The sequence below is a fragment of the Zootoca vivipara genome, chromosome 16 (assembly GCF_965207765.1).
Source record: "Zootoca vivipara chromosome 16, rZooViv2.hap1.1, whole genome shotgun sequence".
In the NCBI taxonomy this organism is placed as follows: domain Eukaryota; kingdom Metazoa; phylum Chordata; class Lepidosauria; order Squamata; family Lacertidae; genus Zootoca; species Zootoca vivipara.
The window spans coordinates 35,318,026-35,436,661 of NC_142599.1; the positions used below are offsets into that span (position 1 = coordinate 35,318,026).

A 118,636-nucleotide genomic window follows, 5' to 3' on the forward strand; every position below is an offset into this window, starting at 1 on the left:
CAGGGGAAGGTCTATATCTGCAGATCTGAACACGGAATCTGGCGACCATCTGGGTTGTCTTCTGATCTTTGCCTAACAGGAGCAGGATGTTTATTTGCTTTTCCGTGAGCTCAGCTAGCCTCACCAGCTGTGGCGTAGCGTGGGTTGTCAGCACCCGGGGCAAGGCAAGTAATTTGCACCCCCTAACCCGTGGATTTTAGCACTCGAGTCTCTTCCACTAGATTAGTTAAAGAAACCCTTACCCCCTAAGCACATGTATTGTTTGTTATGAAAATACTGATGTAATTAAAGTAAAATGCATCTAAATACAAGTTTATTTTCAAACACTTTGGTGCAAATTTTAGCCTGCTTTAGTATTTTAACCTTTTGTATGTTTAAAAATGGTGGTAAATTTTCCTCAATTTTATTGTTTTATCCTTTTGTAAACCACTTTGAGCAGTTTTTTCACTTTCAAGTACAAGTGTAGATAATATGTTTTTGTAATCACCGTTTATATCCCAGGATTCAAGGTGGTTTATCAAAATAAAACATAATAAGCTAAAAAAATTGAATTATGGTGCTGGAGGAGACTCTTGAGAGTCCCATGGACTGCAAGAAGATCAAACCTATCCATTCTGAAGGAAACCAGCTCTGAGTGCTCACTGGAAGGACAGATCCTGAAGCTGAGGCTCCAAAACTTTGGCCACCTTATGAGAAGAGAAGACTCCCTGGAAAAGACCCTGATGTTGGGAAAGATGGAGGGCACAAGGAGAAGGGGACGACAGAGGACGAGATGGTTGGACAGTGTTCTTGAAGCTACCAACATGAGTCTGACCAAACTGCGGGAGGCAGTGGAAGACAGGAGTGCCTGGCGTGCTCTGGTCCATGGGGTCACGAAGAGTTGGACACGACTAAATGACTAAACAACAACAACAAGCTAAAAATATGGAAAATATAATCACTAAAAAGAAATTAAAAGCTATCAGAACTTAAACTATATATTTTTTAAAAAGCCTCCAGGAAATGCCAACTGCAATTTCTTCAAATTGTATATTCAAACATGAGGTCTAGCATCTTGATTGTTAAAATGAGGCTATTTCAGATCCAACTGCCTGCAGCCCATGGAGAATGGCTGGTAGAAAAAACCAGGCTCTGCAACTCAGAGGGAGGCAGCAGGAGCATGCATGAAGATGAGAGACTTGGGACCTCAAAGAGCTCTGGTCACTTTGAACAGATTCGCGGCCCATGTGCAAGTGCACTTGAACTCGCAACCCTGCAGAGCCTGACCGGAGGAGCAAGCAGCCCACCTGGCACTTCCACGAAGGCCGACGTGGGGCTGGCGGTGGTGTGGACAGGCAGGATGTCTGCGTAAGTTTCATCCAGGGAGAGCAGGACATTGGCGGCTTGCTGGCCCGTTTCAAGCATCACCTTCATCTATTGATGCAAAAATTAAGAATTCCCAGTCTCACGTGTTGATCCCAAACAAGAAAGAGCAATACTCAACTGAGACCATATATTTATCTGGACCAAATGTTGCAAGCATTTGCTAATAATTTATAATTGCTAGGACTGTCTTCTTTATTTTCACTTTTCCAAGCATTGTGGGAGACTCCAGTCAGAATTGTCTTTATTCTGCTTCCAAAGAACACCTCTGGCCATATCCATCAGAAGCTATTTTGTCACTTCCGGTCTGTCGCGGCGGAGAGAAGGACGCAGGGACCTCGCGTGCCGATGTCCCTGGCTTCGCGGAGGGGGGGGAGGTCCGCAGAGCGAGCGGATTCCCCGTAAAAACACCGGGTAGAGAGTCCCGGTGACTCATGCGCCCAGCGGCTGCTCCGTTTTTTTGCGGATCCCCCGCTGCCCGAGAGCTCAATAGAGCGATCGAGAGCCGGTGGGGTGGAACCGCGGGAGCCATTTTGGGCTTGATCTTACCTCCGAGAAGTGAAGCTCCGAGTCCCGACCCGGCAAGCGGCGGATTCTTCCGAAATAAATTTGAACTTCCAAAAAAGTAAGTGGAATTGTGAATTAACCAAAGACTTTGTTTTTGGTTTTGAGAGACGGTTTTTCGAAATTTTGGCTTGTTTAATGGAAATGCTGATCCAATTGGGGGAAAAGACTTAGGGAGAGGAGATGGAGTTTAAAAATGAATGGAAAAAGTTGTGCTTTCTGGAGGGAATTATAAGAGCAGCTTAGGAAAGAATCTAAGTGAATGTAAATTTTTGTAAGATAAGTTAGATTTAGGCAGAAAGCTGTCTACTCTTCTTTCCTTACTCTGAGATACTCAGTGGCAGGGGGTGCTCGGAGGGGTAAGGAGGGGATATAATGGAACCTTGGAAATGCTGTGCCTCACGGATTTCCCTTGTGGCAGGAGGGGGTCTGTGGGAGGGCAGCATGGAAAAGGAGGAGGGTTGAGTTAATATTATAAGAAAAGGATTTTAATCTGAAATAGAAAACCCGCCATCAATTTTAGATTTTGTTTTAAGGAAAACCAGGAGGAAGACTATCGAGGAAGTCACAAGTATAAGGTTAAGGTAATAAGAATTGGGGAGGTAAAACTCTCCCCTATTATGTCTGTATTATGTTTGTATTGTGTTAAGATATACTTATGAAAGAGTTGGGGGAATCCAATCCTCAGAACTCCTCCACTCCTGTCCTCTCAGTGGCAGGGGGGGGAGAGGGGGGAGGAGGGAGGGGGGAGGCTAAACCCAACTTACAATGGACCCCTTTGTTGCTCAAAGCACACTGGTTTCACTGGTGGCAGAGGTGAACCAGTGGGTGGAGGGAGAACGAAGGGACAGTATTATATTGTATGTTTGTGTAGCTGTTTAGTTTTGTTTGTAAAATCAATAAAAATCATTTAAAAAAAACAAAAAAAAAACAGAAGCTATTTTGTCGCTGGAACAACTTTTTCTAATTTGCATCTTTATCAAGGAGGCTTTATTTTTGATCTAATGAATGCAGCCTGCATTAAGCATTTCACTACTTATTTGCCCTGATAAAGGGTTGAATCCCATGCTGGTTCTACTCAGAGTAAACCCACCTGTGAGGGACAGAGGGTATCGCGAAGTCCCTCCCCTCCTGAGTTCAAGCCCATCCCCGAGCGCAGGGGAAAGCAGGGAGAGTTCCGATTCCAGTGGGGAAGCAGGAAGTCGTGTCCGAGGCTCAGACAAGGTAGCGGAGCCAGGGTCCCAGGTGGGACAGGAAGGGGCAAGCAAGGGGGGCAGACCCATCCCCCCAACTCCGGAATTACGCAGAAAGAGGAGAGGAAAGAGGATGGGTCTCCCAAAGTTGTTATGTTGGAGAAAAACGCGCCAAACGCCATTCGGAGGTTCTGATTCAAGCTGAGAAGATGTGTTCTTGTAAATAGCATTGCCTTCAGCACTGTAAATACGCAGCACCAATAAAAGATAAAATGCAGAGCGGTGTAGAGTCGTTACTCTGAAGTAGCCCACTCCGGCCACTGTGACAGCAACCTCCGAATCTTTTTTTGGGCTACTTTGGAGTTGCCGGGATGAGCGCGCCAGAAGCGGAGAAATGGCGGCAGATCGCAGAGAAAGCCCAGCAAGACCTGCAGCAACTGGCGTTGCAGGCACAGGGAGAATTAAAGGCAGCAAAAGAAGAGACGCAGAAGGTCCAGGAGGACAGGCAACACCTTGCGGAACAGGTGAGAGCGCTGCAGGAGAAAGAGCAGCAGTTAAGGGCGGTAGCAGTGGACCTCCAGAACAAGCTGGATGCAGAGAAAAACAAGGGAGGAGGGGGACCCCAACTCCAAGTGCTACCAGGAAGGAGAGCAGGGACCCTAGTAAGCAAGTTCAATGGAGATCCGAGGGAATATCATGGCTTTGAGACTGAGATCGTGTATGCTCTTGAGCTGCACCATGATGAGTTCCCTGATGATGGGCACAGAGTAGCATTTATAGTGGAACACCTCACCGGGGCAGCCAGGGAGTGGCTTAGACCGTTAATTGCGACAAAAAATCCTTGCATGAAGGATGTCAAACTATTTTTAGGGGCTTTAAAAACGATGTATGCGTCTGATAGCCATCTGGACCAGACCAAAGAGGAACTGCATAATTTGCGACAAGGAAAAATGACAGTTCGCCACTATTGGTCAAGATTCACCATGCTGGTGCACAGACTGGGGTGGGACCCGCACTCGCCTCCGATGCAAGCTGCGTTCTATTTGGGGTTGCATGAGGATGTCAAAGATGAGCTCTCGAGAGGTCCAAAGCCCAATAGCATGGATGAGCTCAGCAAAGCGGCTCTGGCGGTGGGGGTGAGACAGGAATCCCGGTGGAACGACAAGCAAGCAACACGCGCAAAGCGAGCTTGGTTCCCACGGTCGCAGGAGAAGCCACTCCCCCAACAGCCATCCCAGGCCATGACAGGGGCCAGCCAAGACCAGGAACCCATGCAAATTGATAGCGCGCGCGCGGGGGCTTTTCAAACCCCAGCGGCGCCAAGACGCAAGGAGGGAAGAGGCGGGAATTGCTTTCTCTGCAACTCCCCTCAGCATCTCGTCAGAGACTGCCCACATCGCAGGGAGTGGCAAGGAAAGGCGGGAACGGTTGTGCCCTCCCCCACTGACACAGCACCACAGCAGGGAAACAAGACAGCCTGGCTGCAGGAGACAAGGGGCAGCAGCCAGGCGCAATCGGCAAACAACAGCCCCAGCACACCCACCCGCACAGCGAGGAGCAGCACCAGCCCACCCCCCCCAGAGCAGGGGTGGTTCTAGAAGTGACGCTAACGCTCCCTAATGGGTATCCCCTGATGGTCCTCGCGTTAATCGACTCAGGTGCCTCTGCCAACTTCTTTTCGAGAAACTTTGCGGAAGCGCACCAGATCCAACTTCTGCAGCTGGATTTTCCCCTGCACGTCTCCACCATTGACGGCAGGGAATTGCTGGGAGGGGCCATCACCCACCAGACCCCCCCCATGAGAATGACGGTGGGGCGACACTCAGAGACACTGGCATTCAACGTCACCACCATCTCCGACCCCCCTATCGTCTTGGGCATGAGCTGGCTGGCGCGCCATGACCCCTCCATCAGTTGGCACCAGAGATGCATCACGTTTGGATCGGACTTTTGTCTGGAACATTGCATGCAGCGCCAACCAGGGGAGGGGCCTCCAATAGCCACGGTGGCCACCATGCACATCAAGGGGGGTGAGGCGATACCCAAGCCGTACTGGGACCTGCAGGAGGTCTTCAGTGAAGCGGAATCCGACCACCTACCCCCGCACAGGTCGTTTGACTGCCAGATCAACCTGGTGCCGGGGGCCACGCTACCCCCAGCCAAGCTGTACTCCATGTCAGATCAGGAGCTGGAGGATCTGCGTGCGTTTATAGACAAGAACCTCAAGAGGGGGTTCATCAGAGAAAGCAAGGCAGCGGGGGGCAGCCCGGTCTTCTGGGTGGACAAGAAAGACACGCAACAGCGCCGCCTGGTGGTGGATTTTAGACGCCTGAACAACATGACAGAACCGGTGGCTTTCCCAATGCCCAGAGTGGACGATCTGCTGACAGCGGCACGCAGGGGCAAGATCTTCACCAAGCTCGACCTGCGGGGGGCGTACAACTTGATCAGGATCCGGGAAGGCGATGAGTGGAAGACCACGATGTTCACGCCTCTGGGCTCTTTTGAATATCTGGTGATGCCCTTCGGTTTGCAAGGGGGCTCAGCATGCTTCCAGGCCTTCATGCACCACGTCCTGGGGTCCCTCCTCTTCAAGAACTGCTTGGTCTTCCTAGATGACATCCTTATATACTCCAATGACCCAGTGCAGCATGTAAAGGATGTCAGGGAGGTGTTGCAGCGCCTGAAGGAGCACCACCTGTATGTGAAGCTGGAGAAGTGCAAGTTTCACACCAAAGAGGTGGACTTCCTGGGCTACAAACTGTCAGACAAGGGGCTAGCGATGGACAAGGACAAGGTGCAGGCCATCCTGGACTGGCACAGCCCCAGGACGCGCAAAGATGCCCAACGCCTACTAGGCTTCGCCAACTTCTACAGGAAGTTCATCAAGAATTTCTAACGGGTTACGGCTCCCATCACTGACTGCCTGAGAGGCAAGCAGAAGTTCAGGTGGACACAGGAGGCGCAAGCAGCGTTCGAAAGCCTCAAGAGGGTGTGCGCTTCAGACCAGAACCTGTTCCACGTGGTGCAGGATGCGCCCCTACGCGTGGAAACCGACGCTTCAGACAGAGATTTGGGAGCGATCCTGTTGCAACTGGATGCCAACAGAGAGTGGAGACCCTGTGCCTTTTTCTCCAGAAAGCTGACACAGCCAGAACGCAACTACACGGTGTTTGATAAGGAACTTCTCGTGATCCATTCTGCGTTTAAACACTGGAGACATTTCCTGGTGGGCGCCAAGCACCCCATTCAGGTGTGCACAGACCACAAAAACCTGGAGTTCTGGAGAACAGCCAGGGTGCTCAACCAGCGGCAGATACGGTGGGCAGAGTTCTTCTCGCACTTCAACTTCTCCATCCACTACATACCGGGGGAGCAGAATGTCAGGGCGGATGCCCTCTCCCGCAAGCCAGAGTACATGGAGGAGGAGTTGCCACCAGCACCCCGACACGTGTTTCCCCCGTCGGCATGGTCCTGCGGAGCAGCAGTGGTGAGCGAGGCAGAACTCACAGCACTGACGGCAGCAGATGAGTTTGCCACCCGCATCTTCAGAGACCTACGAGGGGGGAGGGAGCAAGCAAAAGACTTTGCGGAATGCGGGGGGCTCCTTTTTTACAGGGGAGCCCTGTACCTGCCCACCAACCAGCTCAGAGGTAAGGTCCTCAAGCAGATGCACGACAACCCAACGGCGGGTCATTTTGGAAGGGACAAAACCACTCACCTAGTCATGAGACACTTCTGGTGGCCAGGGGTGCGGGAAGATGTTCGGGACTATGTAAGGGGCTGTGACACCTGCCAGCGAGCAAAGGTGGTCAGAGCACCACCAGCAGGGTTGCTGGAGCCATTAGCCACACCGCACAGGCCGTGGGAAGTAGTGTCCATGGACTTCATCACAGACCTGCCTTCGTCCAGGGGCAAGACCGCAGTGTTGGTGGTGGTGGACCTCATGTCCAAAATGTGCCATTTTATACCGTGTGCCAGGGCGGTCTCTGCAGAAGAGACAGCCAAACTGTTTGTTGACCACGTATTCAGACTGCATGGATTACCTTTAAGAGTTATTTCGGATCGAGGCCGCCAATTTGTTTCCAGGTTCTGGAGGCGGCTCATGAACCTCCTGCAGGTGGAGGTCAGCTTGTCGACGGCTCGGCACCCGCAGACCAATGGACAGGCGGAGAGGGTCAACGCCATTCTGCAGCAGTACCTGAGATGCTACGTCAGCCAGAGGCAAACGGACTGGGTGGATCGCCTGCCACTGGCAGAATTTGCCTACAACAATGCGGTGCACGTCTCCACAGGGGTGTCGCCCTTTAAGGCCAACTACGGGCGCGACCTCAGATCTTTCCCGGAGAGGGAGGGGGAGGAGGAGGGCCCACAGGCAGAGGATTGGGCAGAGGAACTGGAGACGGTGCACCAGCAGCTCAGAGAACACTTGGAGAGAGCCAAGGAAGCGTACAAGAAGGGGGCCGATCGCCACAGGCGACAAGGGGAGGTCATCAGGGTGGGGGACAAGGTTTGGTTGTCCTCGGAGGGCCTTCCCACCAGAGGGAGGTGCAAAAAGCTGGCACCCAGACGGCTGGGCCCCTTCACGGTCACGCAACAGGTCAACCCGGTTGCCTTTAGGCTGGCACTGCCAGAGGACATGAGGGTGCATCCAGTATTTCATAGATCGCTGCTGTCGCCGTACAGGGAAAGCAGCAGGCTCCGAGACAGCGAACAGACCCCCGAGGGAGGGGGGGAGAGGGGAGGCAGGGAGCAACTCAATGAGGCCACGGCCATCCTTGATTCACGGAGAGGGGTGGGGGGCCTGGAGTACCTCATGGCATGGGAGGATGCCCCTCCGTCCCAAAATGAATGGGTTCCGGCCACTCAGATACAGGAGGAATTCTTGGTGGAAGAATTTCACGCCCTCTTCCCACACAGACCCAAGCCCTGGCACATGGAATGGGAGGGGGAGGGGGAGGGGGAGGAAGTAGTGGAGAGCAGTTCACCATGGGGATGGGAAGCGGAGTTTGAGGACCAGGAGGATGAAGTATGGGCGTCTCCGAGGTCCACCCAGTCAGAGGAACAGGCAGACTGGCAGCGCATTTTTACCCCCACCAGCTCTGACACCACAGACTTTTTGGGATTTCAGTCCTCCCAGGCGGAAGGAGGGAGCTCGCAGGACTGGGGGGAGGTGTTCACACCTACAGGCTCGGAAGGTACAGAGTTTTTAGGCTTTCAGTCGTCACCGACACCTGGGGAGCCCCCTGGGAGGGGAGAAGGGAGCTTGGGAGGGGGATGGATGTGAGGGACAGAGGATATCGCGAAGTCCCTCCCCTCCTGAGTTCAAGCCCATCCCCGAGCGCAGGGGAAAGCAGGGAGAGTTCCGATTCCAGTGGGGAAGCAGGAAGTCGTGTCCGAGGCTCAGACAAGGTAGCGGAGCCAGGGTCCCAGGTGGGACAGGAAGGGGCAAGCAAGGGGGGCAGACCCATCCCCCCAACTCCGGAATTACGCAGAAAGAGGAGAGGAAAGAGGATGGGTCTCCCAAAGTTGTTATGTTGGAGAAAAACGCGCCAAACGCCATTCGGAGGTTCTGATTCAAGCTGAGAAGATGTGTTCTTGTAAATAGCATTGCCTTCAGCACTGTAAATACGCAGCACCAATAAAAGATAAAATGCAGAGCGGTGTAGAGTCGTTACTCTGAAGTAGCCCACTCCGGCCACTGTGACACCACCGAAAATAACGGGCATCCCAAACATTCATTTCAGCGGATCTGCTCTGAGTAAAATCTAGCGGGACTCAACCGAAAGCTATGTAAATATCAAGTTAATCCTACCACATCGGTTTGTCTCCTGCAGGAAGTTCAGTGTGGGCCGGAAGCTTGCCTCTACAGCTTTAAACACCGATTAAAACTATCTCCTTGTTTGCTAAATCTTTCATAAGAGGTGTGTTTCCCACCATTTCAAGCCTTAACGGCGGCAAGCTCCAATGAACGTTTTTACTTTGAAGTAAATCTCGCCTCAGCCAATGGCTCTTTTCTCCGCTCCCCTCCCACCCAAGCGTGCCAAGGACCGCAGGCTTCCTTGCGAGCATTGAGCTCGGTAGGACTTACTTCTGAGTAAACATGCGTAGCGTGGAATCGGCTTGCCCTTTCGCGGGAGTCCTGGACATAGAAATGGCTGACAACATATAAGCAGAAGAGCACTCTCTACAATACATGGCACAGACCGATGAGTTAGCAAGTCACTTAAAGGATTGCGGATCCACTTGGCTCCCTCCCTCCTTTTCCTCTCTCCTCGCCCACGTGGGCGCCTCCAGGGGACGCCGCCGCGCCACGAAATCCTTCCCCTCGGCGTGGAAACGGCTTCCCGGCGCTGCTCCGTTCCGCCCTGGAAACGTTCCCCCGGCCAGCTCAGCCAAGGCGACCGTGGGCGGCTCTGCTCGGGCGGCGTTTCGGCCCCATCGGAGGCCAAGGACAACTTCCTTGGGGAGCCGGCGACGGTTTCTGTTTGGGCTGCTGGGCGGGCGGGCAGAGCTGCGAGTGCGAGCACGCCCACCCCAGATGTTGCACCCAGTGCAGCTGCCCCCTCTGCCCCCCACACGCTACGCCACTGCTCACCAGATTGGAATCAAGGATCACTTCATAGAAGGGACATCTAAAAAATTGATGCTCTGGGCTTCCTGTCCCCCCCCCCCATGAACAGGCGCAGAGTCTTTGGGCGTATGGGACTTTTTTTTGTAAAGCAAGTTGATTCTTTGTAAAACAGCCAGCAGACGAGATTAATCCCGCCCACCCACCTGATGCTTGGAGAAAATAGAATCTCTCTCTCACTGAATAAAAAGAGGAAGACAAAAACAAAGGGAAGCATACAAACACATACAGGGACGTAAGTGTGTGGGTCTCCCGCTCAGGCAGAAATTTAAAATCCTCTTAGTATACTTAAATATGGGGGGGGGAGCACTACTACAGGGTCACCGGTTGGAGGAGGAGAGGAAGAGCATGAACGCAAAGGAGAGGAAAAGGGAAGATGGAGGGAAGAAAGGAGGAAAGTGAAAGATGAAGGAGAAGGGTGGAAAGCGGAGAAGGATGTAGGGAGAAAAGGAGTAGGTAAAATATAAAAAGGAAGGATGGTGTAAGGGGACAATCATGGTAATGGATGGAAGGAGAAGCGGGTGTGTGGAATACAGGAAAAGAGCTGAGGAAAGAGAAAAGAAGGGATGGGAGGGAGAGAGAAAGGAGGATGGGACAGGGAAGGGAACCAGAGGATGGATAAAAGGGATGAAGGATTAACAGGAAGGCAGGAGGATGCTGTGTTCTACATAGATCCATCGATTGCTACTTGTAGCCAGAAGTAGTCCTACTCAGAGTAAACCCATTGCAATACACATGGTTCACATCAGTCTATGTGTTTTAGCAGGGTCTCCTCTGGGTATAAGTTGGCTGCATATGGAAATCATTCCAACCATTGCAGCAAAGAATGTACCCAGCACCCATATTGCGCAAGAATGCATGCTGTTTCCAGAAACTTCGGGCCCCACCTATATCCACAAAACAGTTTAACCGCAATGTGATTAATGAGTTCTAAGAGAGCAATGAGTTCTAAGAGAGCAATGAAAAGAGATGCCGCACCGCGGGTGTAAACCTGTTGTTCCTAAATGATGAACGGTGATTGGCCACAAGCAGCAGGGAGGGAGCCCCAGCCCCCAGAGGTGCCTTGCTGAAGGAAGATCTCCATCAGATACCTTGAGCACCAGGTGCTCAACATGGGAGTGTCATTTGAGAAGGAGCCAAGATTTCATAAGTGGGGGTGGGATCAGGACTCTGGATAGGGTATAAGAAGTGGGAGCAATTTAGGGCTCTTCATCCAACTTTGGCGCATTCGAACTCTCTTGTTTATCACCAACCAAGGTAAGCTGAAAACTATGGGAAGCTTTCTTGAGTTCTTGTTGGGTTATTCATTGGACATAGGGTGCTAAACCTTTTTGAGATTATCAGCTAGGGCAGGGCTGAGAAACCTGTAGGCAAGGCTCCAGATGCTCGGGAATCGAATTCCCACCAGCCCCAGCCAGCATGGTCAATGGACAAAGATGACCAAGTCCGGCAACATCTGGTGGACTGTAGGTTCCCCATCGTTGCAGTAGCTCTAACACAATTCAAGGTGCTCACATTGGTATTTAAAGCCCTAAATGTCTCCTTCCCTGCAGACCCTCTCAAGTGATATGGCCGGGCCTCTTTGTAGGTCCATCACTCTCTGGAGTTCAGTTGGTGATGGTGGCCTGGAGAAGACCTTCTCTGTGGCAGCCCATTAGTTGTGAATCTCCTTCCACACAGAGGTGCATCATAGAATCATAGAATATTAGAGTTGGAAGGGACCCCAAGGGTCATATCGTCTAATTCCCTGTAATGATGATGATGATGATGATAATAATAATAATAATAATAATAATAATAATAATAATAATAATTTATTATTTATACCCCGCCCATCTGGCAGGGTTTCCCCAGCCACTCTGGGTGGCTTCCAACAGAAAAATAAAATAAAATAATCTATTAAACATTAAAAGCCTCCCTAAACAGGGCTACCTTCAGATGTCTTCTAAAAATCTGGTAGCTGTTTTTCTCTTTGACATCTGATGGGACGGCGTTCCACAGGGCAGGTGCCACTACCGAGAAGGCCCTCTGCCTGTTTCCCTGTAACTTGGCTTCTCGCAATGAGGAAACTGCCAGAAGGCCCTCGGTGCTGGACCTCAGTGTCCGGGCAGAGCGATGGAGGTGGAGGCGCTCCTTCAGTTATACTGGACCGAGGCCATTTAGGGCTTTAAAGGTCAGCACCAACACTTTGAATTGTACTCGGAAACGTACTGGGAGCCAATGTAGGTCTTTCAAGACCGGTGTTATGTGGTCTTGACGGCCGCTCCCAGTCACCAGTCTAGCTGCCGCATTCTGGATTAGTTGTAGTTTCCGGGTCACCTTCAAAGGTAGCCCCACGTAGAACAAATTGCAGTACTCCAAGTGGGAGATAACAAGAGCATGCACCACTCTGGCAAGACAGTCTGCGGGCAGGTAGGGTCTCAGCCTGCGTACCAGATGGAGCTGATAGACAGCTGCCCTGGACACAGAATTGACCTGCGCCTCCATGGACAGTTGTGAGTCCAAAATGACTCCCAGGCTGCGCACCTGGTCCTTCAGGGGCACAATTACCCCATTCAGGATCAGGGAGTCCTCCACACCTGCCCGCCTCCTGTCCCCCAGAAACAGTACTTCTGTCTTGTCTTGTCAGGATTCAACCTCAACCTGTTAGCCTTGCAATGCGGAAATCACAGCTAAAGCTGGCATTGTAGATGACCATCCAACCTCTGCTTAGAAACCTGAAAGGAATGAGATTCTACAACTTCCTGAGGGAGTCCATTCCACTGTCAAGCAGCTCTTGCTGTCAGAAAGTTATTCCTGGTTAGTCGGAATCTCCTTTCTTAACTTGATTCCATTGGTACATCCAGCACCCTCATCATACAGCTTCCAGTATAGATGCACCCCTTTTTGCTGGCTTTTAATATGGTGCGTTAAGGTTGAAACCTGCCTTGGGACCTTACGGGAAAGGGTGGAGAATAATGACAAGCTCAGAACTTTGTGAGCATCTGCATAGATGAAAACCCAGAAAAACTGAACCCCCCTTATTTTCTGGTCCCCCACGCCTCCCCATGCCTAAAAGCAGAGAACACATTAGAGAGCTGGCTGCTGGGGTTCCTTTGCACGAGGAGATCTAACAGAATCTGGTGGGTCACCACATTGGCACTCCCTGTTCTGTCTACCGCGACCTGGTGCTCTCCATATGTTTTGCATTACAACTCCCATGAACCCCAACATCATGGCAATGGGTTCCTCACCCCTTGACTGCCCTAGTGGAGATGGTAGCAGTGGGAGGTTTCACGGTTGAAGGGCAGTGAGCAATGGTCTTAGCAATGGTCTTAGCTCAGGATTTTATAGAAGGTTCTATTTCCTCCCCGACATTTTGTTTTGATTCTCACAAGAACCCAGTGAGGTAGGATCAAAGATGGGAGGCCAACCTGTGGCACTCCAGATGTTGCTGGACTCCAACTCCCATCATCCTTGACCATCGACCATGGTGGCTGGAGTTGATGGGGGCCAAGGACTTCGGGGGGGGGGCAAGGAAATCCTTGTGCTAGCAGAACAACATGGCTGTGTCCAGTCCAAGATTTTTAAGAGTATACCTGGCAGCATCTATGGATTTACATAGAACAACAACAATTTCCTTGCACTCTGTTACGCTGATGCATTATGAAAGTTCTCAATTTCTCAAGAAAACGGTTCCAAGGCTGCCCACTTCCTCTGCCCCTGGCTGTGTCCGTCAATTTCCCCTTGTTTACTAGGTCTCCAGATTTTGCATATCCAGCCTTCAACACCTGGGATATTTATATTTTCTTGTTTTGACAAAACCAACACATCCAGTGGTTTTTTCCCAACTCCTTTTCTACTGCATTATATAACAAATTCTTATTTTTTAACCAAAGTATTTTTTACCCTCCAATACAATTCATTTGTCATTTTTCTTCCGCTGCTCATATCTCAAATCCTGCTCACAATTTCATTTCTTTTTCAAATAGTCCAAAAAAGGCATCCATTATTTCTATTAAAAGTTCATCCTTTTGGTCTCATAATTTTGCTGTCAGCTTAGCCATTACCAAATATTCCATTACTTTTAGAAGCCGTTCCTCCTTCATTGGAACCTTCTCTAATTTCCTTTCCTGAACATATATCATTCTAGCTGCTTTTGTCACATACGTAAATAGTTTGGTCATCGTCTTTGGAATGTCTGCCCCTATTATCCCTGCAAGAAAGGCTTCGCGTCTTTGGGGAATAACCAACTTAAACATCTTCTTCAGCATCTCTCACCTTTTTAAGGCTGGATCTTTAACTGACCAAAAAAACCCAAACAAAACAGCATAATTTCCATTTCTCTTATGTGTAAGCCATCTGAACAACACTTAAATGAGCTAAATAAAAAATAGAATTCAAATGGAGAGCTGCCCTGTGCTAATAGGACACATGGACACTCTATTATTGATCCTGAAGAATTATAAGATTGCAGAGTTGGAAGGGACCCTGAGGATTATCTAATCCCAACCCCCAAGCATTGCAGGAATAATAGTAGTAGTAGTAGTAGTAGTAGTAGTAGTAGTAGTAGTAGTTTGGATGTGATATCTCTCTTTATCACTACTCGAAGGAGTCTCAAAGTGGCTAACACTCTCCTTTCCCTTCCTCTCCCACAACAAACACTCTGTGAGGTGAGTGGGGCTGAGAGATTTCAGAGAAGTGTGACTAGCCCAAGCTCACCCAGCAGCTGCATGTGGAGGAGCGGAGAGGTGAACCCCGTTCCCCAGATTACGAGTAACCACTACACCACACTGGCTGTCACATATGGGTATAAAACCCGCAGCCTTGCTGCTATCAGCACTAACCTCTAACCAATTGAGCTATCCAACAAATAATCCAGGCAGAGCCAGTAATATGTTCCTATGGATTCCCAGGTTGCCACCAGAAGACCTTTGGAATGTCCAAGCCCAAGACTCAGTTGCAACAACTTGTTGAACAATTCCTTGACATCTACTACACGTACTCTGGGAATTCTTCAAGCATCGACAAGCAGGCATTTAAGAAGATGGTGGACGAGCAGTTTCCTGACGTTGATGAGGTGAGGGGGAGATAAGAAGAGGCAGGGTTCCTTTGGCCATGTTAAGAGGGGGAGGGGCTGAAATCTCACCAGGTCTCTGCTTTGAACCATGCTCTGAAAACAAAGCATATCTAGGGATGTGAAGATATGTCTGTTTCAGTCTCTTTTCAGTATTAAATTCTGTTATCCCCATTGCAATCCATTTAAAAAAATGTTTTTTTTAAATAATTCTTTCATTTAAACATATTTTTGTACTGTGGTACCTCGGTTTACAAACAGAATTGGTTCCGGAAGTCTGTACTTAACCTGAAGTGTACTTAACATGAAGTGAACTTTCCCATTGAAAGTAATGGAAATTGGATTAATCCGTTCCAGACAGGTCCGCAGAGTACTTAAACTGAAAATACTCAAACCGAGGCATACTTAAACCAAGGTATGACTGTATGCATTTTTGCCCAATACAGTCATACCTTGGTTTAAGTACGCCTCGGTTTGAATATTTTCAGTTTAAGTACTCTGCGGACCTGTCTGGAACGGATTAATCCAATTTCCATTACTTTCAATGGGAAGGTTCACTTCAGGTTAATGGGAAGGTTCACTTCAGGTTAAATACGGTTCAGGTTAAGTACAGACCTCCGGAACCAATTGTGTTTGTAAACCGAGGTACCACTGTATACACATTTTTGCAAAGCACCTTTCCCTAATAAGCTGTATTTTTCTATGTTATTATTGCATAGATTATAGATATCGATCGATCAATAAATAAATAAATAAATAAATAGAGATGATAGATAGATAGATGATAGATAGAGATGATAGATATATTTGTGCACACTTTACTGTAGCATATTAATTTTTATACACATAACTTGGCTGGGGAAATGCAACAAACACATCTGAAGTCTTCTCTCCTCCATTTCCCCACCCCCAACACCGCAGTCTCCCTTGAAGCAACAAAAGAGAGACCAGCTGTTCAAGGAGGCAGACAAGAACAAGGACGGCAAACTGAGTTTTGATGAAATGGGCCACCTGATGGCAAAATTCGTTGCTGAAACTCATGACAAACTCCGCAAGTAAGAAGGGCGTCCCCTTGGCCACTGGAAAAATGGCTCAGACAATCCTCCAGGAGACGGTGCTCAGGGGCGCGTTGGATACTAACCTTCCAAACACACACAAACCCCTTTCCGCATTCACTAGCTTGGAATGTAATGCTTGGCAATAGAATACGAAATAAACATTTAACTTGGAAATCATTTGGTGTCTTATTTCAACCTCATTCTGAAAAACTGCAATTCTGACAAATTGCAATACACAGGGTTGTTTTTGAGCCAGAACTCACCAAATGTCAGGGGGGCACCATTGCCATTATAAGAGATCAAGTGAGGCATTCATGGTGAGTTCCGGCACTTATTTTCCTAGAAAAATAGCATGGATGATACATGCTTTCTGCCTAACTATCTGCCAAAACTCGAAAAACTGGAAAATATAAAGATAATTATCTCAAGTGGATATAATTCTGGAGACCTAGTAAACATGGTGAAATTGACTAATACAGTTGGGGCAGAGAGGGTGGGCAATTTTGGAACTGTTTTCTTCAGAAATGGAGAGTTTTCATAATGTGTTGGTGCAACAGAGTGCAAGGAAATGGTTGTTGTTAAATGTAAATCCATACGTGCTGCCAGGGAGACTCTTAAATATCTTGGTGTGTACACCTTCAATTTATTCTGTTAGCACAAGGATCTCAACTTGCATAACAGAATGTTACCTTTCTTGTCTCCCTAGGCTCTCCACCCCCCCTAAAGAAAAACTGTTCCAGAGGGTTGGGGAAGCTCTCAGAACAGAGGGATGATGGAATAGGGTGTGTGCGGGTAGTGCTGTGGTCTAAATCAGAGAGCCTAGGGCTTGCCGATCAGAAGGTTGGCGGTAAGAATCCCCGTGGCGGGGTGAGCTTCCATTGCTCGGTCCCAGCTCCTGCCAACCTAGCCGTTCAAAAGCACGTCAAAGTGCAAGTAGATAAATAGGTACTGCTCTGGCGGGAAGGTAAATGGCATTTCTGTGCGCTGCTCTGGTTTGCCAGAAGCGGCTTTGTCATGCTGGACACATGACATGGAAGTTGTATGCCGGCTCCCTTGGCCAATAAAGCAAGATGAGCGCCGCAACCCCAGAGTCAGTCACAGCTGGACCTAACGGTCAGGTGTCCCTTTACCTTTACCTGTTTTCATCAGATAAATGTTGAAGGGTTCGGAGTACCAGCTATTATTGCAGGGATTGTAAACTTGGACAGGCGGTAGTGTCACAGTTGCTGTTAGACTCCAATTCACACCAGCAATAGCCACCATAGATCAATGCTAATGGATGATGAAGCCCAGCAACATCTGGAGGGCCACAGAATCCCAATCCCTGCTTTGGAAACCTGTTTTTAGATCTAGAGGTATGAAGGTCTAGGAAACCCCCAGAAAAATCTGATCGGCCACCATTAAAACAGGACGTGGGACTGGATGGGTCTCATCCAGTGGCCAAACTTCTTCTGTTTTCCTTGATTGCCAAATGTCGAAGCCCAGGACTCAGTTGCAATACCTGACCAATCAATACATTGAATAGTATCTCACTTATGCTGGGAGTTCTGGCACCCTTGACAAGCAGGAATTTAAGAAGGTGATGGATGAGTAGTTTCCTGACATTGCAGAGGTGAGGAGCGGGGATAAGAAGAGGCAGGGGCAAATGTTGGCCACTCAAAGGCCAGAGCACACATTTGGGCCAATGTTGCAGAGTTTTAAGAAGTTGATTGACCAGCAGCTTCCTGACATTCCTATTGTGGATGGCTATGTCTGTTTCTCTCACATCTTAAATTCAGCTCGCCACATTTGTGCTGCAATTTGCGTGTTGTTGTTTTTTAAGTCTTTAATGAAAGTTCAAAATGTACATAATCATATGTGCCCTAAACATGTTGAGACGTAAATAATAGCGAGAAAACGAAAAAGTGAAAAAGAAGGGAAAATAAAGGGGGGAGGGGGAAAACCCCAAAACTGTATATTTTACAAGGTTGTTATTGTACTTCACCAGATCTTAAGCTATTACAGTATTTGTAAGAATGGATTCCAAATATCATTGAATTTGACCATGGCAAGTCTGCGTTTATATGCAAGTTGTTCATAAACAAACCTCACATCTTCCCTTCTCCATCACTGGATTCTTAACAGAAAGAGCAAGCAAAAGACAAACTCTTCCAGGATTTGGATGCAAACAAAGACAACCAACTGAGTTTTGACGAAGTGAGCCGGCTGATCTCAAGATACCTTAATGATACCCATGAAAAGTTCAAGCATCTGTAGAAAAGCGGGCTGAGAGTCAGACAATGAAAAGAAGACCCAGCAAATTCTCCAGGGGCTGTTTTCAGGGGTGTGTTGGATACCAACCTCCCCCCCCCCCTCCAACCCCTGCTCACATTCTCTTGTTGAGAACCAAATACTTTGGCAATAAAATAAGAAATAGATGTTTAACCTGGAAATTCTCAGATGTGTCCTTTCACTCCAAAAAGAACCCTGTGAGGTAGGTTAGGCAAGGTGTGAGAGTTCATGGCTGAGTGGGGACTTGAAGCCTGATCTCCCAGAGTCTAGTGTAACCCTCTAATCACTACACCACACTGTCTCTCTCAGTTCAACCCTGCAATTCTATGATTCTTCTGGATCAGGATTAAGGTGTCCATGAGTCCTATGTAGGACAGGGCAGCTCCCCATTTGAATGCTATTTGTTATTTAGCTCATTTAAGTGTTGTTCATATGACTTACACATATATCTACTTATATATTGAATAATTGCATTATCTGCTTACCCAAGTTTCTAATGCAAACATGCAACATGTATTGGGGACTATCTTAAAAGAATGTAATTTTGCCATGATGCAGTAAGAGAAGTGGAAATAACGCCAGGATGTGCACTCCTGACAAACCTGTCTGTTATTTTTGTTTTTTAGTTAGTTAAAGATCTGGCCTTAAATTGCAATACAAAGGGGTTGTTTTGAGCCAGAACTCACCAAACGTCAGGGGGGCACCATTGCCAGTACAGTCATACCTCGGTTTAAATACGCCTCGGTTTGAGTATTTTCAGTTTAAGTACTCCGCAGACCTGTCTGGAACGGATTAATCCACTTTCCATTACTTTCTTTTATAAAAAATATATTTATTAAGAATTTTCTGAAACAACAAGGCATACACACCCACACAACAGAGAAAAAAACCAATATAAAAACAAAAGCAAAATACAAAATACAAAAAAAGCCACAATACAAAAATTACAAAAAGAAAACAAAAATTCTAACTTATAAAACTTATCTCCAATCTAATCAGCATTTGAGGAATGTTGGATGGTATGCAATGTTTTTACGGGATCAGAGGCCTTTCAGGAAATACCTAAAATCAAATATTAAGCCAAGTGATGCCCAGAAACTGGATGAGGCCAAAGGGAACGGGGCAGTGAAAAGCTAGTTTTGCAAGACTTTGCTTCAGCCGCATTCCCTCTAGTTCCCTTTCCTTGTAGTTGCCCACTTAGACATGTAGAAGCAAGTTGAATGAATGAATGAATAATTTATTACGGTCGGAGACCAGCTTTTAAAACACGTTTGGGGGAACAATCCCAAAGGACAAAACATACATATAAAACTTCATTCAATTATAAAATTAATGTTTATAAATACAGTGAGCATACGGTACTTAAAACTTTAAGATAAGCTGCCGCAGAGAACTGGCCTTGGGTCGTTTGGAGAACCAGATTTAAGGACTTTCAAATGAACGAGTTTGGCTCAGGGGAAGGTCTATATCTGCAGATCTGAACACGGAATCTGGCGACCGTCTGGGTTGTCTTCCGATCTTTGCCTAACAGGAGCAGGATGTATATTTGCTTTTCCGTGAGCTCAGCTAGCCTCACCAGAGTGGAATCAAGGATCTCTTTATAGAAGGGACATCTAAAAAATAGATGCTCTGGGCTCCCCCCCATGAACAGGCGCAGAGTCTTTGGGCGTATGGGACATGCCAGTCTATGTGTTTTAGCAGGGTCTCCTCTGGGTATAAGTTGGCTGCATATGGAAATCATTCCAACCGTTGCAGCAAAGAATGTACCCAGCACCCATATTGCGCAAGAATGCATGCTGTTTTCAGAAACTTCGGGCCCCACCTATATCCACAAAACAGTTTAACTGCAATGTGATTAATGAGTTCTAAGAGAGCAATGAATTCTAAGAGAGCAATGAAAAGCGATGCCGCACCGCAGGTGTAAACCTGTTGTTCCTAAATGATGAACGGTGATTGGCCACAAGCAGCAGGGAGGGAGCGCCAGCCCCCAGAGGTGCCTTGCTGAAGGAAGATCTCCATCAGATACCTTGAGCACCAGGTGCTCAACATGGGAGTGTCATTTGAGAAGGAGCCAAGATTTCATAAGTGGGGGGTGGGATCAGGACTCTGGATAGGGTATAAGAAGTGGGAGCAATTTAGGGCTCTTCATCCAACTTTGGCGCATTCGAACTCTCTTGTTTATCACCAACCAAGGTAAGCTGAAGACTATGGGAAGCTTTCTTGGGTTCTTGTTGGGTTATTCGTTGGACATAGGGTGCTAAACCTTTTTGAGATTATCAGGTAGGGCAGGTCTGAGAAACCTGTAGGCAAGGCTCCAGATGCTCGGGACTCCAACTCCCATCAGCCCCAGCCAGCATGGCCAATGGACAAAGATGACCAAGTCCGGCAACATCTGGTGGACTGTAGGTTCCCCATCGTTGCAGTAGCTCTAACACAATTCAAGGTGCTCACATTGGTATTTAAAGCCCTAAATGTCTAATTCCCTGCAGACCCTCTCAAGTGATATGGCCGGGCCTCTTTGTAGGTCCATCACTCTCTGGAGTTCAGTTGGTGATGGTGGCCTGGAGAAGACCTTCTCTGTGGCAGCCCTTTAGTTGTGAATCTCCTTCCACACAGAGGTGCATCATAGAATCATAGAATATTGGAAGGGACCCCAAGGGTCATCTCGTCTAATTCCCTGCAATGATGATGATGATGATGATGATGATGATGATGATGATAATTCTGGGTGGTTTCCAACAGAAAAATAAAATAAAATAATCTATTAAACATTAAAAGCCTCCCTAAACAGGGCTGCCTTCAGATGTCTTCTAAAAATCTGGTAGCTGTTTTTCTCTTTGACATCTGATGGGAGGGCGTTCCACAGGGCAGGTGCCACTACCGAGAAGGCCCTCTGCCTGTTTCCCTGTAACTTGGCTTTTCACAATGAGGAAACTGGCAGAAGGCCCTCGGCACTGGACCTCAGTGTCCGGGCAGAGCGATGAAGGTGGAGACGCTCCTTCAGGTATACTGGACCGAGGCCATTTAGGGCTTTAAAGGTCAGCACCAACACTTTGAATTGTACTCGGAAACGTACTGGGAGCCAATGTAGGACTTTCAGGACCGGTGTTATGTGGTCTCGACGGCCGCTCCCAGTCACCAGTCTAGCTGCCGCATTCTGGATTAGTTGTAGTTTCCGGGTCACCTTCAAAGGTAGCCCCACGTAGAGTGCATTGCAGTAGTCCAAGCGGGTGATAACTAGAGCATGCACCACTCTGGCAAGACAGTCCACAGGCAGGTAGGGTCTCATCCTGCATACCAGATGGAGCTGATAGACAGCTGCCCTTGACACAGAATTGACCTGCGCCTCCATGGACAGCTGTGAGTATAAAAAGACTCCCAGGCTGCGCACCTGGTCCTTCAGGGGCACAATTACCCCATTCAGGACCAGGGAGTCCTCCACACCTGCCTGCCTCCTGTCCCCCACAAACAGTACTTCTGTCTTGTCTTGTCAGGATTAAACCTCAACCTGTTAGCCTTGCAATGCAGGAATCACAGCTAAAGCAGGCATTGTAGATGACCATCCAACCTCTGCTTAGAAACCTCAAAGGAATGAGATTCTACAACTTCCTGAGGGGGTCCATTCCACTGTCAAACAGCTCTTGCTGTCAGAAAGTTATTCCTGGTTAGTTGGAATCTCCTTTCTTTAGCTTGATTCCATTGGTACATCCAGCACCTTCATTATACAGCTTCCAGTATAGATGCACCCCTTCATGCTGGCTTTTAATATGGTGTTTTAAGGTTGAAACCTGTCTTGGAACCTTAGGGGAAAGGGTGGAGAATAATGACAATCTCAGTACTTTGTGAGTATCTGTTTAGAAGAAAACCCAGAAAAATTGAACCCCCCTTGTTTTCTGGTCCCCCACGAGATCTAACAGAATCTGGTGGGTCACCACATTGGCACTCCCTGTTCTGTCTACCACAACCTGGTGTTCTCCAAATGTTTTGCATTACAACTCCCATGAACCCCAACATCATGGCAATGGGTTCCTCACCCCTTGACTGCCCTAGTGGAGATGGTAGCAGTGGGAGGTTTCACGGCTGGAGGGCAGTGAGCAATGGTCTTAGCAATGGTCTTAGCTCAGGATTTTATAGAAGGTTCTATTTCCTCCCTGACATTTTGTTTTGATACTCACAAGAGCCCAGTGAGGTAGGATCAAAGATGGGAGGCGAACCTGTGGCACTTCAGATGTAGCCATTTCCAAATAGTCCATTACTTTTAGAAGCCATTCCTCCTTCATTGGAACCTTCTCTGATTTCCTTTCCTGAACATATATCATTCTAGCTGCTTTTGTCACATACGTAAATAGTTTGGTCATCTTCTTTGGAATGTCTGCCCCTATTATCCCTGCAAGAAAGGCTTCGCTTCTTTGGGGAATAACCAACTTAAACATCTTCTTTAGCATCTCTCACCTTTTTAAGGCTGGATCAGGATTTTATAGAAGGTTCTATTTCCTCCCTGACATTTTTTTTTTTGATACTCACAAGAACCCAGTGAGGTAGGATCAAAGATGGGAGGCGAACCTGTGGCACTCCAGATGTTGCTGGACTCCAGCTCCCATCATCCTTGACCATCGACCATGGTGGCTGGAGTTGATGGGGGCCAAGGACTTCTGGGGGGGGGGCAAGGATTCCCTATCCCTGTCACTGGCCCATCTGGCTGTTCTGTTTCTGTTCTGTTCTGTTTCCACAAGACTTTCCACTAGTGCAACGGACCTTCCCTCTCCCCTCCCTGTCACCCCCACCAAATCTGTTCTGAGTGTTTCCGCAACCCTCTGGAGCAGATTTGGGAGAGAACACCAGGAGATGAGAGAGAGGTGAAGCGCCATTGTGCAAGTGGAAATCCTTGTGCTAGCAGAACAACATGGCTGTGTCCAGTCCAAGATTTTTAAGAGTATACCTGGGAGCATCTATGGATTTACATTTAACAACAACAATTTCCTTGCACTCTGTTACACTGATGCATTATGAAAGTTCTCAATTTCTCAAGAAAACGGTTCCAGGGCTGCCCACTTCCTCTGCCCCTGGCTGTGTCCGTCAATTTCCCCTTGTTTACTAGGTCTCCAGATTTTGCATATCCAGCCTTCAACACCTGGAATATATATTTATATTTTCTAGTGGTTTTTCCCCAACTCCTTTTCTACTGCATTATATTACAAATTCTTATTTTTTAACCAAAGTATTTTTTACCCTCCAATACAATTCATTTGTCATTTTTCTTCCGCTGCTCATATCTCAAATCCTGCCATAGCTGCCAAGTCTCCCGTTTTCCCCGGGAAAACCCCTTTTTTTACTTACCTTTTCCCAGTGGTCCCCCGTATCACTTCGTCTCCCGTTTTTCTCCGTTATTTTCTCCTGCCGGTGGCCATTTTTTTCTTTCCGATTTGCCCTTCTATGGGCACCAAAAATGGCCGCCGCCAGCTTCAAAAGCCGCATGTACGCATGTCTGGAAGTGCATAGAAGTCACTTCCGGTGTTGGCGGTGGCCATTTTGGTGCCCATAGATGGGCGGAGCGTCACCGGAAGTTGCGTCGGAGCACTTCCTGACATGCGCATAAGCGATTTTCGAAGCCCGCGGCAGCCATTTTGGGTGCCCATAGAAGGGCAAAGCGACACGGGAAGTTACATCGACGCAACTTCCGGTGTCAAATGGCTGCCGGTCCCAGATTCTGCAGTCCGGAACTTGGAAGGTAAGAATCCTGCTCACAATTTCATTTCTTTTTCAAATAGTCCAAAAAAGGCCTCCATTTTTTTCTATTAAAAGTTCATCCTTTTGGTCTCATAATTTTGCTGTCAGCTTAGCCATTTCCGAATACCGTAGTCCATTACTTTTAGAAGCCGTTCCTCCTTCATTGGAACCTTCTCTAATTTCCTTTCCTCAACATATATCATTCTAGCTGCTTTTGTCACATACGTAAATAGTTTGGTCATCTTCTTTGGAATGTCTGCCCCTATTATCCCTGCAAGAAAGGCTTCACGTCTTTGGGGAATAACCAACTTAAACATCTTCTTCAGCATCTCTCACCTTTTTAAGGCTTTTATCTTTAACTGACCAAAAAAAAAGGCCTAATTTCCATTTCTCTTATGTGTAAGCCATCTGAACAACACTTAAATGAGCTAAATAAATAAAAAATAGAATTCAAAAATAGAATTATAAATTTGAAGAGTTGGAAGGGACCCTGAGGATTAACTAATCCCAACCCCAAGCATTGCAGGAATAATAATAATAATAATAATAATAATAATAATAATAATAATAATAATAATAATAGTTTGGATGTGATATCCCGCTTTATCATTACCCGAAGGAGTCTCATAGCAGCTAACACTCTCCTTTACCTTCCTCCCCCACAACAAACACTCTGTGAGGTGAGTGGGGCTGAGAGACTTCAGAGAAGTGTGACTAGCCCAAGCTCACCCAGCAGCTGCATGTGGAGGAGCGGAGAGGCGAACCCCGTTCCCCAGATTACGAGTAACCACTTCACCACACTGGCTGTCACATATGGGTATAGAACCCGCAGCCTTGCTGCTATCAGCACCAAGCTCTAACCAATTGAGCTATCCAACAAATAATCCAAGCAGAGCCGCTAATATGTTCCCATGGATTCCCAGGTTGCCACCAGAAGACCTTTGGAATGTCCAAGCCCAAGACTCCGTTGCAACAACATTTTGAACAATTCATTGACATCTACCACACGTACTCTGGGAATTCTTCAAGCATTGACAAGCAGGCATTTAAGAAGATGCTGGACGAGCAGTTTCCTGACATTGATGAGGTGAGGGGGAGATAAGAAGAGGCAGGGTTCCTTTGGCCATGTTAAGAGGGGGAGGGGCTGAAATCCATAGCTGCCAAGTCTCCCGTTTTCCCCAGGAAAACCCCTTTTTTACTTACCTTTTCCCGGTGGTCCCCCGTATCACTTCGTCTCCCGTTTTTCTCCGTTATTTTCTCCTGCCGGCGGCCATTTTTTTCTTTCCGATTTGCCCTTCTATGGGCACCAAAAATGGCTGCCGCCAGCTTCAAAAGCCGCATGTACGCATGTCCGGAAGTGCATAGACGTCACTTCCGGTGTTGGCGGCGGCCATTTTTGTGCCCATCGATGCGCGGAGCGTCACCGGAAGTTGTGTCGGAGCACTTCCTGACATGCGCACAAGCGATTTTCGAAGCCGGTGGCAGCCATTTTGGGTGCCCATAGAAGGGCAAAGCGACACGGGAAGTTACATCGACGCAACTTCCGGTGTCAAATGGCTGCCGGTCCCGGATTCTGCAGTCCGGAACTTGGAAGGTAAGGCTGAAATCTCACCAGGTCTCTGCTTTGAATCATGCTCTGAAAACAAAGCATATCTAGGGATGGGAAGATACGTCTGTTTCAGTCTCTTTTCAGTCTTAAATTCTGTTATCCCCATTTGCAATCCATTAAAAATGTTTTTTATAATTCTTTCATTTAAACATTTTTAACATTTTTGTACAGTGGTATCTTGGTTTACAAACACAATTGGTTCCGGAGGTCTGTACTTAACCTGAAGCAAACTTAACCTGAAGTGAACTTTCCCATTGAAAGTAATGGAAAGTGGATTAATCCATTCCAGACAGGTCTGCGGAGTACTGAAACTGAAACTACTCAACCGAGGCATACTTAAACCGAGGTATGACCATATGCATTTTTGCCCAATACAGCCATATCTTGGTTTAAGTATGCCTCGGTTTGAGTATTTTCAGTTTAAGTACTCCACGGACCGCCTGGATCGGATTAATCCACTTTCCATTACTTTCAATGGGAAAGTTCACTTCAGGTTAAGTTTGCTTCAGGTTAAGTACAGACTTCCGGAACCAATTGTGTTTGTAAACCGAGGTACCACTGTATACACATTTTTGCAAAGCACCTTTCCCTAATAAGCTGTATTTTTCTATGTTATTATTGCATAGATTATAGATATCGATCGATCGATCGATCGATCAATAGAGATGATAAATAGATAGATGATAGATGATAGATAGATAGATAGATAGATAGATAGATATGATAGATATATTTGTGCACACTTTACTGTAGCATATTAATTTTTATACATATTACTTGGCTGGGGAAATGCAACAAACACATCTGAAGTCTTCTCTCCTCCATTTCCCCACCCCCAACACTGCAGTCTCCCTTGAAGCAACAAAAGAGAGACCAGCTCTTCGACGAGGCAGACATAAACAAGGACGGCAAACTGAGTTTTGATGAAATGGGCCACCTGATGGCAAAATTAGTTGCTGCAACACATGACAAACTCCGCAAGTAATAAGGGCCACTGGAAAAATGACTCAGCGAATCCTCCAGGAGACGGTGCTCAGGGGCGCGTTGGATACTAACCTTCCGAACACACACAAACCCCTTTCCGCATTCACTAGCTTGGAATGTAATGCTTTGGCAATAGAATACGAAATAAACATCTAACTTGGAAATCATTTGGTGTCTTATTTCAACCTCATTCTGACAAACTGCAATTCTGACAAATTGCAATACACAGGGTTGTTTTTGAGCCAGAACTCACCAAAAGTTAGGGGGGCACCATTGCCATTTTAAGAGATCAAGTGAGGCATTCATGGTGAGTTCCGGCACTTCTTTTCCTAGAAAAATAGCATGGGTGATACATGCTTTCTGCCTAACTATCTGTCAAAACTCCAAATACTCCAAAATATAAAGATAAATATCTCAAGTGGATTGCAAAATCTGGAGACGTAGTAAACATGGTGAAATTGACTAATACAACTGGGGCAGAGGGAGTGGACAGCCTTGGAACTGTTCTCTTCAGAATGGAGTTTTCATAATGTGTTGGTGCAACAGAGTGCAAAGAAATGATAGTCCCAAAATATCTAGAGGGCCGAGTTTGCCTATGCCTTGTAGTCTAACCCTCTAATCATTACACCACGCTGGCTCTCTCAGTTCAACTCACACTGGTTCAAATCTCCACTGCCTCCTGGCTAGCAGCTGCAAAGAGGGAATCGGCAAGACACTTGGGCCACCATGATGATATCTTAATAACTTCTATTCTGAAACACGGGAAGCTGATGCAGAGGCGTAAATGTGGCCGGAGGGTCTTCCCTTTCTCTTCTCTTCCCTGGACTTCGCCTCCTCTACTGCAGGAGGAGGAAGGGAAGGGAGCAGGTGGCTAGGGGTAGACTTATTTTTTGGAGAAGGAGGAGCGGGTGCACATGTGTGAGCTAAAAATGGTGGCAGGAGGAGCTGCATGATTGCCGTAACTTTGGTTTTGGAACTCAGTTCTGGAACCCCTCTGGTGCATGCCATTGCCAATATAAGAGAACAAGGCAGGTGTCCGTGGTGAATTCCAGCACCTCTTTTTCTAGAAAAATAGCACCAGTCATAACCACTCTGGGATTCGAGACTTTCAGGACAAGGTCACAAAGCCATGGTGGCTTAACATTTTTTGTGACTGTCCCGTCAAAATTGGGGCACTTATAGGGTGTGTCTGAAGAGGTGTGTGAAGAAGGATTGAGGAACTGAAATTGACAGACCCACTTGTAGCCAATGGTAGTCCTACTCAGAGTAAACCCATTGTAATACACATAGCTAGCGTCAGGTCTATGTGTTTTAGCAGGGTCTCCTCTGGGTAGAGGTTGGCTGCATAGGACCCATGGAAATCATTCTAATAATTGAAGCAAAGAATGCACCCAGCACGTGCATTGCGCAAGAATGCATGCTGATTTGAGAAACTTCAGGCCCCACCTATAGCCACGAAGAAGTTTGACCGCAATATGATTTGTGAATTCTAAGAAAGCAATGTTGACCAGAGGGTGTAAACTTGGGGCTCCTAAGTGACAGACAGTGATTGGCCACAAGCTGCAGGGAGGGAGCCCCAGCCCCCAGAGGTGTCTTGCTGAAGGAAGATCTTCATCAGATATCTTGAGCACAGGGGTTAATGTGTACAACTGGGGAGTGTCATTTGAGAAGGAGCAAACATTTCGCAAGTGGGGGGTGGGAGCAGGATTCTAGATGGGGTATAAGAGGTGGGAGCGATTTAGGGCTCTTCATCCGACTTTGGGGCATTCAAACGCTCTTCTTCATCACCAACCAAGGTAAGCTGAAGACCATGGGAAGCTTTCTTGGGTTCTTGTTGGGTTATACACTGGACATAGGGTGCTAAATCTTTTTGAGATTATCAGATAGGGCAGGGATGAAAAACTTGTAGGCAAGGCTGCAGATGTTCAGGACTCCAACTCCCACCAGCCCCAGCCAGCATGGTCAATGGACAAGGATGACAAAGTCCGACAACCTCTGGAGGATTGTAAGTTCCCCATCTTTGCATCAGCTCCAATCCAATTCAAGGTGCTCACATTGGTGTTTAAAGCCCTAAATGTCTCGCTCCCTAACTATCTCAAGGGCGGCCTCCTTCCATACAGACCCCCTGTTCTGAGAGTTTCTCCAACCCTCTGGAGCAGATTTTTTTTTGGGGGGGGGTGCGAGAGTCTAGGGAAACAAGAAAGGTAAAGTTACAGGTAGGTAGCCGTGTTGGTCTGAGTCGAAGCAAAATAAAAAAATTCCTTCAGTAGCACCTTAAAGACCAACTAAGTTTATATTTTGGTATGAGCTTTCGTGTGCATGCACACTTCTTCAGATACACTAGAAACAGAAAGGTAAAGTTCTGTTATGCAAGTGGAGATCCTTGTGTTACCACAATAACTTGGAGGCGTCCAGACCAAGATATTTAAGAGTATCCCTGGCAGCACCTATGGATTTACATTTAACAACAACCATTTCCTTGCACTCTGTTGCACCAACACATTATGAAAACTCTCCATTTCTGAAGAAAACAGTTCCAAGGCTCTCTGCCCTCTCCTCTCTGCCCCGGCTGTATTAGTCAATTTCACCATGTTTCCTAGGTCTCCAGAATTGTATATCCACTTGAGTTATTTATCTTTATATTTTCCAGTTTTTCGAGTTTTGGCAGATAGTTAGGCTGAAAGCATGTATCATCCTTGCTATTTTTCTAGGAAAAGAAGTGCCGGAACTCACCATGAATGCCTCACTTGATCTCTTATAATGGCAATGGCGCCCCCCTGACTTTTGGTGAGTTCCGGCTCAAAAAATCCCCTGTGTATCGCAATTTAAGACCAGATCTTTAACCAACTAAAAAACAAAAATAACAGACAGGTCTGTTGGGAATGCACATGGTAGGGTTATTTCCAGTGCTTTTTTCCTGGGGGTACGCAGACCCCTAAACATTTTTGAATCTAGGTTTGGCCTCATTGAGGAGCAGTATTTAAACTTGAGTAGGAAAACATTTTTTAAAGAAAAAAAAGCACTGGATATTTCCATTTCTTTTATTGCATCATGGCAAAATGGCATTCTTTTAAGATAATCCCCAATACATGTTGCGTGTTTGCATGTGAAACTTTAGTAAGTAGACAATGCAGTTATTCATTTTGTAAGTAGTTGTACATGTAAGCCATATGAACAACACTTAAATGAGCTAAATAAAAAAACAAATACAAGTAGAGAGCTGTCCTGTGTTAGGTAAACATTAGGAATAACTTCCTGACAGTAAGAGCTGGTCGACAGTGGACTTTGCTGCCAAGGGGTGTGGTGGAGTCTCCTTCTTTGGAGGTCTTTAAGCAGAGGCACGGCAGCCATCTGTCAGGAATGCTTTGATGGTGTTTCCTGCTTTGCAGGGGGTTGGACTGGATGGCCCTTGTGGTCTCTTCCAACTCTATGATTCTATGATTCTGGGTAGGACACATGAGCACTTTATTCTTGGTCTTGAAGAATCATAGAATTGCATAGTTGGAGGATCATCTTGCCCCAAGATGGGGATCAAACCTGCAACCAAGGTGTTATCAGCACCACGCTCTAACCAACTGAACTACCCAGGCAGAGCCGCTCATGTGTTCCTATGAATTCCCAGGTTGCCACCAGAAGCCCTTCGAAATGTCCAAGGCCAAGACTCAGTTGGAACAAATTATTGAACAATACATAGAACTCTACTATAGGTACTCTGGGGATTCTGACAGCCTTGACAAGCAGGCATTTAAGAAGATGCTGGATGAGCAGTTTCCTGACACTGATGAGGTGAGGGGGAGATAAGAAGAGGCAGGGGCAAATTCTGGCCATTCAAGGGCCTGGGACACCCATTTGCAACAATGTGCAAGGTTCCTTTGGCCATGTTAAGAGGGGGAGGGGCTGAAATCTCACCAGGTCTCTGCTTTGTAGCATGCTCTGAAAACAAAGCATATCTAGAGGTGGGCAGATATGTCTTTTTCAGTCTCTTTTCGGTCTTAAATTCCGTTATCCCCATTTGCGCTGCATTTTTTAAAAAAACGTTTATTGTAATTCTTTCCTATTAAAGATATTTTTGTATGCATTTTTGCCTAATATACACATTTTTGCAAAACACCTTTCCCTAATAACCTGCATTTTTGTATGTTATTATTGCATAGATTATAGATATAGATAGATAGATAGATAGATATTGATAGATAGATAGAGATGATAGATAGATTAGATAGATACAGTGGTGCCTCGATTTATGAATTTAATCCGTTCCGAAGGCACCTTCGTAGGATCGAAAAAGCGCCATTGGAAACGCGATTTCCCATAGGAATGCATTGGAAACGGAAAAATTCGTAAGTCGAATCAACCCTATCTAAAAATTCGTAAGTCAAAAAATCCCTATCTAAAACCGCCGCCATTTCCTTTCAGATGTTGAGACATTCGTAAGCGCGTGGCCATTTGCCCCATTTGTAAGTTGAAAAATTCAGTTGTCGAGTCGTTTGTAAGTCAAGGTACCACTGTAGATAGATAGATATTTTTGTATGCATTTTTGCCCAATATACGCATTTTTGCAAAGCACCTTTCCCTAGTATGCTCCATTTTTGTATGTTATTATTGCATATATATATATATATATATATATATATATATATATATATATATGCGCACTTTACCACAACATATGAATTTTTATATACATTGCTTGGCTGGGGAAATGCAACAAACACATCTGAAGTCTTCTCTCCTCCATTTCCCCACCCCCAACACTGCCGTCTCCCTTGAAGCAACAAAAGAGAGACCAGCTCTTCGACGAGGCAGACATAAACAAGGACGGCAAACTGAGTTTTGCTGAAGTGGGCCGCCTGATTGCAAAATTCATTGCTGAAACTCATGACAAACTCCACAAGTAAGAAGGGCCACTGAAAAAAAATTGGTCCAGCAAATCCTTCAGGAGATGGTGCTCAGGGGCGTGTTGGGTACTTACCTTCCGAACATACACAAACCCCTATCTGTATTCACTAGCTTGGAATGCAATGCTTTGGCAATAGAATAAGAAATAAAAATTTAACTTGGAAATCATTTAGTGTCTTATTTCAACCTTTTTCTGACAAACTGCAGTCCAACTGGCTTTTCTATATTCAAACTCTTTCCCAGGAGACTATGGAAGATTAGTTTATTTACACACCTCCTTTCATCTTAGAAGTTCATTCCCATCTAGGTCAAATACTGTATCTGAATTTCCCGGACATAGCCGAAATTCATGTCTGGGCGGAAACCACTGAAATGTCTGAGTGTATGGCAACCGTTGTCAATTTGGGTGAATTTAATTTAAAATAGCTCAAAAACTTCAATATCTTTTTTTGAGATCTTGCAGAACTAAATAAAGCTCAACAACTCCCCCCCCCCTCAAAAAACCCCACAAACTTTTTTGGAATATGGCAACCCTACTATACCTAGAAGCAACCCTTGGTGTGATTGTTGGAGTGTTGGAACCAAGAGCAGTGGTGCAGAACTTTGTGGGGGGTGGGGAGCATAGGGGCAGTCGCCCCAGGAGCAAAATTGTTAGGCGGCATAAAATTTCAACCCCCAGTGCTGCCTCAATACAGGTGTGCACTTCCATTCCTGGGCTCCATTGAAAACGGCTTCTCCATGGAAACCAAGAAGGGACCTCTCCAGACAATGGGACGACTCTTCTTTCCTTATCTCTACAGCTGCAATGACTTGGTTGACGCGGACGCTGTTAGGCAGCTGAATGCATATGCATATTCCATCTCCCTCCCTCTCTGCACGGCCCTGTGTGCTGGCAACCCATGTTATGCCACTGCCCGAGAATCCAGGGTTCAAATCTCCACTCAGCTATGAATCTTTGTGGGTGCGACCTTGGGGCACTCACTGTCTCTCAACATTGCACATATCTTTGTAAACCAAGAAAACCAATAATAATAATAATAATAATAATAATAATAATAATAATACAAAAAACCTTACCTAGCAAGCAAGGGGGGGGGCGGTTATGAGGATATAACAGGGAGGAGGAGAAGCCACTATAGTCACCTTGAGCTACTTAGGAGGTAAAAACTGGGAGAACAGCAGCAGGTGGAACCAGATTCTTTTAAAATAAATTTTATTTGCTATCTTCACTTTTACAAGTTTTCACCTTTACAATCACCAACAGAAACCAATACACCATCGACTTCCCTCCCCCCCCCTTCCATGGTCCATTCTAGTTATCCCCTGCTGCTGCATATTCTAGTCGTTCCGTATTAATTCTTTCTCATTATCTCACAACTTAATTATATACTGCTAGTCCTTCTAACGTTTTAACTGGTTTACAGTGATCCTTCAAATATTCTACAAACTTTCCCCACTCTTCCTTAAATGCTTTTCCCCCTTCCGGATCTCTTGTTCTGTTAGTTAAACTTCTCATTTCTGCATATCCCATCAATTTCGCCTGCTGCTCTTCCTTTCTTGGTAACTGCTCCCTCCCTCCATTTCTGAGCAGGTGGAACCGGATCCAAGAACTGGCAGAGCCAACGAATTCTAGTTTTGTCTCCATCCTCGTTCTCCTTACTGACATCTCCAAGGGCAACACTGACACCTAAAGAGGAGGACGTTGACAGGCAGGACAAACCACAGGGCTGGTTGATAGTAGGAATACAAGTAGACACCTACTGAGAGCAGACTGGGACCTGGCAGACCAGGTTTCAAGCTCCCAGTCTGCTGTGAAGCTCTCTGGGTGTGACCTTCAATATTTTGAGTCCCCCTTCCTATCAGCACACAGAAAACACATCGTTCAATGATTCTTCAGGCACATGTTGCTGTTGTTTAGTCGTTTAGTCGTGTCCGACTCTTCGTGACCCCATGGACCATAGCACGCCAGGCATTCCTGTCTTCCACTGCCTCCCGCAGTTTGGTCAAGCTCATGTTCATAGCTTCAAGAACACTGTCCAACCATCTCATCCTCTGTCGTCCCCTTCTCCTAGTGCCCTCCATCTTTCCCAACATCAGGGTCTTTTCCAGGGAGTCTTCTCTTCTCTCTCTCCTTTTTTTTAAAGTTTTAAAATATACTTTATTGGTTCACTTTAAAAACATCACAAAAAAAGAAAAAACAATACAATTTCTCCATCATCACAATATCACAATTCACAAATCAAACCATTATATATAAATAAGTAAAATTAACTTCCAAACTCTAACACATCGCTTAGCTTTAAATTTCACCCCATGGCTGGACACAGCCATGTTGTTCTGCTAGCACAAGGGTTTCCACTTGCACAATGGAACTTCACCTCTCTATCATCTCCTGGTGTTCTCTCCCAAATCTGCTCCAGAGGGTTGTGGAAAGAACAGATTTGGTGGGGATGACAGGGAGGGGAGAGGGAAGCTCCATTGCACTAGTGGAAAGTCTTGTGGAAACAGAACGACTTTGCCGGAGACAACCCCAATTAGAGAGATGGGAGTCTTCTTTTCGAGGGAGTCTTCTCTTCTCATGAGGTGGCCAAAGTATTGGAGCCTCAGCTTCAGGATCTGTCCTTCCAGTGAGCACTCAGGGCTGATTTCCTTAAGAATAGATAGGTCTGATCTTCAGACACATAGCAAATACATTTCCTTTGCTCATAATAACCGTGATAGACATAACAATATGGTTAAAATCAACACTCCACACAGGAAGAAGAATGGAGAATTTCACGTGCAGATCACAAATTATTCAATGCGTCAACACGAATTGAAATTAAAAATATTGTAGCTGTTGGATAAGGGATTACTATTAAGATTGGACTGTAATTGGATTGAATAATAGTTTGGAAGCAGAATTAAAGGGAATTATTAAACCTTGAAATCTAGCACGCGGGGGGGGGCACCTAAATTATGTAACTGGCTATTTGATTGATTGGTATTTGAATTTGTATTGATAAGGCTAATATTGGATTTTTAAAATTGAAAACTAATAAAAATTATTATAAAAAAGAACCCCGGATAGAGCGTCCTAGGGGCAAATTTGCTCGGCAGAGTTCCAGGAGCGACTCCTCCGCTGCCCGGTAAGCTCGTAAGAGCCCCGAGAGCCAGCGGAGTTGTAGTTGCGGGAGCCATTTTGAGCACCAACTTTACCTCCACGAAGCAAAGCTCCAAGCCTACAGCCTACAAGCGGCGGATCCTTCCCTTCAAAAAGAAGAGATTTCGATCAAGTAAGTCAAAAATTTGTGAATTGGACTGGATAATTGGCGCTGGGAGGAGGCTTAAAAGGGAAGTCACCCCCCCCCACTTGAGTAATGGACAATGCAGTAGAGCTGTAGAAAGCTCAGAAATTTTCTTTTAAGAACTTTTTTCCTGATGCAGAGTAAGGGAAAAATATAAATTGTGCATAAATCTCTGCAAAAGACTGTGATTTGACAAGGGGAAACCCGCCATGAACTTGGAGTCGGGTCAAAGGAAGGACCAGCTAGCCGATTCTTTGGCGTCACAATAGAAACGAATGTGATTGTCTGTATGAGTCCGAGACTGAGAGCTGTAAACAAGCGAAAGAGGAAGCTTTAGAAACAAATTTCAAGGCTACTCAGTGTTGAATTTGAGACTGAATAATAAGAGAAAAAGTAAAGAAATAGAGGTTGGATCCAGTTCAGATGGGACTTTATTCTTTTTATACTTGGAAAATATAAAACAAGGACAACAACAATACCACAATTATGGAGGCGGAAAGCATCAACAGGAAGGAAGAGAAGGTTCTGGACTGTGAGAAGAATGGTACACAGTGGGACTTGATTTTGACAACAATTCTGGAAATGACAGAGGAAATTCGCAATCCTAAAGATGTTGCAACAAGCATAGATGAGAGGATTGATGAATTAATAGAACTGAATTTTGAAATGGACGATCCATATGAATACAGGGAGGAAGAAGAGGAAGAAGAATCAGGGGAAGGACTAGAAGAAGACGCATGCTGTGACTTGATTTTAGGGGAAATTCTGGAAATGACAAAGGAGAACTGCAACCCTGAAGGAAATGCAACAACTATGGGAAAGAAGACTGCTGAACCAACAGAACTGAATTTTGAGATAGAAGAGGAAGAAGAAGAAATCACTGTTTCACCGGTGGGAGGGGTGGAACAGGGAAGGGACTTGACTCAAAAGTCCCCCCAAAAAGGGAAAAATAAAAAGGTTATTACCCCAGTGAGAGAGGAGGAGAAGGAAGCATGTGGGGGGCAGAAAGAGAATGTGATTGAAGATAATATGTTGGGAATACAGCGGGGGGGGGGGCTGAGTAAAGTTTGGATTGGGACAGAGCAGGAGTGGGATGAGGAGGAACCGGGGTGATTTTTATAGGTGGACAAAACACGGTCTGAACTCAGAAAGTATTAAGGAGCTGGCTGAAATCTCTGGAGACATCGATTCCAAGGAAAGGGGGTAGATTTAGTTTTGAGGGTGGGAATAAAAAGGGGGAAAAGATTTTGAAAATTAATTATGAATATTTTTGGGTAGAGAATAATGGGTAATAAAAGTAAAGAGAAGTATGAAGGGCAATTGATCAATAAGAAGTTATAAGTTGGGAGAAAAAATGTTATTTTAGATTTGGAAACTGCAATAATTAGTTATTAATAAGGAACTCAAGAAGGGGAAATGAGGAAGTCCGAAATGTTTAGATTAGAAATTGGAAAATATAAGTATGTCTTTTATATTTTTATTTTGGCTTTTTCTTTCTATTTCTCTTCCACTTTTCTATATAAAATTGAATAAGAATTATTTAAGAATAAGGTTACGAATTGGGAGATACGGTAGGATGTAATTTTATGATGTTTAACCAAGATTTGGAAATGGCAAGAATTAATTATTAACAAGGATTGTAAGAAGGAGAAGTGAAGTAGTTTGAAGAGATAAGATGTGATAATATTGTCATTTTTGCCTTTTTTATTTTTGTATTTTTTTTTAATTTTTCTTTTTTTCTTTATGTAAAATTCAATAAATATTATTTTAAAAAAAGAAAAAGAAAGCTGACCTATAAGGAGTGCCTGCACAATCGATTACATGACACAGCACATGCAGACCATTTGAATGGAAATGCCCATTGACTTGGGGTGCATGCTGGCCCCCTCAGATATTTTATTGTGGAGGCGAAAGGACCTCAGCCCCTAGGAGTTGGCTCCTATGCAGGGCCGGATTTAGGTTTGATGAGGCCCTAAGATACTGAAGGCAATGGGCCCCTTTATATGTTCAGCTGTCCTTTTGTCAACAACAGGGGTTCCCAACAAAATTTTCTCGAGGACCCCTCATTGAGCCGCTATTGTGACAAGGACCCCCATTAATTCTTAATCCTAAAATTAAAAAGTGAGAGCCAAATTAAGAGTCTTTTTATATTTTATATTTATACGTTTTTTACAATTACGATTTAGGTTCAATGGACACTGACAAGATCGGTTCGAGAGTCACTGACTTACTTGCTTGAACATCAAATGCATTATCTTCCTCTTCATCTGTAGGCCTTTGTCGTTTTAACGAACCACTTTTTAACCAACGGTCCATTTTTAACTACGCGAACTGTAGCTTCCGTGAAAAACAACGCTTTGTTTACAAACACTACTGTTTTGCAAAGAGGCAGCGCGCACCAGGGAGGAGGGAGGGGAATGGAGAAGACAGGGTACCTGCGCAGTAGCGCACAAATTAAGCCGACGCGCACAAAGCATCTTGGGGAGGTGAGCGTTAGTAGAATGTGCGCGCTGCCTCTTTGCAAAACAGTAGTGTTTGTAAAGCGCCACCTAACGGCATACAGCAGAACTACTGCCTCTATCTAATTCTAGTTTTGCGCTAGACTCTGCTCATGCAGGAAGCGGCCAAAACAAAAAATCTGTTATCATACAAAATATATTTAATATATTTTTCATTCTAATAGCATCTTGCGGACCCCTCTGGCATAGCTTGCGGACCCCTGGGGGTCCCCGGACCACCTGTTGGGAACCACTGGTCAACAACAAATGGTTGCTGTTTTTTGTGTTGAATATATGCTGTATGGTAATTTATGGACCTAATAGGTATTTAAAGCAATTTGCACATAACAAAATATGTATTTTATCAAGGTAATTGTTGAACTGAAATACAGAGTGTTTGTTGTGGGGGAGGAAGGGAAAGGAGAATGTTAGCCGCCACACCCATAAACTCACATTCAAGCCTCAAAACAGCTCAGTCAAGCAAGCATCCTTAATCTGAAAGACACAAGCTCACTCTCTTCAGTCTCCTCCACCAATCCCTCACAAACACACCTGTTTACAAGTCCTAGTCACTAGCTCTCAGAGGCTGCAGTCAGCTAAATATAACTGCTGCTGACTAATTCACCTCCTCCATTTAAATGTACAGCTACTGTTGCTTTCTGGTAAATGATACAGGCTTTGTAGCATATGCCAGGAATGGGAGATGTTCTTGTTACACTGATGCACACAATTGTAGCAATACCTGTGGTTATGGTGGCACTTTTTAGAACCACCGAGACCATGGGAATTTCTGCAGGTACATGTATCCAAGTAGAAAAAGAATATCCAGTTTACATAATACTTTCCCCATGTGACCGTGTATGTGTGTGGTCTTGAAGACAGGCATATGCAAGCCCTAAGCCCTATTATTTGGAAGAAAAACAGCAACCATGACATAATCTGAAACTCTTCGTGACCCCATGGACCAGAGCACGCCAGGCACTCCTGTCTTCCACTGCCTCCCGCAGTTTGGTCAAACTCATGTTCGTAGCTTCGAGAACACTGTCCAACCATCTTGTCCTCTGTCGTCCCCTTCTCCTAGTGACCTCCATCTTTCCCAACATCAGGGTCTTTTCCAGGGAGTCTTCTCTTCTCATGAGGTGGCCAAAGTAATGGAGCCTCAGCTTCACGATCTGTCCTTCCAGGGAGCACTCAGGACTGATTTTCTTAAGAATGGATAGGTTTGATCTTCTTGCAGTCCATGGGACTCTCAAGAGTCTCCTCCAGCACCATAATTCAAAAGCATCAATTCTTCGGCGATCAGCCTTCTTTATGGTCCAGCTCTCACTTCCATACATCACTACTGGGAAAACCATAGCTTTAACTATACGGCCCTTTGTCGGCAAGGTGATGTCTCTGCTTTTTAAGATGCTGTCTAGGTTTGTCATTGCTTTTCTCCCAAGAAGCAGGCGTCTTTTAATTTCGTGACTGCTGTCACCATCTGCAGTGATCAAGGAGCCCAAGAAAGTAAAATCTCTCACTGCCTCCATTTCTTCCCGATCTATTTGCCAGCAGGTGATGGGACCAGTGGCCATGATCTTGGTTTTTTTGATGTTGAGCTTCAGACCATATTTTGCGCTCTCCTCTTTCACCCTCATTAAAAGGTTCTTTAATTCCTCCTCGCTTTCTGCCATCAAGGTTAGTGTCATCTGCACATCTGAGGTTGTTGATATTTCTTCCGGCAATCTTAATTCCGGCTTGGGATTCATCTAGTCCAGCCTTTCGCATGATGGATTCTGCATATAAGTTAAATAAGCAAGGAGACAATATACAACCTTGTCGTACTCCTTTCCCAATTTTGAACCAATCAGTTGTTCCATATCCAGTTCTAACTGTAGCTTCTTGTCCCACATAGAGATTTCTCAGGAGACAGATGAGGTGATCAGGCACTCCCATTTCTTTAAGAACTTGCCATAGTTTGCTGTGGTCGACACAGTCAAAGGCTTTTGCATAGTCAATGAAGCAGAAGTAGACGTTTTTCTGGAACTCTCTAGCTTTCTCCATAATCCAGCGCATGTTTGCTATTTGGTCTCTGGTTCCTCTGCCTTTTCGAAATCCAGCTTGCACTTCTGGGAGTTCTCGGTCCACATACTGCCTAAGCCTGCCTTGTAGAATTTTAAGCATAACCTTGCTAGCGTGTGAAATGAGCGCAATTGTGCGGTAGTTGGAGCATTCTTTGGCACTGCCCTTCTTTGGGATTGGGATGTAGACTGATCTTCTCCAATCCTCTGCCCATTGCTGAGTTTTCCAAACTTGCTGGCATATTGGGTGTAGCACCTTAACAGCATCATCTTTTAAAATTTTAAATAGTTCAGCTGGAATATCATCACTTCCACTGGCCTTGTTATTAGCAGTGCTTTCTAAGGCCCATTTGACTTCACTCTCCAAGATGTCTGGCTCAAGGTCAGCAACCACACTACCTGGGGTGTACGAGACCTCCATATCTTTCTGGTATAATTCCTCTGTGTATTCTTGCCACCTCTTCTTGATGTCTTCTGCTTCTGTTAGGTCCTTACCACTTTTGTCCTTGATTATGGTAATCTTTGTACGAAATGTTCCTTTCATATCTCCAATTTTCTTGAACAGATCTCTGGTTTTCCCCATTCTATTGTTTTCCTCTATTTCTTTGCATTGCTCATTTAAGAAGACCCTCTTGTCTCTCCTTGCTGTTTTTTGGAAATCTGCATTCAGTTTCCTGTATCTTTCCCTTTCTCCCTTGCATTTTGCTTGCCTCCTCTCCTCCGCTATTTGTAAGGTCTCGTTGGACAGCCATTTTGCTTTCTTGCATTTCCTTTTCCTTGGGATGGTTTTTGTTGCTGCCTCCTGTATAATGTTACGAGCCTCCATCCATAGTTCTTCAGGCACTCTGTCCACCAAATCTAAATCCTTAAACCTGTTCCTCACTTCCACTGTGTATTCATAAAGGATTTGATTCAGATTGTATCTTACTGGCCCAGTGGTTTTTACTACTTTCTTCAGTTTAAGCTAGAATTTTGCTATAAGAAGCTGATGATCTGAGTTACAATACAATTAATACAATTAATACAATACAATTAATACAATAATACAATTAATATAATAATACAATTAATAATAATTGTATTAATAATACAATTAATACAATAAAATTAATACAATAAATACAATTAAGAATAAGTATATTAATAGTGAAATATAAGAAGAAGTATATTAATAGTGAAATACAATTAAGAAGAAGTACCAGTATATTAATAGTGAAATAATTATTAAGCGCTAACTTAAAATGATTTTTTTATTCATAACAAACTTAATAATGCAAACACATTGGTATTTGGCAGTAACAAAAGTTCCTTTAAACACGCAATTTACAAAGACTCAAACCAGCGATATTTTTGGGAGCAGACTAGCAGGCATGGCCCATGACTTGGGTTCATCATAGGAGCCTACACAACACAAAACATGGTTGCTGTATATAGGTTTTATTTTGGTTGTTTTTTATCTTATATTTTGGAAATGGACATCCAGTTTTTTTTCCTTTAATTTTTTTGGGGCACCCCAAGAGAGTTGGGCCCTAAGCTATAGTTTGTTTAGCTTATACATAAATCTGGCACTGCCCCTATGCCTCACAGGGCATGTAAATGTGGTGCTGGTAAATGACAGGCTATGGAATGTCTACCCTACCCTGAGTCATGTTGGTGCATGAAGCTCTCAAGTGAAAACAACACCCCAAAATGCAGCATTGATGAGCTAAACTGTGTGCAGGGGAGGGTGACGAAGATATCAAAGAGCCTGGAAACCAAGTTTTATGAGGAACGGTTGAGGGAGTTTGGTATGTTTTAGCCTGGAGAAGAGACGACTGAGAGGGGCTATGATACCTATCTTCAAATATTTGAAGGCCTATCTCATGGAAGATGGAGCAAGCAGAGGTTGGATAGCCATCTGTCAGGGATTCTTCAGCTGTGATTCCTGCAATGCATGGTGTTGACCTCTATGACCTTTGAGATCCCTTCCAGCTCTACAATTCCTGTTGGGAAAGATGTTGGGCCATAATATGTGCCTTAGGTCAAACTGTATACCTCAGAGGGTGTATTAGGAGAAATGTAGATGGGTTTTCATGGGGGCTTCAGCAAACAAATAAATCACCCACTGATGTGGAAATGCGGTATGCAGAACGGAAGATTGGAGAAATGAGGTAGTGAAATTGGTACATAAGCCCAATATTGGCTGCATCGAGGGATGGGCTTATCTACCAATTTCAGTTCCTCATTTCTTGCCTCAGAGAAAGCCTATTGGCATTAATAGACATGAATGACTCAGGTCTATTCACTTCAGTAGGTTTCCACAGAGTGTAAGTTGGTTGCACACAACCCACTGAATTCATTTCATCACTGCTGCAAAAAAATAAAAATAAAAATGTACACAGCATGAAATGTTGCACAACAGTTAGTGTTGCTTCCAAGAAGCACCAGGCCCACCCATGCTCTCAGCTGCAAACCGTTTTAATTAATTTATCTTCATTACATTCTAGGAAACATAGAAATAAAAAATATTGCAGCTGCTGTTGAAAGTATATTATACACTTCAAAGAAATGAATTGACACAATGCAAGATCAGCAGCTGATAAAAAACTGAAGAAAAGCACCATAAAAAGTAGGACACACACACACACACACACACACACATACACACACCCCAAAACCAAAACCTACCACTGCAGTGTATCACATATCCAAAACATATCCACCAAGCAGGTAAGCATGTTATTCATTCTCTCAAGATGGATGAGTTAAAAACAAATTACAAAATTTATACATAAAAATTCTAATGTATTTTGCTGTTTAAGATATATATCACATGAAAAGGAAATGAGAGTCTACATAAAACAAAACTTATTGTATAGCTGTAACAGAGGTTCATAGAATTGTAGAGTTGGAAGGGACCCTGAGGATCATCTAGTCCAACCCCCTGCAATGCAGGAATATGCAACTGTCCCATACGGGGATTGGACCTGCAACCTTGGTGTTACCATCACAACACTCTAACCAACTGAGCTATGCTGATATGAATGAATGAATTTATTATTATGGTCACAGACCAGTTCCATATGCTTATATTGTTCTTCAATACAGTACAGTGGTACCTTGGTTTAAGTACTCAATTGGTTCCGGGGAGCCATTCGCTCCCTGTAAAGTACTTAAACCGAGTGGCACTTCCTCTCGCACGTGAAGCGCCCATAGAGCGCTTCTGCGTATGCGTGGACTGCGCAGATTGCTTCTGTGCATGCATGCACGGCGGAACCTGGACTTCCGGGTCCACGGAGTACTCAAACTGAAAGTACTCAAACTGCAGCAGACGTAAACTGAGGTATGACTGCATTAGCAAATATTATAAACTGAGACCATACCACAGTAAACATATTTTTCTTAATCTGACCCTGTACCATAGGAGCCAACTCCTAGGGGGTTCTGCCACCACCAAAAATATTTGAAGGGGCCGTGCCATTTGATGGGCATTGCCATTCAAATGTTGTGTGTGCAATGTGCCATATGATTGATTATGCGGGGCGGGGTTTATCTGGGGCCCACCCCAATATTTTATTTTGTTCAGTATTTTTATTCAACCCTGCTCTGTATAACCCTCAGCGTGTTTGTTAATTTTTCTAAAAGTACGTTGCGCAGTCCCATACTGCTTGGTACCAATTTGACAGTGTAGAGCCTGAGAGATATTTCCAATGCCTAACTATGGGCTTATCCACACTTACCTTTTGCCCAGATCTGCACTTAGAAGCTCCACATCAGAGCGTTTTGTTTTTGCCCCTCAGCTTCTGCCGAAAACTTGCTCTTTAGCGTTCCATCAGAGCAAACTTCAAGTTGGGTTTTCCGTTTGCTCCGATTGAGCTTTAAAGAGTGTGTTTTCATGGGGAAAGCCCTGGGAGCAAAAAATAAAGGGTGCTTGGACATGGTGCTTGGACATGTCCGGAAACTAAGTGTGGGTAAGTCCTATAACACTTCTTGCAGCTTGTAACAGATGTCCAGTATGCTCCTTGCTGTGTAAGTCTATGCTGCCTATTGTGTAGAAAAACACAATGAAACCAACTGTGGTTCAATCTGTCGCTTTGTTGTTTTATTCATTTTGGTTAAATGGATAACCCAAATGCTTTCACCTTTAGGAAATCCCACCATGCATGGAAATAAGAAACAAGAGTGGTATCCTCACTAACAGTTTGGTGAGGTTCCTGGGAGAATCACTGCGGACCTTGTAGGAGGCCAAACTCCACTGATGTATTAATTTCAAAACCCATTCCTGGTTCCTCACTGAAACCGAACTGAAAGGAGGCTTCACCCAGAGTTTGCTCCATTGATCCGATTCCATTTCTTCCCTTAAATCTGATATTTTTTAAAAAGAGTCTTAAGAACCTACAAAGGACCTTCACAAGTTCTTACGAATTTTTATAAGTTGCGCCCTTCTCCACTTCATTATCAGATAACAGAGAGTGGCAACTTGAGAATGGGGCCTTCCCTGCAGTGGCTCCCCGCTTGTGGAATGCTCTCCCCAGGGAAGTTCGCCTGGCACCTTCATTACACACCTTTAGGCACCAGGCAAAAATGTTCCTTTTTAAACAGGCCTTTGGTTGATCTAATTTACATCTTTTGCCCTTTTAAAATGTTCTTTTTGGGGGGGGGCTATTGGGTTGTTGTTTTTATTTTTATTATGTATTTTGTGGTTTTATCCTGATTTTATTGTGTGAACCGCCCTGAGACCCCCAGGTATAGGGCAGTATATAAATTCAATAAATAAATCAAAATTGTTTTTTTCTTCTTCAGAAAGGAAGAGTTGTCCACTGGCTGCCTTTTTGTGGAAAAAAACAGCCGGATTTGTAGGAGTTTTACAAAGCCTTCAAAAGGATTGCCTCACAGGCTGTGCAAACAAGGTGCTGGAAAAAGACTGAGCCTGACTGGCCGTAGCAGGGGAAACCCCTACAGCGGTGTGCAGCTGAAGGAAGAACACAGATATCTTAAGCAAGAGGGGAGTGGTGCAAGAGGGAGATGGCTTGAGAAGGATCAAAGGTTTTACAACTAGGGTGGGTGGGAGCAGGGATCTGGAGAGGGAGTATAAGAAGAGGGGCTGCCACAGGCTCACCACCACACATTGGCTCATCCTAGCCCTCTCGTTGATCACTGACCGAGGTAAGCTGGAGAAGAACAGGAGGCCTTCTTGTTCTATTTTCAGGTTTTAGCTTTCGCATTGGACGTGGGGCGCTAAATCTTTTTTAGAGTGTCAGCTTGGGCAGGGATGGAAAACCGGTTTGTTTGTTTGTGTGTGTGTGTGTAGATAACAGATGCTGTTGGACTCCAACTCCCAGGCCTTCCCATCTCTAGACAGTCCTCTCTGCAGCCATAGCAGAGAGCATGTTAGAGAGGAGTATTTCTCCTAGATGGGCATGGTGATGTCGGTGGGCTCTATCTCCCATCGTTCCTGACCATTGGCTATGCTGGATGGCACTGATGGGAGGTGAGCCCATTTGGAGAGCACCATACTGGCTACCCTCGTTCTGAGACAGGTTTCCCCAACCTATTTGGCATTGCAACTCCCATCAGACCTAACACTGTGGCCAATGGCCAGGGATGATGGGAGCTGAAGTCCAAAATAACAGGAGGACACCTGGTTGGGTTAGGCCAGGCATCCCCAAACTGTGGCCCTCCAGATGTTTTGGCCTATAACTCCCATGATCCCTAGCTAACAGGAACAGTGGTCGGGGAAGATGGGAATTGTAGTCCAAAACATCTGGAGGGCAGAAGTTTGGGGGTGTGTGCCTGGGTTAGGCTGTCTTAGAGCAGAGGCAGCCATTTTGGTGCTCTCCAGATGTTGCTGAACTCCAACACTCAAGAACCCTGGGCATGGACCATGGACGACTGGAACTGGGAGTCTTAACAGCATCTGGAGGTTCACCAAATTGACTCTGCTTGCTCTATGACAGCCTTTCTCCAACCTGGCGCCTTCTAACTGTTTTGGACTGCAACTCCCATCTGCTCTGACATCATGACCCTTGGCCAGAGCCGATGGGAGGGAGCTGGATTCCAAAACATCTGGAGGGCAGAAAGGCTGTCCTAAAAGGATTCAGATGGACACCTAGCAGCTGGGGCGAATAGGTTATGCTCTCCTGATTATGTTTCCTTACTAAGCTAGCATTCTCTGTATTCTCTTGTCTTGAGCAGATTCTTTGCAAGCGTAGGTGATAGTAGAAGCTAATGCTGGTGGCAGCAAAGGGGGAAGAGAGGATTGTGAGATGCATTGCCTCATGACCCCAAATATCTTAGCTCAGGTGTGGGCAACCTGTTGGTTGCTCTCCAAAGGTTGCTGAACTAGAACTCCCATTATCCCTGCCCATCAGCCATGCTTGCTTTTGGATCTGAGTTGGATTCCAAAAACATCTGGAGGGAGAAGGATTCCCTACACCTGATCATAGCTGCCAAGAGAAATAAGGGACTGGACCGGAAGTAGCAGACCGGAAGTAGCGTTGCCGCCATTTTGGAACTGGGCGGAGCATGCTCAGAAGCTACTTTTGATGCTGCTCTGCCCTGTTCCAAAATGACTGCCACACCAGAAGTCGCGCTGCAGCCATTTTGGAACTGGGCAAAGCAGCATCAAAAGTCGCTTCTGAGCATGCTCCGCCCAGTTCCAAAATGGCCGCCGCACCAGAATAAACCGGGGAAAAACAAATAAATCAGTTTTTTTGGCTGGGGACAGCCGGGAAAACGGGGGTTTCCCGGGGAATACGGGAGACTTGGCAGCTATGCACCTGATTAGCTGATATTGGAAACTTGACACTTTCAATTTGTGAGGCAACAAAATGGCTGAACTTAGCTTTGGTGTGAATTCAGTAATAAGGGTGTGTCCACCAGGGGTGGCAAAACTGGGGTGTTCTCCAGATGTTGAGAGAGACAGCCCAACACCCGTGTTTTTATTTTCATTTCACTTACTACAACACTCCAAAATTTCATTATTTTAAGACAAGCCCAAAGTATAAATTGCATGTCTGCATTAGAGAATTAAGCAGCTTTTAAGTAACTTAAATGAACAAGTTAAGTAATAAGATTCAAATTATGTAGGACTCTATTCCTGACCCAGCAGGGCCCCTCTTGTGTTTTTATGAGTGGAGGAGGTCTCTCGTCTTCATGGCCTGACTGTGGGCTTCCTGGTGGAATCTGAGAGGGCTTTTCTTATGTTCATATGTCTGTCTAGGCTGCCAACAGAAAACCTTCAAAATGTCCAAGTCCAAGACTCAGATGCAAATCCTGGCTGATCAGCTGATCGACCTCTTCCACCAGTATGCTGGAAAATCTGACACCCTCGACAAGCAGGAATTCAAGAAGATGATCCTCGAGCAGTTTCCCGACTGCGTTGAGGTGAGGTGGAGAGAAGAAGGGCATGGGAAACTGCAGGGCACTTAAAGCCCTAGCTGGCACATTGGCATTAAGGTGCGGGGTATGTTGAGATGGTGAGGGGCTAGCGTCTCCCCAGGACAGTGTTTTGAAGCATGTTCAAATGAAAGCAAAGTTTACTTAGGGATGAGTGGATATCATACCTGCCAAGTTCCTCTCTGAAAAATAAGGGACCGGACCGAAATTAGCATGCCGGAAGTAGCGCGGCGGCCATTTTGGAACTGGGCGGAGCATGCTCAGAAGTGACTTTTGATGCTGCCGTGCCCAGTTCCAAAATGGTTGCCGCACCAGAAGTCGCGCTGCAGCCATTTTGGAACTGGGCAGAGCAGCATCAAAAGTCGCTTCTGAGCATGCTCCGCCCAGTTCCAAAATGGCCGCCGCGCCAGAATAAACCGGAAAAAAAACAAAAAAATCCGTTTTTTCGGCTGGGGACATGTCCACTTCAGTCCCTCTCATGTCCTCCTTTCCCAATCTGAAATTCAGTTCTCCATCCAGCTTTTTAAAAGGATTCTCCTTATATCTACCAATAAACACATTTTAAAATGCATTTTTGCAGAATACACACACTTTTTTTTTTGCAAAGCAATCTTTCCTGTTAGAATGCATTTTTTTCCATGTTACTGTAGTTTAATGCATGTATTTTTATATACTTGTACCTATTACTTGGCTCTGCCAAATCCAGGATTTCAAGTGATGCCTGGGTTCTGAGTTGCGGACTGCTTGGGAAAGTGCTGGTTTGGTAGATTTGCCTTAAAATGTGAATTGGATCAAATTTCTCCCCCTTCCCTAAGTGTGCGTGTATGTGCACACTTGTACACACATGGCTCCATCTCTGCTCACTCATCTTGCCAAACCCTCACAGCTCCTTCCACTCCCAACAGGGAAGGTGCAAAAGATAGGGGAGTTCAGGCTTACTAAACCTACAGGGTAAGCCCCTCCCCACTCCATTAAGCAGCTCACCTGGGCTGGCTTGCCATTCATCACTCTGCCGTGTAAGTGGCCCCCTCTCAGCAGCTGCTCCAAATGACGAGCATGTCGACATTCTACATTTTGCTTTATATAGGAAGAGAGATATGGGGAAGTTGCAGGAGGTGGGGGAGGGTTCAGGACCCCTCAACCGCCTCAAAACAATGCTATTGAGAAGATTCTGGCTTCTGGATCATGCCAAAGGCCTGTCTCATCTAGAATCCTTTTCTCAAAACTCAGAAGGAAGATCTTTCTGAGAGTAAGAGCTGTTTGACAGTCGAATGGTCTCCCTTAGGAGGTTGTGGACTCTCCTTCCTTGGAGGTTTTGAAGCAGAGGTTGGATGCCCACCTGGATGCTTTAGCTGAGATTCCAGCATTGCAGGGGGGTTGGACTAGATGACCCTTGGGGTCCCTTCCAACTCTACAATTCTACGATTCTAGTCTAATAGTGCCAGGAGGGCCACAGTTTTGTTTTCTGATGGTCTGATAGCAATAAACTTCTACTCTCCACCCCTGCAGTGTCCACGTAAGAAACAAGGGAAGGAACAACTCTTTAATGAGCTGGATACAAACAAGGACAACGTAGTGAATTTTGAGGAATGGGCCCGCCTGGTTGGAAGATTCCTCAGTTGCTCCCATGAAAAGTTCCACCACCAGCATGGCGGACAGCAGCAGCAGCAGCAACAACAACAACAGTGAGAAGAAAACCCAGTAAATCCTATGGGAGATGGTGCTCTGGGGCGTGTGGGATGCCAACCTTCTTAACACCCACCCCCTCCTTCCTACATTCTCTAGCTAGGAATGGAAACTTTTGACAATAAAATAAGAAATAAATATTTTACTTCTAAATCCTCAGACGTGTCATTTCTTTCCAACTTCGGCAAGCTGTTGTCAAATGGGCTTCTCTGCACGGTATTCAAGCTCTTCTGTGGGAGAGGACAAGAGAGTTGCATTTTCACCCACCTTATAAGTTCATTCATAGAATCATAGAGTTTGCAGGGGAATAATAATAATAATAATAATAATAATAATAATAATAATAATAATAAATTATTTATACCCCACCCATCTGGCTGAGTTTCCCCAGCCACTTTGGGCGGCTTCCAAAAGAAAAATGAAATAAATGAAATAAAATGAAATAAAATAATCTATTAAACTTTAAAAGCCTCCCTAAACAGGGCTGCCTTCAGATGTCTTCTAAAAATCTGGTAGCTGTTTTCCTCTTTGACATCTGATGGGAGGTGTTCCACAGGGCAGGCGCCACCACCGAGAAGGCCCTCTGCCCGGTTCCCTGCAACTTGGCTTCTCGAAGTGAGGGAACCACCAGAAGGCCCTCGGTACTGGACCTCAGTGTCCGGGCAGAACGATGGGGGTGGAGAGGCTCCTTCAGGCTCCTGCTGTGGTGGTTGCATCTTAGGACCCGGGAGACCAGAATTCAGATTTCCACTTAGCCATATATCTTTCTGGGTGTGCAGTAATCGCTTGGATTACTGCAATGCGCTCTATGTGGGGCTACCTTTGAAGGTGACCCGGAAACTACAACTAATCCAGAAGGCGGCAGCTAGACTGGTGACTGGGAGTGGCCACCGAGACCATAGAACACTGGTCTTGAAAGATCTACATTGGCTCCCAGTATGTTTCCAAGCACAATTCAAAGTGTTGGTGCTGACCTTTAAAGCCCTAAACGGCCTCTGCCCAGTATACCTGGAGGAGCGTCTCCACCCCCATCTTTCTGCCAGGACACTGAGGTCCAGCTCCGAGGGCCTTCTGGCAGTTCCCTCACTGTGAGAAGCCAAGTTACAGGGAACCAGGCAGAATAATAATATTCTAAAAAATATCTGCCAGACTTTTAGAACACATCTGAAGGCAGCCCTGTTTAGGGAAGCTTTTAATGTTTAACAGACCATTGTATTTTAATATTTTGTTGGGAACCGTCCAGACTGGCTGGGGAAACCCAGTCAGATGGGCAGGGTATAAATAATAAATTATTATTATTATTATTATTATTATTATTATTATTATTATTATTATTATTATTCTGTTTCCGCATGCATGGGTGGTTGTCAGGATGTAACTAGGAGGGGAAGAACCATGCATGGCCATCCTGAGCTGAAGAGCCAAAGGCAGGTGGGACCAACTAATTCTAAGATTTCCCCATTCTGAGACTCTCTGCTGAGTTCAGTGGGGCTGGTGCCCATTGCGACCAATGGGGCTAGCAGCAAGTGCAGGCTAAGCCAAATCATTCTAGCTGAAATCCCCAAAGTTTAACCCCCCCAGTCTTCCTGATGTCACCTGGGTGTGAACTTGGGCTACTTACCTTCTCTCAGCCTAACCTAACCTGCAGGGTGGGTGAGTGTTTCTCAAAATATAACAGGGAGGGGGAGAACCACGTGTGGCCGCCTTGAGCTGCTTGGAAGGAAAAACAGGACACATATGTATTAATAGGGAGACCAACTAAGGGCTGGTCCAGACATCTAGGCTCTGTGTCCAAGCATTTCTGTTTGTTTGTTTGCCTTTTGCTACAGTGAATCCCAGCAAACGATAATACAGTGGAACCTCGGGTTGCGAACGTGATCCATGCGGGAGGCACATTCACAACCCGCAGCATTCGCAACCCGCAGCGCTGCACCTGCACATGCGTGTGACGTGATTAGGTGCTTCTGCGCATCCGTGAGTGCCGAAACCCGAAAGTAACCCGTTCCGGCACTTCCGGGTTCGACGCGTCCGTAACCCGAAAATGCGCAACCCACAGCGATCGCAACCTGAAGTATGACTGTACAAGAAAAACCCGAATTGCTGTTTGTTCCAATTGAGCTTTAAAGAGCGGGCTTTCCTGGTGAAAGCTTTGGGGTGGGGGGTGAGAAGCACTCAGACCCAGAGATTTAAAGTGCAGGCCCAGAAAGGGAGTGGTAAAAGATAAGTTTGGATGAGCCCTAAGTCTAGTTTTGTCCCCACCCTTCTCTTCCCTACTGAGTTATTCAAGAGGTGACACAAGTGGGGTAGGAAAGCTGCAGGGAAAAAACCACACCTGACAACCAATGTGTTTCAGATAGCACATGGGTAAAGGTAGAGGTAAAGGGAACCCTGACCGTTAAGTCCAGTCGTGGATGACTGTGGGGTTGTGGCGCTCATCTCGCTTTACTGGCCGAGGGAGCTGGCGTTTGTCTGCAGAGAGCTTCCAGGTCACGTAGCACAGGACACATATTTTCACGGCCCTCTACGGGCTACGGTGGCTCAGTTAACTCTGGAAGTGTATACTTGATTCTGACCAAACCAAGCTTCCTAGAGCACATCAGGCGTGTATATACATTGTATACTGTAATCATAAGATTGCTGTATGATTTAGAAAGTTGTATAATTTTGCAAGGGGGCATGCCTGTGAACAGGTGTTGCCCTATCACGAAGGGACAATGGAGATTTGGATTTGCCACTAAACGTCTGGACATGATACAAAAGGAAAAAGAGACTAGGGACTCAGATTCATTGGTGAAAAAACCACCTCAAACCTGCTACCGGTATAAATACATTATAACACTGTGACACCAGATGGTGCTATGGAACTGAAATCAGGATTATGAAATTGTCCATTGTGAGCTTTAAAACTGCCCCCACAACAGCATTTTCAGAGCACATTTTATAGCTGTGTAAATGCAGCCTTCGAAGGAGGAGGAGGGAGAAAGGCAAGCTCAGGCACTTCTTCTTAGTTATAGACTCCTTTTAGTGACCAGCTTGAATGGAAATGAAGGACAGGAGGAGTCAGAAATTGCTGGTCTCTTAGCTGAGCTGACGGAGTCACTGAAGTCTCTCATCTCCCTTTACTGTAGTCTGATGGAATGGTTGTTTTCAGAGGGCACTTGAGGAAGAAGCCTGTTTTACTGCTGTCTCTTCCTTTGCATTTGCTTCCAATTTGGGCAGATGTTTGGGCCAAGGAAAGGGCTTCCAGCTACCGACTGCTTAGTCTAAAAATTGTCACCTCGTGCAATAATGAAAATCCGTTCGACAAACAAACCCCCCCCAACTTCTCTTGCCGAACCCAAGAGGACAAAGAAAAGCAAGCTGGGCAAAAACAAGAGGGGAAAAAATCAGTTTGGGGGAATGGATGACAACTTGCTTGGAAATCTCATTGCTTTCTCCTTCAAAGAAAGGTGAGAAAGAGGGTGGCCACCACGTTGAGCAGTCAGAGCTTTCCTCAAAGAACCTTGGGAACTGTAGTTTGCTAAGCATGCAGAAGTTTGTTGGGAGTACCTGTTTCCCCTTAAAGGGTAAAGGTAAAGGGGCCCCTGACCATCAGGTCCAGTCGTGTCCGACTCTGGGGTTGCGCCACTCATCTCGCTCTATAGGCCAAGGGAGCCGGCGTTTGTACAGAGCTACAATTCCCAGACTGGTTTAACTGTCAATCCATCTTTCCATGGAACTATGGGAATTGCACTCTGGGAGGGGTTCTCCTAACAACTCTCAGCACCCTTGACAAACTACAGTTCCCAGGATTCTGTGGGGTGGGGGGGAGGCCGTTCCTGGAAGGTTGCAGTTCCTACTGTGGCTGCAGAGAGACATGCTTTGCTGAAGCTGGGGCAGATGAAGGTATCTGGTTGTGCTATTGCAGATACACGATGGCATTTTTCTCTGCTGAGCTTCTCTCAGCAGTCATTTCCCCTCTGGTCACTGGCTATCAATACATGACTTGACTGCCTGTCTCCAAGCACTGCAGTCATCTGCAAGGGATTCCCACACGGCAGGGTTGATGTTGCCAGCCTTCATATCATGTTTGCAGCCAGCTTTGTGGCACAGCGTTGGCCTGCTAATAATAATAATAATAATAATAATAATAATAATAATAATAATAATAATAATAAATAATGACACTTGGTTTTGAATGAATGAATCTTTATTTGCATCGGCCATCAGCCATAGCAATAAAACAATGATACAATATACAAATAAAGAGTCAATTATATAAAATACAGTTAAGGGTTTTGAATCAATAGTCAAATAGTGGAAAAACTGACACTTGGTTCTAGCCTGGCCTCTTTCTCTCGACTCTCTGCTGGGCTGCTCTTTCTAAACTTTCCTGTTTAGAAACTGGTCGAAACTTGAGACACTACCAGCAGCAACATCCCTCCTGTCCCCGATCGATTGCCTCCTTGCCTCTTGCGAAACGGGTTACTCAAGATATCTTGCCTTCGCGTTTTGACACACAGGGGCTGGCAGAGAACATCCCATCTCCCTGGGAAGAAAGAGGTGAGGCCACAAAACTTTGTTCGGACATGACCGTGCAGAGCTTCGAGTAAAGCAGTGCTTTGTGCTGATCATCCCAAGAGCAGATGCTGGAGGGGATTGGGTCCAGGAGTAGGGGAAGGAGGCTAGGAAGCTGACTCATGCCGAGTCATGACATTGGTCCTTTGAGCTCGATATTGTCTCAGCATCGACTGGCTGCCGCTCTCTAGGGATTCAGGCTGGGCATTTTGCAGGTGCTCTACCGCTGAGCCACAACCCTCCCTCCAAAAATACAGACCCCAGCCTTCATATGAAGAACTGATTTACATAGGAGCATAGGCACCTGCCGTCGTACCTTAAATGAGGGGTTGACGCTCTTTTGTTTTGCCCCCTGTTAAAGGTTGCAATCTGTTGGGGAGGGGTGCATGACAGAGGAGGGCGGGTCAAATACCCACAGGGCCGTCTTCACCCGGGGGTGCAAGGGATGTGGGGCACCCGGGTGCCGAATTCTGGGGGGCGCCAAATGTATACCTACTGTATACCGGTCCCTCTCATTCGGCGGCAGTGGAAAGCAATGGAGCGAAAATCTGCTCCCCTCTTCCGTTGCCCTGTTACTCCGTAGCGTCAAATATTCCCGATGAGCCAGGAAGCAAAAGCAGGTTTTTTTTCCACTGTGTAGTTGTTACAGGCGAGCGATCCCCCCCCCCAAAAGCTCAACAACTTTGAGTTCGTCCCTCTAAAAAAGGTCAACAACTTTGGCTTCCCCCCCCCAAAGCTCAATAACAGTTAATTTGGGGGCGGCTAAACTAAATTTTGGGGCGCTGGGCGGATCTTTACACCCCGGTAGCCCATATGCTAAAGACGGCCCTGAATACCTGTTGTGGATGGGGCCAGAATCAGAGGCCCTTTCCCTCTCTCTCTCTCTCTCTCTCTCTCTCTCTCTCTCTCTCTCTCTCTCTCTCTCTCTCTCTCCCCCCACCCCAAACTCCCTGCATCCACTTATCTCTCTCGTCCTGCCACCCCCTCTCTCTTCCTCCCTGCTGCTGGAAGGACAGAAGGCTCCTGTTGAAGTCTGAGCTGATTTCTTGCAGAAGGCATTCAGAATGAGACCACCAGCACAGCCCAGAGATGGAAATTCTACTTTTGTGTAGAGGCAAAGTCAGAAGCAGAGGGTCCCCTGCATGTTAGTCAGGCTTTGTAGATTTGTGTGTGTGTTTGTGATTCAGTGGGACGCAGGTGACGCTGTGGGTTAAACCACTGAGCCTAGGACGGGGTGAGCTCCCGTTGCTCGGTCCCAGCTCCTGCCAACCTAGCAGTTCAAAAGCACGTCAAAGTGCAAGTAGATAAATAGGTACCGCTCCAGCAGGAAGGTAAACTGCATTTCCATGCGCTGCTCTGGTCAATAACGCGAGATGAGCGCCACAACCCCAGAGTCGGTCACGACTGGACCTAATGGTCAGGGGTCCCTTTACCTTTACCTTGTGATCCAGCAGAGATCTCCTTATGTCCACTGGCAGGGTTGTCCTCAGCACTAGCTGATAATGTACGGAGGTTCTCCAGACTTGAACATCTAAATTAGCTGGAGAAGAGTTTGCTAGAGCCCACATCATGTTACTGTGTGACCTTTACAGAACCTAATTACATGTGGGCCCAACGGCAACAAAACATTGCACCATCAACATGCATTACATAACCAATTGAATCCCCCACCTTCACCAGAACAAACCAATCCAAACATGGGGAGACAATCAGTGCAGGTGACTTACAACAGCCAGTTATGTGGCAGGAATCAGACACATTCAGATATAAGCAAACATGGAGAATTTAAAAATGCCACCCTTTTTGATCCTTGCTCATTAGCACATCACGATTCTGCTGGGGGACCTTCAACAGGACTAGTGCATTGCACACCCATAACCATCCTCGAATCCCTTGCTTGATTTGTTTCTGATTTAGATTCAACCACCTTTTGGAGCAGGCAATCTCCTCGGTGAGTATTTTTCTTTCCTACAGCCAGGGGGCTGATTCTCTTGGGATCTCTGTTTGGTGGATATTACAAATTTTATGACATTGCAGGTGCAACTGCACGCTGTGTGTGAGCTCTGGCCCTCTAATGATAAACATTAGAGCATAGCAAGTATTTCTGACATAGTTTGAAACGGCCAAAATAGGTTAAGCAAGTTCCTTTTGAATGGGAGTTCAATGATCTTAAACACAAAACAATCCGGTCCCTTACAACTCTACAAATCTATGATTCTATGGCTGAGGATGATGGGATTTGGAGACCAGAGACATCATGGCCCTTTCCAAAACAGAATAATAACCAAAACACACAACCCTTTTCCAATGCAGTTCTCCATCCAAACCATGCTTAAACAAACACAATCTATTAAGGGAAAGTGTCCATAAGGGATGGATATATTAGTGAAAACAACATGCAAAATACATTCTATCTGGGGGAATTGCTTGCAAAATGATGCACTATATTAAGAACCACACACAAAAATGTGTTTAATAGGAGAAATCCACACTAAAATGCTGGTGAATTTTTACGAGGATTACAAAACCCCATAGAAGCACATTTCTGCAGAAATGTAAAGAACTGGTTTTATTTTTGTTTTTTAAATATAATTTTTATTCATTTTATCATCAAACAATAATTTCAATTTATATCACCATACAATCTTTCCGTGTTCTGCCAAGCCAAAGACTTCCTTCCCCCCCTTCAACAAGCTTTCTATTGCCAATCTATATCTATATCTGAAGACACTAGCAGGATTGAAATAATTCCTACAATGTGGACTTTATAGTTTAAGTAATGGAAGAACTGATTTTAAAGTGGGGAAAAGGTGAAAGACTTCCTTCCTCCCCCCCCCTTCAACAAGCTTTCTATGAAACTGACAGCTCCATCTCTACTGAGTGTATGAAGCCCAATTCGCACCATACATTTTAAGCAGTCTCATGCCACTTTAAAGAAGCATGTCTTCCTCTAAAGAATTCTGGGAACTGCAGCTTGTTAAGGGTGCTGAGAGCTGCCAGGAGACCCCTTATCTCCCTCACAGAGCTACAGTTCCCAGAGTTCTCTGGGAAGAGGGATTGCTTGCTAATCCACTCTGAGAATTGTAACTTTGTTGAGGGGGAAATGGGTCTCTCAACACCCTTAATAAGTTTGCAAGAGTCTTGGGGGGGAAGCCAAGGAGTATGATATCAGACCCTCCTAGTGTCCCTATTTTCAGGGACAGTCCTGGATTTGCAGACGCGGTCCCGGTTTCTGATTTGATCCCAGAATGTCCTGCTTTTCCTTAGGACGTCCCTCTTTTCATCGGAGATATGTTGGAGGCTATGGCGTTATGTGACCCCTTGTATAGATAAGTAACTATACAACAGGGGTCAGCAAACATTTTTAGCAGGGGGCCGGTCCACTGTCCTTCAGACCTTGTGGGGGGCAGGACTATATTTTGAAGAAAAAAAAAGAATTCCTATGCCCCACAAATAACCCAGAGATGCATTTTAATTAAAAGGACACATTCTACTTCATGTAGAATGATGCTGATTCTCAGACCGTCCGCGGGCCGGATTTAGAAGGCGATTGGGCCACATCCGGCCCCGGGCCTTAGTTTGGGATCCCCTGCTATACAACCTTTAGAAGACATCTGAAGGCAGCCTTGTACAGTATAGGAAAGTTTTTTTAATGGTTTATTTGTTTATTTATTTATTATTATGAGGGAAGCTGCCCAGGTTAGCTGGGGCAACCCAATGAGATGAGCGGGGTATAAATAGTTGTTGTTGTTGTTGTTGTTGTTGGCATCCCTCTTTCCATTGGGGAAAATGTTGGAAGGTCTGTGATATTGCTTCAAATGTATATTGAGGATGGAACCAGAGTTTGGCCTTTGCTTCTCATGCTGCCCTTCCATTTAGACTGCTGCTGCAAGATGGCGATTTTGGGGGTGCCCCCAGTATCTCTCAGCTCCTCTGGCTGCTTACCAGCAGAAGCAGGGGGGCAAGATATAGCTTAAAGGTAAAGGGACCCCTGACCATTAGGTCCAGTTGTGACCGACTCTGGGGTTGCGGTGCTCATCTTGCTTTACTGGCCAAGGGAGCCGGCGTACAGCTTCCAGGTCATGTGGTTAGCATGACAAAGCCACTTCTGGCGAACCAGAGCAGCGCACGGAAACACCGTTTACTTTCCCGCAGGAGTGGTACTTATTTATCTACTTGCACTTTGATGTGCTTTCGAACTGCTAGTTTGGCAGGAACAGGGACCGAACAATGGGAGCTCACCCCATCACGGGGATTCGAACCGCCGACCTTCCGATCGACAAGCCCTAGGCTCAGTGGTTTAGACCACAGCGTCCCCTGGCCTATCTTATTCCTCTTTAATTAGCTGGGTTCCCTGAGGTGCCCCATTCTGCTTAACAGTAGCGCTGATCAGTAGAGACTTGATTTTACAGGACGCTCTTCAAGTTTCCTCCCAAACCAGTAGCACCTGTGGAGTCTGATTCTAGCATAAGAAAATGAGAAATGGGCATATCTGATGCAACGAGAGGTCTTTGGCAATAAAAGCTGGGATGTTGCGATCCTGGGGTTGACACAGAATGTTCTGTTCTCATCACCAACCTCATAGGGAGCGAAATAACCAAGGGATGTATCCAAGTGGGTTAGGATGGGGGAGAAGTTTGATTGATAGATGAGCCCACCTCAGCCGCAGTTTCCAAAACCTCTTGGAGACCTAGAGGTAGCCATCCTTTGAAATTTACATTTCTCTGAATTTTGCAATGCGGTTTGCCAGTCAAGTCGTGCATACAAAAAGTCGTGCATCCAATTGCAGATTTGGAAGGGACCGCGAGGGTCATCTAGTCTAAACCCTTGCAAAGCGGGAATCTTTTTGCCCAATGTGGGCTCGAACCCATGATCCTGAAATTAAGAGTCTCGTCCTCTACTATCTGAGCTATCTTGAACATACAAAGTGTTGGTTACAAAAAAAAATACATATATTCATGAAAATAACATCCAAATTTTTTTTTTGTGCTAGAAAAAGAGAGGGAATGTTTATCAGTGGGCTCCACCACAACCTTCACCCCCCATCGGTTGTTGCTATTAAATCTTGTGTATGTCACTTGTTTGGACGTGGGTGGCGCTGTGCTCTAAACCACAGAGCCTAGGGCTTGCTGATCAGAAGGTCAGCGGTTCAAATCCCCCGATGGGGTGAGCTCCCGTTGCTCAGTCCCTGTTCCTGCCAACCTAGCAGTTCAAAAGCATGTCAAAGTGCAAGTAGATCAATAGGTTCCGCTCCAAGCGGGAAGGTAAACGGTGTTTCCGTGTGCTGCTCTGGTTCGCCAGAAGCGGCTTAGTCATGCTGGCCACATGACCCGGAAGCTGTACGCCGGCTCCCTCAGCCAATAACGCGAGATGAGCACCGCAACCCCAGAGTCGGTCACGACTGAACCTAATGGTCAGGGGTCCCTTTACCTTTACCTTTTACCTGCCTGTTTTACCTGCCTCAGACCACTGAGCCGAGGACGGGGTGAGCTCCCATTGCTTGGCCCCAGCTCCTGCCAACCTAGCAGTTCGAAAGCACGTCAAAGTGCAAGTAGATAAATAGGTACCACTATAGTGGGAAGGTAAATGGCGTTTCCATGCGCTGCTCTGGTTTGCCAGTAGCGGCTTTGTCATGCTGGCCACATGACCCAGAAGCTGTATGCTGGCTCCCTCGGCCAGTAAAGCGAGATGAGCGCCGCAACCCCAGAGTTGTCTGCGGTCAGAGGTCCCTTTACCTTTACCTATGTTACTTGTAAAAGGGAGTCATTGGAGCACCTCACAATTGCCTGATCGTGACTCCCATAGCAAGAGACATAAGCAAAACAGTGACCTGTAGGCCTGATCTTTATTTTTGCAACACGACTTCTCACTACCACGAAGACGAAGCGGCCAGAAGCCCCCAACAACGCTTACATCCGTTTTTTAAAAAAGTTTCCCATAATGCATTTCCAGAAGCATCATCACAACATCATAGATATGTCACAGAAAAGGTGTGCTCTCAGGTAGAAAACAGAGATCCAGGCATGCCCCATCGCTCAAATATACAGTCAAACCCCGGTGGTCGAACGCAATCTGTTTCGGAAGCCCGTTCCAAAACTTCCAAAACGTTTGGAAGCTCCTGCAGCCCATCGGAAGCCGTGTCGGACATTCGGGCTCCAAAGAACGTCTGCAAACTGGAACACTCACTTCCGGGTTTGTGGAGTTCGGGAGCCAAAATGTTCGACTCACAAGGCGTTCAGAATCCAAAGTACGACTGTACTCCAAAAGAGGGCATGGCTACTGGCTGGCATGGCAAACAGCAACATGTCTAAGGGCAACATTTTTTGCTGCCGATCCCTATTATGGGCGATGGGTGAGGCTCATTCCACCTCAGAGTGAAAACTGGGGGAAGTTACAACAATGCCTTTCTTTGATCTTTGAAATGTCGGTGTTCCTGATATAGCCACCACCCCATGGCTCCAGTTCAGCCGAGCCCTGATTCGTCCTGGAGAGGAAAAATGTTTGTACGCCCTAGTGAGTTTGGAGAACCGGGTGTGCCTCTCTCTTTGTGAAAGCTTGACAGCTGTGGCCTGACCCCCCCCCCTTCAGCCACCCTCAGTGGAATTGTGTGGGGAGTTGATGCTCACTCTGGAACCCCTCTGAAATTGTGGGGCCGCTGTAGGAATATTTCTGTTGAACCTGCAAAGCAAGGGAGAGGGGACATTGTGCCGTAGCAGAACAAAACGATGATGACTGTAATAATAGCAATAATATACCCCCACCCCGTTTCCCTGAAAATAAGACATACCCATAAAATAAGCCGCAGCAGGATTTCTACGCATTTGCGCAATATAAGCCATACCCCGAAAATAAGACATAGTGATAGGCGCAGTTCTGGAGGGCGCCAAGGAAGAGGCGAGGCTGGACGCGTGAGAAAAATAAGACATCCCCTGAAAATAAGACATAGTGTGTCTTCTTGAGGAAAAATAAATATAAGACAGTGTCTTGTTTTCGGGGAAATGCGGCATTTATTTATTGGTATTATTTTGAAATAATTTTTTATTCGGTTTTCCAAAACATAAACATACCACAAAAACGATTCCGAATCCAAATGTCAAGATCACTCTGAATCTCCTGACTCCCCCCCCCCCCATCCCATTAATCCTATTTTCAACTGCATATCACTGCTTCTTCAATAGTATTTATATGCTGTGCATCTGACTGGGTTGCCCCAGCCACTCGTGGAGGCTCATGGTAAAAAAAATAGCAAAAACACAATACAACATCACACACAGAAAACTTCCCTGAACAAGGGCTTCATGCGGAGCTCTGGAGCTGGCTACCTGGACTGTCGCCATCTTTACCTGAAGCCCAGGTGTGCATGAAGATGGCGAGGACATAAGAATAGGCTCCTGAGCCAAGCCCATCTAGTCCAGCATCTTCTTTTCAAAGTGGCCAACCAGATGCGTATGGGAACTCTGAAACAGGACCCGGGCAAAAGGGCCTTTCCCCTCCTGCATTTTCCAGCCAATGGTACTCAGAAGCTTCTTCTTCTTCTTTGGCGATCACTCGTAGCCGAGTAAGATATTGTCTTCCATAAACACGATTTTAACAATGGGTCCGTAAGTGACTGTGGAGGCCAATTCTGGATCCGCACGTCGTTCCACAGTGGGGACATTGGTTTCCAGGCGGGAGTTGATCACGGTGTGGATTTGCCAAGCGTGCCTTCCTCTTAGCACGTTTCTCCCTTGCGTCCTGAGATCGAGTTTCTTCAAAGCCCATGACACCTTTGGTAAAGGCTGTTCTCCAACTGGAGCACTCACAGGCCAGCAGGGCAGTCTCGAGCAGATCGGCCGCCCTGGTGCTGAGGGGCAGAGATCGCTCCGGCGTCCCCGGCCTCGCAGGGTGCAGCATGGTTTCCGCGCCGCTTTGCTGCGCGGCGCCCTGCCTACCGGCCCGGCGCCCTAACACACCGCACCACCGGGGGTCTACCTAGAGCCGGCCCTGCAGGCCAGTGTAGTACTGCCTCCAACTGGGGAGGTAGAACCCAGGCATCATGGCTAGCAGCCATGAAATCGTCTAATCCTCTTTGAAAGCTGCGTAGGTTGGTGGCATCGCTGCCTCCTGTGGAGGTGAGTTCCATAGTTTAACAATGGGCTGCATGGAGAAGGACTTTTCCTGTCCTGAATCTTCCAGCATGCAGCCTCCTTGGGTGCCCATGAGTTATACTGTTATGCGACAGGGAGAAAAAGTTTCCCCATCCACTTTCTCTATGCCGTGCATAATTTTAGTAAATTCTAGCATGCTACCCCTCATTACACCTAAACTAAAAAGACCCAAACGCTGCAATCTTTCTTTACAGGAGAGTCACTCCATTTGGGTTGCCTATTAATGCATGCAGAAGGTCTCAGATTTCTGCCCCCCCCCCTCAAGTTATTTTAATAAAACAGCAGGTGACAGGACAGGGGACTCTACAGGCTGCATAGTTACTTATCTCCTTGGTTCGGGGGTTACATAACTCCATACCCTCCAACATTTCTCCGATGAAAATAGGGACGTCCTAAGGAAAAGCGGGACATTCTGGGATCAAATCTGAAACCGGGACGACTTTGGTAAATCTGGGACTGTCCCTGAAAAATAGGGACACTTGGAGGGTCTAAACTCCTGGTCACCCAACTTTAAGCTCCTGATTATTCATTTGTAGCCTTGTCCATACTTGTCTCACATCTGATGTCATTGGTGGTAGATGGGTGTAGTTTGTGAGGAACAGCCACATGGGCCAAATCTGGGCCGAATGAGGCCTGTGGGCTAGTAGTTCCCCATCACTGCAATGGTAACAAAGTTACTCTGGGAGTTTTGCTGGGGTAATGAAAAGGAGCCAGAATCTGACCGAGGGCCCTCCCACTTAGCCTTCTATGATTGCACACAGAGCAAACTTGTTTAAGAGGAAACAGACTGCAGATAGTGTTGCATCCTTGCACAATTTCCTCAAGCTGGGTTTTCCCCTGATAGCGCAAGCTGGTTTTAAAACTAAAAAACCACCAGTTTAAACAGGTTTTTCTTATAATAATAAAAAAATCAGTTTTGTGGGGCAACATTCCTCAGGCAGATTTGAGTGCAAAGGGACAGAGCAGTCCTTTGAAGGTGAATCAGCACAGCAGAAGACACCCCTATCCAATGTAAATGTATGTTTGAAATGTAGGCTTAGGGGCTGACTCCTCTCACACAGTCTGAAAAGCAGGGTGCTGAATAGCATAAACTACACAATAATATAAATAAACTGGTGTTATATATAAAAAAACACTGCTCCCTTTCCCTTATGGGGTATTCCGGAGCCCATATAGAGTCTTTAAGTGGGTTCCCTATCGGTAGGAGAAAATAACAAAGGCTGACCAGAGTATACTGAGAAGCAAAGCGGCCACTAAGCCTGATCTTTATTCAAAGAACAGTTGCAACAGGGTCCCCACTCACCACACTCAGGAGGGAGGAGACCCCTGAACAATGGTGCACAAGCTCTTATATAGACTTTTGAAATTGCCCACCCTGTAGCCCAAGACCCCCCCCAAAAAAAACATCATACATACATCACAGTAGGAGCTGGTCTACAGCAGAAATCCAGTCTGCCAGGATACCTGATAATGGTCACTGACTGCATTACCTGGGCAGCCTGGCCATTCTTTTGTGATGGTTAATTCTTTAGTTCCTGAATCCAGGTCACAGGCTCACCCTATTCATACGCAAATACGTCCTTAAGGCAGGATTTGCAAGCAAAAAGACAATGGGAAAGCTTTCGCCATTTGCCTCCCTTACTGCAGAGGAATATTTGAGGTCATTGGGAGAGTAAAATGGCTTCAGGATTGCTCTCCTGTACTATTTCAGACACATGGTTCATATATTTCGATATGTGTGCATTTATGAATATTTATTCTATATTTGAGACCTTAAAATTCTTTTAGAGGTTGCATAGTTATTTATCTCCCTGGCTCGAGAGTCACATAACTCCATGCCCTCCAACATTTCTCTGATGAAAATAGGGACGTCCTAAGGAAAAGCCTAAGGAGGACGCGGGTGGTGCTGTGGGTTAAACCACTGAGCCTAGGGCTTGCCGATCAGAAGGTCGGTGGTTCGAATCCCCGTGATGGGGTGAGCTTGGTCCCAGCTCCTGCCAACCTAGCAGTTTGAAAGCACATCAAAGTGCAAGTAGATAAATAGGTACCACTCCGGCGGGAAGGTAAACGGCGTTTCCGTGTGCTGCTCTGGTTCGCCAGAAGTGTCTTAGTCATGCTGGCCACATGAGCTGGAAGCTGTACGCCGGCTCCCTCGGCCAATAATGCGAGATGAGCGCCGCAACCCCAGAGTCGGTCTCGACTGGACCTAATGGTCAGGGGTCCCTTTACCTTTACCGGACATTCTTGGATCAAATCAGAAACTAGGATGGCTTCTGTAAACCCAGAACTGTCCCTGAAAAATGCGGACACTTGGAGGGGCTGATATTGTGCAGGTGGATGGGTGAGGAGAGACTGTGGGCTCTTTCTATCTTTTTATCTTTTATCTTTTAGGAAAAGGGAATTTGCTGTGCATTTGGTGAATATTTGTTGCCACCTGGTGGCACAATAGAATAATGCAAGGTTTTCCTGCAAGTGGAGATACCATTTTTGCAGAGCACCCAGGTTTTGCCACAATCAGTGCCGGATTTACGTATAAGCTAAACAAGCTATAGTTTAGGGCCCCACTCTCTTGGGGCCCCCAAATTTTTTTAAAGAAAAAACCGATGGATGTACATTTCCAAAATATAAGATAAATAAATAAATAAAATATAACCTACATACAGCAACAGTGTTTTGTGTTGTGAAGGCTCCTATGATGTAAGTCATGGGCCCCGCCTGCTAGCCTGCTCCCTCAAATATCACTGGTTTGCTCCTTTCTATATATAGGGTGCCTATATTCTGCATAGACTGCTTGCATGGCAACATGCGCAAATGGCTTTAGGTACCTACTAGGTCCATAAATTACCATATAGCATATATTCAACACAGAAAACAGCGACAATTTGTTGTCGACAAAGGACAGCTGGACATATAAAGGGCCCCATTACCCTCAGTAGCTTAGGGCCTCATCAAATCTAAATCCAGCCCTGCATAGGAGCCAACTCCTATGTCAGATTTATTAAAATAATCAAATTTTAAATTAATATAATACAAACGTACAAAAAAAAAACATAGATGGTTCCAAAGTTCTACTTAGCTGCTTGCAGTCTCTATGAGCTCATGAGCAGGAATGAAGTCGGACATGCACTCTGGACTTTAAGAAGGCTGATTTCCGAAAGCTTAAAGAACTAATGGTGAGATAGTGGGGTCAGAAATACTCAAAGAGAAGAAATTCAAGATAGATGGGAGTTTCTTGAAGGTGAATAACTCCTAAGTTAGCTTGCTGCTTTCAGGTGTGGCGGAGATTGCTTCCCCCACATCAGATCAGATTCCTTTATGTGTGTATAGAGCATACCATTGGTAGAAGTTAATTTGGACCCAAATAAAGCTATATAGAACAGATGTGCAGGGCTCAAAACTGAGGGTGGCATTCCCTTTGGGCAAAGTTCCTGGAGTCTCATCCTGCCACCTTGTGGCACAATAGGGCTCTGCAGGCTGCCTTGCAAATGAAGAGGCAAGACAAGGTTGGAGTCTACACACATATAAAAAAATCGTTCTACGGCCCGTGTTTTGTTAGCCCCAAAGTGGAGAGCGAACGAGGTCCCAACTAAAGAAGAATGGCAACTTAAACTGATGGAATTGGCGCAGCTTGCGGACCTAACTTATAGAATAAGAGAACAAGATTGGAAAATGTTTACAGTAATGAATATATGATGGGGTTTTTTTTTGTTTCTGTTTTTTAAATCCTCCTAAAAATTCATGAGCATTTTTAGTGCAAATTGATCCTTATAAACAGATTTCCATAAGGGTAGTTTTGACCCAGGTACACAATTTCCCCAAGCCACTTTCTGTAATATAATGGATTTTGTGTGTTATTTCCACTAATGTACACATTATTATGCATTAGTAAGTGCATTTTTGGGTAAACATTGCTTGATTGGAGAACAGCATCACGAAATCCAGGTGAGCGTGAATTTGGACAGACAGCTGTATTCTGCTTCTCATACTATTTCAAAAAGGGCAATTTTGATAGATTCTCCTTTAAATGTGTGCTGAATTCACCGTATTTTTCACTCTATAGGGCGCACTGGCCCATAGGTGCACCTCATTTTTAGTGGAGGAAAACAAGACAACCCCCCCCCCCGGTTTTCCTCCTCTAAAAGGCTGGGAGGAGTGCTGCTGGAGGGGAAGCAAAGAAGGCAGCGACGGTGGAGGGACCAGTCCGGCTTCCCCTGCCTCCCCCGTCCCCTTCTGACACAGGCTTTCTCGCTGAGTGCGGGGGGAGGTGGAGGAGATCCTGCTGGTTGCTCCCCCCAACCCCGTTTGCAAAAACCAGCCTGCTTTCGCAAATGGGGTTGGCGGGGAAGAGTGAGCAGCATCCCTCTGCTGCCCCCCGCTTCTCGCTGAACGCGGCGGAGGCGCGGGGTGGCGGAGGAGATCCTTCTCTGCTCCCTGTCAAACACCTCCCCCCGGGCTGCTCCCCCCCATGCATCACCCCCGCTTCTGTCTGCCTCAGACGCTCGAAAGAGCAGGGTACAGCAAACCGAAGCCTCTCTCTCAACCACCGGCTCCAATCTCTTACGAGCGTCAGAGGGGCAGGATCAGAGATGGGGGGTGGACCGAGGAGCAGCTGAAAGGAGCCTTCCGTCTGCCCCCCCGCTTCTGCTGCTGCCTGCCCAAGCCACCTGAGACCCCGTTTCCTGCTGCGCGCTGCTCTGGCTTGGAGAGACGCGCACAGTGGGAAACGGGCTCTGGGGCTGCCTCCTTGACAGCGGGCGGGGAGGAGGGAGCTCCCCGCCCGCTGTCAAGGAGGCGGCCCGAGAGCCCATTTCCCGCTGCGCACGGCTCTCGCCTTCACTCCATAGGACACACAGAGATTTTCCCTTCTGTTTTAGGCTTAGCTGCCAAGTATCCCGTTTTCCGTGGGAAACCCCCGGATTTTAACCCGTTTCCCGCTGTTCTCCCGAATGGAGAAAAATCCCAGAAATCCCCCGGATTTCCTACCTGCCAGGGAGCCTCCATTTTGGGTGCCACTCTGCCCATGTGTGGGCACCGGAAATCGGGCAGAGCGGCACCGGAAGTCGCTTCAATGCATGCCCAGCGACCATCTTGATGGTGGCCGCATGGCAGTGGCCGTCACCAAGATGGCCGCCGGGCATGTGTAGAAGCGACTTCCGGTGCCGCTCTGCCCTATTTCCAGTGCCCACACATGGGCAGAGTGGCCTCGGAAGTTGCTTTTACGCAAAGTCCGGTTCCATGCCGCTGCTGATCCCACATTTTTCAGCGGGAGACTTGGCAGGTATGGTTTTAGGAGGGAAAAAGTGCATCGTGTGGAGTGAAAAATATGGTAATTTCTCCACCATCCCTACTGGAGACCCTTTATTTTAGGTGTGTTTTTCTTCATTTTCTCTGGCTTCAGCCCTTTTCCTGATCATCTAGGGATACTTGAAAATCTTACCAATCTGTCCCCCACCCCCCAAATGACTAGTATGCCTTTGAAGTGAAACAGGAAGGTGAGAAATTTAGCCAGCAAAGTTTAGGAACATAGGAAACTGCCTTAAGACCCATTAGGAATACCCATCTAGCCTCAAATGGTTTACACTGACTGGCAGCAGCTCTCCAAGAGCTTAGACAGAGAAAGGTCCTTCTCAGTCCTACCTGCAGGTGCTGTGTATTGATCCTGGGACCTTTTGCATGCTATGGCCTTTCCCATAAGCTGCCTTCTTTCAGTTGTTCTATATACCTCAGTATTGTCAGCACTGACTGGAAGCATCTCTCCTGGGTTCCAGATGCAGAAAATTCCCAGCCCATCCCAGACCTCAAGATCATCTTCTGAGGCCCTTCTTCATGTGCTTTTGGCTGATCGACGTTCGATGCCCTTTTAAAATAGGTTGGGGGGGGGGTTATTGGGTTGTTATTGTATTTTGTGTTCTTATACAATGGAATCTCAGAATGTTTCGAATGATCTTCCAGAACGGATTACGTTCGACAACCGAGGTTCCACTGTATTGTGATTTTATCTTGTGAACCACCCCCGAGACCTCGGGTATCAAGTGGTATACAAATTATACAAATGTATTTGTTTAAATAATAATAATAATAATAATAATAATAATAATAATAATAGATGCCAGGATCAAAGTTTTAGAGATTCATTCCCTGTGCAGTCATGGGATTGTTGTCTATCACATGACTGTGTATGTTTTGACTCCACACAGTGGGAAGTGACGGAGATAGGATGTTTCTGTTACTGTGTTTCCTGAAGTGAGACTATTGTCCTTTGTTCTTTCTTTGCTGTCTGATGCTAGAGAGAGAGAGAGGGAGCCATGTTGCAGTGCTCTGAGTGTATTATATGTAAATAAAGTTTGTTGTTGTTGTTTAGTCGTTTCTGACTCTTCGTGACCTCATGGACCATAGCACACCAGGCACTCCTGTCTTCCACTACCTTACACAGTTTGATCAAACTCATGTTCGTAGCTTCAAGAACACTGTCCAACCACCTCGTCCTCTGCCGTCCCCTTCTCCTAGTGCCCTCCATCTTTCCCAACATCAGGGTCTTTTCCAGGGAGTCTTCTCTTCTCATGAGGTGGCCAAAGTATTGGAGCCTTAGCTTCAGGATCTGTCCTTCCAGTGAGCACTCAGGGCTGATTTCCTTCAGAATGGATAGGTTTGATCTTCTTGCAGTCCATGGGACTCTCAAGAGTCTCCTCCAGCACCATAATTCAAAAGCATCCATTCTTCGGCGATCAGCCTTCTTTATGGTCCAGCTCTCACTTCCATACATCACTATATAGCTTTAACTATATGGACCTTTGTCGGCAAGGTGATGTCTCTGCTTTTTAAGATGCTGTCTAGGTTTGTCATTGCTTTTCTCTCAAGAAGCAGGCGTGTTTTAATTTTGTGACTGCTGTCACCATCTGCAGTGATCAAGGAGCCCAGGAAAGTAAAACCTCTCACTGCTTCCATTTCTTCCCCTTCTATTTGCCAGGAGGTGATGGGACCAGTGGCCATGATCTTGGTGTTTTTTTTTATGTTGACCTATGGTAAATAAAGTAGATTAGCCAAATGCTGTGCTACTGAGTTCTGTTGCGCAATTGCGCAAACTCTGCGGATCCATAAGTGTGCTGATGTCAGTTGGCATCAGTCGCTGTGATGTTCGGGCTGAAGAATAAGTTCGAAGCTCCCGAACGATCGAACAGGCGGGAGAGAACATGCCAGTCGGGCATGTGTCTCTGCCAGGGTCCTACTCACGAGTAAGAGATCCTAACACAAAGCTGGGACCGGCCTGCAAGCCATGTGCAACGTAAGAAGTCCCCACCTTACGTCTTTTGTTTTAAAACCTCTCAAATGATAAAAAGCACTAATAGGGATTTCTGAGGTAACACTAAACCTCTCTACTCTTCCCTATATCCTTATTGTAACCCCCCTATCCCTTGTGGGTTTTACAAATAAAATGAGAGTACTTCTCCAGCCCAAACGTGGCCCGGTATCTTTTTAAGCTCTGGGGTGAATATGAGACTATTCTTAGTGTACACACCAGTAAGGGGTTCTCATCACTTGAGCTTTCCCCACTGTGAAGCTTTCCTCCCTCCCGAGGAAACTTTGTGTCACCCTTGAACCAGTCTCCCTCTTCCTCCCCCTCTCGGTGCACTCAAGGGACAACAAACTATCCTTTCTGTTTTAGATAGGGGTTTTGTCCTTTTAATGAGTATCCCCACCAGATGAGCAATAGATACCTCTGCTGGAAAGATCACACCGACGATAGTTTAAATGGCACTTTAACTTAACATTTAATGTCTTAAAATCTTAACGGTTGCGTTCAAGTTTCATGTGTACAAGAATGTGGTTTCAATAGAACTGTTCTTGTTAATCATATAATTACAAACCTAACCAATTCCTCATCTACACCTACTCTAGTAACCTACACCACAACCTCCCACCCGCTCCCGCTCCCAAAACCCTCTCTCCTCTCCTCAATTAACGGCTACCCATCCTCTTTAAACCCTTGGCTGTCCCGCCCCTCATGGAATGGAATGCCGTCAATCAACTAAGAGGCTGGGTTTAACACTTAACACCCTGGAGTTCTACTCAAGCCAGCCCAATCCGTCACACCATGCTTGTGCTTTCCTGCTTAATTTCACCTTGGTTTATTTTATTTTTTAAACAGTTTGTCAGAACAGAAATCTCCTTGTGTCATCAAAGCCTTCCCTGGGATATTAAACATCTCAAGGGCAGGTGGCGTGACACATCATAACTCATATTATAATTAGCATGACGTAACAGCTGGGTTTCCCTTGTCACAGCATAGATGCCTTCTGCAAATGCGTTTCGCTTACATAATCCTCCAAGAGAGAAAGCCTTTGCTTCCTCTGGTTTTGTCTCTGGGACTTGATGGATCTGCACCAATCCTAGGGGGTTTCCTAACACTTCCTTATTATCCCTCGGTTCACACCCTTGCCGCTGCCAGGATCCACAGCCCGTCGACACTTCGCCCAAGGCTCTTGATTGGTTTCGACATTCTGACTTCCCCCACAATCCTCCGCCTCCCTTTAAAAGGGAGAGAGGTAAAACCTGCAGCTTTTAGAAGGAAGGCTAAGCTCAAACCGGGCACAGGTAGGTTCTCAATTGTTTCTGGGCTTTCAAGAAATGGGCTAGGCCAGGGACAGGGAGCTCATTTCTTCCCCACCCTGATGTTGTTGGGCTCCCATTATCTCTGACTGTTGGCTGATTATCCGTTCTTATTGTTGGGCTTTAGATTCACAGACTCATAGAAGTGCAGAGTTGGAAGGGATCGCGAGGGTTATCTGGCCCAATCTCCTGCAATGCAGGAATCTTCTGCCTAACCTGGGACTTGAACCCACCACTCTGAGATTAAGCATCTCAGGTTCTACTGACTGAGCTATCCCAGGTCAAATGATGCTACAGCTGGGCTAGGGAATCTGTGGCCCTCTTTTGGACTACAACACCCGCCAACTCTGGCCATTGGCTACGCTCACAGGGGATGATAGGTCCAGCAACATTTGCAGGGTCATTACAGCTTCCATCATCCCTGACTCTTGACCATGCTGGCTGGAGCAGATGGCAGATGGAGCCCAACAGCACCTGCCCATCTTTTTTTTGAAGGTGAGGATGGTTATACCTCCATGGCAAAGTACACACATTGATACAGGAGGTCTCTCTGGGTAGGACTGGGGACGACCCCTGTTTGAATCCTGGAGAGCTGCTAGCTGTCAATGCAGATTATACTGAACCAAGATGGACCAAAGTCTAAGGCAGGGATGGGGAACATGTAGCCTTTCAGAGGTTGCTGGACTCCATCTCCCATCATTGCTGAGGATTGGCCGTGCTGGCTGGCGCTGATGGGAGTGGGAGCCAATCACATCTGGAGGATCACAGGACCCTGTCTGGACTGAAAGTATGGCCCCTCCCCTTGTGGCACTGTATATTACTGCAAATGGTCTTATGGGAAGGCCCTCTTCAGATGGTACGTGTGTCTGGCTTTCTTCCAAATGAGGAAATCCAGGCCTGTTGTGCTTGTCTCCCCTGCCCTCTCTGCCTGAGGCAAAAGACAATCTGTGAGGAAATAATAGATTTATTCAAATCTGTATGCAGGCCTACTGCTTCACCAAAATTTATTTATTCTGGTGATGCTGCCAGTAAAGCCCTGTTAGGATCTCTCAACATACACACTGTATCATCAGCATAAAGACTCAACAGGTGGTCTCTGCACTGTCCCCTTGTAAAAAACTGAGATGTATAAATTCAGCCAGCAGCTGCAAAAAGAGTGAAGAGCAATGGGGACCAGGGAGATCTCTGTTTAGTACCCCTTCAAATAAAAATCGGCGAGGAATCCTGATCATGGGTACGCACTGTGGCATCATTCACTTTATACAACTAAGCAGTTGCTGCTGTAGATTTATCCTCCAACTGGTATTTGTTCAAAACACCCAACAAGCAGCACCATTCGAGGGGATCAAATGCTTTATAGGTATCAGCAGCCAATGGAGTTTGCCTCCTTCTACCGTGTTTCTCATATTATAAGACATGTCTTATATTTATTTTTTCCTCAAAAACACACACTATGGCTTATTTTCAAGGGATGTCTTATTTTTTCCTCCTCCTCCTGCCGCGGCCGGCATTGCTGCTGCGCCTATCACTATGTCTTATTTTTGGGGTATGGCTTATATTCCTTGAATGCTTAAAAATCCTGCTATGGCTTATTTTATGGGTATGTCTTAAAATATGAGAAACAGGGTACAATCAAATGTAACATTTAATAAATAGCATACTGGATCTGCAGTATGTGTTTTGAGTATGAACCCAATCTGATCTAAATTCATAATTGTTGCAATCACCCTGCACACATGAGATGCCAAAACTGATGCAATCATTTTTTAAAATCCTGATTAAGCAGGGTGCTAGGTCTGTATGATCCCACTTCCTGCCTATCTTGTCCAGGAAGACAATAATCTGAGAAGCCTTCTGTGTCGTTTGGGTGCCTCTTCCCTGCCATACATTATTAAACAAAATTAGTCACATGAGGTATGCTGTGAACTGCCCAGAGATCTACGGAGAAAGGGTGGGATACTACTACTACCAATAGAAAGAAGTGCAAAACTTATTTAGACTGGGGGGGGGGTGATCTATTTTGTTTCAGCTTTCAAATTGCAATCTGCAATTTCCCAAATATAACTCAGTCTTCTTCTCCAAAAGTTCAGTTATTTGATATAAATCCGAATAATATTCTGCAAATGTATTATGAATAGCCTTGTGATTAAATGTAAGCCTTCCATCTCTTTGTTTCATAGACCATTGTCTACTGTAATATCCTCACACGCTTGGATTATATATAATATTGTCTAGACCTGCTTTAACCCATCAATATTTTATTTCCCACAGGTCTTTAACAGCAAGATGATGGCCAGCCAAGAGATTATTCTGCTTTTTCTGTGTGCTCTGTCGCAAGGTAAGCTTGAAAGCCGATCGAAACAACAGCAGGATGTGGTATGATCATCAACATGACAGTACCACCTGATAATGCATGGGGATACCATAACTCAGGGCCGGATTTAGGTTTGATGAGGCCATAAGCTACTGAATCATGGAATCATAGAGTTGGAAGAGACCACAAGGGCCATCCAGTCCAACCCCCTGCCAAGCAGGAAACACCATCAAAGCATTCTTGACATATGTCTGTCAAGCCTCTGCTTAAAGACCTCCAAAGAAGGAGACTCCACCACACTCCTTGGTAGCAAATTCCACTGCCGAACAGCTCTTAGTGTTAGGAAGTTCTTCCTAATGTTTAGGTGGAATCTTTTTTCTTGTAGTTTGAATCCATTGCTCCGTGTCTGCTTCTCTGGAGCAGCTGAGGTAAAGGTAATAAGGTCCTTTATTGTCCAGCTGTTCTTTGTCAACAACAAATGATCGCTTTTTTGTGTGTGTTGAATATATGCTACAGTATATGGTAATTTATGGACCTAATGGCCATTTGCACATAACAAATAGGAGCCTACACAACAAAAACACTGTTGCTGTATGTAGGTTTTATTTTATTTGTTTTTGATCTTATGTTTTGGAAATGTACAACCAGGTTTTTTTTCCTTAATTTTTTGGGGGGGCCCACAAGAGAGTGGGGCCCTAAGCTATACCGTGTTTCTCCAAAAATAAGACACCGTCTTATATTTATTTTTCCTCAAAAAAAAAACACATGGTGGCTTATTTTCAGGGGATGTCTTATTTTTTAAATTAAGTATGGCACAGTTTAACCTACAAGGTTAAACTGCCTATCACTATGGCTTATTTTGGGGGTGTGGCAAATTTTCGGGGTATGGCTTATTTTCGGGGTATGGCTTATTTTCGCAGAAACACGATAGCTTCTTTAGCTTATACATAAATCTTGCACTGCCATAATTCATTGAGCAGACCTCAGTTAGGATTTTAAGAAGAAGAGTTTGGATTTGATATCCCACTTTATCACTACCCGAAGGAGTCTCAAAGCGGCTAACATTCTCCTTTCCCTTCCTCCCCCACGACAAACACTCTGTGAGGTGAGTGGGGCTGAGAGACTTCAAAGAAGTGTGACTAGCCCAAGGTCACCCAGCAGCTGCATGTGGAGGAGCAGAGACGCGAACCTGGTTCCCCAGATTACAAGTCTACCACTCTTAACCACTACACCACACTGGCTCTCGGTTAGCCATCGGTTGGCTTGCACTGGAACCAAGAGGATTGGTGGAGCTCAAAAGGAATGCTGTAAGCTCTGGTTCCGCACACCCGTGTTACTTCACAGTTTTCCTTTTGTGTGTTTCCAGCTTCAGGGTGCTTCAAACTCATCACCCCCTCCAGGTGGGGTGCAAAGCCAGCCAACTGCTCTGAACCTTTGAAGGTCCTCCCACCTGAGTACGTTATCATCATCCATACGGCTCAGAATCCATGCAAGACGCAAGCCGAATGTGCGAGAGAAGTCAGGAATGCGCAGGATTATCACCTGGGCCTCAAAAGGTGGTGCGATGTGGCCTATAAGTAAGAGCGTTGTTCTTATTCTTGTACTAAAATATCTTAATTATCTATTTTCCTTGCTGTATTTCTGTTAGCTGATATCATTGTTTGACTTTGCATAAGCTGTTTTAAATATCAATTTAACAATAAAGTAACCTGCAGTGGTACCTCGGTTCTCAGAGTCAGTTCGACTCCCGAAACTGTTCGGAAACCAAGGTGCGGCTTCATAGCTGCCAAGTACCCCGTTTTCCCTGGGAAACCCCCATATTTTCTTACCATTTCCTGCAGGTGTCCTGAATGGCAAAATACCCTGTATTCCCCCCGGATTACGGAGCTCCTGCTGGTAGCCATGTTCTTCTGGTGCCGCGCCGGCACCAGAAGTCACTTCTACGCACTTCTGGACATGCGTAGAAGCAACTTCCAGCGCCACAGACATTTTGGAAATGGGCACAGCAGCACCAGAAGTTGCTTCTACGCACTTCTGGACATGCGTAGAAGCGACTTCTGATGCTGCTGTGCCCATTTCCAAAATGTCTGCGGCGCCAGAAGTCGCTTCTACGCATGTCCGGAAGTGCATAGAAGCGACTTCCGGCGCTGCGGCGCTGCTGATCCCGGATCTTTCAATCCGGAACTTGGCACCTATGCATGGCTTCTGATGGGCTGCAGGAGCCTCTGGCACTCAAGCAGAAGCCGCGCCAGATGTTCGGCTTCCGAAAAACGTTTGCAAACTGGAACACTTACTTCTGGGTTTGTGGCATTCAGGAGCCGTTTTGTTCTGCAACTAAGCCGTTCAGGAACCAAGATACGACCACACACACACACACACTGCCTGAATAGGTTTCCCTATATATCTCAATAACCATAAGGACTAGAAGCTCAAAGACAAAGCAAAGAGGCAGGTCCTTGCCCCATGGATCTTACCGCTCCAGAGCTGGGTTGGATAGGCTCCGAATAATCTAAACCCCTTTTGCAAACAACAGGGGAACTGAAGCAATAAAATAGATACAGGTGTTGTGAGCCCCCACCTGCCAATTAGTAATTTAACAGAGTTTGCAATGAGCCCTCACAACACTGGAACTTGGGGATATTCCAGTGGAACTGAATGTTGCAAGACACATGACAAACAAAAGAAATGACATCTTCACACAGCACATCATTGTAAACAATTAACTCTATTTTTTATTTAAAAAATGACTGGGAAAGGTGTTGGATTCCAGAATAATATAGCAAGTCAGTACAGTGGTACCTCGACTTACGAACGACTCGACAACCGAATTTTTCGACTTACGAATAGGGGTAATGGCCGTGCGCTTACGAATGTCTCGACATCCGAAAGAAAACCACGGTGGTTTTAGATAGGGATTATTCGACTTACGAATTTTTAGATAGCGTTGCTTTGACTTACGAATTTTTCCATTTCCAATGCATTCCTATGGGAAATCGCGTTTCCAATGGCGTTTTTCGACTTATGAATTTTTCGACTTACGAAGGTGCCTTCGGAACGGATTAAATTCGTAAGTTGAGGCACCACTGTAGCTGTTTATAAAGAGATTCAAGTCTTACAACAATCACACTTAATTCACATTGCTGTGAATCAGCTTGTTTTTCCATATGGGAAATTGCTACTGTCTTTTTTGCTTTTAGACTGGAATTTTGCACGTATTGAAGAGCCTAGATTACTTTAAGCACAATCCGTTTCGCTAGTTTTATAACACATGCATAGCAATAATATACGCATTTGTTGTTTATTTTTGCTGATGTAAGCCTATTTCAGTTCCTTTTGGTAAAAAAAGAAGGAACTAATGAATTTTAACAACAACAAATAATTAAATGATGGCACCAACTCCCACAAAGGGCTGTGATGGCTACTGTCCTGTATTGCTTTAAAAAGAAGATTAGCCACTTTGAGGCCTCGTTTGGATGAGGTCTTTGCATCTGCCTAGCAAACAAAACAAGAGGTGTAAAGAGGAAAAGTGATAAAAGAAGTGCACACTTCATCTCTCGCTCACTTCCTTTCCCACCCTTCCATGTAAAAAGGCATTTCTGCTTAGTTTCTCTGTGTCTCTTCCACATCGTAAGTTCAGTTTGCCACCTCTCCACATGTGGTTTGCTGCTGCTGCTGTTGTGATTTTTTAAAAAGCCATCATGAAAATTTGTTACAATTCGAATTTTAATTCGAATTTTAATTTAATTAAATATCAATTTAATGAAAACATTAGCATTAGATTTCAATATTTTGCCTGTTGTATTTGTTTATTTGCAGACAGTTTAATATAATGCAGTCTTTGTTGTTTTCATTTTCCATATACAGTGGTACCTCGCTTTAAGTACAGAATTGGTTCCAGAGAGCCGTACGCTCCCTGAAAAGTACTCAAATAGAGCAGCGATGGACTCAGGTGGCGCTGTGGGTTAAACCACAGAGTCTAGGGCTTGCTGATCAGAAGGTCGGCGGTTCGAATCCCTGCAATGGGGTGAGCTCCTGTTGCTCGGTCCCAGCAGTTTGAAAGCACATCAAAGTGCAAGTAGATAAATAGGGATCGCTCCGGCGGGAAGGTAAACAGCGTTTCCGTGCGCTGCTCTGGTTCGCCAGAAGCGGCTTTGTCATGCTGGCCACATGACCCGGAAGCTGTCTGCGGACAAAAGCCAGCTCCCTCGGCCTATAGAGCGAGATGAGCGCCGCAACCCCAGAGTCGGACACGACCGGACCTGATGGTCAGGGGCCCTTTACTTAGAGCAGTGATAGTGTGCGTGCGCGAAGCGCTGATAGAGTGCTTCTGCACATGCGCGCACCACGCAGATCGCTTCTGCGCATGCGTGCACTGCACAGATCGCTTCTGCACATCCGCGTGCCATGGAACCTGGAAGTAAACACTTCCCGGTTCACAGAGTACTCAAACTGAGAGTACTTAAACCACAGCGGACTTAAACCGAGGTAAGACTGTATGTAATTGGGTTGGAGAAGTGGATTGTAAAATTCGGGGGGGGGGGAGTAGAATTTTGTAGGATTTGATTATGGTGTATTCTTTGAGGAGATGCAGATTTCTCCCCATCCTTAGTCTTGGGAGGCTTGCAGTACAGGAGTCACAGCAACTCACTAGAATATATTTTCTTTCTTTCTTTCTTTCTTTCTTTCTTTCTTTCTTTCTTTCTTTCTTTCTTTCCTTCCTTCCTTCCTTCCTTCCTTCCTTCCTTCCTTCCTTCCTTCCTTCCTTCCTTCCTTCCTTCCTTCCTTCCTTCCCCCTTCAAGCTTCCTGATTGGTGAGGATGGACTTGTGTATGAAGGACGCGGCTGGCGCAATGTTGGATCTCACACCTACGGCTACAACGATTTGTCCCTGGGCATCGCTTTCATTGGCACCTTCACAGGTCAGTAGATCCATGCCTTAGGAGACCTTTTACCGAGTCAGATCATTGACCCATCTAACTCAGTATTGCCTGCATCGACTGGTGGGGGATCTCCAAGGTTTCAGAGAACGGTCTTTCCCCAGCCCTACCTGGAGATGCCGGGGATTGAACCTGGGACCTTCTGCATGCAGAGCAGTTGCTCTACCAGTGAGCTATGGCCTCATGCCTAGAAACGAAGTAAGATTCCAGTCCCCATGGTGATGGATCTAGGAGTAACTTTAATAGGAACAGAGGGATATCTATCTATCTATCATCTATCTATCTATCTATCTATCTATCTATCTATCTATCTATCTATCTATCTATCATCTGACCAGTGCTTTGGGGGGGGTATGCAGGGATACACATACCCCTAAATGTTTTGTGAATCTAAGTTTGACCTCAGTGAGGGGCAGTAATTCAATGAGAGTACTCCTAAACATTTTTTTTAAAAGAAAAAAAGCATTCTATCATCTTTCTATCTATCTATAAATAAATACTACATGTTCAGGACATTGATGGTGCAACGATGGAGGTGGCAGAGGGGTGGCTGCCGCCTTGACCTCAACCGCCACGTTTCCCCTTCCTCCAAGTCTTCTATCTCCTTTCTCCATGAGCCTGGGCAGCCCCTGAGTTGTTGGTTCTTCAGTGGTGTTGGAAAAGTGCCGTGGGTCAGACATGGAAGGTGGAGAAGGAGGGCTGAGAGCGGCGGCGAGGCTTGGGCAGTGCGATGCCTCCCTTCCCATCGGAGCAGCCCCAATCCCATTCCTACTTGCGTGCAAGCAGGAGGAAGCGGGGATCCCTCAGCTGGGAAGGGAGAGATCCCCGCCCCGCTCCTGCTTGCACACAAGTAGGAGTTGGGAGGCTGCTCCGATAGGCAGCATGAAGCCTCCCTTCACAGCTTAGTTGCTGGGGTCAGGGAAGGTGGAGGCAGCCCAGAAGCTGCATCTTAGAGCTCCTGCACCACCATCAAATGGGGACTTCCGAGCAGCTCCTGAAGCCAGCTAGAGCCAACTGCTCTGGGCTACTGAGACTGCCGCCGCTGCATTTCCCGGGGACATTAGATGAAATCCCAGGACTTATTTGCAAATTCGGGGACTGTACCAGGGAAACGGGGACATCTGGTAACCCTACTGTAAGCTTCTCAGTACCAGTTGCTGGCAATCGTGAATGGGAGTTGCTGTTGTCCTGCTTGCAGGCTTCCCATGGAGGCATCTGGGTGCTGGACTAGATGGGGCCATTGGGTCAATCCAGCAGCCAGGCTTATGTTCGCTTATAACCTCACCCTTTGGATTGCATGTTTTGTATGGGATGGTGCAGATGAATGCCACTGTTGGGAGGTTCTCAAGGGAACACAGTTTGCATTGTACTGAAGGGGAGGGTGTTGGTCCTCTGAAGTCAAAGGTTGCTCTGTGATACATTCCTAAATTGGGCCTGGATGCGTGTGAAAGAGTCAGCTTGCTACAGAGCAATCTTTTAGAAGGGAATGTTCTCCAGTTTTTGTTTCACAGAAGAAATTGAAGTATGCTTTGATGCAAGACCCCTGCTTTCCCCCACCTGCCCTCCAGGTGTGTGCTCTGAAAACGTGGCACATGGTCACGTTTTCTAGAACATTCTAGTCTAGAATGTTCTAGACTGCGTTGAGTCCATTCACATAGAGTTCAAGCCAGATCAAACCAGATCTGTTGAGTTCCTTTGTTGAAAAGGAGATTAAGCAGATTCATGGAGAATAAAGCTATCAACAGTTATGAGTCATGATGTCTGCGGTCCACCTCTGGTCAGTGGGAAACAAGAGTTGGAGAGCGCTATAGCACTCATTTTCAGCTTGTGAGCTAACCAGAGACGTCTGGCTGGCTACTGTGAAATAGGATGCTGGAAAATGGACTTAGAACCCTGCTGCATCAGACCAAAGGTTTCTCAGGGAAATATGGTTGGCCACTGTAAGAACAGAATGCTGGTCCAGATGGGCATGTGGTCTGATCCAACAGGCTAATAATAATAATAATAATAATAATAATAATAATAATAATTTATTTATACCACGCCCATCTGGCTGGGTTTCCCCAGCCATTCTGGGCGGCTTCCAACAAAATATTAAAATACAATGGTCTGTTAAACATTAAAAACTTCCCTAAACAGGGCTGCCTTCAGATGTCTTCTAAATATCTGGTAGATGTTTTTCTCTTTGACCTCTGGTGGGAGGGCGTTCCACAGGGCAGGTGCCACTACCGAGAAGGCCCTCTGCCTGGTTCCCGGTAACTTGGCTTCTTACAGCGAGGGAACCACACCTCCATGGACAGCTGTGAGTCCAAAATGACTCCCAGGCTGCACACCTGGGAAATTAAAGAAATTAGCATAGCTAACTGGTGTGTTTATAAAAACTCTGGAGTCTCATGCCACCATCTTTTTCTCTTCCAGAGAGGTCTCCCAACCAAGCAGCGTGGAAAGCTTTGAAATGCCTGCTTGACTTCTCTGTCAAGGTCGGGTACCTGTCTCCAGATTACCTCGTAGTAGCCCACAGCGATGTCAGTGATCTTGTTTCTCCAGGAGAGGCGATCCGTTCGGAAATTTCCAAATGGCCCAATTACAGGCACAACTGAAGACTTCCCCTTTTTTCTTCACTCATCCGCTGCGTTGCTGGAAGTGTTAGAGAGGAACGAGAGTGACTCCAAGTGAGACCTTGCAACAAAATGCCACAGTCTGGACTGCAACTGTTGAGGTTTCCATCCATTAAGACATGCCTTTCCCCAGGATATTTCATTTCACCATTCCCCTGTTTTCCATTTCCTCTCTCCAAAAGACACTCATTGTTCAGTGGCCGCTAAGCATGCTCAGCAGGTACGTACTATGCTGTTTTTAGGTTTTTAAATAAAACTCCTCTTAGCGGTTCTCTCATTAATGATCTTTTGCACTTCTGCTAATTTTGGCATCTAGATATCAGACATGTCCAACAGGTCAATCGCAACTTACTGGTTGATTGTGGGGTGTTCCTGGTTGATCCTGGTTGGTCTTTTGTCCCCTGGTGATTTGTAAACCCCTCCCCCCCAAAAAAACCTTGGCTCCCTAAAAAAAAACTCAGCGACTCTGGTCCATCCTCCAATGACAATGGGTAGATCACTGCCAGTTTTTTATATACTATGAGTAGATCGCAGTCTCTTGGGAGTTGGATGTGCCTGCTCTAAGTGGTTGGGATGCATCATGGCGGTTGGTGTGTGTATATATATATATATATATATATATATATATATATATATATATAATGTGTGTGTGTGTGTGTGTGTGTGTGTGTGTGTGTGTGTGTGTGTGTGTGTGTAAACTGGCCATGTCCGTTACTATCCATGTTTCACCAAAACTGCTTGACCGATTGCATCCAAATTTTGACACAATGCCGCATGTGAATATGAGACCAACCCCGTACCGTTTCCAAAGACAGATGTCACACCTGTGCCAGGTAAAAACCCCAAAACCCCATGTTTCAAAACACACCACTCAGAAGAAAATGCATGCTGGGAAAAGAACCAGGTTGCAAAGCAGCGCCCTCTAGTGGCGGCTACATTGGTACTACACCTATAAAACCTTTCCTCTCAACAGCACCTCGGCTCCCGTTTACATACTAGGCCGAAGCCTTTACAGACTAGGCCGAATGGAGGTACTGACTCCCCTGGGTGGGGGTGGGGGGGAGAAGACGGGATAGGTCAGGACATGGTGGGACCAGACCAGTCACAGGGATGAGCCGGGGGTGGTGGGAAGAGAGGGCGTGATATGTCATGGATCAGCACAGGGTGGGGGGGACTCACAGGGATGCGCCTGCGTAAACAGAACACGCGTAAAACAGGGGGACTCTGAAGGTGAGGGGAGTCTGAAGGGGGACTCTGAGTCTCCATTTAACAGACTGAACCACAGCAACACGTGGCAGGGCCAGCTAGTATGTTAATATATTTACACAGGAATTCCACAAGAGGGAGCTTAGACTCTACATTGCTGTGGTGTAAATAAAGAGATGTCTTTTGTGTTTTGGAATCTGTGGCTCTGCTTAATTCTGAGAGAGGAAACAGCCTGGGTCCAGTGTGGTACATGCAGGGCTTTATTTCAGCCAGAAATCACTGGAACTTAGTTCCTGTACCCCTCAGGCAGGTGACATTGCCATTATAAGAGAACATGAGAGGCATTCATGGTGAGTTCTGGCATTCCCCCCCCCCTCCAAGAAAATACCACTTGGGAGAAGTAATTGAGATCTTGCAGCTAAGTGTCAGGAGTCCAGGTTCCCAGCTTGATAACACAGTGAGTGTAGATAATTAAAAAGGAGGATTTATTGCAAAAACAAACAGACAGCTCAGGGATTTGCAGAATATATTGAAACGACCCCCCCCCTGCACCGTTTGTTTTGCTTCCTGTCTAGAAGCCCTCCCATTCACCGACTCCTTGTGAGATTAGATTAGTGCCCAACTCGAATAATTTCAGTAGCAGTATTAAAAATGTGGTAAAACCAATAAAGGGATATTGAAAGGGTAAAACCAATAAAGGGATATTGATCAAGGGATATTGAAATTGAACAAAACTCGTTATGCAATGGCAGTGAACAATTAATACAGAATCTGTAATAAGGAATAGACGGGAAGTTGGGTAGATAGAAAAAAGACCACTTTTATTTTATGTCTTGAAGGATATTAATTGATGTATTAATTCTTTTTTTTCTTTAGTGGTGATGGAAGTTTATTTCTTTTTCTGTATGGTGTGTTAATGTGAATGGTAACAATAAAAATCTTTTTTCAAAGAAAGAAAGAAAGAAAAGATTAGTGCCCAACTCTTCCTTTTCCGACAAACTGTCCCCTTGTCTATTCACGCCCATTTGAGCTTCCAGCACACTTTGGCTGTGTTCCAGCCTGCTCTCAGCTACTGTCTTATCAGCTCACCCAACAAGGTCAAGATGAGCCGATTTCTGCAGCTGCCGGCTCTCCTGCTTGCTGCATTTGGCTGTAACCCTTCGCTTTGAGCTGGCTCATTCTTGACACTCAGGAAAAGCTGTAGCTCAGTGGAACAGCGCCTGCTCTGCATGCATAAGGTCCCAGGTCCAATCCCCAACAACTCCAGATAGTAGTGGTGGTGGTGGGGGGGGGAATTGCCTGAAACCTTGGAGAGATGACCCTGGGAGAGATGACAGTATAAGGCAGTTTCCTATGTTCCTAAGAAGATCCTTTCTCTAGGGGTTAAGTAAACAAAGCCACTCCCTCTGCTTTGTTGTCACAACAGCCCTGTGAAGTCAGGACAATCTAGGCCAGTATGATTCATGATTTCATGCTGTCAACCAGTGTCGGGGGACCACCAGGAGCCAGCAGGGAGCCCAGCGGGATGGCATAAGGGCTCCAAGACGCTACTGGTTCAGAGCATCGCTCCAAAGGTGGTGTTGAGTCTCTCACAGCGGAGGAGAGCTCAGAGGATGCTGACGGCTCACAGGAGCATGGGGGAAGGTCTGAAGTGTCTGAGTGCTGTGGAAGGAGAGGTGCCAGGGACCAGGGAACCTGCTCGGCAGTTGAGCAGTTCGGGGGGAGAGGGGAGTGTGCCCTCCCCTTCACCCCATGTCTGCAGGAGGAACAAATGGCGGGAGCAGAAGCGCAGGCTGAGGGCGCCAAAATTCATTTGTTGGAGGCGTTCTCGCCAAGCAGCACTTCCGGAGTCTGGCTTGGACTGAACAAGCTCTGTCTTGTACATATGTATATAATAAAACTCTGTAAAAACCAGCTACGGAGTTGGAAGCCTTTTACTCGTGAGAAGCCATTCAGCGCCCTTACAACCAGTCACAACTGAAAAGCCTGAGAGTGAGAAATGAGCACAATAGCCTTCGCCCAGTCATGTCCTGCTGGTATTCAGGAGCAGTGAAGGGCTGTCACATAGAAGAATACAAAGCAGAGGGCCAGCTCCAGGGGGCTGGGTCCATTTGGCACCCCCATATTTTTGGGGCTGAAGCCAGGAACCCCCCCCCATGTTCCAAAAGTGTGGAGGCAAAGTGTGGTGCCCACTGCAATGTGGGCTCCAGTGGCTGACTCCTCCTCCCCCTGCCACGGAGGGGAAGGAGGCTCAAAGCAGCCTCCTGCAAGTGGCAGTACCACGAGGAGGCAAAGGGGGAGCCATTGAAGCTGCAGGACCACCACATTTGTCTCCACTCTTGGCTCCTCCCAATGTACTAGCGTCATACGTGTGACATGGGGACACCACATGAGCAACATTGGCCCCCTAATCACCCTTGCGAACTGGCACCTCCGGTACAGTGACTTATGTTGGAGAAGGGTTAATTCCACATGGATGCCAGAAGATGATGAGAGCAGTTGGATAATGGAAGCAATTACCTAAAGGGTTGATAGCCTTTCCCTAACATAAGAACTACAGGGCCGGGGTGGAATGGTGGGTTAAACCACAGACCCTAGGGCTTGCCGATCAGAAGGTCGGAGGTTCGAATCCCCGCAACGGGTTGAGCTCCCGTTGCTCGGACCCAGCTCCTGCCAACCTAGCAGTTCAAAAGCACGTCAAAGTGCAAGTAGATAAATTGGTACCGCTCTGGCGGGAAGGTAAACGCCTTTTCTGTGCGCTGCTCTGGTTCGCCAGAAGCGGCTTTGTGATGCTGACCACATGACCTGGAAGCTGTACGCCGGCTCCCTCAGCCAAAAATGTGAGATGAGCACCACAACGGCAGAGTCGGTCACGACTGGACCTAATGGGGAGGGGTCCCTTTACCTTTAACAAAAGAACACCAGAAGAGCAATCCTGAATCAGGCCAAAGGCCCATCTAGACCAGCATCATGTTCTCAGATGCCCAGGGAAAAGTGGCAAGCAGGACCTGAGTGCAACAGCAATTCTCTCCATTTGCAGGTCCGAGCACCTGGTATTCAGAAGCATACACCATCTGACACTGGAGGTAACATGAAGCCACTGACAGCCACTGACCTTCTTTTAAATCCGTCCAAACTGATGGCCATCATCACTCAATCTTGTGGGAGTGAATTGCACAGTTTAAGTATGTGTTGCTCCTGGATTTTCCCGGTTGACAGCTCAGAGATTGCAATCTGATACACAATTAACAAGGTGTAAGCCCTGTTGAACTCAGTGGCATCTGAGTACACAGGATCTGCCCTGAATGCAACCCCCAGCAACTGGTGTTATTCAGAGGCTTACTTCCTCTGACATAGCCTTCATGGGTAGTAGCCATTGGTAGTTTCACCCTCCATGAATTTGTCTAGATAGAACCCTGCTGGATTAAGCCAAAGCTTTGACAGCATCCTGTTCGTACAGTGGCTGACTGCCAGGCACTGGGCAGGGGAGGAATGGTGGAGATCGCTTCCCCCAGCCTGAACCTCCCAGAGAAGAGGAAGACAGTATAGATTTACAGCAGGGGTTTGCTTGAGGTCACAGCTCAGAGCCAGATGAGGGGCAAAACTGGGAAATAATGAGAGAGGAGGAGGCAGAGCTGGAGCAGCTGGCAGACACGTTATCACTAGAAAGCATTCCAGACCACCCCTTCTCCAAGAACCCGGCGAGCATTAAAATTAAGAGAGCAAATGTCTCAGAGACAAATGGCCCTAAGTGGCCACCTTAAGGTGCTGTTGATGATTGAGGAGAGAAGGGGAGTGGAGATTGCTCAGAGCAACGCCATCACTCCAAAAGGCTGCATTTCTAAGCCTCTCTGTGAATAGTGAATAAAATACATTGGTAAGAATAGGCACCCCCAAACTCGGCCCTCCAGATGTTTTGGGGCTACCATTCCCATAATGCCTGACCACTGGTCTTGTTAGCTAGGGATGATGGCAGTTGTAGTCCAAAAACATCTGGAGGGCCAAGTTTCGGGATGCCTGGGTAAGAACTTTCAATGTCTATCTCAGGCTTCCTCAACCTCGGCCCTCCAGATGTTTTTGGCCTACAGCTCCCATGATCCCTAGCTAGCAGGACCAGTGCTCAGGGACGATGGGAATTGTAGTCTCAAAACATCTGGAGGGCCAAGGTTGAGGAAGCGTGGTCTATCTATTCCTGGTAGCCTACCGTGGGGACGGGGGATCGGATTCCCTGACGCCTGACACTGACCAGGTGCCCTATTGGGACGCCAACAAGGAGGACCTGACCTGGGGCAGACTTTGGTTTTTCAAATTTCAGCAGCATCCTGGGAGAGGCCAACATTCAGTTGCCCCCCTGCCTCTTGCCTTCTATTCTAACACTATGCTCGGCACTCAGTGTGGCAGAACTGGTTGCACTGCCCTAAGTCCATCTCTGCCTGAGCAAAACAGCAACACTCTCCCAGCTTCTGATGCCCTGGAACTGGTAGGGAGAGACCTACTGCCTATGGCAGTGGAGGTAGAACATAGCCTTCACATCTAGAAGGGTAGCAGTGTCCTGCTAGATTGGTCTTCTCCAATGTGGCATCCTCCGGATATTGCTGGACCCCAACACCCTTCAGTCCCTGCCAGCATGACCAATGTTAAGGGAAGATGGGAGTCACGGTTCAACTTCATCTGCAGGACATCTGGTTGGGGAAGGTTGAATTACACGGTGCACAGGATCTCCTCCAACACTGTGATTATATTATTCTTTTGGATGAATGAAGAAGTGTGTCAGTTCTCATAGTTCCAGCCAGCCAAACCATCCTACACAACATGCCATTCCCATTTTCTCATCCCAATAGTCAATCAACATTCCATGTCTGAAGAGCACAGTTGACCCACATTAGGCTGTTTAGGCAGGTACTCCACAAATGCTTTTCTTGAGATTCTTTGGGGTGTGTTTCTGCAAAAATAATAATGGGGGGGGGATGTTGGGGGTTCCCCTGAGTGTTCCTCTTGTGTGTGAATGCAAATCGCCATTTTCGCCACATAAGGATCACCACTTGTCTCCAAACTTCAGGTGTTGAAGGGAATGTTATTGAAAAACCCAAGCGATAACAGCATTAACAATGGGCCCCACCACAAATTGGGGCTCGTTTTTATTTAATCCAAAGGTTTTCAAATGATTGAGCAAAATTTGGATTCTCATCACATTGGATAAAAAAAGAGTGCCTAGTCATAGGATCAGTGCTTTTTTCTTTTAAAAAATGTTTAGGGGTAGTCTCATTTTGATTCAAGAAAATACCATTTTATAGTTCAGATTGGGGAAAATAAATACAGTAAATGGACAAAAGTACAAAGATTCACAAAATGTTTAGGGGTATGTGGACCCCTGCGTTCCCCCAGGAAAAAAAGCACTGCATAGGATCACAGAATCATATAATTGTAGAATTAGAATGAACACTGAGGGTCACCTAGTTCACCCCCCGCAATGCAGGAATCTCAGCTAAAAGCATCCATGGCAGATGGCCATCCAACCTCTGCTTAAAAACCTCCAAGGAAGGAGAGTCCTTCACCTCCCGAAGGGGACCTTTCTAGTGTTGAACAGCTCTTAATGTTAGAAAGTTATTTCTGATAGTCAGAACCTCTCTTTTTTGGTAATTTGAAGCCATGGGTTTGAGTCCTACCCTCCAGATCAGGAGGAAACAAGCTTGCTTCATCTTCCATGTGGCAGCCCTTGAGATATTTGAAGGTGGCTGTCATATCTGCTCTCAGAATCCTCTTTTCCAGGCTAAACAAACCTAGCTCCTTCAACCTGTCCCCATATGAACTGACTTGGACCTTATGATCATTATCGTGTGCCTCCTGCACAAGAGGTCCGGCGGGTGGGTAGCATGAGAACGGGCCTTTTGTGTGGTGCCTCCCTGTTTGTGGAGTACTCTCCCCAGGGAGGCCCACCTGACTCCTTCATTATACTCCTTTAGATGCCAGGCAAAAATGTTCCTCTTCAACCAGGCCTTTGGCTGATTCCTGTACTCTTTTAAATGTATTTGTGGGAGCGGAGGCTATGGGGTTAGTTTTTGTTTTCATTACAGTGGTACCTCTGGTTAAGAACTTAATTCGTTCCGGAGGTCCGTTCTTAACCTGAAACTGTTCTTAACCTGAGGTACTAGTTTAGCTAATGGGGCCTCCCGCTGCTGCCGTACCACCGCCGCATGATTTCTGTTCTCATCCTGAAGCCAAGTTCTTAACCCGAGGTACTACAGTGGTACCTCGGGTTACAAATGCTTCAGGTTACAAACGCTTCAGGTTACAGACTCTGCTAACCCAGAAATTGTACTTCGGGTTAAGAACTTTGCTTCAGGATGAGAACAGAAATCGTGCTCCAGGAGCACGCCGGCAGCAGGAGGCCCCATTAGTTAAAGTGGTGTCTCAGGTTAAGAACAGTTTCAGGTTAAGAACGGACCTCCGGAACGAATTAAGTTCATAACCAGAGGCACCACTGTATTTCTGGGTTAGCAGAGTCTGTAACCTGAAGCGTCTGTAACCTGAAGCATCTGTAACCTGAAGCGTCTGTAACCCGAGGTACCACTGCATGTATTTTGTGTTCTTATTTTCTATATTCATCTTGCAAAATGCCCTGAGATATTCGGATGAAGGATAGTATACAAATTTAAAAATGAATGAATGAATGAATGATTGAATGATCTTGTTCCCCAGTGGGAACAAGCAGAACCCAAACAGCACAACACTCTCCCCTCCCCTGGTTTCCAGCAACTGGTATTCGGAATCATTGCTGCCTCTGACTGTGGAGGCAGAGCACAGCTATAATTTCTTCCAGCGCATAGGAAACATTCTTTTTCAGTCTTCTTATTCCCTTGACCCCAATCTCCTGCAGGGAGCTAACCTGTTCCCATTTTCTCTCAACCTGTCTCTCGCCCATGTGGATAAACACCTTCTTGACATATGATCATCTGGGAGGGTTCCAGCAGGAACGCAGGGGAAGTGGAGCAACAATAACAGCAGAGCAGGTTTGGTCAGAAGGAATCTCACCATCCGCCTCCCACTTTCTCTCACTGCTCAGCATAAGGGAAGCTGGCGTGGGGTGCCTTGCTTTTGCAAATGCTGTATTTGCCTGGGCCAATTTCTCAGCGCTGACCTGGGTAAGTCTTGGGATTTTATTCTGTCTTAGATTTAGGCTGCATACATCTTTAAAGCAAACTCACCTGAAGAATCCAGGGGGGCACACTTTCTTCAGAGTGCTGGGAATTGTAGCTCTGTGAGGAATAAGCTGCAGTGCCCAGCATTCTTTGGAGGAAGCAATGTGCTTTTAAAAAACGGTTTAGATACATTGTGTGGGTGCAGTCTTAGGGCCACAGAGTTGGGAATGAGGCATGTATCAAAAGTCCATTTAGCCCAGCTCATTTCTGTGAGGTTCCATTGCTGTAAGGATTCACCGTGCATGAAAGGTAAGGTAAAAACGTAAAGGCCCCCTGGATGGTTAAGTCCAGTCAAAGGCAACTATGGGGTTGCAGCGCTCGTCTCGCTTTCAGGCTGAGGGAGCCGGTGTTTGTCCACAGACAGCTTTCTGGGTCATGTGGCCAGCAGGACTAAACCACTACTGGTGCAACAGGACACCGTGACAGAAGCCAGAGCGCACAGAAACGCCATTTACCTTCCCGCTGGAGTGGTACCTATTTATCTACTTGCTCTAGTGTGCTTTTGAACTGCTAGGTTGGCAGGAACTGGGACCAAACAACGGGAGCTCACCCCGTTGCGGGGATTCGAACTGTTGACCTTCTGATCAGCAAGCAAGCCCAAGAGGCTCAGTGGTTTAGACCACAGCGCCCACATCCCCTGAAACCAACTTGGGAGAAATTCAGACTGTAGCACATCGTCAGTGGAAGTACTGGTACTTTATAGAAAAAATGGTATGTTATGAAATGCATTGATGATGAGAGGCTGATGATGATTCCAGCTGTTATCTGAATATTTGTATGTGTGTGTTTGACTACTCTTATATATGCAATTGGTCTGTACATGGTTTTTACTGTATTGCAAAATCCAGGCGTGCCAACTTGGCTCCATGACTGTGGGTGCCCAGAGCCATGGGTGCCATGCAGCATGCATGGCCCTGGCACTGAAATTTGTGGGTGCTCAGCCCCTTCATGTGGAAGTTTGTGGGTGCTCGGGCGCCCAGAGCCCCAGGGAGTTGGCACCTATGTCTACTGCTGAGCTACAGCCCTGTCCCATAGTAGACAGCCCAATGCTCTGGGAAGCTCAAAATCAGGGCAGGAAGCAAACAGCCTCCCCCCACTATTGCGCTCTAGTAACTTACTGTTCAGAGGCATATTATTTTGTTGTATTAGATGATGAGTACGATGATTTTGCTCTGCAATAAGGCATGCATATTGATAATATAACAACAACAACAATCTTTATTACGGTCCATAGACCCATCAATTCGTTACCAAGCGATACACAGCTGGGACACCCCGCCCTCAAACCACTCAGACATCTTACTCAAATTCGGAATAGGAAACATTAGTTCTTGTGACCACCGATAAAAACTTTGCCACTGCTAGTGTTCTGGCATTTGACCGGTCTTCCAATAGGAACCTGATATAGAAATCCTCTGATTTTCCTGGGAGCAAGGCTAGCAGGGGTGAAATCACTTCAGCCCTAGCTTGCTCAAACTTCCCACAGTGCAGCACAATGAGGAATACATCAGCCAATGGCAGAAAACCATGGCGAGAAAAGCCACTGCTTTAGGTCTGTCACCCACCCAACTCTATTGCCTGGGATATGAAGGTGCCCTAAAGACCTTAAAGCAAAGACTTTGGGATAATTCACACAGTGATCTACGACATCAATCACTTGCGATCTGCAGTCCATTGGCAGTAGGAGTACAATATGGGCATGTCTTTAAGCCAGCAGCCTATATTCAAAACTTGACAGTGCCAAACTACCGAAGGCTGTTCACAAAAGCAAGACTGAATGTTTTCCCCTCTGCAGTGCTGGAGGGCAGGATGAGAGGAGTACCCTACCAGGAAAGACTGTGCTCGTGCACCCATGATGTAGATAATATAACATAACTTGTTATTATTATATGATTCTTAGTTTGCAGACAACTTCAAGTTATTAATTGATCTAAGCTTGTTTACTCATCAATTTCAATGGTCTGCTCCAACATTAAATGCAACCTATTGTTATTTCTCCTCCAGCACCATAATTCAAAAGCATCAATTTATTAATTAAAGATTTTAACTAGGGAAGCTTTTAATGTTTACTAGATTGTATTTTAATGTTTTGTTGGAAGCCGCCCAGAGTGGCTGGGGAAACCTGGCCAGATGGGCGGGGTATAAATATTCTTCTTCTTCTTCTTCTTCTTCTTCTTCTTCTTCTTCTTCTTCTTCTTCTTCTTCTTCTTCTTCTTCTTCTTCTTCTTCTTCTTCTTCTCCGGCGATCAGCCTTCTTTATGGTCCAGCTCTCACTTCCATACATCACCACTGGGAAAACCCTAGCTTTAACTATACGCACCTTGCCGAAAAAGGTCTGTATAGTTAAAGCTAGGGTTTTTCCCAGTAGTGATGTATGGAAGTGAGAGCTGGACCATAAAGAAGGCTGGTCGCCGAAGAATTGATGCTTTTGAATTATGGTGCTGGAGGAGACTTTTGAGAGTCCCATGGACTGCAAGAAGATCAAACCTATCCATTCTGAAGGAAATCAGCCCTGAGTGCTCACTGGAAGGACAGATCGTGAAGCTGAGGCTCCAATACTTTGGCCACCTCATGAGAAGAGAAGACTCCCTGGAAAAGACCCTGATGTTGGGAAAGATGGAGGGCACAAGGAGAAGGGGACGACAGAGGACGAGATGGTTGGACAGTGTTCTCGAAGCCACCAACATGAGTTTGACCAAACTGCGGGAGGCAGTGGAAGACAGGAGTGCCTGGCGTGCTCTGGTCCATGGGGTCACGAAGAGTCGGACACGACTAAATGACTAAACAACAACCATTGTTATTTCACATATGATTCAGTTTTTATGAAGCATCTTGAAGTGATTTCACTACAGGGGGCCCCCGGGGGCTTGAGCTCATCATCCACACCACAGGCCTTGCTTGATCTTAGAATCTGACTTCTGGTGGCACCAGAAGTCAGGTTCTGAGGCTGCAGGGTGCGTGATGTCATGACACCACATCGCAATGTGACATCGTGACATCACGGTGCATGCGCTGGGCACCTATAACCTATAGCCCTTCCTTTTGTCTGCTGTAAATGTGGGAAGCCCAAAAGCAGAACCTGAGGCTCAGTGATTGGTATTCAGAGGTATCCTGCCTTGGACTGTGGAGATGGAACAAAACTCTCACGACAACCTTCTGCTCCATGAAGTTGTCTAATCCCCTTTGAAAATCATCCGAGCTGGTGCCCATCACAGCCTCCAGTGAAGAGCAAATTCCATAGTTTGAGGAAGTCCTTCCTTTAGACTGTCCTTAATCTTCCCGGTTGATGATGAAATTCCTAGGGAGCAGAAAAGACTATTTATGCATGCAACCACAGCTGCACGGATGTTATTGGCCCAGAGATGGAAAGAAGATAAAGTCCCAACCAGAGAAGAATGGCAGATGAAGTTGATGGATTATGCCGAAATGGCTAAAATGAGGGGAAGAACCAGAAATCAGGAAGGCCAAAATTTTAATAAGGAATGGGGAATTTTTTTAAAACTTAGCTTAAAGACCATTGTAAACAGTTACAATCATTAGAAGGATTGGAATATCACTTGTGGGTCATTGGTGAATTTTGGACACAATAGAGAGGTAAAATATTTGGATTATCATAATAGATGCAGGACTCAGGCTTCCTCAAACTCGGCCCTCCAGACTACAATTCCCATCATCCCTGACCACTGGTCCTGCTAGCTAGGGATCATGGGAGTTGTAGTCTGGAGGGCCGAGTTTGAGGAAGCCTGTGTAGGAGGAAATAATTAACAACAGGACCCACAAAGGGGAGGAGGCAAGTCCAAGAAATTCTTTGGAATCTTGTTTTTATGTTGTGTGTTGGATATGTGACTGGACAATTTTAATCTCAAAAACCAAATAAATAAATATAAAAAACAAAGAAGTATCTTCCGGGTTGACAGCCGAGAGGCTGCAACCTGACACCTTCTTAATTGCTAGCCAGACCCATTAGACTTGATGGGTCTTACATCAGAGTAGACATTCTTAGGATTGCACCGCCTGTTGTGCCAACACGTCCCACTTCTCCAGGTTAATCTCAAGTGTTCCAGCAGACACCCATGATTTGTGTGGGAGAACATATGGGCGGTTTTGGGCGTGAGTCATGGCAAAATCCTCCTCTCACCCCTCCGCCTCCTGTTTTGTTCAGTTGTAGCCATGGGGTGTAGCTCCCTGTGTGATACTTGCTTGCTCGCCAGGAGAAAAGTGGGTCGTGAAAATCAAATGCCTACAACAGTGCATAGGAGCCAACTCTAGGGGGCCGTTGGTGCTTGGGAGCCCACAGTAATATAATTTTGGGGACTGGGCACCCACAAAGTCAATGAAAAATGCCAGCAGGCGGCAGCAACACTGCCTCTAGGAGAGAAGCAGCTCTGCCCTCCTCAGCTAGCCAGCGAGGCACCCTTTTCTGCCGGGTGGGGCTTGGACATGGAGGCAGAGTCACACACACATGCCTGCAACGCAGATGTGCGATGTCACACACACACACACATGCCTGCACGTGGTGCGTGTGATGTTGCATGTCCACGTTGCAGCAGTGGGTACCCACAATCCTGGGGGCGAGATGGCACCCCTGCAACAGTGGTACCCAAACTGCAATCTGTGGGCCACCAGTGACCCATGGAATTTATTCAGGTGGTCCTGGGCATGTCTGCATTAACATTTCATGCTGAATTTTAATTGCATTTCAATTGCATCTTTTATTTCTTTTATTGCATTTTATTACAATCTGAATTCTGTGAGTGCAGATTCTAATACAGTAAGATACAACATAAGAAATAAAAGAAGCAACGAGGGTACAACTACAAAGAATTCAGCATCTAACACAGCACATTGCAGTTGTTGCTTCCAAAATAGAATGACGATCATGAATGGGTCCCCCAAGGCCATCAGGAATTTTAAGGTGGTCCATAAAAAAAGAAAAATAAAGACCTACAGTGACCTATTCAGTCTCCCTGCACTAGGAAGGGACTCCTAACCCTTCCATGATATGTCTTTGACTACCAGTTAAATTGTTACGGCTTTTGGTTCACACAATAAACTCTTTTTGTTGAATACCAGTTGAGCCAGAATGCTGAAGTGGATGGGCCTTTGGCCTGATCCAGCAGGCTTTTATTATGTTCTTGTGATCAGCCTTCATTCCTACTTGCAGGAAAAAATCTGAGCATTGCAAGATGTCAAGCCTGTACAAAGCCTTCACAAACATGATTGAGCGCAACTCCAAGGCAAACCACAAGAAGGTGGCTGAGACGGAGAAGTTCCAGAAGAGTGAGTTTAAGAAGCTAATTCACCAGGAGCTCTCACCGGTCAAGGTAATCCTTGTTTGAGGGGAAAGGGGTCTAGCAACACAGATGGGCCTAGAGCAGCTGGCAAATGGAGAAATATCATCCAGGCAGGTAGCTTAACCACCAATCCCTTTTCCCAGGGAACTCTGGGAATTGTAGCTTTGGGTGGGGGGATAGGGGGTATTCTAAGAGTGCTGAGCACTCTTAACAAGCTACACTTCCCAGAATTCATGGGGAGAAGCTATGACTCTTACAGTGGTATAATAATTATAATAAATGTAGGATAGAATCGTTTATTATAATTATTATACCACTCTAAGAGTCATAGCTTCTCTGTATGTAGGATAGAATCGAAGGACATGGGTGGCGCTGTGGGTTAAACCACAGAGCCTAGGGCTTGCTGATCAGAAGGTCGGTGGTTCAAATTCCCGTGACGGGGTGAGCTCCCGTTGTTCGGTCCCTGCTCCTGCCCACCTAGCAGTTCGAAAGCACTTCAAGTGCAAGTAGATAAATAGGTACCACTCCGGTGGGAAGGTAAACGCGTTTCCATGCGCTGCTCTGGTTCACCAGAAGCAGCTTAGTCATGCTGGCCACATGACCCAGAAGCTGTACGCCGGCTCCCTTGGCCACTAAAGCGAGATGAGTGCAGCAACCCCAGAGTCATCCGTGGCTGGACCTAATGGTCAGGGGTCCCTTTACCTTTATCTTTAGGATAGAATCGTGTCCTGTATCTATGGAGGCATCCTTGGTGGCTTTCTGACCTTTCTCCAATCACCATACACCTCTCAGGTCAATTTGCATTTCAAGCAACCAACATATCTCACACTAAGGAAAGGGGCAAAAGGCTGCCATCCTTATCTGGCCTTGAAACCAATTACCCAGAATTCAGGTGGGTCTACAGAGGGGATGGGCAGCTCATAAGGCTAATCCAATGTAGTTTTCATCATCTTTTGGGACTTCTGCTATATGAAAAGGAATTCCATTGAAACCTGGAGAAGTAAAGGGTACAGGTGAGGGTAAGATATGATTCATTCTCCAGATCTGTGACCCCTCACATCTTTTATCTCCTTCTCCATCCTCTTCCCTTCTTTGTGGCTCCAGAGGACATCCAGTAATAAGTACAAGCATATGAAGAATCTCCCCGACTCCGACGTTGAACTGATGAATGACAAGGAAGTTGTGCCCTGTGTTTACTGAAGTGTGCCCCAGGTGATTGTGTCCCTGGCGTGGACTTCAAAGAAGGTACTGTTCCATATGGGGGTATTCTATTGCAGCTCCATTATCTATCGGGGGTAGGAAAGTCATTCATGAACCTTTGGCATCCCTTTCCCCTTGGAAGCCATTGCAAAGCCAGCTCTCGTAACGGAGAGATTACTGGAGCTCATTGGTATGACTCTAATATTTCTACATGAGCAACAATGGTGGCTGGCACCTGTTGGGGATCGGCAGGGTGAAAGGCTGGGAGCCCAACAGTAGGGGGAGCCAGAGCCGACGATGGGTAGGACTTGAGTCAATGACAATATGGGTTCAGTCCTGACCACATGACTGAGTTGGCTTTGGTTGCCCTGATGGATGACCTATGCAGAGAGAAGAACAGGGGGGGGGGTGCAACCTTGCTCCTGTTTCAGTTGAAGATGCCAGGGATTGAACCTGTATCCTTTTAAATGAAAAGCAGATGCTATACCACTGAACTAGGGTCCTTCCCCAAAGTGTCACATCAAAGGGTCACCTCGAAGGATATATTTAGAGGTGAATATTCCCCTCCCAAATGATTAGGTGTGTATGAAGGAAGTTACAAGGGAGAGGCACTAAGGCCGAGGCTGTTTTCAATTATACCAGTAGTAGGGTAGGAAAACGGAAAATAGTGCTAGTATTCACATTGGGAAACCCTTTGGGTTCAGATAGTACATGGGTAAAGGTAAAGGTGAAGGTGAAGGTAAAGGTAAAGGGACCCCTGACTGTAAAGTCCAGTCGTGGACGACCCTGGGGTTGCGGTGTGCATCTCGCTTTACTGCAAAGCTGTCAAGTTCTCCCTTTTTTAAAGGGAAATTCCCTTGTGCTGAATAGGCTTCCTCGCAAGAAAAGGGAAAACTTGACAGCTATGCTTTACTGGCCGAGGGAGCTGACATTTGTCTGCAGACAGTTTTTCTGGGTCATGTGGCCAGCATGACTAAGATGCTTCTGGTGAACCAGAGGAGCGCACAGAAACACTGTTTACCTTCCCACCGGAGTGGTACCTATTTATCTACTTGCACTTTGATGTGCTTTTGAACTGCTAGGTTGGCAGAAGCAGGGACCAATCAACGGGAGCTCACCCCAGCTGTGGAGCTTCATGCTCCGCTACCGGGGGCGGAGAGCAGGCGCGCTGCCCCCAGTGATGTGGCGCACGTTCTGGGGGCATGGCACGGCGCGTCCTGCATTTTGGGGGCGTGGTGCTCCATGCACAGTGACATGGCGTGCCTTTTGGGACGGGGCGCACCACGTTTTGGGGCGAGGCGCACCTTTGGGGAGCGGGGTGGGCAGTGGCGATGGCGCCCCTGGGATCGCGTCACTCGGGGCGACCCGCCCCCCCGCCCCTATCTTCCTATGCCCCTGGCTCACCCTGTGATTCAAACTGCCAACCTTCTGATCGGCAAGCCCAAGAGGCTCAGTGGTTTAGACCACAGCGCCACCCGCATCTCTTTTAGTACATGGGTAAAAAGGTAAAGGGACCCCTGACCATTAGGTCCAGTCATGACCGACTCTGGGGTTGTGGCGTTCATCTCACATTTTTGGCTGAGGGAGCCGGCGTACAGCTTCCAGGTCATGTGGCCAGCATGACAAAGCCGCTTCTGGCGAACCAGAGCAGCACACGGAAACGCCGTTTACCTTCCTGCCGGAGTGGTACCTATTTATCTACTTGCACTTTGACGTGCTTTCGAACCGCTAGGTTGGCAGGAGCTGGGACCAAGCAAAGGGAACTCACCCCGCCATGGGGATTCGAACTGCCAACCTTCTGATTGGCAAGCCCTAGGCTCAGTGGTTTAACAGATGAGTCTAAAAAGCCCGGGACACAAATTTTTCATGGCCCTCTAGTGGCTATAGTGGCTCATTTAACAGAAATATTGTTTCTGTTAGTGTTAATTCTGGAATTACTTGATTTTGACCAGACAGTATTGCTCTTGGGAAAAGCAAGTCTCTATCTTTGTTCAATTTTAAGTCCATAGGAGAGATCTTGCAGAAAGGGGCTCATTGGCTGCCATATGTGATTGCCCCCCCCATCTTTCCTACCCCACTAATTACTGTTGAACATAGGAACTTAGGAATCAACCTTATGCGGAGTCAGACTGTCTATCTATCTCAGTGTTGCCTACTCTGACTGGAAGCCGTCCTTCAGACAGGGAGCATTTCCAAGGCCTACCTGGAGATTCCAGAGATTGGACCTGGGATATTCTGCATGGAAATATGATGCTCACCACTGAGCTACAGTTCTTCCTCATCACCTTCAGACCAGTCAGCTGAAAAAACAAGAGGAACAACTCAGAGATTCCCATTTTCCCCCCTCACTGTCAGCTTCAAACATGTTTCACTCCCAGCCTCAAACCTACTCAAGAGGGTGTGGTTTTGTAAGCTTTGTTACTGAACTCTTTATATATTACACTTTTATGTGCTAAATTGCTGGCTTATTTCTTGCATTGTGTTTCATTTGTTTTCTTGGTATAAGCTGCCCTGAGAACAAAAGGCTATGTTGACAACAGCAGATCTGGCTGTGCAGAGTGTCAAACCAGTTATTTCCATTGGGTTGAGTCCATTGTTAGTCCTACCCAGAGTAGATCCACTGAAATTAATGGGCCTAAATTGGCCAGTAATTTAAGTGGGTTTACTCTGAGTAGGACTAGCATTAGCTCCTTCAGGTATACTGGATTTTGAGCCACGCTGTCCATGCTCATTTGCAATGATTCCTCACTTTTCTCTCTTGCAGGTCCCAGAGCTCCTTGGAGGAAGTTCTGGATGAAGTCACCCAAACAATCAACAAGATGTGATGGGATCAAGAATCTGTTTCTTTTGTGGAAGGGGGGCATTTGTATAGGAAAGAACAGTTGTGCCTCTTCCTGTGTGTGTGTGTGTGTGTGTGTGTGTGTGTGTGAGAGAGAGAGAGAGAGAGAGAGAGAGAGAGAGAGAGATGAGATGGTATTATTACAAAGCAGTCCTGTGTAGTGTACCAAGCTATCAGCGATCCTGTTTGCTTTGGGTGCCAAAGTTTCCGATGCACACAAGAAATTGAGCAGCGGGAGGGCAAGGTGCAATAATCCATTTACAACAGCGGTGGGGGACAACCAACATCCAGGGCTATTGCCTTCAGTGGTGGGTTCATGGAATACCTTTGGGGCACAAGTTCAGGGGTGAGACTCAGAGGATGAGGAGGCAGCAGACTTGAAGAGAAATGAAACCTCAAAAAGCAGCTAACCTTTTTGAGCCAAAGGCCACATGAGCCAACCCTCCAAGGCAGGGGTTCCCAACAAAAATTTCTCGAGGACCCCTCATCGAGCCGCTATTGTGACAAGGACCCCCATTAATTCCTAATCCTAAAATTAAAAAGTGAGAGCCAAATTAAGAGTCTTTTTATAAGAGTCCAGGGAGGAGGGAGGGGAATGGAGAAGACAGGGTACCTGCGCAGTAGCGCACAAATGAAGCCGACACCCACAAAGCATCTTGGGGAGGTGAGCATTAGTAGAATTTGTAAAGTGCCACCTAACGGCATACAGCAGAACTACTGCCTCATCTAATTCTAGTTTTGCGCTAGACTCTGCTCATGCAGGAAGCGGCCAAAACAAAAAATCTGTTATCATACGAAATATATTTAATATATTTTTTATTCTAACAGCATATTGCGGACCCTCTGGCATAGCTCGCGGACCCCTGGGGGTCCGCGGACCACCTGTTGGGAACCACTGCTCCAAGGGATGGGGAACTGACAAAGTGTAGCCAAAATGACAAAGTGGCTTTGGTGAGAACTGTAGTTCTCCAGCTTCTTTTCCTAGGAGACCCAAAGGAGTGGCCAGTAAAAGTCATCTATATATATAAAAAAGAGGGTCCAAGTTTGTTAAAATGCGGCATTCTCCCAAACCGCTTGCCCAATCGCGGTCAAATTTGCCCACAACATCACATGGGTATAGGCGAGTGTTTCCATGCACATAGATTGGCCACATGTCACACCTGTGCCACGAAAACAAGGTAAAACCCACTGGTTTGGAACCCTGAAATCAGAGGGCCAGGGAAGCTGGGAAATAGAAGGCAGAAGAGGTTACAACACAGCACTCTCTAGCGGTGGCTACACTGGTACTGCAGCTACTAGGCTGAATGAAGACTCGCCTTTACAGACTAGACCCGAATGGAGGTGGGGACTCGCCTGGGTGTGGGTTGGGGGCAGGAGGGGACAGGCTAGGATATGGATCGGGACAGGGTGGGGGGAATCACAGGGATGAGCCACAGCAATGCGTGGCCTGGCCAGCTAGTTTTTTTAATAAAATAAAATTGGCATATGTTTTTGAGCTGGGGTGTGTGTGCTTGGGAGCCACACAAATACCTTTGGCATCACAATGTAATAGTAGGGTACACACAGGAAAAGCCAATGTGCACGTGCAAAAACATACATGCACACGTTTATAAATATGTGCTTGTGTTTGTGTGTGTGTTTGCCAACCCCACAGAACTTCCACTCCTTTGCCGCCCTTCTTCCCCCGTACCTGGCTGTCATCCCTCCCTCCACACCTGACCAGTCAAGACTCTACATTACCAAGCCACACCATGCATGATGGAAACACAGCTTTGCACAAGATGCTAGTCCATATTGAAGAGACGGAGATTGAAATTGTTTCTACGTTTGTCTCTTCCACTGGTCCTTTTGGAATTTTCTGTCTGTCAGACTGGAAGTTCGATGAGTCAGAGAAATAGTGGAGGAGGGGAATGGAAAGCTCAAATTACCACCAAGAACTGAGTTCAATAGGCAGCGTGTAAACGTTCCGATTTGTAAATTTGGCCATTTCCATTCCATTTGTTTCATTTGCAAAAAGTAATTTATTTACATTTTTTTGGAATTCTTAAAAAAAAACTTTCTACCACACTTTTCTCTTGTCATTTATTTGTCATCTTTCCTTTTTTTATAAAAAAATATGTCTGAAATCTATTTACTGGATATGTAATTTCCTGGTTAACTTCTGGATGCTTTCTGGAGAGAGAAGTGAGACCTACACATAGAAATAAATGAGTCCAAGTTCACATTACAACCCCATAAAAACGCAATGGCATGGAATGTAGAGTTGCTGAAAAGGGAGAATGACAACTGGGTTGGAGGGAGGAATAGAATCTCTCTCTCTCTCTCTCTCACACACACACACACCACAAACACACACAGCGGAAAAAACCATTGTCTGGATCCCCAAACACACAGAGGAAATAGAGGAATCCACTGTATTCCCCCCCCCCCCAACACCCAGGTGATAACTGAGCAATGTCGACTGACTGTTGGGGCTGATGAGATTTAGAGTCCAACATCTGGAGGGCCATGGGTTCCTCAACCACAGTGTTAGGGCACCAACAGGTTGGCGTGCTGAAGGCAGCAGTCGGATGCAGAGGGAGCCTAGGTCCACAGTCCGGGTCAGGAGAAGCCAAAGTCAGGAGCAGTCTGAGTCGGGAACCAGCTGAAGTCAGATATCAGTATCAGAGGTCAGGAGAAGCTGAAGTCAGGAACACTGGAATCAGGAGCAGGACGAGCAAGGACAACCGCAAGTTTCAGCACAGCAGTTGCAAGTGCTGGTGAAGGGAGCAGCCAACCTTCCTTAAGTAGCCGGCTCCTCACCACGCCTCTTACGAGCTGCAGCTGCCTCCAGTTGTTCCCTCCAGTTTCTCAGCTCTACGCTCTGCGGCTGAGAAGGGAGGAGGGGAGGGGGCCCGCCGGCTCCTCTCCTCACAAGGGCCTCAACTCCTTCCTCCTCCTGCTCTGGTCTTCCCTCTTCCCTATCTGATTCTTCCTCTTCTGAGGAGTGTCGCCACCAATCTTCTCCAGGTATGAAGTCCTGGATTCCCCAGATTCTCCCATGCGGGCATACTCCCCAGGAGGGGGGGGGCTTGCCACCACTCCTCCTCATCTGGCTCAACCCTGACACACAGTTTGGGTCTCCAAGATATCCCACCATATCTCTCTCTCTCTCAAACCATAGGCTTGTAGCTTAGCTGTCAAGTATCCCGTTTTTCGCGGGAAACCCCCAGATTTTAATCCGTTTTCCACTGTTCTCCCGAATGGAGAAAAATCCCTGAAATCCCCCAGATTTCCTACCTGCCAGGGAGCCTCCATTTTGGGTGCCTCTCTTCCCATGTGTGGGCACCGGAAATAGGGCAGAGCAGCACCGGAAGTCACTTCTACGCATGCCCAGTAGCCATCTTGGTGTGGCCGCATGGCGGCAGCCGTCATCAAAATAGCCACCGCCATGCGGCTACCACCAAGATGGCCGCCAGGCATGCATAGAAGCGACTTCCGGTGCCCACACATGGGAAGAGCGGCCCCGGAAGTTGCTTCTACGCACCTTCCGGTGCCGCGCCGCTGCTGATCCCGCATTTTTCAGCGGGAGACTTGGCAGGTATGGCTTGTAGTGACCTGACAAGGTATAACGAAACACCTTGCTTCTGCACTTATGAGGAATAATATATACCAAAGAACATAAGGAGAGCCATGTGGCCCATCGACTGCCAACATCATGTGTCCTACAGTGGCCATCTAGAAACCCACTGAGAAACCCACAGGCCAGGTGTGAAGAGGACAACTCTCTCCTGCACTCCTCCCCCCAGCAACTGGTCCTTCAGGGGCATCCTGCCTCTGACCCTAGAAGCAGGAAACAGTCGTGGTAGCTAATAGCCACTGCTGATCTCATCTTCCACCCATTGGCCCAACCTACCCTTTTAAATGCAGTTTGGAAAGCTCTGGGCTGTAGGGTTGCCATATTTTGAAGAGCAAAAATGAGGTCACGTTTTCTAATTTAACTATGGATCACTGATGACTCTGATTTAACATACCCATGAAAAAGAGGACATGTCCTGGAAAGAGGACATATGGCTACTCTAGCTAGGGCATCAAGCACCACCGAGAGGCTGCCAGGTGGACCAAGAGTTTGAATTAGTATGTGGTCACTTCCTATATTCCTTTGTCAGTGTTTTGGTAGGACACTAGGGGGCACCCTAACCCTTTCCTAATACCATATCCAGCTGCTACCATATTAGCTGTAGAAACCATGTGGATGTTTTCTAAGGCATTTTGCAGAACTCATGAGTCCCCAGCCGTTTGAAGAGGTAAGGATGGGAGAATCAGTCCATTTTAGTTTCTTGTAAACTTGTGTGGTCATGCAAATTGCACATTTTTGCCTAACGCGCACATTTTTATGCAGCTGTTCCCCCCAAAATAAAGCAGTTTTTGAATGTTCTTTTCACAGATAAGTTACAGGTAGGTAGCCATGTTGGTCTGCTGTAGTCGAAACAAAATAAAACAATTCCTTCCAGTAGCACCTTAGAGACCAACTAAGTTTGTCATTGGTATGAGCTTTCGTGTGCATGCACATTTCTTCAGATACACATCTTGTGCATGCACACGAAAGCTCATACCAATGACAAACTTAGTTGGTCTCTAAGGTGCTGCTGGAAGGAATTTTTTTTATTTTGTTTTCACAGATAAGTGCATTTTTATGCACATTTTAGCCCCAGTAGAAGTATTTTTAATGTACACATGACTTGACTGAAAGACTGCAGCACCTAGGACTTTCTAGTTTCAGAGAAAAAGTAAGAGTACTTACTTCTGAGTAGCCATATACACCATTGTACTGTCAGTTAACCGAACCGTGAAAATTCTCCATGAGGGCCTGCTGTTCAGCTGGGATCATGCCCAAGCCTTCATGCCTGGTCCTGTCGCTCTTCCATCTTGTCTGTTGCCGCATTGTCTTGGAAACATTCCTGTCCAGCGTCACATGGACCTATGCTATCAAGTTTCACAGCCAACTAAAAAGTTGTATTCCAAGCTGGCACTGCACTACAGTAACACTCCATCATGCGTAACGAGGTTAAATATATTGTGTGTGCATTTATTCCAACTCTGGAGCTCTAAGATCACTCACTGGAATTGGGGAGGAGCTGGTACTAGGCCAGCAGAGCTTTCTAAACTTTTCATGTTGGTGACAAACCTTTTAGACATGCATCATTTCGTGACACAGTAATTCAGTTTTACTAGTGAACCGGAGGTTAAACTAACTCCCTTCCAGCCCCGGGAGGAGTGCTTGTCCCAACACACCAACACACTGCAGACGACACACTAACGTGTCGTGACACACAGTTTGGAAAGCTCTGGGATGTACAGCTGCCATATTTTGAGGAGCAAAAAAGAGGACACATTTGCCGACTTCTACTTTCAACTATGGATTGCTGACAACTGTGGGTTAAATCACTGTGCCACTTGGGCTTGCCGATCGAAATATCGGCGGTTGGAGCTATAAAACCCCGGAGCCAAGGAGATAAGTAACTATACAACTTTTAGAAGACATCTGAAGACAGCCCTGTATACTCCAGTCCAATGGGTTTAATAATAATAATAATAATAATAATAATAATAATAATAATAATGGCTGTTGTTGTTATTGTTACTATTGGAATAGAACATCCCTATTTTCACCAGAGACATGTTGAAGGCTATGTGGTTGTTCTTATAGGTCCATGGTCTTTGTAAGAAGCCCTTATGACTCCCTTGTTACAACAGCTCCACTGGTTATTGGTCTTTTTCTAGGGACAATTCAAAGTGCTGTTTATGGTCCATAAAGCCCTATATCATGAGACGTGGGTGGCACTATGGTCTAAACCAAGCATGCCCAAACTTGGCCCTCCAACTGTTTGGGGACTACAATTCCCATCATCCCTGCCCACTGGTCCTGTTAGCTAGCGACGATGGGAGTTGTAGTCCCAAAGCAGCTGGAGGGCCAAGTTTGGCCATGCCTGCTCTAAACCACTGAGCCTCTTGGGCTTGCTATTCAGAAAGTTGGCAGTTCAAATCCCCGTGACGGGGTAAGTTCCCATTGCTCTGTCCCAGTTCCTGCCAACCTAGCAGTTCGAAAGCACACCAGTGCAAGCAGATAAATAGATACTGCTGCAGCAGAAAGGTAAACGACATTTCTGTGCATTCTGGTTTCCATGACGGTGTTCCGTTGTGCCAGAAGAGGTTTAGTCATGCTGGCCACATGAGCCAAAAAGCTGTTTGTGGACAAACACCATCTCCCTGGCCTGAAAGTGAGATGAGGGCCGCAACCCCATAGTCACCTTTGACTGGACTGAACCGTCCAGGGGTCCTTCACCTTTTACACCAGAGCTTTCCCAACTTTTCATGTTGGTGAGAAACTTTTTAGACACGCATCATTTTGTGACACAGTCGTTCAGTTTTACTAGCAAACTGGGGGTTAAACGAACCCCTTTCCAGTCCCGGGAGGAGCGTGGGGACCATTTGCATGACACATCTACACACTACAGCCGACACACTAACTTGTCAAGACACACAGTTTGGAAAGCTCTGCCCTGTATAGTTAGGTCTGGGAGATCTGAAGGACCATAGACTCCTATATACAGTGGTACCTCGGTTTAAGTACACAATTGGTTCTGGAAGTCCGTACTTAACCTGAAGCGAACTTTCCCATTGAAAGTAATGGAAAGTGGATTAATCCATTCCAGACAGGTCCGCGGAGTACTTAAACTGAAAGTACTCAAACTGAGGCTTACTTAAACCAAGGTATGACTGTACATTTAATCCTCACAGCAACCCTGTGAGGTAGGTTAGTCTGAGAGGTAGCAACTGGCCCAAGGTCACCCAGGGAGCTTCATGGCTGGGTAGGGACTAGAACCCTGGTCTTGCAGCTCCCAGCCTGACACTCTAACCACTACACTACACTGGACCCACACTTCTCAGGATTCCCTGCCAGGGACCACATGCATCACTCATTCTCACATTCCCCATTGGTCAGACCAGAGCAACCATTGCAGTACAAATCTTGCAGTAAGACACACAGGGAAGAATGACTTCGAGAAGGCAGACGGATGCTTGTGCATAAATTTTTAATAATATCTTGCTGTCAGAGCCCAGAGGAATACATTGGAAGAAAAGATATGTTTTAAGGGGCAAAGGGTGCATTGGATGATTAAATGTGCTATTTTGGATGCATCATAAAATAAATATGGGGGAAATTAGGTTGCAAAGAAGGTTTTTTTCCAGACAGGACTCTTCAGCTGAGCGCTCACGAGATCTGTCAGGATGAGACACACAGACATCCATTGGCTAGCGATGTACTGAGCTGATGACTAGATGAGTGTCTGTTGATGTTGACGGGACTAGATGGGCTGGGGTCCCGTGTGCCCTGGAAACATCGATTCCCAGATTTTCTGTTCTTCTCAGCTTGCCTTTTGAAAGAGGTAGGAAAGTGTTTGCTAGAATGGAGCCAACAGCAAAGATGGATGGAAAATGAATGGGATCATAAATATCAGACCATGCTTCCATATTCCATTCCTTTCCCTCCTACCCTTCTCCTTGCGGGGGCTTCTCTGGGCAGGTTGTGGCAGACGCCCCTTAACAGCATGAGGGGTCCTGTTTGGGAGGGCAGCACTGCTTAGGGGGGCAGCATTGCTGAGGAGGGGGGCAGTACTGCTGAGGAGGGGGGCAGCACTTCTGGGGAGGGGGGCAGCACTGCTGAGGTGGGCAGCATTTCTGGGGCGTCTTCTTGCATTGAGGAGGGGGTGGGCAAGTTTGCTTGCACTGCTGACTTTGGTAAGACATCTTCTGCTGATTTAGAGAAGCCTAGAAGACAAAGAGAAAGATCTTTAATATATATACATATATATTTAAAGTACAGCATTGATCTTGGAAGTGTTTGCAAATAACAAAAATAGTACCCAATGCATGAATTTGCAGTGGTGTGAAATTCAAAGAACCAGGGACCAGAACCACCTTATTTCTTTAGGCCCCATTTGCACGGTCATACCTGCCAAGTTTCTCTCTGAAAAATAAGGGACCAGACCGAAAGTAGCATACCAGAAGTAGCGCGACGGCCATTTTGGAACTGGCCGGAGCATGCTCAGAAGTGACTTTTGATGCTGCTGTGCCCAGTTTCAAAATGGCCGCCGCACCAGAAGTCGCGCTGCAGCCATTTTGGAACTGGGCAGAGGAGCATCAAAAGTTGCTTCTGAGCATGCTCTGCCCAGTTCCAAAATGGCCGCCGCGCCAGAATAAACCAGGGGAAAACAAAAAAAAAAAAACGTTTTCTTGGCTGGCGACAGCTGGAAAAACGGGGGTTTCCTGGGGAAAACGGGAGACTTGGCAGCTATGCATGGTACATTTGAAGAAGTATCACATCCACCGAAGAATTGTAGAAACTATAGTTTGCTAAGTGCTCTCACAATTTCTAGAGATCTCTGGAAAGAGGGAGAGGTTGATAATTGTAGTTCTCCAAGAGGAATAGGGAGTCTCCTCTCGGCATGCTAACAACTTACGTTTCCCAGCATTCTTTGGGAGGGAAGTCATTACTTTCCACTCCTGCCCTAGGTCACATTCACTATAAATGAAAACCACTATTGCTACCACTTTGAACAGTCGTGGCGTAGACCTGCCTTTGACCACTCATGTCCCAAACAATCAGGGATCACATATTAAATGCACCTACAGCGGTGTAAAGCAGGAATGGGGAGCCCAGGACCCTCCATACATTGTTGGGGCCCAACTCGCAACAATCCGAGCCAACATTGGCCAATGGTTAGGGATGATGGAAGTTGCAGTTGCAACAATGTCCTTGGACTCAAGATCCCACCAGGGATGATGGGAGATGAACTCCAGCAACATCTGAAGTTCCACAGGTTCCCCACCCCTGCTTCAGGGGAAACCACAGCTTTACAAGTCATCATTTAATTATGCCTTGTCAGATATCAATGTCCCACTTGGATCACCTCTGGGAAGTAGGAGACCGCAGTGGTAGATCACTTGACTTGAAGCAAAAAGTACTGAGCTCAGTCCCCAGCATTTCCAAGTAGGGTGTGGAAAGTCTCCTCATCTGAAACCCTAGAGCAGGCACCCCCAAACTGCGGCCCTTCAGATGTTTTGGCCTACAACTCCCATGATCCCTAGCTAACAGGACCAGTGGTCAGGGATGATGGGAATTGTACTCCAAAACATCTGGAGGGCCAAAGTTTGGGGATGCCTGCCCTAGAGAGTCACTGCGAATCAGTGTTAACAATACCAGGCTAGATAGACCAATGGTCCAAGCCAGTATATAACACAACTTCCTATGTTCCACCCACCAGGAGTGCCCATTTGGCCCTGTGAGTGTGAGTGCCCAGGGCCATGATTGCCATGAAGCGTGCATGGCCCTGGAACCAAACTTTGTGGGCACCCGGCCCCTTCGTGGGGAATTTTGTGGGTGCTCGGGCACCCAGGGCCCCAGGGAGTTGGCACCTATGCCACCCACAGTTTCCCCTACCCAAACCACCATCTTAAAACAAAAGCAGTCATTGCAAAACAAAACCCCGAAACATAACAACCAGAGCTGCTTACCCAAGCTGAGGCACGATCAACACTCCAGAGGTCAGGTAGCAAAGTGGAATGAGGAGCTTGTAGAGGTGATGCCTTATATATATATGCCAACGTTAAGTTCCTGTTTGCATCGGAAGAATTTCATTCACCTGTGCAAAATAAATAAATCAAAAATCAAAAGGGGAACACCCTCTCCAGTTGTTGAGTAGATCTTAATTCGTGACCTTAATTTGTTTGTGTGCATCAGCAAGGTAGTCACGGAGGAAGATTGCATGATCATTCGGGAAGGAGAGTCCCTTTATTTTCTTCCCCAGCAGAAACTCCACCTAATTGTTAATTGGATGATGATAATACCTTTGGCCACAATTGGCCGGATCATCCTCTGAGCGCTGCTTTCTGAGAAAGAGGAAAGCATTTCCTCAATCCATTATGCATCATATATGCTGGGCGAGCATTCATGTTCGAAACATCAATTGTCTCGCTGTTTACGGGAACTCGCTGCATCATCTCCGCTGAACTTTAGCCCAGAGATCCTATAATTTTATTTGATTTGGGGTCCTGTAGATTAAAAAAAAGTGTGGATTGTACTAAAGCTTTCCTGTACTTAGCCCTCATCTGCACTGCGCATTTAAAGTGGTATTATACCATTTTAAACTGTCAAGGCTTCTGCAAAGAATCATGGGAACTGTGGTTTGCTTTGGGTGCTGAGAGGAAAGCCCCTTCACAGGGCTACAATTCCCAGAGTCCCCCGGGAATTGTTTTCATTAATGGTTTTCTTGGGTTAAACAGGATTAGTGTTGAACCACTCTGACAATGGTAGCTCTGTGGAGGGTATGATCTGACCCTCGAGCAATCCAAAGGCAACTCTGTATGGGGAAGGGTTGTTTTTTTTAAAAAAAAGTTTAATGTTTTATCATGTTTTTATATATGTTGGAAGCTGTTCAGAATGGCTGGGGCAAAACATTGATAATACTGATAATGGAATAGTACATCCGTCGCTATTTTCACCGGGGAAATGTTGGAGGGTTTGAGATTTCCATCCCCCATCTATTTCCAACCACCTCCCCAGAGATATTTGGCTTGGTTACCTTGTTAATCTTGGCTTACTGAGGCTGCTTTTGAAGCTCTTCAATTTTTTCTATTTTAATAAATATAAACTGTTTACCCATGTGCCTGTAGTTTTGAGTCGACTTCCTGGTATGTTGGCGAAGTTCCTTTCAGCATTACAGTGGTACCTCGGGTTGTGGACTCGATCCGTTCCGGGGTGCCATTCACACCCTGTAAAGTACACAACCCAGACTTTTCTGTGCATGCGCAAAGCGCACAGAATGCTTCTGCGCATGCACAAAGCACGCAGAATGCTTCTGCGCTTGCTGCGGAACCCGGAAGTAAACAATTCTGGTTCCACCGCATTCACAGCCCAGAAGAACGCAACCCACACCGGACGCAACCCGAGGTATGACTGTACAGTATCACTTTGGGAGCAGTCTTTAATTTATTACTTTTTTTACAGAAATATATAATATGAATTAATTAAGGACATTTGGCTCTGATAGGATATTAATTACCTAATTAAGGACATAAAGCTCTGCCTTTGGGAGATTACAGGAAATGGGGTGAAGCACACCAAAGTTTCATCACCTTTGGCAATGCTCCCTTCCTCGTGATTCTCGCAGCTTCTTTCATGTCCTCACCAGCCTTGATCCGTCCTTCGAAAATGGCTTCCGGTTGGGATTTTCAAGAAGCAGCTAAAATGTCCAGGAAAACCCAGGCGTATGGCAGCCCACATCGGAAGTGTTGATTTTGGATAAAAGAAAAAGAAAAAAGAGGAAGAAAGAAACTCAACTTTTGTGTCAGGATTTTCAGTTTTTGAAATATGGCAACCCAAACACGGCTGGCATCCTGAAGAGGAAGGCGAAATACTGCAACAATACTGCAACACTTGTGACAAGTGCTGCTGGTTCATAGTAATCACCATCCCACTTGGCACGATGATGTCACCGTTTGTAACCCGAGTCCCACACAGTTCTTGAATGCATCTTCCTTCATGACCACTCCAAAGCCCATGATGCAGTGTGGTCAGACAGGCAAAATATGCACGCACAGGAAATACTCTTTGCTAAATGTGGTGTTTGTTTATAAAGTCCTCACAAAAACTCATAGTTAGTTTAGGGAATGCTTATTTTTGTAGGAATGTGTATTTTTGTAGGCAATTATGTCTCTATTTAAACTATTTAAAATTTTAAAAGATGATGCTGTTAAGGTGCTACACTCAATATGCCAGCAAGTTTGGAAAACTCAGCAATGGCCAGAGGATTGGACAAGATCAGTCTACATCCCAATCCCAAAGAAGGGCAGTGCCAAAGAATGCTCCAACTACCGCACAATTGCCCTCATTTCACATGCTAGCAAGGTTATGCTTAAAATTCTACAAGGCAGGCTTGAGCAGTATGTGGACCGAGAACTCCAAGAAGTGCAAGCTGGATTTCGAAGGGGCAGAGAAACCAGAGACCAAATTGCAAACATGCGCTGGATTATGGAGAAAGCTAGAGAGTTCCAGAAAAACATCTACTTCTGCTTCATTGACTACGCAAAAGCATTTGACTGTTTCGACCACAGCAAACTATGGTAAGTTCTTAAAGAAATGGGAGTGCTTGATCATCTCATCTGTCTCATGAGAAATCTCTATGTGGGACAAGAAGCTACAGTTAGAACTGGATATGGAACAACTGATTGGTTCAAAATTGGGAAAGGAGTACAACAAGGTTGTATATTGCCTTAACTTATATGCAGAATTCATCATGCAAAAGGCTGGACTAGATGAATCCCAAACCAGAATTAAGATTGCCGGAAGAAATATCAACAACCTCAGATATGCAGATGACACAACCTTGATGGCAGAAAGTGAGGAGGAATTAAAGAACCTTTTAATGAGGGTGAAAGAGGAGAGCGCAAAATATGGTCTGAAGCTCAACATCAAAAAAACCAAGATCATGGCCACTGGTCCCATCACCTCCTGGCAAATAGAAGGGGAAGAAATGGAGGCAGTGAGAGATTTTACTTTCTTGGGCTCCTTGATCACTGCAGATGGTGACAGCAGTCACAAAATTAAAAGACGCCTGCTTCTTGGAAGAAAAACAATGACAAACCTAGACAGCATCTTAAAAAGCAGAGACATCACCTTGCCAACAAAGGTCTGTATAGTTAAAGCTATGGTTTTCCCAGTAGTGATGTATGGAAGTGAGAGCTGGACCATAAAGAAGGCTGACCAAACTGCGGGAGGCAGTGGAAGACAGGAGTGCCTGGCGTGCTCTGGTCCATGGGGTCATGAAGAGTCGGACACGACTAAACGACTAAAGAACAACATGTCTCTCATAGGGATTGTGATGACTCAGTTTTTTTGTTGCGATAGACAAGTCTGTCAATTTCTGTTTCTCTCAGTTTCTTGTTTTACCAATATTAAGTTCAGTTCTCCCCATTTTTCACATCATCTTGTGGTGATTTCCCCCCTCTAATTCAGGCTTCCCCAACCTTGGCCTTCCAGATGTTCTTGGCCTACAACTACCATGATCCCTAGCTCGCAGGAACTGTGCTCAGGGATGATGGGAACTGTAGTCTCAAAACATCTGGAGGAGCGAGGTTGAGGAAGCTGGCTCTAAATCCTCATGAAAATTAATTTTGCACAATTTTTAAAAGCCATTTACCCTAATTTACTGCATTTTTGCTTGTTGCTTTCACTAACATATGCTCTTTTATGTACAATGGCTGGTATCAAAGTCTGACACAAAGTAAACCCATTTATATTAATGGATCCGAATCAGTCATGTTTAGTTACCTTCAGGGGGTCTACTCTGAGTTAGGGGCACCATTGGATCCAGCCGAAGAATAAAAGTACTAAGTCCATTGCATCATCTACATAGCTGCCAAGTTATCCCTTTTTTAAAGGGATTTTCCTTTATGCTGAATAGGCTTCCTCGCGAGAAAAGGGAAAACTTGGCAGCTATGATCATCTAGGAATCATGATAAGGATATTCCCAACCCCTATGGGTTGTAGCCAACTAATTTCTACTCAGAGTAAACCCACTGAAATGAATGAACCTAAGTTAAGCCACATTCACTTCAAGTTCATTATGATACCACTTTAGATAACCATGGCTTCCTGGCAAAGAATCCTGGGAACTGTAGTTTCTCAGGTGCTGATAGTTGTTAGGAGACCCCACTCCCCGTCCCCTCACGGAGCTACAATTCCCAAAGCGGTTTAACAAACAATCCCTTTTCACTGGGAATTGTAGCTCAAGTAAAGGGAGTATGAACTTCCCAACAATTCTCATCACCCTTAACAAACTACAGCTCTCAGAATTCTTTATCTGCTTAAAGTGGTATCATAGTGCTTTAAATGTATAGCATGACTGTTGCCTGAGGCAAAAATATTCAGGGAAAGTTTTAGCAGTGGTTCCTACCCGTGGCAATATGGGTAAGATTAAATATCTGTTGTTCGGTTCGGACAGGTCTATAAAACATCATACAGATAAACTTTAAGTGGAGGCTGCTCAGCTTAGACCAGATCATGTGGCCTCCCTTGATATTTGAGATTCTGTTTTTTATGCATGTTCTATTTACCATAGCCAAGTTCTTACATATTTTTACGTATAATTCTTAAGTAAATTTGAGGGTTCTTACTATTCTGCTTGGCTGCAGCCTGCCTTTGGTTGCCGTATTAATAAATTTGAAATAAACATTTGATTAAAATGCAAACTGCATTTCTTCTCCATTCCCAGTTATCCAGTTATTTTTTATTTTATTTTTGGCATTTTGTCAACTGGTTAGGTGCTTTCCTAGGTTGAGCAAGCAATATGAGGCAGAGGACAGATGATGACAAAGCTTCTTCCTTTCCAATGGATATCTAGGTGGGGTTCTCGTTGGCCTAATACCCAGAAATGAACTCTCTGTCCCAAAAAGATAAGGTTACCTTGGAACATGACTGTTCTGATGCTGCTGCATGGACATGTCGAGATTGCAAAAGCATCCGTTACTCAACCAGGTGACAACCCCCCCCCCGCTTTTCCTTACTCAATCAAACCAATGAACCAATGTATGAAGTGAGCGTATAAAAAGTCCTTCACTTCCTAGGCATCTTCACTAAACTTTGCTTCTCATGCTTGATTGAGCCTTGACTGAACGTCACATCAGGTAAGTAGAATTAGTTAGCTTTTGGGGGGGGGCTGGGGCTGGGAAGTTGCATGTTCCTGACGAAGCTAGATTTCAGAACATAGCAGTCTTCTCCAGTTTGGTGCCTTCAAGATGTTGTTTGACTCCAGCTCCCAGCAGCCCCAGCAGCCATCATGGTGAAGGGAGATGGGAGTTGGAGTCCTGGCTTTGCATTAGAAGAATAAAGTGTTGCGATGGAGTTAACTTAGGTGCAGGAAAGGCTTTAGTTTATTTCAGGGAGAGGGAAGCTGTGATCCTCCTGATGTGGCTGGACCCCAATTCCCATCATCCCCAGCTGGTATGGCCAATAACCAAGGTTGATGAGAGATAGGGCCCAGCAACATCTTGAGGGACAGGTTCCCCAGCCCTGTCTTAGACATATGGCCCAACCAATCAGGGACCCCATGTGAAATGCACTTGTGAAGGTGTAAAGGAGGTGTTGTTGGGCTAAAGCTCTCAGCCACAGCCAGTATGGACAATGGTCAAGGATGATGGGGTTTGTCTAGGGGGCAGCAAGTTGGGGAGGTCTAGGATGTATCTTCAGGAGAAAGCAGAGGTGACTGGAAAGTTTACTCAGAAGTGAGCCCCACCGAACTCGGTGGGATATTACCTAGTTAATGTACCTAGGTTAGCAGCCTCAGACATGCCTAATGTCATTGTTCATAATTATAATTATAATTTACTAATGTTCCCCACCAAGGAGGCAGATCATGCAGAAACCATGCACATAGTGTATATTGACTTCAGTGAAGGATTTGTCAATGCCTGCTATGAGATCCTTGTTGACAAATAGGGAATACATGGGCTGGGTGATGCTACTGTAAGGTGGATGGAAAGCTGGCTTAGCAACCCAACAAAACCAGTATTCTTTGCCCTGGCATGTTGGCATGCCCTTGTCTCCGATGTGAAGCTTCACCCAACAGTTGCTTCAGATGCTTATAAGGCCATCCCTTTTTGACCTGCACCGTAGGATTGGACCCTGCTATTACTGAATTCTTGTTTTCAATCTGTATTTTCTCTTTTTAATAATACTGGCCCCATCTGTGCTAGACATCTAAAATTGTTAGGGGACCCCAGTTCCCTGCACAGAGCTAAAATCCCCAGAGTGCCCTGGGATTGTTGGTTAAATTGCTATTGGATTTGTAGCTCTGAAAGGGGAATCACGATCTCCTTACACCTCTCAGCACCCTTCACAAGCTACAGTTCCCAGGATTCTTTGGGGGAAGGCGTGACCCTCCAACAGGTTCTTCTTATGTCCCACTCTTGGTGGCAGTTCCTCTGAATGCCAGTTGCTGGGAATCACTAATAGGGGGAAGTTGGTGTTGCATTTAGGTCCTGCCTGTGGGCTTCCCAGAAGAGGCATCTGCTTGGCCGATGTGGGAACATGATGCTGGGCTAGATGGGCTATTGACCTGATCCAGCAGGACTCTTCTTATTTTCTTACATTCTTACCCGGAGACTGGTTCCCCACCCCTGATTTAAAGTTGACACCTATCTAGACATGCCCACTTATTCCATTAATTGGTAACACACACACCCCCCCATTTTGCTAATCTTCTGAAGCATCGGTGCAATCAGTAATGGTCAACCGTGTTCTTTTTCTTTCCCCTCCAAGTTTCTCCAGCAATCCAAGATGTCACAGCAGCAGCAACAATGCAAGCAGCCTTGCCAGGTTCCTCCTCCGTGTTGTCCTCCTCAGCAAAAGGGTCCTCCTCAGAAGGACTGTCCCCCTCCACAGCAAAAGTGTCCTCCTCAGCAGGATTGCATCCCTCAACAGAAAAAGTGTCCTCCTCAACAGACCCAGGATCCAAAGTGCTGCTAAGAAACCCCTGAAATAAACAGCCAAAGCAAAAACGCACGAGAGAAGGAGGGCTGCAGATGGACGCAGGAAGCAACATCCAGGTGTGAGCTTCATTGACTTCCATCTTGCTGTGAACTTGGTTGTAAAATCATGTTATTTCTGCCCTAACCTAAGCCCATTAATTTCAGTGGCTTGGAGCCAATGGTTACCCCACTCCGAAAAGGCCTGATGGACATGGCTAACTTAGAGCCCATTACTTGCAATGGGTCTCCCCTGAGTAGTTGGCTACAATCCATTGGGTTTACTCTGAGTGTGACTTAGTTGCATACGACCCTTCATACCTGCTCTTAAAACAGATATACACAACCTGGAGGGGAAATGGTGGACAGGATCTACTTTGTTGTCAGCCAATCCAGTCCTGTGGACATCATCTGATGGTTCGCCCATCCTTCTCAATCCATCACTCGATGGCTTAACTCTTCACCAGTATAGTTGTTGAACATCTGTATGTACATTGTCTTTGGTAGCCTGGCTCGTAGACAGGCACACAGCTAAAATTATAGGATGTGTCTTGTATTCCATTCTGTTTGCAATTGCCGTTCCTCCAACAGCCTTTTTGCTCCCCTGGTGTACTGCTCTGGCTCCCAGTTCTGTGCCTGGATGTATTATTAAAAGGTGCACGTTGTAATGAATCAGCCTTTCAGTGCTTTATTTATCACTTGGTCATTTGCTTGCATAGCAGGAACACAGGAAGCTGCCTTTAACCATTGCTCCATCCAGCTCAATATTTTCCATGATAAACGGCAGCAGCTCACCAGAATTTCAGGGCAGAGGACATTCCTGGAGATGCTGGGGGTTGAACCTGGGACCTTCTGCATGCAAAGCAGATGCTCTGCCAGTGACCTGTGGCCCTTCCCGATGAGGGTGGCGCTGTGGGTTAAACCACAGAGCCTAGGGCTTGCCGATCGGAAGGTCGGCAGTTCGAATCCCCGCGATGGGGTGAGCTCCCATTGTTCGGTCCCAGCTCCTGCCCACTTAGCAGTTCGAAAGCACGTCAAAGTGCAAGTAGATAAATAGGGACCGCTCCGGCGGGAAGGTAAATGGTGTTTCTGTGCGCTTCTCTGGTTCGCCAGAAGCGGTTTAGTCATGCTGGCCACATGACCCAGAAGCTGTCTGCGGACAAACGCTGGCTCCCTTGGCCTATAGAGCGAGATGAGCGCGCAACCCCAGAGTTGTCCACGACTGGAACTAACGGTCAGGGGTACCTTTACCTTTACCTTTAAGATTCTAGTCCTTGTGGTTCTGAACAAAGAGTTCATTTAAATAGGGGCAGAGTACATTGCCTGATTGGTCCATCAAGCTCAGTGTTGTCTATAATCACTGGTGTGGCTCTCAAGGATTTTAGTAGGGTCCATTCCCATCCCAACCTGGACATTCCAAGGACTGAACCTGGGTCTTTCTTCATGCAAGCTCTCTCTCTTGAGTTATGGTGCTTCAATATATATATATATATATATATATATATATATATATATATAATATTGTAGTTCTCAATGGAAGCTGCCTTATACAGTCAGATCATTGGTCCACATATCTCAGTATTTGTCTACAGTGATTGGCAGTGGCTTTCAAGAGTTTCAGGCAAGGGAATCTTTCCCAGACCTAACAGGAGATTCTAGGGACTGAACCTGGGAACTTTCTATTCGTATTTGTGTACTTAATGTATTGTATACCCCACCTTTATCCCAAGCATCATTACAAAATGCAAAATAATAAAAACAAACTAGTTAAAAATAGTAGCCAAAACACATTCAGAACCAGCAATTGGCCCTGACGATAGCCCAGTGACCATTATCATCTGAACCATGGTCCCCCAAAGCCTCTCTGAACAGGAGAGTCTTAGCTTACTGGTGGAAAGATAATGTCAGGTAGCTGACAAGAGGAAAAGGTCATTTGCAAATCAGAGGAAGACAGTGAAACACCGGCTAGCTTACAGTTAGTTTCTTTATTAAGGAAGCAGAACAGACAACACACGGAGATTTCTAAGGGTTGTTCCTGTCTAGATGAAGCATTATTATTATTATTATTATTATTATTATTATTATTATTAGAAAGACCTTCTCATGCAGGGGTCAGCAAACTTTTTCAGCAGGGGGCCGGTCCACTGTCTCTCAGACCTTGTTGGGGGCCGGATTATATTTTGGAAAAAGAAGAAGAAGAACCAATTCCTACGCCCCACAAATAACCCAGAGATGCATTTTAAATAAAAGCACACATTCTACTAATGTAAAAACACACTGATTCCTGGCCAGATTTAGAAGGCGATTGGGCCAGATCCTGCCCCCGGGCCTTAGTTTGCCTACCCATGCTCTCAGGCATTAAGATCAGTAAGATCTTGGTAATTCTGTGGCCCTCAGAAGTTCAGGGGCTGGCAGCAATGACTCAGGGAAAGGCATTCTTTGTGGCAGCCTGTGAGCTGTTGAACTTTGCCCCCCCTTCCAGCAATGCATCTGGCAACTTCACCATGTGCCAAAGATGAACTTCTCCACCTTGACCCCTGAATGCCCGAGATGCATGTTTTAAAGACCCGCCCTATTCCTGCAGCTGTAATTTGTTTTAAACTGTTTTTTAATAAAGCAGTTTAAATTGTCAGAAGCCGCCCTTGGACCTGAAGCAGAGGGATGTGTAATTAACTGAATAATAAATACCACTCAGAGAATTAAACTGAAAGCAGATCGCACAGCCGGGACCCTCTCCCCCGCCGCAACAAAATGTTGCAGCATAGAGTGCAGTTGTTAAGACGTATGTATTTTATTTATGGCACTTATATCCCACCTTTTTCTGCAAGGAGAGCAAAGTGGTGTGCATGATTCAAACCCTCCTTGCTCTTCGTTTACTCATCACAACAACCCTGTGAGGTGACTGAGGCTGAGAATGAGCAATTGGACCAAGGTCGGCCGGTGAGTTTCATGGCCGAGTGGGGATTTGAACCCCGGTCCCACAGGTCCTAGTCTGACACTAACTCAGAGCTTTCCAAACTGTGTGTCACGACACGTTAGTGTGTTGGCGGCTGTGTGTAGGTGTGTCGCAGGAATGCTCTTCCCGGGGCTGGAAAGGGGCGAGTTTAACCTCTGGTTTGCTAGTAAAACTGAATTGCTGTGTCGCGAAATGATGCATGTCTAAAAAGTGTCTCACCATCAGGAAAAGCTGGGAAAGCTCTGCCCTAACTGTCACACCACACTGGATTTCCCACCCCCCCCTCTAAATTTTCTGGTTTCCTCCCCTGAACATGTTCAGTCCTTTGGGATTTTTTTTGTGGGGGGACTCTCCAGTTTGTGGGATTTTCTCTGTTTGATGCATTCCCTCCGAGTGTCCCGATTTCCCAGGGACAGTCTTGGAATTACGAAAGCCACCCCAGCTTCTGATTTGATCCCGGAATAACCCTCTTTCCGCTGTCATTGCCGTGTGGTGAGGAGGATGAGCTGACACTTGTCCCGAGAGGTGGCGGCTGCTGCTGCTGCGAAGGAGCCGCCTTCATGGCCTCTCTATGACGGCTGCTAGCCTCCTCTATGGCGCAGCTCGAAGTGGCTGCTGGAGAGTCAGGAGAAGGAGGAGAGGCTGTCGCCATCAACGTCCAGCCCCATGTGATGCACCGGCTCTGAGGGGCAGGGCCGTCTCAAGCCGGTTGGGCGCCCTGGCGCCGTGGCGTGGAGATCGCTCTGGCACCCCCGTGGTGGGCGGGCGCAGCGCACAGCATGGCTTCGCCGCGCAGCGCCCTCCTGCCGGCCCGGCGCCCTGGCGCTCCGTGCCACCGAGACTACCCCTAGAGCCGGGCCTGCTGAGGGGCAGGCATTGGGCAGAGCTGCCCTGGGTGCAGGGCTGGATTTAGGTTTGATGAGGCCCTAACCACTGAGCCTAGGGCTTCCCGATCAGAAGGTCGGCGGTTCGAATCCCTGTGACGGGGTGAGCTCCCGTTGCTCAGTCCCTGCTCCTGCCAACCTAGCAGTTTGAAAGCACGTCAAAGTGCAAGTAGATAAATAGGTACCGCTCCAAGCGGGAAGGTAAACGGCATTTCCATGCGCTGCTCTGGTTCGCCAGAAGTGGCTTAGTTATGCTGGCCACATGACCTGGAAGCTGTACGCTGGCTCCCTTGGCCAGTAAAGCGAGATGAGCGCCGCAACCCCAGAGTGGTCCATGATTGGACCTAATGGTCAGGGGTCCCTTTACCTTTAAGCTACTGAAGGTAATGGGCCCCTTTATATGTCCAGCTGTCCTTTGTCAACAACAAATGGTCACTGTTTTTTCGTGTTGAATATATGCCATATGGTAATTTATGGACCTAATAGGTATCTAAAAGCAGTGATATTTCAGGGAGCAGGCTAGCAGGAGGGGCCCATGACTTACATCATAGGAACCTACACAACACGAAACAGTGTTGCTGTATGTAGGTTTCGTTTTATTAGTTTTTTATCTTATGTTTTGGAAATGGACATCCAGTGTGTGTGGTTTTTTTTAATGTTTGGGGTCCCCCCAAGAGAGTGGGGCCCTAAGCTATAGCTTGTTTAGCTTATACAGTGGAAACTCGGTTTACGAACACCTCGGTTTACGAATTTTCGGTTTACGAATGCCGCGAATCCATCTGGAACGGATTAATTCACTTTCCAATACTTTCAATGGGAAAGCTTGCTTCAGTTTATGAACGCTTCAGATTATAAACAGACTTCCGGAACCAATTACACCCATGCTTCGGGTTAAGTACGCTTCAGGTTAAGTACTCTGCGGACCCGTCTGGAACGGATTAATCCACTTTCCATTACTTTCAATGGGAAAGTTTGCTTCAGTTTATGAACGCTTCAGTTTATGAACAGACTTGCGGAACCAATTGTGTTCATAAACCGAGGTACCACTGT

General features: G+C 46.2%; 6 protein-coding genes and 2 long non-coding RNA genes across 11 annotated transcripts; 6 read left to right on the forward strand and 2 right to left on the reverse strand.

Annotated features, from left to right (window-relative positions):
- Positions 1-10,864: 10,864 nt before the first annotated feature.
- LOC148683168 (protein S100-A9-like) lies at positions 10,865-16,038 on the forward strand. Its single transcript, XM_088660059.1, has 3 exons — positions 10,865-11,007; positions 14,646-14,809; positions 15,728-16,038. The coding sequence occupies exons 2-3, from the start codon at positions 14,669-14,671 to the stop codon at positions 15,863-15,865; spliced, it is 279 nt and encodes a 92-aa protein (XP_088516185.1). The 5' UTR covers positions 10,865-11,007; positions 14,646-14,668; the 3' UTR covers positions 15,866-16,038.
- A 5,637-nt stretch (positions 16,039-21,675) lies between these two features.
- Positions 21,676-26,619, forward strand: LOC148683169 (protein S100-A12-like). The gene is made up of 3 exons (XM_088660055.1): positions 21,676-21,799; positions 24,786-24,949; positions 26,319-26,619. Exons 1-3 carry the CDS (start codon positions 21,691-21,693, stop codon positions 26,454-26,456), a joined length of 411 nt encoding a protein of 136 aa, XP_088516181.1. The 5' UTR covers positions 21,676-21,690; the 3' UTR covers positions 26,457-26,619.
- Positions 26,620-28,221: 1,602 nt separating this feature from the next.
- LOC148683170 (protein S100-A9-like) lies at positions 28,222-31,513 on the forward strand. Of its 2 annotated transcripts, none has more exons than XM_088659793.1 (3): positions 28,222-28,251; positions 30,078-30,241; positions 31,228-31,513. In XM_088659793.1, exons 2-3 carry the CDS (start codon positions 30,101-30,103, stop codon positions 31,351-31,353), a joined length of 267 nt encoding a protein of 88 aa, XP_088515919.1. In that variant the 5' UTR covers positions 28,222-28,251; positions 30,078-30,100; the 3' UTR covers positions 31,354-31,513. The 2 variants fall into 2 exon arrangements, with proteins under 2 accessions (XP_088515919.1, XP_088515918.1); XM_088659792.1 differs by lacking the exon at positions 28,222-28,251 and adding an exon at positions 29,169-29,242.
- Positions 31,514-44,137: 12,624 nt separating this feature from the next.
- On the forward strand, positions 44,138-48,421 carry LOC118076101 (protein S100-A12). Its single transcript, XM_035098649.3, has 3 exons — positions 44,138-44,344; positions 46,401-46,564; positions 48,086-48,421. Exons 2-3 carry the CDS (start codon positions 46,424-46,426, stop codon positions 48,263-48,265), a joined length of 321 nt encoding a protein of 106 aa, XP_034954540.3. The 5' UTR covers positions 44,138-44,344; positions 46,401-46,423; the 3' UTR covers positions 48,266-48,421.
- Positions 48,422-54,571: 6,150 nt separating this feature from the next.
- LOC118076089 (peptidoglycan recognition protein 3-like) lies at positions 54,572-79,723 on the forward strand. Of its 2 annotated transcripts, none has more exons than XM_088660061.1 (5): positions 54,572-54,770; positions 71,845-71,911; positions 73,254-73,464; positions 76,688-76,806; positions 79,243-79,723. In XM_088660061.1, the coding sequence occupies exons 2-5, from the start codon at positions 71,860-71,862 to the stop codon at positions 79,422-79,424; spliced, it is 564 nt and encodes a 187-aa protein (XP_088516187.1). In that variant the 5' UTR covers positions 54,572-54,770; positions 71,845-71,859; the 3' UTR covers positions 79,425-79,723. The 2 variants fall into 2 exon arrangements, with proteins under 2 accessions (XP_088516187.1, XP_034954519.1); XM_035098628.3 differs by lacking the exon at positions 54,572-54,770 and adding an exon at positions 69,288-69,558.
- A 7,931-nt stretch (positions 79,724-87,654) lies between these two features.
- LOC148683171 (uncharacterized) lies at positions 87,655-99,245 on the forward strand. Of its 2 annotated transcripts, none has more exons than XR_015947394.1 (4): positions 87,655-87,790; positions 93,012-93,171; positions 94,246-94,386; positions 97,106-99,245. It is a non-coding gene; the product is annotated as an uncharacterized LOC148683171 (long non-coding RNA). The 2 variants fall into 2 exon arrangements; XR_015947395.1 differs by lacking the exon at positions 87,655-87,790 and adding an exon at positions 88,450-88,558.
- On the reverse strand, positions 89,039-102,094 carry LOC148683172 (uncharacterized). The gene is made up of 3 exons (XR_015947396.1): positions 101,964-102,094; positions 96,545-96,641; positions 89,039-91,145 (listed from the first exon to the last, which is right to left on the reverse strand). It is a non-coding gene; the product is annotated as an uncharacterized LOC148683172 (long non-coding RNA).
- Positions 102,095-104,625: 2,531 nt separating this feature from the next.
- LOC118075570 (uncharacterized) lies at positions 104,626-108,784 on the reverse strand. The gene is made up of 3 exons (XM_088659923.1): positions 108,693-108,784; positions 106,739-106,838; positions 104,626-104,992 (listed from the first exon to the last, which is right to left on the reverse strand). Exons 1-3 carry the CDS (start codon positions 108,782-108,784, stop codon positions 104,765-104,767), a joined length of 420 nt encoding a protein of 139 aa, XP_088516049.1. The 3' UTR covers positions 104,626-104,764.
- Between the last annotated feature and the right edge of the window lie 9,852 nt (positions 108,785-118,636).

Coding starts and splice junctions, on each gene's coding strand:
- LOC148683168 (XM_088660059.1), top strand. CDS start 14,669: ATGTCCAAGCCCAAGACTCAGTTGCAACAACTTGTTGAACAATTCCTT. Junction 14,810..15,727: donor AGTTTCCTGACGTTGATGAG/GTGAGGGGGAGA, acceptor CCAACACCGCAG/TCTCCCTTGAAGCAACAAAA.
- LOC148683169 (XM_088660055.1), top strand. CDS start 21,691: ATGACCATCCAACCTCTGCTTAGAAACCTCAAAGGAATGAGATTCTAC. Junction 21,800..24,785: donor CTGTCAGAAAGTTATTCCTG/GTTAGTTGGAAT, acceptor ATGGATTCCCAG/GTTGCCACCAGAAGACCTTT. Junction 24,950..26,318: donor AGTTTCCTGACATTGATGAG/GTGAGGGGGAGA, acceptor CCAACACTGCAG/TCTCCCTTGAAGCAACAAAA.
- LOC148683170 (XM_088659792.1), top strand. CDS start 29,194: ATGCCTCACTTGATCTCTTATAATGGCAATGGCGCCCCCCTGACTTTT. Junction 29,243..30,077: donor TGGCGCCCCCCTGACTTTTG/GTGAGTTCCGGC, acceptor ATGAATTCCCAG/GTTGCCACCAGAAGCCCTTC. Junction 30,242..31,227: donor AGTTTCCTGACACTGATGAG/GTGAGGGGGAGA, acceptor TCTCCCTTGAAG/CAACAAAAGAGAGACCAGCT.
- LOC118076101 (XM_035098649.3), top strand. CDS start 46,424: ATGTCCAAGTCCAAGACTCAGATGCAAATCCTGGCTGATCAGCTGATC. Junction 46,565..48,085: donor AGTTTCCCGACTGCGTTGAG/GTGAGGTGGAGA, acceptor CCACCCCTGCAG/TGTCCACGTAAGAAACAAGG.
- LOC118076089 (XM_088660061.1), top strand. CDS start 71,860: ATGATGGCCAGCCAAGAGATTATTCTGCTTTTTCTGTGTGCTCTGTCG. Junction 71,912..73,253: donor TCTGTGTGCTCTGTCGCAAG/GTAAGCTTGAAA, acceptor GTGTGTTTCCAG/CTTCAGGGTGCTTCAAACTC. Junction 73,465..76,687: donor TGGTGCGATGTGGCCTATAA/GTAAGAGCGTTG, acceptor TCCCCCTTCAAG/CTTCCTGATTGGTGAGGATG.
- LOC118075570 (XM_088659923.1), bottom strand. CDS start 108,784: ATGGGCTTTGGAGTGGTCATGAAGGAAGATGCATTCAAGAACTGTGTG. Junction 106,839..108,692: donor TCATCGTGCCAAGTGGGATG/GTGATTACTATG, acceptor CGATGCAAACAG/GAACTTAACGTTGGCATATA. Junction 104,993..106,738: donor TTGATCGTGCCTCAGCTTGG/GTAAGCAGCTCT, acceptor TTTGTCTTCTAG/GCTTCTCTAAATCAGCAGAA.